At 43.5% G+C, this 139,508-nt stretch overlaps 1 protein-coding gene and 1 pseudogene across 1 annotated transcript; both read left to right on the top strand.

The window, feature by feature from the left end:
* The first annotated feature begins 62,045 nt into the window (after positions 1–62,045).
* On the top strand, positions 62,046–94,413 carry DCLK3 (doublecortin like kinase 3). Its single transcript, XM_038571341.1, is given in 5 exon segments — positions 62,046–63,563; positions 63,565–63,882; positions 88,579–88,711; positions 91,414–91,581; positions 93,808–94,413. Coding segments are annotated over 5 exon segments (1,911 nt in total). The 5' UTR covers positions 62,046–62,465; the 3' UTR covers positions 94,002–94,413.
* A 377-nt stretch (positions 94,414–94,790) lies between these two features.
* LOC100685633 lies at positions 94,791–136,393 on the top strand (annotated as a pseudogene).
* The last annotated feature ends 3,115 nt before the right edge of the window (positions 136,394–139,508 follow it).

Raw genomic sequence — 139,508 nt, 5'->3', positions numbered from 1 at the left:
AGACAAAGAGATCCTGGGGCCTCTGACACAAAGCTGGCAGAAGGTAAAAATTCTGACTATATCAGCCTCCTGAATCTCTGTCTGAAGGGGCTGATGGCACCAAAAATGCCAGAGTGCTTGCTTTTTCTTTTTTCTGAATTTAGATCAGCAGGAGAAAATATTTGTGCAACTAATTCCTTGGATATGGTGACTCTGCTAAAGTTTTGGTGTGAGTACTCTTGGTTTTTATTGATCCTTTTACTCCCAGAGATAGTTTCTGTTTTTCTTTATCTCTATCTGTTGTGTCATTTGTCATAAGGAAAAAAACCCTTAAAGGGTAGGGTATAGACATAGGACCTATCAGCCTTGCTGTTCAAACCAGTCTACCAGACTAGTGAGTTCACCATTCTCATCAGACGGACGTCTGTTTAGACAAACTTCCTGGGGGGGTCCCTCATGTAAAAACTGGTTGGGGTTTGTTCCTTTTGTCTTGTTCTGTGTCTTGAGAGCTCGGCTTTGTGACCACTGGGAATATTTTCCCTGGCCTCTGCCATTAGAAAGGCTCAACTATTGGTGTGCACTGGTAGCCTGTCACATAGATAGGGACTCAGAGACTCTCAGTTACAAGCAGCATTCTCTTTGTGTGGCTGTGCCAGCTTACAGAGGAGTTTGTCATAAGAGGTCTCAGCCCATAAGAGACCTTGTCATCTCAACCTTCGTGGTCTTGTTAGTGCTGGAAATTCACATTCCAGTAGCAACTGCCTGGTGTCACAGATTAGTGGTTCTGTGACTAAAGACGTCTTGAGCTCCCGTGAGAGGCTGGAGTCCGTTTTTCCTATACAGTTCTTCCCACCTGTGACAACAGAGGGTTTTGCTTTTCTAGGTTAACTCTGGGAGTAAACTTTCTGCATCTTGTAAGAGCTGTGTCTTTTGCACCCTCTCTTGGTTTACCTCTCATGTCCATAGTTCAGTCATAAAAAGGCCTGAGGCACTGTGGAAGTTTGCAAAACCCAGGAAACCCATCCTTTTATGGGATGGATTAAATAAGGTGTCAGTTGGGGTCGCTGAATTTGAGACACTTGTTGAGAATAATGAATATGGAAAAGTGGAGATCCAATAAGAAAAAGGCTGAGTGAAGAAGCTAGAAGCATTCATGGGGACCATCCCTCTGGAAAAGGCCAAAAACCCTTTCACAACGCCCTGGAAGCTTCAGGTGAAGTCTGAAACAAGAAGAGGGCAGGGGGTCAGAAGAAAGAGGCCAGCCACTCTAGGTTGGCAGGTGGCAGGTTAATAAGGAAGGGAATTTTATATACAAGGCTTGTCTTGGGTAGCTCAAGACAAATGTATCCCTGCACCTGCTGCCAGAATCTTTCTTAGAAGTTCATAAAGAGGCCCCCACTGGGCATAGTCATGTATACTGTGCAGGTGTTCTCAACACCACATCACTATCTCAAGGCTGTGTCCTTAGAGCAGCCTCTAGGAGCAGGAAAGGCAAATTGAACCCACATTCTAAGGATGAAGAGGGAGTAAGGAGTCTCTTTGAGACCTTGAGTTCAGCTCATGGGCCAACCTGTGGCTACATCTTTTCGATGACCTTTCCCAACACCCTGCTCTGTTTCTCCTTCAAGTTTCCACTACTTTGAGATTGTCCCAACCATTTAGCACAGAAACTTATATGTGTATGTTGTGATGCTGTGGTTTGGTTTGGGTAGGGGCTAGCAATTCAGGATGACTCAAGGATAGATGGATAGAATTCACCCTAATTATATTGTGGGGTTCTGGAAGAAATGGGACTGGAAGAACTAGACTACCCTGCTTCCTTCCCTATCCACATACAAACTAACACACAGCTGCGAGGATTTCAAGGGGAGTCACCAGTAACTATCAGGGACAGTGGGTGGAACCAGGAGTGGGTTGTGTTAGCAAGGCAGACACATATGAGTGAGAGACAGTAAGCCTGTACTTCTTGACTGCCTCCATAAAGGTGAGGGACACTGGTGGGGGTGCTCTGCCACTTTGAGTCATATGTACAATCAATAGCCTATCTATGGGAAACTGAGAATGGTATATTGTGCATGGAAATTGTCATTCTTAGGGTAAGGGGGCGGAGATACTGAAAATTGTTGGTTTATGTTATGTATCCAGTTTAGTAGGCTAAGAGGGATTGAAGTTTCTGGCTCTAAAACCCAGATGGACCAATAAGAGGGTAATATAGAGATTGGGGTGCGACTGCCAAAATAAGTATCAAAACTGGAAAAGAACTTTAGAGGCTCAGTCCTCCCACTGCTCTTCCTCACCCCTCATCTACATACATATACACACAGACACATACACAGAAACACACACATACACACACACACTTTATGGCAGAGGAAGTGAGGTCAGAAAAGGAAGAGCTGAGGCAGAACTAGAGAACTAAACACCAGTTGTGGTATATTTTATTATTCCCAATTGTTAGTTTCTGCTCTTCACTGGGTGAAACCTGAAACAAGCAGAGGGCAGGGGGATGAGGGAGGTTTATCATTTGGGTGATCAGGTTTATCATTTGGGTGCTCCTCCCTGGTGGATGCTCCTACACTGTGGATGGAGTACATTTCCACCAACGACATCGAAGTTGGCCATTTTGACTTGTTTTGGCCAACGTACTGTGCCATTTACCACATGTAATCATAAGCTTTAAAGGCATCAGAGTTCCATCATTGCCTTTTCTTCTTCCATGAGAGTGGTATGTCACAGGGAGGGGCTGCCCTTTCAGCCTGGATCCCAGAATGGAGGAGTTATGTGGAGCAGCTCTGTAGCTGACACAGTCCACAAGTAATATGAACAAATAATAACCCTTTGCTGCTGTAAACTATGGAAATCTTCAGGTGGTGTTGGAGTTTTCCATGGCTTTCCATGGCTAAGTTAACCAGAGTTGACTGGTACAGGCATGATATGTTGTATATTTAGGGGATGATCAGATCAAGAGGAATCACCTAGGAATCTGATGTAGAGACTATCCTCAATTAGCTTTTGCTGTATAACAAACTACCCCAAAATTTTATGGCTGAAAACAACAATCCTTTACTGATTGATTCATTGATTGATTCATTGATTTAAAGTAGGCTTCATTCCCAGCGTGGAGCCTAATGTGGGGCTTGAACTCATGACCCTGAGATCCAGACCTGAGCTGAGATCAAGAGTTGGTCACTTAACCAAGTGAGCCCCTGAGGCACCCCAACAATCCTTAATTTAATTCATGGTTGTTTGGCTCCACAGTTTGGGCTGTGCTCAGGAGAGTATCTGCATTCAGCTGGCAGGTTAATTGAGGGCTAAATGGTCAAGGATAGCCTCACTCACATGTCTGGTGTTTGGTTGGTTGCTAGCTAAGGCAGGGATACCTGAGTTATTTACCTCTCACCATCCAGTAGACAAGCACAGGCTCATTCACATGATGGTCTCAAGGTTCTAATTCAAGTGCAGTAACAGGTCAAACCCCAGTGGTCAAGTTCTCTTGAAGCCTTTGCCTGTGTCATGTTTGCTAATGTCCCATTGGCCAAAGCAAGTTCCATGGCCAAACCCAGATTCAATGGGTGAATAGATAAACTTCTCCTTTAATGGGAGCATCTGTGGATCTGCAATATCCCTTTGCAAGGCTGAACATGCAAGGAGGGGCAATTTTTACAATCTGCGAATGAGATCTGAGACTCTTATTTGTTTTGTTTTTGTTTTTTAGAGTATATCTCCATATATATATATATATATACATATATATATATATATATACACCCTTTATATATATAAATGCTCCCATGGCTTGACTATCAACACCTCACAGCACCCCATCACTCTAACAACAGCTCGGCTCTCAGGAATAAACACCTGCTGCCCACTGGACTCCCTATCTTGGTGGCTTATGGCCACTTCAGACTTAACACCTCCAAATTCAAGTGTAATTCCTGGCCCCAGGTGGCCTTCCCTCATCCTCCGACCCAGATTTGGTGGCTGGGATCACCATCTGCTAAGGCTGAAAGCTCAGCTCCTACTGTGCTGCTTCTTGTGAGAACCGAGATCACTTTCATCCATACAGCTTAGCAATCAGGGCAGAGAACTAGATCACTATCCACTCCAGAAAATTCTTGCCTGGGAATTCAGGCTTTGAACCAGTAAGTAGCTTCCTCATTTGCTTCAGGGAATTCCTATGACCCAACTTGTTCACTTTGCAAAGAGCTCCCTTCTCCTGACCATGTATACTTCACCCAGGCAAACATTCACTTGTCTAGCTACTATTTATTTATCAAGATTATTTGAAGACCTTCATCTTGCTGTGCTCACTGCAGGTAGCAGAATATGACACCCCAATTATGCCACATTGGGATAAGGACTATTTTGAGCCGGAGGCAACTGAGTAGAAGCAGATTTGAGAAAAACTCTTTGACTTCCTTCCATATGCCTAAATGCAGGACATAAGTTTGTGACTGTGTCTCCTCTCCCCTCTGGACCAGGAAGGACAGAAGTTAATCACTGGGGTCAACTCTAGATCCTTTACAGCCCAGAGAGGACACTGGAGTAACCTGCATAACAAACCTTGCTAACTAGCTCTAGTCTACCATTAGTTTCCCAATATATTCGCCTTCCCACAATTTGCTGCCTTTAGAATTCAAAATCTTTTTCCTGTCTTGCCACGTCTCTAAAAATGTATTATTCCTTTTTTAAGCCCAAGTTCTAACTGTTCCTTTGAGCTGCTCGTCACTGTGTATGCTCATCTGTATGAGAGATACATAGGTTAATAAACTTCTGTTTATTTTTCTCTGGTGGATTTGTCTTCTATGAGTCCACTTTATAGGGCCCCAGGGGAGAAGCCATGTCTGGTGGAAGAGAAGGATTTCCCCCCTCCTTTTTCCAACTCTAAACTGTAATGTGTTGGGAAAATAGATCAAAACCAACATCTTCTGGCCCAAAAATCCTCTCCACAAGGATAGTAGAGAAAGAAAACATTGTTATTCTTTAAGCAGAAGATGACGGAATAACCAGAATGTGATACACATAACAGGCAATTTGCCACGGGATTACAAAGGCAGAAAGAAATCACAACCCTTCTTAAAGCCACTTAGATGCAACCCATGACATACATGTTTTCAAGATAAATGCTAATTAGTCCTCTGGTCAGGAGACCTGACAGCATCTTGCGCTACACACAGTCATCCTAACTAGCATGGTCATTGTGGAGACTTCCAGGGTTGGCTTTATTAAAGGAGAAGCAAACTTCTTAAATCTTTATGACAGGAGATTGTTTTGCAAATTGGAGCAAGATGCCACAGAGCTTATGAACTTAGTCACCTCAGGAATTGGGAGGCAGAGGTTGCTTTCTCCCTTGATGTTTTTGCATTAAAAAAAAATGGCTCTCAGGCCTTTGAGGAAACACCCCTGTGCTGTGAGACTGGCAAGAGGCTTATTTAGCCATTATAATGTACACATTTGAAAAGGACAGAGAAAGAAATTCTGAAAGAAAAACAAGAAGAAGGAGAAGTCTCGTTATTTTCGAAAAGGAGAATTAAGCCTCTTTAAAAAAATTTGTATTTGCCTTTACAAAGTCACAAGCTTTGCTCAATTCTAATTAGCTCCTGGCCAGCCCTGTGGACCCCTCCTAAGCCATTGACCCCAGACCCAAACCCTCTAAATATCTGCCCCTGATCTCCTGCTGACACACTAGTAAGAATATGTTCAGGTGGCAGTCTCCCTTCCTGCAGTGCTGCAGTGGTTTTCTTGCTTATCAGGTTATCCTGAAGGGCTTTGTAGGATATTGGCATTGCATTCTATAGTCTGTCATTAAGTCCTTTTGAAGTCTACCTTCAAAGCGAGTCCAGTGTCTCCTCCTAATCCCAAGCACTTGGGTCTGTTTTTTTTTTTTTTCTTTTTAAGGTTTTTTTTTTTTAATTTATTTTTTATTGGTGTTCAATTTACTAACATACAGAATAACCCCCAGTGCCCGTCACCCATTCACTCCCACCCCCTGCCCTTCTCCCCTTCTACCACCCCTAGTTCGTTTCCCAGAGTTAGCAGTCTTTACGTTCTGTCTCCCTTTCTGATATTTCCCACACATTTCTTCTCCCTTCCCTTATATTCCCTTTCACTATTATTTATATTCCCCAAATGAATGAGAACATATAATGTTTGTCCTTCTCCGACTGACTTACTTCACTCAGCATAATACCCTCCAGTTCCATCCACGTTGAAGCAAATGGTGGGTATTTGTCATTTCTAATAGCTGAGTAATATTCCATTGTATACATAAACCACATCTTCTTTATCCATTCATCTTTCGTTGGACACCGAGGCTCCTTCCACAGTTTGGCTCTCGTGGACATTGCTGCTAGAAACATCGGGGTGCAGGTGTCCCGGCGTTTCACTGCATCTGTATCTTTGGGGTAAATCCCCAACAGTGCAATTGCTGGGTCGTAGGGCAGGTCTATTTTTAACTCTTTGAGGAACCTCCACACAGTTTTCCAGAGTGGCTGCACCAGGTCACATTCCCACCAACAGTGCAGGAGGGTTCCCTTTTCTCCGCATCCTCTCCAACATTTGTGGTTTCCTGCCTTGTTAATTTTCCCCATTCTCACTGGTGTGAGGTGGTATCTCATTGTGGTTTTGATTTGTATTTCCCTGATGGCAAGTGATGCAGAGCATTTTCTCATGTGCATGTTGGCCATGTCTATGTCTTCCTCTGTGAGATTTCTGTTCATGTCTTTTGCCCATTTCATGATTGGATTGTTTGTTTCTTTGCTGTTGAGTTTAATAAGTTCTTTATAGATCTTGGAAACTAGCCCTTTATCTGATATGTCATTTGCAAATATCTTCTCCCATTCTGTAGGTTGTCTTTTAGTTTTGTTGACTGTATCCTTTGCTGTGCAAAAGCTTCTTATCTTGATGAAGTCCCAATAGTTCATTTTTGCTTTTGTTTCTTTTGCCTTCGTGGATGTATCTTGCACGAAGTTACTATGGCCGAGTTCAAAAAGGGTGTTGCCTGTGTTCTTCTCTAGGATTTTGATGGAATCTTGTCTCACATTTAGATCTTTCATCCATTTTGAGTTTATCTTTGTGTATGGTGCAAGAGAGTGGTCTAGTTTCATTCTTCTGCATGTGGATGTCCAATTTTCCCAGCACCATTTATTGAAGAGACTGTCTTTCTTCCAATGGATAGTCTTTCCTCCTTTATCGAATATTAGTTGATCTTTTTAAGGTTTTATTTTTAAGCAATCTCTACACTCAGTGTGGAGCTCAAACTCACAACCCCAAGATCAAGAGTGGCATGCTCCCCTGACTGAGCTAGCCAGGTGCCCTGGTCTTTCCATCTTAAAGGCTTTCACCACTTGCACTTACTGAAAATTTACCCTAACTTTCTAAATTGACTTTGAAAGGATTCTTGTTAAGATCAGGATAGGCAGGCCAAAGACAGGATGAAGGTCAATGTTGAGGCCTAGTTAAAAAGAGGGCTCAGAGGAGCCTGACTAACGTTTGGTTAAGGGCAAATTCTTTATCATTTTATAATATAACAGTAAGAAAGACAGCACAGACACTATCATTGCAGACATTGCTAATCAATTATGGCACTTTTCCTCCAGAGTCTAGATATGATTTCAGGTCAGACTGCTTGAGTTCCGATTCAGACTTTACCACTAACTAGCTATGTGTGTTTAGGCAAGTTACTTAGCTTCTCTGTGTTTCTGATTTCACATTTATAAAATGAGGACAGTAGTAGTACCTACTTCCTAGTGTTGTTGTGAGAATTGAGTTACTATTGTCAGGGTGCAAGAATTTCTGTCCTCCTCAGGGTCCTTCTGGCTAGATTAAGAATCAAATTGCCATATGACAGATTAACAGGAGAAAATCAAGTTTTATAGTGTACATATGGGAAATCCACACAGACATGGAAATTCTGAAGACAGGCAAAATGAGGTATATATGACATTCTGAACTAAAGAGAATTGGGTATGGGTCTGGATCTTTAAAGGGAAGGAATGAAATCCTCAGTAAGAATGAAAAAGAATACATGTTTGGTAAACAAATGTTTGCTGGGCCATTCAGAAACACTGGGGCAAAGGCATTTTGATCAAACAGGCCTTTCTAGGCTCCTCCCTGTCTACCATACCTAGTTCATATCATAATGTAGTTATCTATGGTAATAGCTCTCTTCCTGGAGCAGGTCTTCTATCTAAATTCTTTTAGGCAGTCCTGGGGGTAAAGAGCTTTCCCCAAATCTGCTGGGTCTTGATTGCTTTTACCTCGAAATAATCTTTATGCCAAAGTGGCTCATCTTGGAGCAGCCTGTTGTTGGTCTCTACAAAATATAAGTTCTTAGAATAATGTCTGGTACAGATAAGGGCTCTGTGATGTGATGATAATGATGGTGGTATTGGTGATGATTATGGTGTTGATGGTGATGATGGTGATCATGATAGTGATGTTATGGTGATGATGATAAATCAGAGAAGAACTGAGACCAAGCCATTGGCAGAATCTGGCCTGGCTGAGTTGTGGCTCTCTCCTATCCTTCCTATTCATCTTGTTAGCAAGGGGTGCTGGGCAAGGCCAGGCAGTGAGGGAGAGGTGGTCCCCATACTACTGTGTCATAGCTAAGGACAGTTAATAAGGTCAGGGAATGATATGTAGGCCTAAATACAATGAATTAAAATCATTAAAACAAGTCAGGATGATACCTAGAATGGATCTTTAGTTTCCTCAGCCTCAATCTCTCCGCCTTCCCGGAGCCATCTTTTCAGGTTGAAGTCTCCTGATCCACTCTAGGATACAAGTGCATCCTCATTTCCTCATCTCCTGGTCCTCATCTCCAGGCTCTGTATTAGTCTCTTGACACCTGTTTTGCCTGCCCCTTTGCTGCTCAGGCTGAATCTGCTTATTAGTCTCCTACTGGTGGAGCCCAGCAAAAAGCACCCACAGCTTGAGGGAATGACTTGTGGACAGCAAGGCACTGCATTTTTCCCAAGGGAGAAGCAGAATCCCCTTGTGATCCAGGGGATAAAACAATGCAGGTGATGAAAGAACTGAGTCTGTAGGCATGCTCTTCTATAAACTTTACAGGCTTTGATTGGGAAACTATTGTCTGGGTCTGTGTGGGAGCCACCTCAGCCCCTGGGGAGAGGTGAGGTGGTGGCCTTTGCTCTTACTTTTCTTTCTTTAACTCTGCTCTTTTAGGAGTGGTAAATGTGGAAAGGCAAATATATGAGGGAAACTACTGGAAGATAAGGATTATTTATTAGTAAGATGTGTTATGCAGATTCAAGTCCTCACTTTTTCTACTGATAAGAGTTGGTGATTAAGAAATCTAAGGCTGGAGATGCCTGGGTGGCTCAGCAGTTGAGCTTCTGCCTTCGACCCCGGGCATGATCCTGGAGTCCCAAGATCGAGTCCCACATCAGGTTCCCTGCATGGAGCCTGCTTCTCTCTCTGCCTATGTCTCTGCCTCTCTCTTTCTGTGTCTCACAAAATAAATAGATAAATAAAATCTTTTTTTAAAAAAAGAATCTAAGGCTGTCCTTTTCTTCTTAGTAGGGGAGGAGACACCTGTACAGAGAGAGATTTTTGTTACCTTAACAAAGGGAAATTGATACCCTGCCTTTAGGCAGATAGAGGGAGGGTAGAGAGCTTCCTTTGTGTCTTTGGTCTCTCAAATGTTTTCAGCTCAAAATAATCCTTATGCCAAAGTAGCATATTTTAGGGTGGCATATTCTGATCCCCTTCTAATACTATTTTATTTCCTATAAGATTATCTAACTGTTTTTGCTTGTGTAAAGAAATGAGATTATATATTTTAAATATACCATACAGAGAAATGAACATATCATAAGAGGACAACTCAATGAATTTCTACTAACTGAGCACATCCATATAACCAGAGCCCAGATGGAGAATCTGAACATGACCAGCACCTGCCTGTGCCTTCTTGGAGTCACAACTCCCTCTGTGATAACACTATTGCCTTGACTCTTAACTTCCTATGTTAGTTTTGCCTATTTTTATACCTTGTACAAATGGAGTCAGACAATGTGTATCTGGCTTCTTTTTTTCAGTTTTGTGTTCATGAGATTCATATATATTGTAGCTTGTGGTTGTAAATCATTCATTTTCATTGATTGTAGGGTATTTCAGGATGTGACTAGGTCACCATCTATTTAGTCTATTCAATTATTGATGGGCATCTGGATAGTTTGTGGGCTATTGTGAATAACGTTGCTTATAGACAGTTCTGCGCATATCTTTTGGTAAACATATGTACATATTTTGTATACACCTAGTTGCTGAGGTGCTCCATCATAGGGTTTGCATATGTTCATTTTCAGCAGATACTCAACCAAAATGATTGGATTGCTATTGATTTTTTTCAATTTTAAAAAATATGGTAAAATACACATAGCATAAAATTGATCATCCTAACCATTTTAAGCGTACAGATCAGTGGTACTAAATATATTCATACTGTTCAACTATCACCACCCTCCATCTCCAGAAATCTTCATCTTGTAAAACTGAAACTCTATATCCATTAAATAATTTCTCCCTGTTCTGTCTCCCCCATTACTGATTTTTATGTATTAGCTGCTTCTGAAAGCGTGATGAGCTCTGTTACTTATTTTAATAGTTGTTTCTGTTATATTTTGTGCATGGAAACTTCCCCTTCATTGAAAAGTTTTTAGATTAGAGAGCAGGAACATTTTTGTGTTCCTATATGATTTGGTGTGTTTGTTGCATGATTTTTTTTAATGTGGATAATTTATTTTTATTGGCAAAAAGCAATGCAATAATAAACTCTCAATGTAAAATGTTCAAGCACATAGAAATACATAGAATCTCTTCCTTAGAGCAAACCATTGTTAAACAGGTGTATAATTAGCTTCTTACAACTACCATAACAAGTTATCACAAAATGAGTGGCTTAAAACAACAGGATTTTTTCTCTCTCACAGTTTAGGGGGCCAGAAGTTCAAAGTAAAGTATTGGCAAAGTTGGTTTCTTCTGGCACCTCTGAGGGATAATCTGTTCCATGCTTCTCTCCTAATTTCTGGTGGTTGCCAGTATGCCTTGTCATTCATTGACTAGTAGCTAATGTCATACATCTCCATCATCAAAGGCCATGGCCTTTTCCCTGTATGTCTTCATATGACCTTTGTGTATCAATCATTGGAATGAGGGCCCCCCTTAATCTACTGTGACCTCAATTTTACTTAGCTGATTATATCTGTGAAGACTGTTTCCATATAAATTCACATTTTAGAGTTCCAGAAAGACATGAATTTTTGTGGGACACTATTTAATACAGTAAAAGGTGTGTATGTCAACAGGCTGTTTTCTTTTTCTTTTTTTTTTTGTATATTTTTTTTATTGGAGTTCGATTTGCCAACATATAGAGGATAGAAAATGAGTGGGAAATATCAGACAGGGTGACGGAACATGAGAGACTCCTAACTCTGGGAAACGAACAAGGAGGGGAAGGGAGATGGGCGGGGGGATGGGGTGACTCCTTATATGATTTGGATGAGAATTACCTCACCTTTTAGAGTTGTCCATCAGTCTTTTAATGATCTCTAAATGAATTATACTTTAGATTTGTGAGAAAATAAACCATGCTAAAGATATCTTTGCCTTAACTGACTCAAATGTTGTATTTCCTTAAGGTTCTCTACAATTTTCCAATTTTCTTGTTTTGTTTTCTGATTTCCATAGCGCTGTTATTCACTATGTAGTTGATACAAGAGGCTCATGGCGGGTGGGGTGGGGGGGAACCTGGCATTTATTAAATGCCAACTAAATATGAGGCACTATACGAGGTATATGGCCAGTGTATCTGGTATGCTAAATCAGCATAGCTCATATTTTTTACTGCTAATGTAAAGTTATGCAGCAGAGCTTGTTTTTCCCTATATTGGTCCTTTGTAGGTCAAGGAAAATCTGAAGTTCAGTGTTACCAGTTTCATAATAATAAACGAAACTCTCCTTGCAAGAAAGCGGCTATTCAGTCCTTTTTAAATTATTTTTTTATTGGACTTCAATTTTCACATATAGCATATCACCCAGTGCTCACTCCATCAAGTGCCCCCCTCAGTACCTGTCACCCACTCACCCCAACCCCCGCCCACTTCCCTTTCTACCGTCCCTTGTTCGTTTCCCAGAGTTTGTTTCCCAGAATAGGAGTCTCTCATGTTCTGTCACCCTCACTGATATTTCCCACTCATTTCTCTTGTTTCCCCTTTATTCCCTTTCACTATTTTTTATATTCTCCAAATGAATGAGACCATATAATGTTTGTCCTTCTCCGATTGACTTACTTCACTCAGCATAATACCCTCCAGTTCCATCCACGTTGAAGCAATTGGTGGGTATTCGTCCTTTCTGATGCCTGAGTAATATTCCATTGTATACATAGACCACATCTTCTTTATCCATTCATCTTTCGATGGACACCGAGGCTCCTTCCACAGTTTGGCTATTGTGGACATTGCTGCTAGAAACATCGGGGTGCAGGTGTCCTGGCGTTTCACTGCCTCTGTATCTTTGGGGTAAATCCCTGGCAGTGCAGTTGTTTTCTGTCTTGTTAATTTTCCCCATTCGCACTGCTGTGAGGTGGTATCTCATTGTGGTTTTGATTTGTATTTCCCTGATGGCAAGTGATGCAGAGCATTTTCTCATGTGCATGTTGGCCATGTCTATGTCTTCCTCTGTGAGATTTCTGTTCATGTCTTTTGCTCATTTCATGATTAGATTGTTTGTTTCTTTGCTGTTGAGTTCAATAAGTTCTTTTTTTTTAATTTTTATTTATTTATGATAGTCTCACAGAGAGAGAGAGAGAGAGAGAGAGGCAGAGACACAGGCAGAGAGAGAGGCAGGCTCCATGCACCGGGAGCCCGACGTGGCATTCGATCCCGGGTCTCCAGGATCGCGCCCTGGGCTAAAGGCAGGCGCCAAACCCCTACGCCACCCAGGGATCCCGAGTTCAATAAGTTCTTTATAGATCTTGGATACTAGCCCTTTATCTGTTATGTTATGTGCAAATACCTTCTCCCATTCTGTAAGTTGTCTTTTAGTTTTGTTGACTGTTTCTTTTGCTGTGCAGAAGCTTTTTATCTTGATTAAGTCCCAATAGTTCATTTTTGCTTTTGTTCCCTTGCCTTCATAGATGTATCTTGCAAGAAGTTGCTGTGGCCAAGTTCAAAAATGGTGTTGCCTGTGTTCTCCTCTAGGATTTTGATGGATTCTTGTCTCACATTTAGTTCTTTCATCCATTTTGAGTTTATCTTTGTGTATGGTGTAAGAGAATGGTCTAGTTGAATTCTTCTGCACGTGGATGTCCAATTTTTCCAGCACCATTTACTGAAGAGACTGTCCTTTTCCCAGGGGATAGTCTTTCTGGCTTTGTCGGATATTAGTTGATCATAGAGTTGAGGGTCCATTTCTGGATTCTCTATTCTGTTCCATTGATATATGTCTCTGTTTTTGTGCCAGTACCACACAGCTTTGTAGTACAACCTGAAATCTGGCATCGTGATGCCCTTGGCTCTGGTTTTCTTTTTCAATATTCCCCTGGCTATTCGGGGTCTTTTCTGATTCCACACAAGTCTTAAGATGATTTGTTCCAACTCTCTGAGGAAAGTCCATGGTATTTTGATAGGGATTACATTAAATGTATAAATTGCCCTGGGTAGCATTTACATTTTCACAATATTAATTCTTCCAATCCATGAGCATGGAATATTTTTCCGTATCTTGTGTCCTCCTCAATTTCTTTCAGAAGTGTTCTGTAGTTTTTAGGGTATAGATGCTTTACCTCTTTGGATAGGTTTATTCCTAGGTACATAATGCTTCTTGGGCGTAATTGCAAATGGAATTGAGTCCTTAATTTCTCTTTCTTCAGTCTCATTGTTAGTGTATAGAAATGCCACTGATGTCTGGGCATTGATTTTATATCCTGCCACACTGCCGAATTGCTGTATGAGTTCTAGCAATCTGGAGTGGAGTCTTTTGGGTTTTCTATATACAGTATCATGTCATCTGCAAAGAGAGAGTTTGACTTCTTCTTTGCCAATTTGAATGCCTTTCATTTTTGTTGTTGTTGTTGTTGTTGTTGTCTGATTACTGAGGCTAGGACTTCCAGTACTATGTTGAATAGCAGTGGTGAGAGTGGACATCCCTGCCGTGTTCCTGATCTTAGGGGAAAGGCTCCCAGTGTTTCCACATTGAGAATGATATTTGCTGTGGGCTTTTCGTAGATGGCTTTTAAGATACTGAGGAATGTTCCCTCTATCGCTACACTCTGAAGAGTTTTGATCAGGAATGGGTGCTGTATTTTGTCAAATGCTTTCTCTGCATCTATTGAGAGGATCATATGGTTGTTTGTTTTTTTTTTCTCTTATTGATATGATCTATCACATTGATTGCTTTGTGAATGTTGAACCAGCCTTGCATCCTGGGGATAAATCCCACTTGGTCATGGTGAATAATCTTCTTGTTGTATCATTGGATCCTATTGGCTAGGATCTTGTTGAGAATTTTTGCATCTGTGTTCATTAGGGATATTGGTCTGTAATTCTCCTTTTGAGTGGAGTCTTTGTCTGGTTTTGGAATTAAGGTGATGCTGGCCTCATAGAACGAGTTTGGAAGTATTCCATCCCTTTCTATCTTTTGGAACAGCTTTAGTAGAATAGGTATTGTTTCTTCTTTAAACATTTGATAGAATTCCCCTGGGAAGCCATCTGGCCCTGGAGTTCTGTGTCTTGGGAGGTTTTTGATGACTGCTTCAATTTCCTCCCTGGTTATTGGCCTGTTCAGGTTTTCTATTTCTTCCTGTTCCAGTTTTGGTAATTTGTGGTTTTCCAGAAATGCATCTATTTCTTCTAGATTGCCTAATTTATTGGCATATATCTGCTCATAATATGTTTTCAAAATCATTTGTATTTCCTTGGTATTGGTGGTGATCTCTCCTTTTTTCATTCATGATTTTATTAATTTGAGTCTTTTCTCTTTGGTTTTTAATAAAGCTGGCTAATGGTTTATCTATCTTATTAATTCTTTCAAAGAACCAACTCCTGGTTTTGTTGATCCGTTCCACAGTTCTTCTGGTCTCTATTTCACTGGGTTCTGCTCGAATCTTTATTAACTCTCTTCTTCTGCTGGGTGTACGTTTTATTTGCTGTTCTTTCTTCAGTTCTTTTAGGTGCAAGGTTAGCTTGTGTATTTGAGTTTTTTCCAGTTTTTTGAGGGACGTTTGCATTGCCATGTATTTCCCTCTTAGGACTGCTTTTGCTGTATCCCAATGATTTTGAGCAGTTGTATCTTCATTTTCATTACTTTCCATGAATCTTTTTAATTTTTCTCTAATTTCCTGGTTGACCCTTTCATCTTTTAGCAGGATGCTCTTTAACCTCCACGTGTTTGAGTTTCATCCAAATTTCTTCTTGTGATTGAGTTCTAGTTTCAAAGCATTATGGTCTGAAAATATGCAGGGGACAATCCCAATTTTTGGGTATCAGTGGAGACCTGATTTGTGACCCGGTATGTGGTCTATTCTGGAGAAAGTTGCATGTGCACTTGAGAAGAATGTGTATTCAGTTGCGTTTGGATGTAAAGTTCTGTATATATCTGTGAAATCCATCTGGTCCATCTGGTCCAGTGTATCATTTAATGCTCTTGTTTCTTTGGAGATGTTGTGCTTAGAAGATCTGTCATTTACAGAAAGTGCCGTGTTGAAGTCTCCCAGTATTAGTGTATTATTATCTAAGTATGCCTTAACTTTGGTTATTAATTGATTGAGATACTTGGCAGCTCCCACATTAGGGGCATAAATATTCATGATTGTATGATTGTTAAGTCCTCTTGTTGGCTAGATCCTTTAAGTATGATATACTGTCCCTCTTCTTAGTACAGTCTTTGGGATAAACTTTAATTTATCTGATATGAGGATGGCTACCCCTGTTTTTTTTGAGGACCATTTGAATGGTAAATGGTTCTCCGACCTTTCATTTTCAGGCTGTAGGTGTTCTTAGGTCTAAATTGAGTCTCTTGTAGATAGCAAATAGATGGGTCTTGTATTTTCATCCAGTCTGAAACCCTGCATCTTTTGATGGGATCATTAAGCCCATTCATGTTCAGAGTTACTATTGAAAGGTATGAATTTAGTCTTATCATAATACCTATTCAGTCCCTGCTTTTGTGGATCATTTCTTTGGATTTCATCATTCTTTTACAGAGTCCCCCTTAATATTTCTTGCAGAGCTGGTTTGGTGGTCATATTTTCTTTCAGCTTCTGCCTATCTTGGAAGCTCTTTATCTCTTCTTCCATTCTGAATGAGAGCCTTGCTGGATAGAGTATTCTTGGCTGCATGTTCTTCTCATTAAGGACCTTGAATATATCCTGCCAGCCCTTTCTGGCCTGCCAGGTCTCTGTGGAGAGGTCTGCTGTTAATCTAATATTTCTCCCCATATAAGTTAGGGATCTCTTGTCTCTTGCTGCTTTAAGGATTTTCTTTTTATCTTTGGAATTTGCAAGTTTCACTATTATATGTCGAGGTGTTAAACGTTTTTTAAAAAAGATTTATTTATTTATTATTTATGATAGACAAACAGAGAGAGAGAGAGAGAGAGAGAGAGAGGTAGAGACACAGGAGGAGGGAGAAGCAGGCTCCATGCCGGGAGCCTGACGTGGGACTCGATCCTGCGACTCCAGAATCACTCCCTGGGCCAAAGGCAGGTGCCAAACCGCTGAGCCACCCAGGGATCCCCTGTTGAACAGTTTTTATTGATTTTAGACGGGGATCTCTCTATCTCCTGGATCTGAATGCCTGTTTCCCTCCCCAAGTTAGGGAAGTTCTCAGCTATGATTTGTCCAAATATGCTTTCTGGTCCTCTGTCCCTTTCGCTGTCCTCTGGAATCCCATAGATTTTTCCTTCTAAGGATGTCATTTATTTCCTTTAACCCTTCCTCATGGTCTTTTAATTGTTTTTCTCTTTTTTCCTCAGCTTCCTGCCTTGCCATCAACTTGTCTTCTATGTCACTCACTCTTTCTTCTACCTTGTTAACCTCGTCGTTCGGACCTCTAGTTTGGATTGCATCTCATTTAATTGATTTTTAATTTCAGCCTGATTAGATCTAAATTCTGCAGTCATGAAGTCTCTTGAATACTTTATGCATTTTTCCAGAGTCACCAGTAGCTTTATAATTGTGTTTCTGAATTGGCTTTCTGACATCAAATTGTAATCCAAATTCTATAACTCTGTGGGAGAGTGGACTGTTTCTGATTCTTTCTTTTGTAGTGAGTTCTTTCTAGTCATTTTGCTCAGTGCAGAGTGGCTAAAAACAAGTTGTACTGGAAAAAGGAAGAAAAAAAAAAGAAAAAAAGGGAAAAAAACAAAAAAACCCAAAACCAAAAAACAAAAACTAAAAAACACGGAGGGGAATCCTTTGGTTCTATATACTGTAAATCTCTCAATTTCCCCTGGAGATTTCCAACACTACTTGGTCAAGAACTTGCTCTTCCCCTGTCCTTCCAGCTGGTCTTCTGGGGGAGGGAGCTTCTTCACTGATTCTCATGTGTGTGCACCTGGGGGACCTGCCCTGCCCCCTCCCAGGTGCACGGTTCAGTGGGAGCTGTTTATCCTGTGAGGCCCTGTTCTTCTTTATTGTTCGCTCTGCCTGGAGCTCCCCCCCCCCCCCCCCCCCCCCGGTTTTCTACACACTGTTTCCATCACCTCCCTCTGGAGTTTGCTCAAATGTCATCCTCTCTGGGAGGCCTTCTCCAGACCACTGTTGGTTCCTTCTACCTTTCTAGATTTGCAGCTGGGTCTCTCTTGGACCTTGTCCCTCTTCTGATTCCAAGCCACAGGGTTTGAAACTGGAGAAATCATCAGTCATGCTGCCAACACACTGATCAGTAGCATCGCAGACCTTCCAGATCCTTCTACAACACGTAAAAATGACTTGATCCAAGCATTTGAGAAGCAGAGGTTACTTCCATCAGGTTATCCCCAACCAGCATTGTCCATGTACATTCTCTAGTAGCTCTCAGAAAACCCCCAGCAAGAATATGCTGCCATCCTTCCAACAGATGATTGATTTACTTTTAGGAGGGGGATCCAAAGTCACAGGACTCAGTCCTTTTTTAATACAGGTTTATTGAAATATCATTTAGGTGTGGTAAAATTTCTGTCTTCTAGGTATAGTTCTATGAGTTTTGACAAATGTTTTCAAATGTATAACCACCACCATCACCACCACCACTATTTGTGTCAGGATACAGAATGTTTCCATCAGCCTGAAAACCTCCCCTTTTGGAGCCAATCCTGCCCTCCATTTCCATCCTTTATATGATTTCTGTTCGTACAGTTTTGCCTTTTCCAGAATGTCATGGAAATGCAATCATACACTTGAAGGTTTTGTGTCTGACTTCTTTCATTTAGCAAATGAGTTTGAGAATCATCCATGTAGCACCACATATAGTAGTTCATTTTACTGCAGTAGCAGTCCATTAGATGGATGGACTGTAGTTAATTTCTCCATCCACTAGTTGATGGATTATGTGTTTCCAGGTTGGGGTGATGAAGAGTAAAAATGTAGTAAACATTCAAGTACTGGTCTTTGTAGTTTTTATTTCTCTTGGGTAAATACCTAAGAGTTGGAGAAGATGTGTATGTTTAACTTCATAAGAAATTGTAAAAAAATAAAATAAAATGAAAAAAAAAAGAAATTGTCAAACTCTTTTCCAAACCATTTTGCACTCACTAGCACAGTATGAAAGTTCTAGTTGTTCCCCATCCTTACCAGCATTTGATATTATCGAGTTTGTTTTTGATTTTTGTTTTGTTTTTTAAATTCATGCTCATATTTCTACTACTCTCCCTGCCTAGTAACATTGAGTTTCTGGTCCTTCCAGAGTATAATAGGGAAAGAAAAGACAGAGAGGACCATGGACCATCATAAGATGTCTTTGTAGCTCTGGATGTGGCAGGCATAAGACACTGATTCTTTTTCCTGCAGGGTACTTTCTGGATAAAGGCCCATTCGTAGGTGAACATAGAGCTGTTTCTAAACAGGTCAAGTGTTCTTCTTTAAAAAAAAATATGTTATTTGTTTATTTGAGAGAGATACAGAGAGTGTGAAAGGGGTTGGGGATAGAGATATAAGCAGAATACGCACTGAGTGTGGAGCCTAATTCCCTGACCCTGAGATAATGACCTGAACTGGAATCAAGGGTAGGACACTCAACCAACTGAGCACCCCAGGTCAAATCTTTATTGTAGCTGCTAGCTCTTGGTTTCTCAAGGTCAGCTAAGATAATGCAGGTCACATATTTAGACCCTTAGGCAGTATCCTCAGAGCTAATTTCCATTTTTCTTTTTGGTTTTCCTCCTAGACAATATCTAAGGCAACTCACAGACTGTTTTTTTCTTGTGTGTTCCTCAAATTCAGTCTGTGGGGAATACTCTCATGTTCTCTACCTAGACACATTTAAGGAGTACAGGATAATTCCATCACAGTGTAATCTCTCCTCTGTCCACTTCATCCAGCAAATTCCTTGCCCTCTTGATTTCCCTCATGGGAATCATGTAAGAAGCTATAACTCAATAACTGTAGGGCAGTCAGCTTTATGAACCCCTCTTTCCCATTTCAAAACAAAGTGAACAGTACCACTCACCTTTATCTGTAAAGATGAAGCATGAGTGTCGAAACTACTCTCTTTCAAGATGTACTCAGCAATCATATTTTTTATAAGCTGATGTGTGAGGGATTCTAAGGGTCCTGCAGTCCATTTTGGGATAGCTACTTTGAAAGTCCTGCCAGGTGCTCTGTCTTTCAATTCAATTTGATACCTGATATTTTAGCTTTGGGATCTCATTCCCAACTGCCATAGTAACATTGTGTCATATAATGTAATTTCTATTAATCCTAGAAGCAAACTTGCAATGAAGATATTATCAGTTCTGTTTGGTGAGGAGGCTAGAAATTTAAATTACTGTCCCAAGTCTACCTAGCCGGTGTGTACCAGTGGTAGGATTCAGGCCTAGGTTTGTCTGATTCCGCATTCTGCATTCACTCAGTAATATCACATAAATAAATGTTGTAGGCTGGGTTCTCTGGAAGGAGATCCTGAGATAGAGTACGGGGTTCAAAATGTTTATAGGAATCAAAATCTGGGAAGGAAAGGGGGTCCAACAAGATTGGGCAGAGAGAGAATGCTGGCCTTGCAAAGTGTTGGCCCTCCTGGCAGGGTATCCCAGAGTGAGTAACCTGAGGTGGCCTGAAATGTCTGGACCCCAAAGTCCTTAGCTCAGTCAGTCACCAATGTGGACTGTCTCAGGAAGGGACTGACCTCAGCTGAGGCAACTTTCTGCAGCTGATCCTGCAGGAAATGATGATATAGGCAACATGTCTTCTCCTGGTGGGTTCCCTGGGTGGTTCATCTGTACATCTGAAGCACAAAGAAGATCCAGGGCCCCTCCTTAAGCACAAAGAGACCCAGTCCTCTTCCTAGTGAGAGGCATAACTGGTTCTACGGTAGGACATCAGGCAAGATATCATGGGAGCTACTTCTGTGAAGGTCATCTGCTGGGAGAGGCATCTAGGAAAGGCCCATTCTGAGGAGCCCAGGAGGTGGGCTCTGTGTGAGGAACTGTGGTGTCTGAGGGGAGCCTCTGCTAAAAGGAGCCTCTGCTAAGGGGAAAATGAAAGTAAGACTCAAAGGTGAACGTGGGCTAGGTCAAGAAGAGGCTCAAAGTTGGAAGGTGGTGGGAGCTCAGGGACCCAGACTGGATGAGGTACTCCCAGCATTTTGTGGCACTAAACCCATTAAGCAGGCAGCCTCTCTTATAACTGATCTTAAGCTGACATGTGAGGAAGGAGCAAATATTGTCTGCATGAGAAGCTGGAAAAGAGCATTTGAGGTAGAGGGTACAGGATGGGCAAGGACCCTGAGGTACAGAAGGACTTGACTGAGTCTTGGAGTGAGACCAAAGTAAGATCAGATCAAAATGAGGAAATGTAAGGGAAAAAGCCAGAGAGATATATGTGGGCCAAATCATGTAGGTTTATAGGCTGTGAGGAACTTCATTCTGAAAGGTGATCAGGAATTAGACAGATGAAAGTAGAGCAGGCATGTGAGACTCTTTGGGGCCAGGGATTGCCAAGGTTTTCTATAAAGGTCCAGGTAATAAATATTTTCAACTTTGAGGGTCATACAATCTCTGTTGCTATTGTACTACCAAGCAACTATAGACGATATATCAACGAATGGGCATGGTTAGCTGCCTTCCAATAAAATTTTATTTGCAAAAACAAGTAGGACGCAGGATTTTCCATGGACCAGCCATAGTTTGTCAACCACACTATACTAGACCAAGAGAACAGTAGGTGCAAAGCCACTGAGGCTGAAAGAAATGACGTACAATCAAGGAACTGATTCCAGGGTAAGTGTGACTGGAGTTAGAATGCCAGCAGTGAGTGGTTCACAAGAAGGGTGAAGGTGTGGGCAGATACTAGCTGATTTATGGTCTTATAGGCCACGCTAAGGATTTGGAATTTCTTCTTAATGGGAAGTGATTGAGTAATCTAAAGAATTTTCATTTAGCCATAAATGAAATATCCATATATTCAGCACCCAGATCAGAAAATAGAATGTTGCCAGAAACCAAGAACTTCCTTTGCACCTGCCTCCAGTCTTCACCCCTCCTTCCAAGAGTAAACACTATCTGAACTTTCAACAGCATATACTGTATTTGTTTGCCTGTTTTTGTACATTATATAAATGGAATTACACAATATGTTCTCTGGTATCTGGCTTTCTTCACTCAAAATAATATCTATGAGATTCATCTGTTATTTTCATAGTTGTAGATTGGTCATTGTCATTGCATGAATATACCATACTTGTTTAATCTCTTCTAATGTGGATGAACATTTGGAAAGTTTCTAATTTTTGGCTGTTACAAATTGTGCTGTGTGGAATTTGTGTGAATAAATACATATTTGTGTTAGATACATATACATAATTGCAGGGTTATAGCATGGATATATGTTCAGCTTTAGTAAGTACCATAAAATTGTTTTCCAAAGTGGCATCATTTTACATTCTCATCAGCAAGTATGAGAGTTCCAGTCTCTCACTGTATTCTATATACTTCTATTTTGCATCTTTTTCATTTTAGCTCTTCTGGTTGTTTTGTAGTGGTATCTCACTGTGTTTTAATTTGCATTTTCCTAATGGGTAAGCAGGGGAACATCTTTTCAAATGTTTATTGGCCATTAGAGACTTCCATGCAGAAGCATGACCCAATCATATTTGCATTCTAAGAAATCCTCTCCAGCTCCTGGTGTGGAATAGCTGGATAAAGAACGAGAATCTAAGCAGGGATATGAATTAGGAGATCATGGCAGTAGTCAAGGCAGGTTGTGATGACAGCTTGGACAAGGGTGGTGGTAGTTGAGATGGAGATGGGTCATTTTAGAGCCATTTTGGAGGTAAGTTGACAGGACTTGTGATGCACTAGATGTAGGGGCTGAAAGAGAGGGAGGTATAAAAATTGTGGCTAGAAAATTTCTGGTGCACCCACCAGCCCTTCCTACTCTATATTTAGGTTGCTTTCATTACATATATTTTCTTTAAGACTTCTTTTTTGGTTACTTTCCAAAGACTGAAGAAGAAAGTTTTAATTAGAAAAAAGAAACAATACAGTAATTGAATATGACCTTTTTGTTATTCATTTTTTGTGTGATGTTTCTTTCCTATTCTCTAGGGTTTCTAAAATTTAAAGTTTCAGATGACTCAGAAATGAAACAATGCAAGGACCTGGATAAACATTATGTTGTTAGTGAGAGAATTCTCAGAAGCACAAAGACCTTTCAAAACTGTGGGTCTGGCTGGTGGGTGAAGTGTTTTGGGAGACTTTTTTTATGACCTGCTCTTTCTGTGGCTTCTCTTCATGTAGATTTTGGGAAGGATGCAAATCCTGTGGGAATCACTCAGGATCTTAAGTGTACCCATGTTGAGAAAGCCCTCCTCCAAAGCTGGCAGGGCTGAGAGGGCTTCCAAAAGCCTGAGACAGTAAGAGAAGTGTGGCAAATTAGGGAGGGGAGGGCAGTATCCTCATTTCTGGCAAAAGTGCAAGCAGGCTATTGTCGTGAGTGCCCATCACTTTCTTTCCTATTTTTTATTCTTTTAGAAAAGCCAAAAATTACTGTTTACTTCTAAGGTATAAAGCCTGATCTTAACCAGGACAACAAACCTTATCCCTGGCTTTCAACAAGGCAAATGTGCACCTAAGTGACCTTGGACTCCATCCCAAGACCAGAATGACAGACATCAAGCATTGCCCATGATGCTCTTGTCCACAAAGTCCATATTGGAATGAAGGTTGTGGCACAGGAGCTCCATCTATGAATTCTTTCCTTAAGTCTTTGGGGGAGCATCTTCTTCCCCTGACCTGACCACCCAGAGCACTCTAGCCTAATGGACCTCATCACTCACATAGGCTGAGTAGAAAGAAAGGGCTTTGGGAATCTTATTAGCTATTCCCTAGAATGTCTCTGAGTTACGTTGGATGTTCCACGATTTAGGTCTCAGGGGAGTTCTCGATGACTATTAACAGCAGCATTATTTTTAAGTCTCCAAAGGACATTTTTTCCATTAAGTGGATTTCTTGTGGGCAATTCCCATGACACAGTAACATCTTCTCTGTGTTGTTAAAGATAGACTTTTCATTGAGAATTAAGAATTTTGTGATGAGCTCCCACACTTGCACTCTTGGGTTTCTTCCAGAACTTCCTTTCAATACAGATGTTTTCCTCTAACGATTTCCCAAATGTGAAAAGAGCAAAATTTCATCTGACATTTATTTGGAATCTAATCATTATCCTCCAGCTGAGGGCTTCAGTTATGTCTCTTGAAACCTCAAATTCCCACTCAGCTTGTAACAGCCATTGTGACTCTAGGTAAGAAGGAAGGAAGATGAGATGGGATACCAAGAAGTATGAGGAATGATGGTTCTTCTGAGTACAAGTTGCTGATAAGACATTTCAAAGACAGAATTGTAGTCTTCAGAGTTAGATCAAGTTGGACTGGAATATCTGTGTGATGTTAGATAAGTTACTTAGATTTTGTATAAAATGGAATCAATTAGTATCTATTTACTATCTAACTCATGGTTTTCCAGGGTCAAAAACTCCTAGTAAAATGTCTAACAGAATATGCGTGGAGTGAATATTAGTTTCTTTGATCTTTCTGTATCTAAGATTATTTCTCCAGCACAGAGTCTTAGAAAGGAAATTTCTGAGGAAAAGAATGCAAGCATTTTTTAGAGTCTCAAAATAAAATCTTAAAAAAATACAACTCTCAATAATTGATGGATTAACCAGTAAAAAAAGTCACTAAAGATAATGTAAAATTTGAAAACACAGTTAATAAGTATTATATTTTTAAAAAAATATTTATTTATTTATTCATGAGAGACACAGAGAGAAAAAGGCAGAGACATAGGCAGAGGGAGAAACAGGCTCCCCACAAGGATCCCCGCAAGGATCCCAATATGTGACTCTGTCCCGGACCCCAGGATCATGCTCTGATCTGAAGGTAGATGTTCAATGGCTGAGCCACCAGGTATTCCAATAAGGATAATCTAGAAGACATGTATAGAGCACTGCATTCAGGAGTTGATGAATCCCCATTCTTTTTAAGGACATGTTGAATACATAAAAAGTTGAGCACATGTGAGGTCATAAATCCATCCTCAGCAATTTTTAAAAAATTGTATATTAATTTAATATACAATTAAGTTAGAAAATAATAATAAAGATATAACTAGAAAACTGATATGCTTGGAAATTAAAAATAAAGATCCCTCCCCCCTTTTTGGTAAATATTAAGTAGATTCCATCCCTAATATGGAACTCAAACTCATGATCCTGAAGTTACATGCTCTACCGAAAGAGCCAGCCAGGCACTCCAAAGACTCCCATTTTTATTTTTATTTTTATTTTTTATTTTTATTTTTTTAATTTTTATTTATTTATGATAGTCACAGAGAGAGAGAGAGAGGCAGAGACACAGGCAGAGGGAGAAGCAGGCTCCATGCACCGGGAGCCCGACGTGGGATTCGATCCCAGGTCTCCAGGATCGCGCCCTGAGCCAAAGGCAGGCGCTAAACCGCTGCACCACCCAGGGATCCCAAGACTCCCATTTTTAAAACAACTCCTAGGTTACAAAAGAAATCATAATGGAAATTAGAAAATACTTAGAATGGAACAAAACCTATAAGTAGAAGTACTTAGAAGAAAATGAGGAGCCTTCAAATGCTTATCTTAGAGAGGAAGAAAGCCTTCAAATCATATAACTCTAAAAGACAGGAAAAGAAAGACAGGATAAACCCATAAAGTAGAAGGGAGTGGAGAAAAAGGTAAGCTCAAGAATTAATGAAATGTGAAACAAGCATGTAATAGATGTTGATCAAGCTCAAAGTCATCTTTTTAATGAACAAAATATGCAGAAAGAGGGAAGTCTCAAATAAATAGTATTCAGAAGAATAACATAGTGACAGTACTGCAGAGATTACACAGAAATTGAGAGGGTGTGGGATGTCTGGGAGGCACAGTCAGTTGAGCACCCAACTCTTGGTTTTGGCTCAGGTTGCGAATCTCAGAGTTGTGGAATGGAGCCCTGTGTTGGGCTCCATGGTGAGTGTGGAGTCCACTTGAGATTCTCTCTCCCTCTCCTCTTGTCCCTTCCCCCCACTCGTGCTGTCTCTCTCTCTCTCTAAAATAAGTAAATAAATCTTAAAAAAAGAAATTGAAAGGTGTTATGAATCAATTTATATCAATAAATTTAAAAATTAGATTAATAAGTGAATTTTAGATACACACAAATTATGAAAATGAATTCCCAAAGCTGCAGGGAATCTCAAAGCCATATGATGAATTGAATCAAGCATTCAAAATCTTTCTACAAAGAAAATACTAGACTTGTCTGACTTTGCAGGCAAACTTTTATGCAACATAGAAATAATAGCTAGCTCTAATTTTATATTTACTGTTATAGACAATATAAGAAAATGGAATACTTTTGTTCATTTTAAAAGGCAATCTAGCACAACCTTGCTATCAAACTCTTACCAGGAAAGAATGAGGTAAAATAAATCATAGATTAATCTTATTCATAAATACCAATGAAAACATCCTAGAGAAAATATTATCAAACCAAATTCTGCAATGTATGAAAAAAATTAATTCATTATTATTTATTTGGGTTACTCTAAGAATACAAAATTGTCTTTAAAAAAGATTGCCTTAATTCTAGGAAATCATATAAATTAACATATGAAGGAATAAAAACCATATGATTGTTCTAGTAGACACAGAAAACAATTTACAAAAATTCAACATACTGAGGCACCAGGGTGGTTCAGTCAGTTGAGTAAGCATCTGCCTTCAGATCAGGTCATGATCCCAGGGTCTTGGGATTGAGCCCTGCATCAGGCTCCCCATGGAAGCCTGCTTCTCCCTCTCACTCTGCCTCCTCTTCACTCTGCTTGTGCTCACCCTCTCTCTCGCTTTCTCTGTGTCAAATAAATAAAAAAAATTTTTTAAAAATTCAACATTCAAAATAAAAATTATTTTTATTTTTAAAAATAAAAAAAATATTTTTAAAAATTCAAATTATGAAAAGCCCTTAGTAAACTAGGAGTAGACAGGAATTTCTTTAATCTAATAAATGCCATCAATTAAAACTATAGCAAATATCATACTTAATGATGTAATAGAGAAAGTTTTCCCTTTAAGGTTAGAAATGAGTGGGGCAACTGTATAACTTCTCATCCAAACAGTACACTTTACTTTTTAATAAAACCATAAGTTTATTTGGATTTCACCAATTTTTCCACCAATGTCCTTCTTCTGTTTCAGGATCCAACTCACAAACCTATGTCACTTTTAGTTGTCATGTCTCCTTGGTTTGCTCTGCCAATCTCTAATGGTTCCTCACTTTTTCCTTATCTTTCATGATCTAGAGATTTTTGAAGACCACCGGCCAATTATCTTAAAGAATATTCATCAATTTGGTTTTCTATGATGCTTTCTCATGGTTAGAGAAAGGTTATGGATTTCTGGGAACAAAATCACAGGGGTGGTGCACAACGCAGTTTTGTAGCTCCTCTCTTCAAGAAGTGAAGTCTATGTTTCCTCTCAGGAATCTGAGCTGGTGTTGTGACTTGCTGTGGACAATAGAATGTGATGGAAATGATGTGATGTCTAGGTCTCAAAAAGTCTCACGCACTTCCGCATGTTTCTTGAGACACTGAGCAGCTACTATATGTACAGACCTGAGCTAACCTGTTGTGTGACTAGAGACCACATGGAGCAGAGATAAGTAAGCACCGCCAGCCAAGGCCACCCTGGGCCAGATGGCCTTCAGCCAATGTATCAGCTGACTGTAGGTGTATCAGTGAGCCTAAAAAAGATAAGAGGAACTGCCCTTCTGAACCCAGCATAAACCATTAAGTCACAAAATCATGGGTTGAATAAGTGATTGTAATTTTAAGTCACTAAGTTTTGGGGTTATTTGTTACACAACAAAACTAACTAATACACTCATTTCCTAGCCTATAACAGTGTGGTATAGTAAGCAAACATAGACTTTGGTGTCAGACAGACCTTGGTTCAAATCCTGTTTTTGTTGCTTATTAGCTGTGTGGTCTTGGAGAGTCACTTCATCTGATTCATTTTGGAAGTGGGAAGAACAATTTCCACAAATAGGTTGTTGGGAGGAGTAAATAGGACAATTCATACAAAGCTAGCAACACAAAACTGAATACATAATAAATGCTCTATAACTAAGGTTCTGTCTAAGAATCAAGGTGATATCTTCTTAAAGTTCAAGGTGTAGGAGGTGCCACCTTTCTGGGAACTGAGTCTTCTGTCACTGATGTGTGTCATTTGCTTTCGTTTTTCAAAGAAAACATCCTTTAAACCATACCTTGACTGTTTTCATTACCATTTATTTCCATTTGCACTTTTCAACTTCTGTTTTCCTAAAGATATTTCCTTGGTGATAACCTTGTTCTGCACCAGAGATCTCTGGAGATCTGAGGCACAGAGTTCTGTAGACACGAAGGAACAAAATCCCACCCATTCCTTTAAATGAAAGTTATCATGCTGCCAAGTGCTGTGAAATTATATAATTATCAGTTTTGCTTTGTTAGATAATTGTCCTTTTTAAATGCTTTCCAGAAAATAGCTTGAAAAAAAATCTACATTATTCTACCTTCTCTGAAACTTAGGGATAATGTGAGGGGGTTTTGTCCAATTTTCTTGGTGCTAAATGCCGCAAGAAATGATGTTAATAAAAGTGAACCAGAACAAAGTTAGGACATTTTTCCCCCCAACCTTAATTTTTTTTCAGTGACACAGAAAAGGCTGTTTCATTTCTCTGGGTCTCATGTTCTCCACCCACTCTCACTGCAAGTGGGATGGTCTAAAGATTCATGGAAGACTTGCAGCATTCTTGAAATTTCAAACCAGGAAGATTCTATGCAGCTGATAAACTCAAGGACTGCATACAAAAGACAATAGATATCCAGACCCAGCCATGACTGCCTGGCTTTCATATTGCAAATATTTGCTGCAGCATGTATTTTTAACATGCTTATTGGGAATTTATTCTGCTTTTTACTTTAGACCACTCATGGGGATTTGGATCATACCACTCACTTACCAACTTTAGGTTAAAAAAAATCATCACAATTTTCAAATATGACAAAGCATGACATTAAAAAGTGAAGATGAACAGCAATAGTTTCAGATCACCTAGAAGAAGAGAGTTGTTGTTTTTCTCACAAGGCTATCTCTATCTGTCAGCATAAACAAAAGGTCAGGCTCCTGCTCTTTCTAGCTGTTTTCTTACCTAACTCCTTATCTCTACTAAATCACATTGTAGGCACTTGGGATACCGGTGGGTATTTGATAGCTCTGTTAGTTTATTTGGATATTGAAATTGGACTATCATGCAGAAATTGCATGGTGAAGACTAAACCTCAAAGTCTGTTTGGTTGATGGTGGTATTGCACTCGGAGCCCCAGAGGGTGGATGTTTGAACTTGGAAGAGATTCCTTCCTGAGTTCCAGTTCTGCTCTTGCTTGACTTGGCCCAGGAAAGATTTTTTTCTTCATGATCTGGTGCAGTGTTTGAATGTGGCCTTTAAACCTGCTCAATAATATGATTATGACTTTGCCCTGATGAGTAAAGAAAGAAGAAAGTGTTGAATAAAAATCCTACTCAGTGATGGATTCATTTGTACCACAGATGAACCTCCCTCTGGAATTATGCTATGTCATCTTTGATATTTCCAATTGTGATATAATTATTAGTTTTGAGGTGAGACGTTCAGCCTCTCTAAGATTCTATGTATGTCACTGACACCACTTGGAATCATAGAAGAGATGTTTTTTATGTGATCAATGACATAAAGAAACTACTTTTATAATCTCATCTTTATCTCTGTAATTCTCTGTAACACTTCTTGAGTGGTCATCTTTGCGAGTGGGAAAAGTAGAATTGTTCTTAGTGCTCACTGCTTCTCACAGCATGCTGAGAGAGCAGACCCTGAGTTGCTGTACTTTGATCATGTTCATGATTTTAGCTGTCTCCTTCAATGTGATACCAGGGCCAACAGGCATGCTGTTGACCACTGACTCTCCTCTTTGTGTGGATTGGCTCTGAATGTTCCTTTTTTGTTTCCCATGTGGTTGAAGCCCCATCAGTCCTGATCCCAACACTTGTTTTCCAGTCTATAGCACAGCTGCCAAAATAATCTCTTCTCCCGGAGCGTGAGAGTCTTTGAGAATTTTTCCCTCATGTTTGTGTCAAGAGCTGGATTACATTTTGCAGTGTTTTTGTCCAAATCTAGGCTGAAGTAACTTCTATCACACACACACACATAATGCATATGGCCCTTTCGCCTTGTATCCCATTCATTCTATGTGACCCCCTGTCTCGTCGTTCGATAAGAGACTTTTGCCAATAGCCCTTTAGGCATAATTCTGTCTTCCTTGTTGTGGCTGGTTTTACAAGATATTCACTCTTGTTTTTGCTGTGAGGAGTACAGCATGGGGTGACACACCTTGCTCTTTTTTTTCAGCAATTAATTAACAATTTGTCAGTTTCACAGTGGGGCACAGAACATTCTGGTGAGAGCCGGGAGAAACTGGCTAACCTATAACTATGGCTCTGTCGCTGTGTTTAGTTTGAAAATGATGAAAAGGGTAGATGACTTCCTGCTATTTTTTTCAATGGGGGTTCAAGACAGACTGCTTTTGAGCATTGGGGTTCAGTAGATTGATGACCTGGTGATGTTCAGATTTCACATCTTCATGGTTGAGCCTCCTACTTGCTTTTAAAAATAAATAGCAAAAAACCCCACCTGTGTGTGTGGAACTGCAAGCCAGGCCCTAGAATCATTCACTTGTCACAGTACAGCCATCACATTTGATGCTTCTACTGGAGTCTTCACTACTTACATTGAAAGCATTATTAAAAAAAAAACATTGTTTAGATTGGTGATGTTTAAAATACTTTTTTCTTTACCACACTTTTAGGCTTCTATGAAAGGCTTCATACAACTATGAAGAGTCAGTGGAAAGAAATAGAAATAATTATCTTAAGAACCCAGAGCTGCCACTAGAAATTTAAGATGCTCTGTCAAGATTATAAAATAAACTTCCAATATTTTAAGCTCTAGACAAGAGACATTGCCTATGACCATACTGAAAGAATAATAACACCCAAGTTAGAGAGCACAGTGTAGTGAATGTGTCTGACTTACCACAGTCTGATAGATTCCATGTCGATAGGACAATAGAATTATGTCTGCTGTAGTAGTGAATAGAGATTCAAAGATAATCTAGATAAAAGAAAAACTGTATCATCTTGAGAAATTGCATCAGATTTTGTGAGCCACTTCTCTGACATCATGCCAATAGTCTATACCCAATGGATACCCAAAGGTACGACCTAATTACTCAACACCACATCTTTTAGAAAAACAAAATCGTGGAACTATCATAAGGATATACTTACTCTTATTATAATTATTTTTTGGTTAGATTGTGGATTGAGGGGGATTCTGAGGTGGGAGGTCACAGCAATCTTATTTGAAATGTATCTTATTGTGGCATCAGTCACTTTTCATTGTTTTTGACGATCTCTGTGTCCTCATTGCCTGGCATGGTGACATGATGATTGAACATATTGCCTCATAATTATTTACTGGATGAATAAGTAGATAAGTTCATCAGGCAGCAAGACATGGTGGAAGGAACATGGGCATTGGAGTCAGACAGACCTGGATTCCGATTTGACCTCTGCAACTGACAAGGTTGCTGTGTGACTTTGGGTGAGTTTCTTAAGCTTTCCAATTCTCAGCTTTGCTAAGTGTTTAAAAATAGGGGACAGGCTCAGAAAAATGGTAAGATGACCCATCTCACAGAGTTATGAGGTTTACAAGTGGCATCCCTCTGTGGAAGCTCCTGATAGTTCAGAAATGTTTGTTTCTCCTCTTGCGTTGGACTTATCTCCTTGGTAGGGATTTTTTTAAAAGATTTTATTCATTTATTCATGAGAGACACAGAGGGAGAAGCAGGGGAACCCGATGTGGGACTCGATCCCAGGACCCTGGGATCAGGACCTGAGCCAAAGGCAGATAGATGCTCAACCACTGAGCCACCCAGAGGCCTCTCCTTGGTAGGGATTTTGAGAATGTTTAGAGAGGGGGTAAATCTACTGAGTGGTTAGACACTGAGAGGGTTAGATTAAACCAGAATGACTCACTTGAACCTGAGAATGAGGAGCTTTAGTTTTTTTCTAGAAGTTTTCATCATTATTAAACATACAACAAATAGGTACACTTAGTGGTTTGCTTTTCTCTGTTTCATCCAAGGACAGACCACAGAAATGTTTTGACAATACAGCAGGGGTCTGCAAACTTTTTCTGTAAAGAACGAGGTAACAAATATTTTTGGTTTTGTGGAATACACAGTCTTTGTCACAACTATGTAAAAGCTGCATAGGCAATATGTAAAGGAACAGATGTGACTGTATTCTGATAAAACTTTACTCACACACACACTGGCAAGGGGCCAGATTTGGCAGTGAGTTCCATACAGTATATGCAGATCTCTGCCCTAGAGCAGCAACCTTTCAGATAAATATAAGAACCTGGAAAGGTCTGTCCACTTTCTGTTTATCTTTGAGGATAGCACCCATATCCCAGGTAATCTATCCTTTATATTTGACATCTAGATGAACAGGAAAAATTCATCTAAGGCCATCCTAGTCATTGATACATTTATTTTAAAATTTTATATAAGAGGATCTTAGTTCCTGATTTAGGAATTCCTTTACAGCTTTCTCAGTTTCAGTATATCCCATACATAGGCATGAATCATATATATATGTGTGTGTATGTGTGTGTGTGTGTGTGTGTGTGTGTGTGTGTACATTTTGCAAATGTGCACGGACCTATGTACGTTTTTAACTTGTGTGCCTACATGTCTTATTCTGGAAACTTAGGACCGGATATCATTTACTATTTCTTCTTTTTTTAAGGGCAAGTGTGGTAATTCAGTAGATTACACATATTTTTGTACTATGGTCTAGCTCTCTCAGACTTTTCTCAGTTCAGTTTTCTAGCTATTGTATCCAGTTATAGGCATAGTGTTTTGAGAAATGCTGTTTGCTTCAAAAGTAACCCTGTATCCTATGATCCTTGAAATCTTGTCCTGAGTCTACTGCTCTACCATAAGGACTTGAGAATGTTTTCAACTTTCCATTTATTACTATTCTACATTTGAAAATTGATTAGTAGTTTTGCAAATGGGTTTATTGTGAGAGTACAGAAACAATGATCTGCGTCTTACATTTATAGCACTGAGTGCCATATTCTTGGGCATCAGGAGGGCCCAAATGGCAATTTTAGCAGGTGTTTGCATCCAAAAAAAGTGGTAACATTTTAGATATATTCCTTCAATCATGTCTACACATAGCTGACACAAAGTTATCTGAGCTAGCATGAGAAGAGAGATTACATGCATGAAGGATATCCACAGGAAACCCTGTAATTTATCTTAGGCAGTAGTTTTGACTTCTTCACTTTTGGCACCTTTCATTAGTGTTGACTCAAGCCAAACCTGATGAGTCTTTCAAGCCAGACTGAGGCATTTGGGCTGACTTTAAGTAGATAAGAATCACAGGCTGGATGGAATGTGCCAGTGACTGGGTCAGTTGTCAGCACTGGGGAGAGATCAGATTGGCCATGCTGCAGTCACTTCAAATACCCTACTTTCTTTTCTTTCTGCTGTTAGTGAGTATGAATGAGTTAGGGCTTGAATCATGGCTTGGCAATTTATTTACTGTGGGGAGGTGATGCTGGAAGGGCTGTTCGGGGGCAGATGGAGCAGTGTATGGAAAAACATGGCAGCCAAGACAAAGCAAGGAATGTGTGTGAGCTGGAGCCCAGAGTGTCCAGGAGGGAATGGCAGGAGATAAGGGATGACAGGTAGATAGGATGAGAGGTTGAAGAGCCTTGAAAATCATTCTAAGGGGTTTAGAATTTAACTCTCAGGATACATGGAGTCATTGGGGGGTTTTTAGTGGAGAAATTATATAACATAGAGAAATGTTGAGAAAGAGTTCCTTGAGTCCAGTAAGGCTGATGATCCGGGAATAAGTATGGAAAGGATATAGCAGCGCAAGGGAGGACTTGTGGTGGTCTGGATGGGCTGTAATCAGAGTGTGAACAAGGCAATGGCAGGTTGACAGGGAGGAGGAGTGGGGGAGAGGAGAGGGTTGGGTGACTGGATGTGGAGTTGACATTCATTCCTGGGTTTATGGCGTGGGCAACTGAATTAAATGAGACCACAAATCCAGTAGGAGGAACAGATCGGGGGGGATGGATGATGAGTTTTGTTTTGGATATACTATGAGAGGTGCCTAAGAGAGGCCTCACAGGAGCTGTGTAATAGGCCACTGAGCTGATCTTGGGAGAGGTGAGATGAAATTGGTCTGAAATTAGAACTAAGGCATTGGAGGATGAGATGAGCCAGAATGAGTCTACCAAAGTCAGAAGCAAAGCCCTAAGATGTAGCAATTTAAGGCCTGAATGGAGGAAGAGAGATGCACAAAGGAGTAAAAATGAGAAGGTGGGGTAGAATGAAAAGCAACTGGTACCACAGAAGCCAGGAGAGGAGAGAATTTCAAGACTGGTCACATGCCATGGTGTGATGAAATAAAACAAGGACTGTATCATGCTCACTGAGTCTGGCAGATAAGGTTGTTAGCAGCGCAATTAAAGCAGTGATGGCGAAAGATAGGAAACAAGTGCCATCACAGCAGGTCTGAGAAGCTGGGAAGAAGGGAGGGACTGGAGATGGGGAATTCACGGTAATCTGTCAAAAGGCTGACTTAGGGAGGGATGGAGAGACATGGGTGGGGAGGCACCTAGAAATGTCCTATCCATATAGTAGGGAGAAATGTAAAGCATCACTGGAGAAAGTACATTGCAGATTTGTTAGAATAGTGGTAGGTGTTAAGATTCTGAATTTTTCTTCTTTTCCTAGATCTCAATCTGGAGTCATCCTGGGCAATGCTGGGAAGTAGAGCAATTTCTCTTAAAAGCTTCGTGATACCTTTATGTAGGTCTTTCCAGAAAGCTTCTCTGGCAGTGGTATTCCACCTGGGCTTGACCTTCTGGAAATTTTCTAGCTGTTACCTCAACAAAGCCTACCCGGTGTCCTGGATACGACAGTCATTTTCCCTGCAATTATCAGTTTCTCCTCTAGGCTTAGAATATCCTAGGCACAGCCTCTGAGAGGCCCTCATCCCACCCATCAGGCCTCTACTTCCATTCTACTTCCTCTACCTGCTTTCCCATGGAGCCATGGCTATTTGGACCAGGGTTGGACACCTACCCCAAAGCAGCTGATCCAGTGATTGGCCAATGATGAAAGTGGCCTGGCTAGAATAAATTAGTCGGGCTGAGTATATTCTTTACTGGAGAAATCAGAGTCTCAGATGCATCAAATGCATGGAACATTTAAGAGTCATGTCATGAAGTAGTAGCCAATCTGCTTTTGGATGTTTGTGAGATTTCTTCAGATATCCTTCAACTATCCTGCGCTCCCCTGAGCTACTTGAGTGGATTTTGTTCACTCTCATCAGATTAGCTCTGATGCCTTGACTTGTGATCAATACTTCTATTAATATGAAAATAAAGTGATTTCCTTTTTGAGTGAATTGATACAAATAATCACTTAGCAGCTAATAATAGCAAACTCCTGACTATGGTGACTTAGGCATGCAAGGATTACTCCCTTTAAAGGAAAGTCCAAAGTTGATAGTCAAGGGGTGGTATGGTAACTCTATGATGTTGTAAGAGACTCAGGCTTCTATTTTTTGAGCTCTGCAATTTTTAGGGCTTGGCTTCCATCTTCAAGGTGACGGACCACAAGACCCAAGATGGCTGCTGAAGCTCCAGCCCTCATCAACCATCATGTTAGCTAGCTTTTGCCATAATACTGAGAAACAAACCAGCCCCAAACTCAGTAGCTTACAACAATGGGCAGGTCTTTGTCTCACTCCTAGTTCTGCAAGTCTGGTAGAGTAGCTCTGCTTTAGTCTGCAAGTTGGCTGAACTCAGCAGTAGGTCCACGTTTAGGTATGCTGCATGTTGTTTGACATTTTGCTTGGACCAGTAGCTACCCAGAGTGTTGGCAGGAGCATACAAGCGTTAAAGCAAATCACAGGAGTTCATTCCAAGCCTCTATTCACATTATGTCTGGTAACATCTCATGGGCCAAAGTCAGGAAAATGGTCAAGTCTAAAATCAAGGCTTGGGAAGTACAGTCCATGTACCATAAAGGATGAATTGTCTAATTTTATTAAGGGATAAGGTGAAAAGTTGAAAATAGTAATCCAATCAACCATAGACATTATGTGTAAAATCCTGGACAAAAGGAGGAGAAGGACAAAGGAGTGTACCTATTAACCACGTCAGAGTCTGTAAAGAGCTTATTAGAAACTCCCACACAATACATCCTCTTCTATTTCATTGGCCAGAAACTTTCCATATGACCATTCCTAATTGCAAGGGAGCCCAGGAAATGTTTTCTTTATTCCAGGCTGCAGGGTGCTCAGCTAAACACTGGGGTCTGTTTCTAGGTCAGAAAAAGGGAAGACATATTTAGGCAACTAGTAACGTCAACAAGATGCATCATATTTTCCCCCTCACTGTTGCAAGGTCATCTGATAACTTCAGTTAAGATATTCATTACACTAGTTTAACGTGTATCTAATTAACATATAAATGATTGTCTAAGCAGTAATTTTCTTAAAGATTTTATTTATTTATTCATGAGAGATACACAGGGAGAGGCAGAGACACAGGCAGAGAGAAAAGCAGGCTCCCCACAGGGAGCCCAATGTGGGACTTGATCCCAGGACCCAGGGATCATGACCTGAGCCAAAGACAGATGCACACCCACTGAGCCACTCAGGCGTCCCACTCTAGGCAGTAATTAAACACTGCTGGATTGTAGCTTTTGGAAGAAGGAAAATACAAGTCATCAGCATTCTCTTCCACAAGTGAAATGTTTTTCTCAAACTCAATTTCAGTTTTATTTACTCCTAGAATATAAGTGATAGGGTCAGGAAGAGTGGCTGTTGAAGGCTTCTAAAAAGAAAATATTTAAGTAGCCGAAGGGCACTTAAGATAAATTTCCAAATAGGCTCTTCCTGATTCAGGCTTTTGTTTTGAAAGTCACCTGGTCAGTTTCCTGACTACCCAGCTTGAAGATAACCACTTTCTTCTTTCTTTACTTCCTTCTTCTCCATATCATTTGTAACCATACTTGATTATTTCATTATCTGCCTCCCTGCCACTAGAAGGTGAGTGACTTGGAGGCAGGTCATTTGTCATCTTGGTCACTGTTGGTGAATGGGATTGCTGACTATAGTCCTCCAAGATCGCTTTGGGTTGTCTGATCATCATACCAGCTAGAAGCAGAAGGTGCTTTTTCACGCAATGGCTTAAGAGGCTGAGTCTGAGGAGGAAAAGGCAGCCTGTTGAAGGTGGGCATTTAGAAGCCTGGAGAGATACCTGGTCCTAAGCTCATCCACGAGAGGTGGAAACAGCTTCTTCTAGACTTGCTCTGTGTGAGAAAGAAAGACAGCTGCTGCCATGTGGGTCCCGGCCTGGTGCTCTTAGCTGAGCCCCAGTGTTCTGTTGAACCTGAACAACTTCACAGAACACCCACATTGGACAAGACGGCTCGGTGATCTGATGGATCAGGGCAAAATCAAGAGCACTTCTGTAATTTTGTCAGTGGCCACTTGGAGAGGTGTGTGTATGGGTGGTCCCCTGCCTTCACCATCTCTCCCAGAAGAGGCCTGGGAACAGGTGCTTGAGGATGTGGGTCCCCTGGGCCTGGTTCCCTGACGGCAGGCCCGGGATGTCTGCACGTACGAGGACTGAGCGGGGGTACTCGTGAGGAGTGTAACAATACGGGGCATCGGGGCATCGGGGCATCGAGCAGCCCTTGGATGAAGCCTGAAGACCGGGGTGGAGCTGAGGGCTGTTGCGCAGCCTGTGCCTTACAAGCCGCGGCTGTGGTCAGAGCGGGAGCAGGTCTCTGACTCCGGGGGTCCCGGGATCCGGGATGTAGGTGGCTGCAGGACCGGGGTCAGCGCGCCAGGGCGGCGGGAATGCTGGGACGGAGGGAATGGTGCGGCGTGCGGACGCGGACGCGGGCCGAGGCTGCCTGGGGTTGGCCACCTACAGAGAGCGTGGGCGAGGCGCACGTTCCAGGCCGGACCCCGCCGGGCTCCAGGGCGCGCAGGGCGGGGAACGAGCGCGCGGAGGCTGGGCGCGGGGGCCGCCCGGGGACCCCAACGGGGCGGGCGCCGGGAGCAGGGTGGGGGCGCCGGTTCCCCGCCTCCAGGGCCCAGCGCGGCGCGCACGGGGCGGGCGCGGAGAGCGAGGCTGCGGCGCCGCGCGGTTGCTAAGCCCGGCGCCCCCGGAGACGTTGCCGGTGGCTGTCGCCGGGCGCGGCGCGGGGCGGGAGGCGGGAGTGAGAGGAGAGGGGGCGGGCGCGGGCGCGGGCGCGGGCGCGGGCGGGTGGATGCTCGGCCGGCCCCGCCTCCCCGCGCCAGCCCGGCCGTCGAGCCACCGCCGCGCCCCGGGCTCCGGAGCCCGCCGCCCAGCCATGCCCGCCGCCGCGCCCACCCCGCGCCCGCCGCCGCCCCCCGCCCGGCCCGCGCCGCCCGCCCCGGGTAAGTGCCGCGCGCCGGGCCCCCGCGGGCCGGGGACGCCGAGACCCTGCTCCGTGCGGGTGGCGCCGCCGAGCCAGCCCCGCGGGGGTGCCCGAGCTCTGGGTGTGTGTGTGTGTGTGTGTGTGTGTGTGTGTGCGCGCGCGCGTCTAGACCCGCTGGAACTCGCTTGCTTGGGGACCCGGGATCACGCTGTCCGCAGCTGCTTCCTCGCCCTTGCCAGCCAGGGGGACCTTGCTGGGGAACGCGTGGGCGGTCTTCGAGGTGGAGGTGCGGGGGGCTGCGGAAGCGTGCAGGCCACCGGCAGGCAGCTGACGCGTACTGAGCATCTCAGGGTGCCAGGTGCTTTGCCTGGAGTTGGCCACCTTCCGTCCTTTTCATAACCTGGAAGGAAGGTAGCATTATCCCCATTTCTCAGATTAGCAACAGCCATGCCCGCAACTCTTGACTTGCCCCAGGTCAAATGGCTTGGTAGCGGTAGAGCTGGGATTTGAACCCAAGTCTCCGGAGCTCTCCCACCGAGCAGAAAGAAAGGAAACTCCTTAGAACTAGATAAAGAAACACACGGGAGAACTAAAGACCGGCAGGATAAAGGCTACAGGCGGGGCATTTGGGAATTAACAGGAAAAAAAATGAGTTCTGTGAAATCTCCCATCACTTAATTTCAAATCTAGGACCACATTTACACTGCCTTCCACATCTGGCTCTGGGGCCAAGTGTTGGGAGGTGGAGAGAAGACAGTACCAGGGCTGGGCAGAGGAGACTGGGGGCACCTTCTCAGAGGATCTGCCTGCTGGGAGCGGGGGTGGGGGGGGGGTGGGGGGGTGGGGGGGGTGAGAGAAGTTGTGGAGGGAACTCACTTGTTATTCATCCCCAACATTAGTCATCTCTCCACCTCACCCCTCCCCGCTGATTCTGTTCCCTTCCTTTACTCTGTGCATTGTCCAGGATGACAGTGATCAAAATAAGCTGGCTCTATTGCCATCGCTGTATTTCACGAAGCATCTTGGCATACGGTGGTCCTGTGCTTCGGTGACTGTGTTAGGAGCTATGAGGTCAGTCTGGGTGACTGCTAGGAGGGGTGGTCTGGTGGGCTGGTGTTGAGCTGACAACCACCATCACAACCAGTAAGGCATGTGGAGCTGTAGCCAACCACTGTGCTTTCCTTAAGGGGCAAAGTAGTAAGAAACCAGGGCCTTGAGAAGTCAGAAAGGGAAGACATGTTCAGTTTGCCCGGCAGCCCAACTTTGGAAAAGCACTTCATTTAAAAAAAAAAAAAAAAAATATATATATATATATATATATATATATATATATATATATTATTCATGAGAGACACACACACACAGAGAGGCAGAGACACAGCCAGAGGGAGAAGCAGGCTCCCTGCAAGCAGCCCGATGTGGGACTCGATCCTGGATCTCAGGATCACGCCCTGAGCCAAAGGCAGATACTCAACTGCTGAGCCACCCAGATGTCCCTGGAAAAGCATTTCAACTTAATATTCAGATTGCTTTGGGCGGTGCCATAAAATGCTCCACTGGAGAAGGAACAGAGAGGCAGAAAATAATTGCTGAAAGATGCTCTGTAACTCACTTCATTTGGCTTGAAAAGATCTTTCTGAGCCATATTCTTTGATGGTGAGCTAAAAAAGTGTGAGAAGGGAGAGTCTCAGCATGAGAACCCCATGAAGCCCTCAGAATAACTGAGGTGAAGTCTTAGTTTATTGTGGCCAGGCTGTGGGCAAAGCTTGGAGAGAGCGATGCTGGACTGTTGAGCTTCAGTGCTAGGCTCATTGTATGTGGGACACACAGTTTCCCCACCTTTTCCTTTGGTGGCCTCCTGTTAAATGTCTAAATTTGGGCCTTCGGGTGGTGTAGCAGAGCCCCTTTTGAAGATGCATATGTGGAGGTGTTCTTTGGAAAGGATGTTTTGTTAACTGCCTACTAATATAGGTCAGGAGAGGGAAACGCAGGGGAAGAGGAATGGTGCGGAAGAAGACATTCGTACTGGGAGTCAGGGAGTGGAGTTCTATCCGCAAGTCTGCGGCTTCCTGGTGACCTGGGGACAAGTCACTGAACTTCCCTGGGAATGTCAGCATCTTCAACTTTCTCTCTTTAAGAGTAATTGTCAAGCTGATCTCAGAGGGTTGATGATCAAAGGGGAAATATTTTCTTTGACTCATCAATTATTGATTGAGCAAGTCCATAAAATCCCAACCCAGGGAGAAGGGGCAGTCTCTCGGGGACAGTGGTGTATGTGGAGGCTTCATGGTATAGGCAGTTAGTGATGGGATAGAGAGAAGCACAGTTCAGTGGCTTATGAGGAGACAGGGGGGTGTCTGGGGGGGCTTGGGCTGGTCTGGAAAGCTGACTTTTACAGAACTTTGCAAATGGCAGGGTGCCTTATTGTGTGTAGTTATGGGGGGTGGGTAGAGCTCTTGACTCCATCAGAACTGCCTCCAAATACTTCCAACCTGTGTGATCCTCAGCAGAGTACCCACTACTCTGAGCCTCAGCTTCATCATTGGGAAAATGGGCATGATCAGATTATTCTGGGGATTTAGTGATGTAAGGCACTCAGCAGATATGATTACAAATGGAAAGTATTATTATTAAAGTTACCTTTTAGGCTGAAGAGATTCTATTTGGGTGCCTTGAGCCAGTGCTTCTTAGATATTCTCAGGCACATGACTCATCTGGGGATCTTGCTAATGTGCAGATTCTGATCCAGGAGGTCTGGGGTGGGTCTGAGATTCTGCTTTTCTCACTAGCTTCTAAGTTCTGTAAGTGTTGCTTGTTTGGAGACCACACTTGAGAGTACTAGGACCTAGGCCCCTCTTAGGGCTAAGGAGCACTGTGCTTGGGGAGATGCTGGGGAGGGTTGGGGCCTTCTGGGCAGATCTGGTCTGGTTCTGGGGCAGAGACAGCTGGGACTTATTCCTTGCAGGAGTAATGGATATAACTTCCTTCAAGTGCCTTAGGCCAGCCCCCTGGAGGAAGATCTTCCTGGTCAAACAACCAAATGGTGCCTACACCACCTGCATGCTGGTCTTGAAGGTGTAGAGATGAGTAAGCCACTGACCCTGTCACAATGTGGTTGTGGGTAGGATGGGGACAGACATGTAAATGTATGATTTTTACATGGTTAAGACAGGCATTCTGTACAGTTCATGGGTAATGGTGATGGGGGTCAAAGGGAAGGAAGAGGGAGGAAGGCTTCTTGCTGGTACTGATATCTGATCTGAGTTTGGAAGGATGAATCATGGTGGTGGGGTGAGGGAGGAGAGCAGAAGAGTAAGAACACTGGCATTCTAGGATTAAGGAACAGCGTGTGCAAAGGTAGGGTGTCATGAAACAGCTTGGTGCATTCAGGTCATTGAACTAAGAGTTGTCTGGAGCAGGAGTATGATGAGAAGGGCTTGGGCAGGGAAGCTGAGCTCTGTTTCCAAAGATGTATTTGTCAGGAGGAGCTAAGCTCTGTTGCAGTAACAAATTAACTGCACCGGCCTCATAGCTTAACCCAACCAAGTTTATGTGTCACTCACACTCTGTGTCCCTCACAGTTCAGCAGAGGGCCATGCTGGCAGGCATGCGGGCAGTCCCATCCTGTAGACACACCACTGGGAAAATGTGGCCTATGTAGTCACCAGTGCAGGAGGAGATCATGGGAGAGCTGCTCTCTGGCTCCTCTGTGCTGGCTTCACTCTGGAACTGATGCATTGCTGCTCATGCCCGCAGTCCATTGGTCAGAACTCACTGTGAGGGGGCTGGGGAAGGAGCCAGGGGTGGCGTGTGTGGATGGAAAGTTCGGAGAACATCCCTGTCTCTCCTACATATGCCTTGGTATGGACCTTAAGCCTCAGTCTGAAGGCCAGAGTTTTTCAAATGGGAGTAATATGTGAATTCCTTTAAAGGAAACAAAATGTTGTAGATTCCTAGTGGTGGCTTACATTATTTTTATTATAATGCAGTTCAAACACGGAGTAGCGTGAAATAGGTTTATACTTTATGCTCAGAGCTTTCATCTGACTATAAAACCCAAACAGATATATACATAAAATAGCAACACAGCTACAAATCGGGAAATTCAGATTAACTTGATGAATTTTTGTGTGATGGATGAAGTTATTTTAGCTACCATGAAATCACTGTTTCTGATTCTAAAAACAACTGTTCAGGTCTTGCCAATTTGGTATGCTATGTGCTGTGCCACATGGGTTGTGTGATGGCTCAGTTCTCATTAGTGCTCTCTGTGGTAAGTCTGATTCGTTATTTTCTTATTAGCTGTGACAGTTAAAATATTTCTTGTTGCCAACTGTATCATAAATGTAGGAATACACGTGGTGAAATGATGTGGCAGCAATTGGTCATAGCATGATCCAGAATATGTTTCTGTTGATTTTCTGTGGATAATCTTTTAAAAAAACTTATCATGGAAATGCAAGCACCAAGTTAAACAAACATAATTTGAGAGAACATGCAAATCCCCTGGAATGTGTCTGAGGATCCTCCAGAATTTAAGAAGCAGGTCGGGGGACGCCTGGATGGCTCAGTTGTTGAGTATCTGCCTTTGGCTCAGGGAGTGATCTTAGAGTCCCAGGATCGAGTCCCACGTTAGGCTCCCTGCATGGAGCCTGCTTTTCCCTCCACCCGTGTCTCTGCCTCTCTTTCTCTGTGTCCCTCATGAATAAATAAATAATTTTTTTTTTTTAAAGAAGCAGGTGGAAAAACCGCTGGAGTGTTTAATGAAGGAGGCAAATGACCAGCTTCATGTCTCAGAGACATCGCTTGCCCAGGTGTGGGTAGGTGGGTGGTAGGGAGGAAGGCCTGAGACAGGTGGTTCAGGTCCCATGTGCCAAGGAAGTAAGTAGTGAAGGGAATGGAGAGGAGGTGTCTGATTTGAGAGCTATTTGGGAGGGGGAATCCACGAGACTTGGAGGTGGACTGGCTGTGTGGGAGGTGAAAATAGGGAAGAAGAGTCAGAGATGGCTCCTCGCCATGGGGTCAGGGTGGCTGGCCACTGACCTGGGTGAGGACCACATGTGTCCAGGAGGAGCACAGAAGAGCTCCAGGCCAGAGCTGTGCCGCCCGTATTCATCATCCCATCTTTCTTGACTCACTTGAGCTTTCCTGAACCGATTTCTGAGGAACTGCAGCCTCTTGTGGGGTCTCTTTTTCCTCTCCAGGACTTTTAATTAGTGCTCATTTGGATGATGTGATTGGCGTTGTTAGCCTTTCTGTTGTGCCTCCTGCTTCTGACCCACTGGAGTAGGTTCTGTGTGGCCTAATTAGGTACATACTTTTTGTCTTCTACGTGTTTCAAGAGAGTGAAAAATATTTGAGAAAATCGTGGATGGTTCTGAGACAGAAGCTGTCATACCATATAAGGTGAGATTAGTTATCTGCCTTCAGTTTTTAAGAGCACCAACTCTGTTTTTGGACGGAGATACTCAAAATTCTCTGAGGAGAGAACAGGCGTGGTGCAGGTTAAATGATCCCAAGGTAGTTACATAACAAGGAAAATGGAAACTCTGCACTTGGGGGAAGCCGAGGGCACCCAAACAGACACACAAAAATGTCACAAACTGAGGGCAAATTTCTGTGGTGGCCAGAGTGAGATCTTATATTAATTCAAGTTACTGGCATGAAATAATTTAAAACATAACTTGATGTTTTCTTTTTGTATGAATTATTAACCTAACATTCCCTGCTGGAAGCCCCAGGAGCAAACTGCTGGAAGTGGCTTCCATTCTGTTTGTTCTCATTCATGACAAACTGCTACTTGTCTCTTGGCCTCGGCACAGCCATTACCTTCATGGCAGAGTTTCTGAGGTCCTCCAGGGGACTCGCACCCCACTGCATCTCTCTGGAATCTGTGATAAATGGTCTGGAAGCAAGTGCTGACCTGTCATCCCCTAGAGACCACATGCTCCCGGTGGACAGGCGCTGTATCTTTTCATCTTGGAATCCCCCCAGACTAATAGAGCATTTTTCCTAAGAGTTGTCCACATACCCAAGAGCTAGTCCAGGGTACCTTTAAGAACTATTGTTAGGCCTCGGGGCTGGTTGGAGGAGCAGATGTCCCAGCAACAACGGCCTGGTTTTTGGAACGTCTCTTCTAGGAATGAATTGGGTGAAGCTGGTTGTTCAATCTAGTTCAGATGCTGTGTTGATTTTAGATTGGTTATAGCCAGAATCCTTGGGTCTCTACATCTGTGGCAGACAATTTGTGCTCCCCAGATACCCATGTGCTCCCCTCCTTTAGCAGATGCGATCAGACCTGTCCTTAGTTCTTGTTCTTATGGTTCCCCTGCAATCCACTGCAACCCTGTGTGAGGGCTTTCTCTGACTGTAGGGGAATGGTCTACCCATTCGTGGAGAATTCAGAAGTTCTAGGGAGTTAATGCCCCTGGGAGCCACCCTCACCCCCTAATGGAGTGCAACAGGTGGATAAATATCACAGTTACCTTGCCCCTGCGAGACAGCCATAGGGCATATTCTGTTCATTTCCCCAGAGGTTCCTCTCTGAGCAGAGCCCATAGCAGCAACCAGCTCTTCGCTTATGCTGCTTTACTGCCTCATTTCTTCACCCTCCTCCAGCACTTCCCAGGATCACCTCCTAACTCAACTCAAATCCTTACCCCAGGCTCTCTCTTGGGAGAGTCCAACCCAAGACCTTTTTGGGTTTACTGGGGCCACTGGACTATGGTTGGAAGTGCTGTGTGTCCCTTCTCTTACAGAACAGGTAAGAGCCAGAGCACTGCTCTTGTGTCCATCCCACTTGGAGTCTCTGAGATGGAGGAGGGCTGCTTAATCCACATGGAATTCATATGGGCAAGAACTCTTCTTGTGGTAGCTGCCAAGCTTGACATGTATCGGTTGAGGCCCCTACCTACGGCCATGTGGCACCAGCACTGTCCCTTGGGGGTGCCAACACTGAAGTCAATCTACCCTCCATTTCCCCATCCTGAACTGATGCGTGAGACCTCGGGATCTTAATACTTGTGACCTCCTTTAATGCTTCCAATGTCCAAACTCATTCTTGCTCCGGTGGTTTGATTAATATTCAAGTACAGTTTATTTATGTGTTTCTGTAGCTTTTGAATAATCTGGAATCTAGGTTCATTTTCCTTCCAATTTATTAACCAATTGTTTCAATATTGAATAAAAATGATTCTTATCTTGCTGATTCGTTTGTAATGATTTTGTATCACACATTAAATTCTCATGCGAAGTGGTATCTCTTTTGAGGCTACTATTTTCTCTTTTCCTAAAATCCAGCTATTCTTGTTTAAGTACCAAGATCTTAAAATTGTAGCTCCATAATATATTTTACTATCTTCATTACTCATTCTTGTCTCCTGTCCTCCTTCAAAAATTGCATTGGTACTTAAATGGCATCAGACCTACAAATTATAATTGGGAAGAATGGATTTTTTTTTTTTTATTGAGAAAGAGTATGTGCAACTGGGGTGGGGAGGGTAGTGAGAGGGAGAATCCCAAGCAGACTTGATGCCCAGCATGGAGCCCGATGTGGAGCTCGATCTTGTGACCCTCAGATCATGACCTGAGCTGAAATCAAGAGTCAGACCCTTAACCAGCTGAGTCACTCAGGCATCCTGGAAGAACTGATATGTTTAATTGACTAATACTTTACATTCTGGAATGGAAAGTCATTTAAATTTGCTTGTCAGTGTCTCTAACTGGCACTAGACATCACTAGCCCCAACATCATAGTCTTCCCTTAGATAATTGACACTTGTTAGGAATAGCATGCTTATATTGTGAATCTGGATAAAAAGATAATGTCAGAGGGCACCAGCTCTTCAGTGATGCTAAAGATAGGCCTAGTATGTCAGTCATTAATGTAGAACAAAATAAAAGGGCACAACAGTCCTGGTCAGGGTTTCACCTTGTGTTTGAGTTAAGAAAACCAAATCATTGGACATACTCATTTGAATAGGACAAAGAGACAGAAAGCAATTAAGTGCATTCTATTGAAGCTCCTTTTTCTTTTTGGAACTTGGAGTGAACCTGTGCGCAAGGGTTTGCAGACTTCCCCAGTAATGTAATTTTGAGGAAGCTCCTGAGTTAAGGTTTTAAGTCTGCAGTGCGCTGGCTATTTGAACTTTGGAGTGCTTTCTCCTTAATGCCATTAGTATCAATTTGGAATTCAAAGGACTTGATCATTTTCTAGAAGAATGGCACAGCTGAAGATGTCTTACTGGTTTTGAAGATGGTATTTTCCAGGGATGTCCCATCGTGTGAAAGGGAAATGGGTCCACAGTCATATTAAAAGAGAAATAAAGAGTAAATGAAAAAAAATCTGAGAACCAGTTGAGAGAACCCCGTGGTTCCCATGTTCCCAGGAACATTTGTTAGTTATCTGCTCCCAACCCCCCACCCCAGTTGCTTTGTCTACATTACAAAGCGAAGACAGCAGAGGCTGCCTGGTTCTCTTTTTTAGCTTGCTTTCTTCATCCGGAGTACGAAGTAGGTGTCTTTGTTAAGCTGTTTTCTTAGGAAAGTGGAGTGTTGGTGGAGAGGGGATGGGTAGGGAGACAGACTGATATTTATCTTTATCTTACCCCGCTCCTTCCCCATCCCCCCTGCCCCAAATATTTGCATGACCATAAACACCGTGTGGTATGTGGGCTTTTAAGTAGTCTTAAGTGAGGATGTTAACAAAGGAAAAACATACGTGATGGGTTTTTATTCTATTGAGAGGAAAAAGTGGAGTTTTAAATACCTGCCCATCCTAGGAGGAAAAAAAGGAAAGTTTTATATTCTCCATTCTGCCTTGAATAACTGTCAAAAATTCTCAGCAGTTCCTGGCTAGCCGGCTGCCTCCATCTGGAGGCTGGCATTGTGTTTTCTTAACCTACAATTAACTACCATCCGCTCAAAATTCAACCAGTAACACTCATATCCTTACGTGGCTTTTTAAGGAACTTTTTCTAGAAGGTTCTTACAGTTCTTTTAATACCCTTGAAAGTATCAGGTTTTTTTTTTTAATTTATTTACGCATGAGAGGCACAAGCAGAGGGAGAAGCAGGCTCCCTGTGGGGAGCCCGACGTAGGACTGGATCCCGGGACTCCAGGATCACACCCTGAGCTGAACTCGGATGCTCAACCACTGAGCCACCCAGGCGTCCCGGAAAGTATCAATTTTTAGTGTAAAGGTTACAAAATTCGAGACTGGGAAATCACTGATGATCACTATAAATTACTCTTTCATTCTTTCATTTATTTAGTGAGGGTCTCCTATGCCACTTGTCTGAGGCAGGGTAATCTTAGTTAATTTTTTTTTAAATTTATTTATGATAGTCACACACAGAGAGAGAGAGAGAGAGGCAGAGACATAGGCAGAGGGAGAAGCAGGCTCCATGCACCGGGAGCCCGACGTGGGACTCGATCCGGGGTCTCCAGGATCGCGCCCTGGGCCAAAGGCAGGCGCCAAACCGCTGCGCCACCCAGGGATCCCTCTTAGTTAGTTTAAATTGAAATTGCAAATAGCCCCTGGTGGCTACTGTATTAGCTAGTACAGAGCTGGTGGGCTGGATGACGGTGGTTAGAGCATCGGGTAAATATTGTAACACCAGTAATGGTAAACTAGGAGGGAAACAGCTACAGGGTTGGTGAGTGAGGGAGATGGAGTGGTTGAGGGCCTTCATGGAAAGCTGCTTGGAGAAATGATTATCAGGTGATCAATTGCAGACTAGACCAAAAGTAGGAAGGATGGTGTGTATGTGAGAGAAATAGTTTGAAGGCACTCTAGGCATTTCTGGGTAATTAATTACGTTTTGTTTTTAATGAAACATGAAGGATGGGATGTCTTCTATGAAAGACTTTGAAAAAAACGTGCCACCAAATGCTCAGTGCTCATTCTTATTTTGAGATTTAAAGGCCTTTCATCCTTTTAGGCAATGATGTGGGTCCATGTTCCCTAGAAATAGCACCTGAGCAGGGGATTCTTGTGTATGTGATTTTGAGGGGAGAGCTGTCGGGAGCAGGGGACACAGCTAAGCAAGGATGTGGTCTCCGCTGGAGATGACCTCAGCCTGAGCCCACAGGTTTGGAGCATTTACTGCACGCAGAGGTGGGCCCCCCTAAGCGAGGGACTGACTGGTCCTTGGTACCCTTCCCTTTCCCTATCAGTTACTGATTGTGGGCTGTGCTTGCGAAGGTGGAGGTGGGTATGTAAGCTCCTGGGTGGGGGACTCCAGTCAACAGAGGGTAATTCTGGAGACTAGAGTAGCGGTGGCCCTTTCACAGCCAACATTTATGAAAGCTGGGGGCCATTGCCTGGTAAGGGGTTGAGTTGGACACCGGCATCCATGACTGTTCTGGCCCTATGGGATATGGATGGCTGAGTAGCTTTAAATGGACTTGGGGGCAGAAACATGGAAAGTGCAGGATTGCTTTAGTCATCCTGGAACTTCCTGATGTTTGTGGACTCAAGCGATAGGTTGCTTTCATTAACATTATTATGGATCTGTTGGATTCTTTCACACAATACCTGTTTATTGCCAACCTGCCGCCTGCCTGGCATTAGGTCTGTATGCTTGGAGTCTTGCCAAACAAGGTCTATTTATTTATTTATTTTTATTGAGATTTTATTTATTTATTAATGAGAGACACACAGAGAGAGGCAGAAGGAGGGAGAAGCAGGCTCCATGCAAGGTCCCTTTATTTAGTAGATGCCATCCCTGCCAATGATATATTTTTGGCAAATGCCAGGAGAGCGCATTGCAAGGGTTCCCAAAGAGGCTTAACCATAGAAACTGCAAGGTTTACTCCTATCAAGGCTCTGAAGGCACCGAGCTTTGCTAAAACATTTATAAATGATGCTCTCAAAAGACCTACACGCAGCAGTTGGGCTCTTTGAGGGAACTGTATACATTTCTGCCCACTGAGGCTGGCTTCTTCTTTTTAAAAAAGAGTTCTTTATTTTATTGACAGAGAGTGAAGGTGTTTGCATGCTCACGTGAGTGGGAGGGCAGCAGAGGAAGAGAATCTCAAGCTGACCCACCTGCTGAGCATAGAGCCCAGTGGAGGCTCTATCCCATGACCCCAAGAGTGAGATGCCCAACCGGCTGAAGCCATCCAGCTTCTTAGTATCCACCAAAGCAGAGTTGCTTTGGTGCTACTGTTGTAAGTGTGATTTAATGATGATGTACCAAGTACTTACATATGCAGGTGACCTTATGCCTGTCATCTTGTTGCAGCCTTCACAGCCATCCTGTGAGGCCAGGCTGGTGGTGGCCATGCAGGCTCCCATGGCAGCGAGGACCACTGGTACTCTGCCAGCAGAGGTGAAGGCAAGGTCCCTCTTGACTCTGGCACTCAGGGTGGTACTGGGGCCACTGCCAGAGCTTTATGGTGCCTGTTGCAGCCAGGGTCTTGGCCTGGTGACTTCCCTACTTTTCGATTAGAGGAAAACCAAACTCAGTTTGAGCAGTTTGAATTCCCTACAGGAAGAAAAGTTTATTTCTTAATCTGCTTTATACTAACATCACTCTTTGTTTGGAATCTTAATACACTTTGGGGAGTTGTGTTTTTAGATCATCCTGTCTACGGGGATATCAGGGAAAAGCTCACTTGTTTATTGCCAGCTGCAGGAACACTGTGTGACTTCATTTTGCCCAGTTGGGATGCTGGCTGCCTTAACAATTAGGGCAGAGCTAAACTGAGGCTGTTTTGCTTAGGTCCTGTTGAGTTGGCGTCCTGCTCTGTTTCCTCTCGTTGATCCCATGAGCTTTGCTTTATTCCATGGTTACAAATGACACCCCTAAATTTGTCTAAAGCCACTGATTGTATTAGTTCTTACTAATTGGCTGTGTGGCATTGGGCCCCTTTGCCTACCCTCTCTTGTCTACGTTTGTATCTGAAAACAGGGTGTTGGGCTACTGGCCTATCAGCTCTAACATACAAAGAGTTTCACCCACACAATCTCTGCTCTCACAGCCTCCTTAGGATTCCCTTTGCCTCCTTCTTAGAATGGATCCAAGGCATTACTTTTGTTTACAAAGGATGCATATTTCCACGTAAGCAATTTCTGAGAATTTTTTACTAGTAAACCTAATCAATCAAGTAATGATTATGTCTTCCATATTTATGGAAAGTTATTCCTCCATCTGATGCACCCAAACCTCAGGTAAAGAGCACAGTGGAGCCACTCAGGCTATTTATTTCTTCCAGAGAGATCTTTGGTAATATGCATCTTTCATGGAATCCATCCATTTTATTAAGTTGTCTTAGTCATTGGCATAAAATAATTCATAGTATTCCCTTATCATTATTTTATGTAAAAGGCCCCTATATTTTTCAAATATGTCATCACTCCTGAATATGAGGGAAAACTGTGTATTTTGGGGGAAACATTTCCTCTTAAGTCGCCTTACCTGTTTGCTATTTAATTGTATGTTGTACAAGAGGTCAAAATGATTTAAATAGTGCTTTTTAAGGAATCTGCAGGGTCTGTGCCTCCTTTGTCCTGTACGATACTGCTTAGTGGAGGTGTTCACCAGCCTCACAGATGAGCAGCTGACAAACGAGGCATCAGAGTCCACAGGGATTTGCACTTTCAGATGGTTCAGATATTTTCAGTGTCTCCCATCAATCGGAGATCCATCCAAACCAAAGCATGAAGATGTAGAAATGGGACAGATGTGCTTAGTCTCTTTAGGAAAAAGAACATGGAGTTTGCCCTTAGAATTATTTATGCAGGGATGCCTGGGTGGCTCAATAGTTGAGTATCTATCTGCCTTTGGCTCAGATCACGATCCTGGGATCCTGGGATTAAGTCCCCCATCAGGCTCCCGGTGGGGAGCCTGCTTCTCCCTCTGCCTCTCTCTCTGTCTTTCATGAATAAATAAATAAAATATATAAAAAAAGAATTATTTCTGCAGCCTCACCTATAGAAATGGACTGTGGTGTAGCTCTACCTAGCCCAGTGTGTTTAAATGTTGTTAGGACACAGGCCAGTGGGGACTGGTGGTCTGAAGAAGGCCCCTGGGTGCCATAACCAGCCAGAGAAAGGAGATATGAGGTCTTGGAGGTATTAAGTCAGCTAGAGACTATACTTTCCCCTTCCAAACGAAAATACCCAGAGAGCCTCCCTGAACAGCACCGAGAAAAGCAAAATTCAGCCCAAATCAAGTTTCTTGAGCTGCAACAGACAATTGGGATTAAAAATCCAGGTCATAGACAACAACAGTCTGGGAGCCATGCTCCATTGGAATTTTACTGAGTGAGAGGTGACACCCCAGGGATGAGATCGTGGGTGAGTTGGAGCATGTTGGGAGGAAACATTAAACCCAAGGGTGAGACGGGAAGATAAGCTGTCCCCAGGGGAAGCTTTGGATGTTGCAAAGAAGGACAACAGGAGTGACAGGGTGGCATCTGATGAGGTTCAGCAAACATGGAGTCAAAGGGGAAAAGAGGAGCATAAAAGCTTCCTGTGATGAAATAATTTGAAAGCAGGAAAAGGGTTCATCTAGAGGATGAAGCTGTTGGGAGAAATGGTTATTCTTGTGGTCCCTGGAATGTCTGAGGCCTCACCAGCCATGGGAGCAAATGAGACCACGTTAATATTAATGCTTAGTGTGGAGTTCCAGTGGCCCCACCTGCTTACACAGGACCTCAGTGTCCTCTGAGTCCCCAGGACAGGATGTCACCTGTGCTTGGGTACACTGTGGCTCTTTTTCTTTCTCTAGTGGTTAAGTCACTCCTCACTCCCCCACCCCTGCTGTCTGTGCATCCCCAAGGCTGCACTTTGCCCTCTTCTGCTGTGTTGCATAAGGCAGGGCTGCTGCCTTTGCTTCCTCTAGGGCCTCATCACCTGGATCCTAGAGCCTTACACAGGCTTTTGAAACACAGCTTCTTTAGTGTCCCTCATTGACCCTGTGCTCTGAGGATCAGGAGGACGGGTGCAGATGTCATTCCACTCACTGCCTCTTTTGTCACTATCTCTTATCCTCTTACCTCCTCCCAGGAGTCTGATGCCTGTGCATGAAACACCTCCTTCTTTCCCCTTTTCTCACTCCGTTTCATGCTCATTTGGCAGCTGGCGCATGTAGACTCCAGAGAAATAAACCCACCCCTGGGCCAGAGCTGCTCCTGGATCCCACTTTGGATCTGGTTGGGTCATGCTGCCATACTTTCAGGGTTAATCAAATGGATATACACTAGTCCAAGGACTTTGTAATCTCTCCCATCGTGGTCTGCATATTTTGGTCCTGCTAGCCATTTTGATGATGCAAGAGGTAGTCTGTAGCAGTGATTCTTCTTCTTTTTTTTTGGTTAAGATTTTATTTATTTATTTGACAGAGAGAGAGAGAGAGAGAGAGAGAGAGAGAGAGAGAGAACAAGCAGGGGGAGCGGCAGGCAGAAGGAGAGGGAGAAGCATGCTCCCCAGTGAGGAAGGAACCCCATGTGGGGCTCAATCTCAGGACCGTGGGGTCATGACCTGAGCTGAAGGCACCTGCTTAACTGACTGAGCCACCCAGGCACCCCTGTAGCCGTGCTTCTTAAACTTGATATGCATCAGACCACCTTAGGATTTTGTTAAAATGCAGAATCTGATCCTGGAGATCTGGGGTGGGGCCTGAAATTCTGCATTTCCACGAAGCTCCCAGGTGAGTCCAGTGCTGCTGACCCACTTTGAGTGGTCAAAGTGGTCACTCCTCCCTTCATTTCTGTGTGCTGTACTTATTTTTTTTAATTAATTAATTTTTTAAATTTATGATAGTCACACACACACAGAGAGAGAGGCAGAGACATAGGCAGAGGGAGAAGCAGGCTCCATGCACCGGGAGCCTGACGTGGGACTCGATCCCGGGTCTCCAGGATCACACCCTGGGCCAAAGGCAGGCGCTAAACCGCTGCGCCACCCAGGGATCCCCATGTGTACTGTACTTAAATGAAAACTCTGGCAAGGAAATCCTGACTGGACTTTGCTTCACTGTACTGGTGACGTCATGTCTTAATTACATACCATACGTTCATTACTCACATTATGAAAATAAAGGTTCTGTTGGTTATGTACTACTTTAAAGAATTGGTTTATGGGCCGCTTTGAATTTGCTCATAGGTGACCAGCATTCCCGGAAGGATACTCTGGAGCTTGTCTCTGTATCTGTATGTCACAAGGTGTGGTCCATGAGCCATCAACATAGGTGCCACTTGGAACCTTGTCAGAGATGCAGAATCTTAGGACCTACCCTAGACCTTGACTGGCTGAATTAGTTCTTGCACATGAACACAGTCCCCAGATGGTGTGTGTATGTATGCTAACATGTGAGAAATCCTGCCCTGTGGGACACAGTACATCAGGGATGGGAGCTGCTGGCTTAGCCAGTTTAATTGGACACCAAAGGAGGCACATTAGCGACAGTGGGGAAAAGTTCATCCCTTGGTCACTGGTCCTCTTTGTTATCCCTTGGTCACTGGTCCTCTTTGTTGTGGGGTGTCTTGGGATGTTTGGGGAGAGAGGAAAGTGCTTTCTGCTTGCATGGACCATGAAGGTTCTTCAGACAAAATAAAACCAGCAGAAGAGGAAGTGAGAAGTGTGATATGGTGATGAGGTGGGTATCGTGTGCAGGATGGGATCGGAGTGCAGGGAAACGCAAGGGCAAAGGGAGGAGCATTACCAAAGGGGTTGGGGTGAGCTTTGAAATTGAGGAGATATGTAAGCTTGTTCACTTAAAAACCCTCCTGGGGCACCTGGGTGGCTCAGTGGTTGAGTCTCTGCCTTTGGCCCAGGTCGTGATCTTGGGGTCCTGGGACTGAGTTCCACATTGGGCTCCCTGCAGGGAGCCTGCTTCTCCCTCTGCCTATGTCTCTACCTCTCTCTCTGTGTCTCTTATGAATAAATAAATAAAATCTTAAAAAAAAAATCATTAACTAATCACAATTCCAAAGTAGCTAGGACAATAAAGTTCTTTTTGTTGTTGTTTTGTTTAAACAACAGAAATACATTGTCTCATGGTTACAGAGGCTAGAGGTCTGAAATCTGAAACTGGCAATGTTGGTTCCTTCTGATGGCATGAGAAAAGGACCTGCTGTAGGCCTCTCTTCCTGGCTTGTAGATGACCGTCTTCATGTTCACACAGCATTCTCCCTGTACAATTGTCTGTGTCTAAACTTAACCTCCTTATAAGGATACCAGTCATGTTGGAGTATAGCCTATTCCATGGACCTCATTTGTTTTTTGTTTTTTGTTGGTTTTTCTTTTTTTTTTAATTTTTATTTATTTATGATAGTTATCACAGAGAGAGAGAGAGAGAGAGGCAGAGACACAGGCAGAGGGAGAAGCAGGCTCCATGCCCTGGGAGCCCGATGTGGGATTCGATCCCGGGTCTCCAGGATCACACCCTGGGCCAAAGGCAGGCGCCAAACCGCTGCGCCACCCAGGGATCCCCATGGACCTCATTTGAACTTGACTTTCTCTGTGAAAACCCTGTCAAAATCCTATCACATTCTGAGAGACTGGGGATTAGGACTTCAGGTTAATTTAAGGGTCGGGGAACACAATTCCACCCATAACAAGGTTGTATAGGCAACTGTTAGTTTTGCCTGGTCAGTATCCATTGAGCTTTCTTCTTTTTCTTCATTGATTTTTTTGTTTGTTTGTTTGTTAACTAAATACAGTTGACACACAATGTTACATTAGTTTTGGGTATACAACATAATGATTCAAGTAATCTATATGTTTTGCTGTGCTCACTACAAGTGTAGCTCCCATCTGTCACTATATATCACTATGACAATATCATTGACTATATTCCCTGTGCTGTGCCTTTCATATCTATGACTTATTCATTCCACAACGGGAAGCATGTACCTCCCCCTCACACTGCCCCATTTTGCCCATCACCCTTAACCCCTCCCTTCTGGCAACTACCTGTTATCTGAATTAATGGGTCTGATTCTGCTTTGTGTTTACTTGGCAAATTCCATCTTTAAATCAGTGAGTAGCTTAGGCAGAAAGTATCAGGCATCTGTTAGGAGGGCTATAACAAGGACTGGCAAATATCCTTCACTCAGAGATCATACAAGGTTCTTGTGCCAATACGCTGGGAGGTATATAGGAAAATTGGCATGAGTAGGTTAGCAGATTAAAAGACAACCCTGACCAGGGGCACCTTTGAGATGAGAGCTGGAATTACTCTGTTAATTACTCTGTTTCTGATGTCTCAGTTGATGTGCTGTTGGTAATAAAGATTAAGTAGTGACAGCATTAATTAGAGACTGAAGTGTCATCAGCAATGATGGCCAATAAATAGCAGGACAGGTTCATCTTATTACCTTACCTTTATTAAGTTCTCTAGCTTTGATCAATACGTACGTTGACCAGGCTTGCAAGTTACAAAACAGTAGCATTTTTGAGGCTTAGTGACTAGAGGCTGCATTCCAATTTTTTATTCATTTAGAAAACCCTCCTTGGGATGTTTGCATAATCAAATGTAAGTTCACAAATGTTTCTCCTGCCTCATCATCTGCATATGAACAAAATGAGTTTGTTCCCAAACAGCCCCTGGAAAAAGCCCAGGACAAACGATTACTCAGTGAAAGGGAAAATGATTCCAGCCTGTCCTTCTCCATCTTCTACAAAAGAATGGAAGTGAACAGTCTTTCAGCACTGTGTCCTGGGGCTGCACGTGATCAGTCTGGTGAAACCACTCAGAAATATGAGGTTGATAAAAGGGAAAATATTTTAGGAGGAGTGTCCCTGCCAGGAGGGGGTTATAGGAATTTTTTTGTTGTTGTATTGCATATTACCAGATGTTTTGAAATGCCAATTTTTAAAAAGATTTTATTTATTTATTTATTCATGAGAGAGAAAGAGAGAGAAAGAGAGGCACAGAGACATAGGTAGAGGGAGAAGCAGGCTCCATGCAGGGAGCCCGATGTGGGACTCAATCCTGGGACTCCAGGATCATGACCCGGGCGAAGGCAGGCTGGAATCACCTGAGCCACCCAGGTGTCCCTGAAATACCAATTTCTGTGTCTTTTAGTACTCATAATTTGGAAATGCTTAACAAGTGATTATGTATTACTTATGCATGACGTATTACTTAATCACACCTGTGAAATCCCATTTCTTTTTCTCATGTGTCCTTATAGCTCTCTAGGAACCAAGGTGAGAATTCCAAAGTGCTGACCTCAGACATAGTTTTTCTTTTCTTTTTCTTTTTTTAGGATTTATTTATTCATGAGGGGGGCGGGCAGAGACACAAACAGAGGGAGAAGCAGACTCCCTGAAAGGATCTGGATGTGGGACTCAATTCGGGACCCAGGGATCACGCCCGGAGCCAAAGGCAGACGCTCAACTGCTGAGCCACCCAGGCGTCTCAGACATAGTTTTTCTTTGTTAGACATATGGGTTAGGATTTAAAAATGACTAGGAAGAGGTATACTCTTTTTGTTCTGATTTAAAAAGGCAAGTAGAAGATTAATTTTAGCAGGGTACTTTCTGTTTTTCAATTCTTGATCCTACACTCCATGATTAGCAGCCTAAACAAAGTATTCTTAAATGATCACACAGGAAACTGGATGGATGTGACTTCCCAGCATTGTGGTAGGTAGCCTGGTCAGCATGATAAGGTGTAGATCTGACCCTTGTAGAATCAGGTTATGTTAGCTCATCTGAATCATGGCAGCAGATATGAGACAGGATTGCCAGGGGCCAGAGCCGTTAGAGGCAATCAGAGCAAAACGCCTGTGTAGTTCCTGCCTGTCCTGGCTCGCACCAGTTAGAGAATCCTAGGATTGGTGAGCAGGAAGTTCATTTATCCTTCCAGAATTGCTGTATGCTTCGATTTGCTGGAGTGTTCCTCTTATGATCCTGTCCTTACAGGTTTTCTATTTCAATCACTGCATGGATGACAAATTCACCTGCTGAGTCACATTTAGCATAGTTTCCTCTTTGCTCTCGAGATGTACAATGGATTTGGGGGAAATACAAGGTTACAAGACCTGTTTTCTTTCGGAGAGGGAAGAAAACAAACACATGCCAGCCACCTTCAGCACAAGTGAGGTATCGTGGGTAGCAGGTGTGGAGACTGAGAGATTCTATAATTCTCCTAGGATCACATGGCTAGAACCAGGGCTTAACTGAGGTCTCTGACCTTGTGTTTGGTGTTCTTTGCACGCCTCTAAAATGATGCTATCACAAACTCTGAAAAAATGTACTGCTCTCCCCTACTTGCATCAGCCCCTCTTTATAAACGCTGCTTTGGCAGATTTCCTTGTAGTAAATGGGTATCTGTGATGATGCTTTCTTCCACCTCTCTTATTTAATCTCCTTGGGAGGTCTGGGGTGTGATGTTTACCAAAGTTGAGAGGAGTAACACTCAGTTGTCTACAAGGAGAGCTGGCAGACCGAGACTTGGTACTTGTGTTGGATGTTAGGGTTGGAGTCTGGTTCCCCAAGTCTGCAGTGCCTGCTATTGTTATTAGGGTGCAATAGGGGGGATTTACACAATCCATGATGTCTGTCTTAGGGGGAGCTTATGTACAGTTGAGAGGGAGAATATTTACACCTGTGAAGATGAATTAACAATGAACTGAGATGTACCAAAGGGGAGACCAGAGGTCCAAGTGCCAGTATTGGGTCTCAAGCATTCATGTGAAGTGTTGGTTTAAGGAACAGAGCTTCAGAAGAAGAGCTGACTGTGAAAATGATGTCAGGGAAGGTTTGGCAGTGGATGTGGGTCCCAGGTCTTACAAGATGGTGAGGCTTGGGTGGGTGTAAGGAGTGAGGGGTATGTGGGTTGGGTTGGGTGGGGGCTACTGGATTATGGAGGTTCTTACATATTGAGCTGAGGAGTTTCGGTTTGGCTCCCCAGGAAGATAATAAGGAGCCACGGTAGGTTCTTGAGCAGAGGAGTGGCTCAACGAAAGCAGTGTTTATTCTGCTGTGTGTGTGTATGTTAGGGGGTTAGATTTGCTCTGGGGTGAAGCCCTATAAACTTTTGTATTTAGGGTGCATGAGGCAAAAGCAGCGGTATTGCCAAGTTAAGGCCAATTTATATGTTGCTGTAGGAACTTAAAAAACCTAAGTGCTACAAGAGCATCTTTTTCTGTGTCACTTTCTGGGAAAATGCAGACTTGGTGACTGAGGACTGGGAAGTAGTGTATTTACTTTTCACTATCTTGGCACCTGGGTGGCTCAGCTGGTTAAGCATCTGCCTTCGGCTCAGGTCATGATCCCTGGGTCCTGGGATTGAATCCTGCATCAAGTTCCCTGCTGGGCAGGGAGCCTGCTTCTCCCTCTTCCTCTGCCTGCTGCTCTACCTACTTCTGTGTGCTCTCTCATTCTCTCTCTCTCTTCCCCCTCCCTCCGTCAAATAAATAAATAAAATCTTAATTTTTTCCCCCACTATCTGTACCTTCTTTAACTATTTGTGGTTGATGTAGGGACAGAGTGGGGATTATTATCCTATATCATTTTAGGTTGAGCCACGTGAAATTTCCATTTATTTTTGCAGGTCAAAATGGACATACCAACAATTTCACATGATTCCATTTAATCAATTTTGTAAATTGTTGGAGATAAGTAGACACAGGCTGGTCTTTGGCTTTCTGGTTGGCTTGATGGGGGTAGGCACCAGGACACTGCTGCTTAGAGTTAGCCTAAATGCACACTGTGCTGTTGCCCTCAGGAGGTGAGGACTCTTGCTGGAGACTGAGACCCAAAGGTTGTGCTGTATTCTTCCTCTCCCTAGTGATTGCTCTCTCTGCTTAAAGACCAGGCTTTCAGAGTCTCCTGATTTTATTCTCTCACTTTTAAAGATGAAAACTTTCCTCTGGACTAAGGATTTTTAAGGTGGGGAGGAGGAGGGCTTGCACCTTGCAGTTGTATTTTCCTAGTACTCCCCAGTAGTCTGAGGCAGATATTTGAATGAGTTTGTGATTGTCTGTGCAGTGGACTGAGCGTGCCTGATGGTGGTGGAACAGAGTTACTCTGTCTTCACATCCTTTGTGCCTGTGCCCTGGAATAGGGGCCACTCTGGTGGAGTCTCTCGTGGGTTTAGGGGTAGGGTGTTCCCAGTTTACTCTCCTAACCACCAGGAATCAGGGCTGGATCTGCGGTCAGGTCTGCTGAATCTGGCTGGGCACTGTAATCCCCAGAGAGTGTGACCCTCCCGCACCTAACTCTGGGTACCACAAGGCCAAGTCCTCGATCATCATACCCAAATCCATAGTTTCACTGTGACCTTGAGGCCACAGGTCCCATCACAACTCACCTCACTCATCCTTGGTCACCATTCAATGTGTGAGCACTACTAGCGTCTGTCCTGTTTTATGAGTACGCTTATACGGTTCTTGGCATCCCATGTTGGACCCCTCTCTGGGACTGTCCTGAACCCCCTTCCATGCTAAATTCTTCCTGCAGCCCTAGTGTATTCATCAAATCCTCTCTGGTCCTTCTCATTTTCCCCTGAAAAATTCCTCTCCTTTCCCTTCCCTGGAACAGCGAATTCTTTTCCATTGACTTAGCTTGACCAGTATAGCAGGTCCTACTCTGTGAGAAGTGCCACAAGGGAAACAAATGACAATACCAGTCCCCTTGTACACACACATTGGTAGGTCATCCTCCTTGTTATCCTTCCTTAACTATCCCTGTGAGAAAACACACCAGTATTACTGCTGTAGATCTTTCTTTCTTTCAACTCTCTCAGACAAAAATGGAGGCAGATTAGAGATTATGAGAAGGGAAGGAATAACAGATGTCTGTAAATAGTTGAACTGTAAATGAGAGTGCTAAGCTCATAAATTTATGGCATGTGAGATCAGTAGCAGCCACTACTTGTCATCTAATCTGACACCTGTCTCTAGATGGAAATCATCTCAGAACAGATTGCACGTTATAATTAAAAAACAAAAAACATTCTGTGTAAATATGTTGGGCCAAATTGCGCATCCTGGCACAACTGGGGCTCTTGCTACGATTCAAATGCACATAAAAATAATTATCTTTAACCTCTTTTTAAAGGAAGCCTAAATGCAGATTCCTACAGGGAGGGTAGGACAGATGGATCCTGTGGGGGTTGCGGGGGTAACGTAAGTAATCTGCAGGCGACCCTCATGGTTTAACTTAGTGACACATTCTGTCATTTCCTGTTTCTTGACCTGGGCCGAAATGGAAATTGAACCACTTTTGCCTGAACTGCTTTATTCTGGCTGGGCACAGTTGATCAGGAAATACATCTTGTTTTATTCATTTATGCAGTTTATTAGGAAATACATTGAGAATGAGTGAATTTTCATTATAAAAGCTCTGAACATTAATATGACCTTGGTTTCTTTCTTCCCTTTTTTTTAAATATTGGGAAGACAAACCATTTGGAGAAGAAAGTTTCTGTACCAACAGTTAAAACTTCATTCAACTTCCTTTTGTTTTCTTTTTTTTTAAATTTTATTTATTTATGATAGTCACAGAGAGAGAGAGAGAGAGAGAGAGAGGCAGAGACACAGGCAGAGGGAGAAGCAGGCTCCATGCACTGGGAGCCCGATGTGGGATTCGATCCCGGGTCTCCAGGATTGCGCCCTGGGCCAAAGGCAGGCGCTAAACCGCTGCACCACCCAGGGATCCCTTCCTTTTGTTTTCTTTCTTTCTTTTCTTTTCTTTCTTTCTTTTTTTTTTTTTTTTGCAACCCACTCAGAAATACCTGCCATGTTATGCTGGTCCATGAGTTCTTCTGACCCCAAATGAATTTTGCCTTACCAATATATTGCTACCAAAATGATAATTATCATACAAAAGAGATATTGAGACTGTAAGGACAGTGTTGATAACTGCAATTACTGTGCCCTTACTGGATCCCATACATTCCTTGAAGTGAACTGTAATTATTTTCCCATTTGCTCTTCACAAAAGCCCTGGAAGGAAGGTGTTTTCATTCCTACTTCCTAAATGAAAAAACAGAAACATGAGTAATTTGCCCACATTCACGCAAGTAGTCAGTGACCACGTCAGGATTCAAATCCAGATCTGTCTCAGAGTCTGTGGTCTTCACCTTTTCACATCATCACCTCACCTTGAATTGAAAGTCAAGCTTAGAAAACTCTTGGCAAAGAGGTGGGTGAGATTTGGGTTTTTAAAAAATTCCAGAATGTTCTGACCTCCTGTTGGTATTTCCTGAGCGGTAAAGCTTGGAACTTTTTTTTTTTTTTAAAGATTTTATTTATTTATTCATGAGAGATACAGAGAGAGGCAGAGACAAAGGCAGAGGGAGAAGCAGGCTCCTTGCAGGGAGCCCAATGCAGGACTCGATCCCAGAACCCCAGGATCACACCCTGAGCCAAAGGCAGATGCTCAACCACTGAGCCACTGAGGTGCCCCAAGCTTGGACCTTTTATCTCAGTTGTGTGTCCTTGAAAGATAGCTCACTTTGGGGTAGCAGAAGCTGCATTCCCATGACTAGGCCTCACCTAGTGAGGACTCCCAAGCTCCCAAGGTGTAGCCCATACTGGGGGCTCCTGCAAGGCATGGGGGAGCCACTCAGGCACAATGCTGACTCAGTCCTGCATTCCCGATCTCTTATAGGGGAGACTGAGGATTAGACCCATGGTGCACAGGCTCCATGGTTTCAGGCAGATCCTCAAACATCACACTTACAAACCACAATAGAATCAGTGACCTTTAGTAAAGTTTTGGTGAAGACTCTTTGAACCCATGACAACTGACACCATGTTGTCATTTTCTTCTTGCAGGACATCGAGGCCTATGTGACCATCCTCTAAAATCTTTAAGCTCGAGAATCACCGAGCGGAAGCTGCAGGGCACGTGGCTGCCTGCTGGCCGAGGGAATCTGGAGAAACCTCTCCTGGGGCCACGTGGCTCTGTTGTGCCTGTGTTCAGCCCCCAGAATGGCCTGCACTCGGTCCATGTTGAGAGTAGCACGCTGAAGCCCAGGGTGGTGACCGTGGTGAAGCTGGGTGGGCACCCGCTCCGGAAGATCACCCTGCTCCTCAACAGACGGTCCGTGCAGAACTTTGAGCAGCTCTTGGCGGACATCTCCGAATCCTTGGGCTTTCCCAGATGGAAGAACGATCGCGTGAGAAAACTCTTTAACCTCAAGGGCAGGGAGATCAGGAGTGTCTCTGACTTCTTCAGGGAAGGGGATGCCTTCATAGCCATGGGCAAAGAACCGCTGACCCTGAAGAACATTCAGGTAGCTATAGAAGAACTGTACCCCAGCAAAGCCCGGGCCCTGACACTGACCCAGCACAGCCGAGCCCCTTCCCCAAGGCTGAGAAGCAGGCTTTATAGCAAGGCTCTGAGAGGGGGTCACCCCTGCGGGGAGACCGAGGCTGCCAAGAGTTGCGGTGAGGCTGCCCGGTCCAAGGCTGCCATGGGACATCAGGGAAAGGCCCCGGTGGAGCCAGCTCTGGAGGACAGGGCGAGGCCCCAGAAGAAGTGGGGTGGGGGCAAGTGGGAGTCTGAGCTGGGTGGCAGGCCGCCCAGGGAAGCCACCCTGGAGAGACCTGCCAGTGGAGAGAAACACCTGGGCGTGGAGATTGAAAGGACGTCGGGCGAAATCATCCGATGTGAGAAGTGCAAGAGAGAAAGGGAGCTTCAGCAGGGCCCGCAGAGGGAGCGGCTGTCCCTGGGGACCAGCGAGCTGGACCTGGGGAGGTGCCACAGGTACGACGCAGCAGCGGCAGCAGCCGCCCCCGCCGCCGCCGGCGAGAAGCTGGGGAGGACCCGGAGCTGCAGGCGGTCCCCCGAGGCCAACCCTGCCGCCGGGGAGGGGGGGTGGCAGGGCGAGGGCCCCAGGAGCAGCCCCAGGAACCGCACTCAGGAGCTGCGGAGGCCCGCGAGAAACCCGGACCAGGAGGAGCAGGAGGAGCAGGAGGAGCAGGAGGAGCAGGAGGAGCAGGAGGAGCAGGAGGAGCAGGACAGAGACCCCCGGGGTCAGGAGGGTCGCGTTCCCGCGGCGGCCCCGGCCGAGAGGGAGCAGGGGGAAGCCCAGCCGCTCCGGGAGGAGGGGCTGCGAGGCGCCGGGAGGGAGGCCCCGAGCTCCTGCCGGAGCCGGCGGGGGGCGTGGCGGCCCCGGGAGCAGCCCCGCGGGGGCGAGCAGGGCGGGCGGGACGCGGAGCCGGGGCCTCGCGGCGCTCGGAGGCGGCGGCCCGCGGGCCTGGTGGCGGCAGACGTGCACCGGCACTACGAGGCGGGCCGCGTGCTGGGCGACGGCAACTTCGCGGTGGTCAAGGAGTGCCGGCACCGCCAGACGCAGGCAGGCCTACGCCATGAAGATCATCGACAAGGCCAGGCTCCGGGGCAAGGAGGACATGGTGCACAGCGAGATCCTGATCATCCAGAGCCTGTCCCACCCCAACATCGTCCAGCTGCACGAGGTGTACGAGACCGAGGGCGAGGTCTACCTGATCATGGAGTACGTGCAGGGCGGGGACCTCTTCGACGCCATCACCGAGAGCGTGAGGTTCGCCGAGCGCGACGCGGCGCTGCTGCTCCTGGACCTGTGCCGCGCGCTCGTGCACCTGCACGACAAGAGCATCGTCCACCGGGACCTCAAGCCCGAGAACCTGCTGGTAAGCCCCGCCCTCCCCGCCCTCCCCGCCCTCCCCGCCCTCCCCGCCCTCCCCGACCCGGCCTTCGCGCCGCTCCGACCTGCCCTGCCGGCACCGGCGTCCCAAGCCGGGGGTACAGGGCCTGAGTTCCTGAGATAGGCTGCGGTCGAGCCAGGCATTGAAAAGGAGACCTTCCAGTGTCAGCGAAACAGAAGGTGCTGCTTGGTTCCTGGGAGAAGCATATGTCGGCCCGGACGGTGACCAGTGGACGTAACCCCTTGTGCATTGGCCCATCCTCTGGCCTAGGTGCCAGGCAGCCTCCCCTGTGGGCTCGATCTCACCCTCCCCCGGAACCCCCCTTCTCCCCCCACGGCCTTTTGAAGAGACCCTCTTGTCAAGGGTATTCAAAAGGCTCAGCCTTGCGGGGGCCCCTGTGTGAGGTGTGTAGGAGGCTGGCTCTGGAGTCAGATAACCTGGCCTTCTTAGTTGCTTGCCCTAGGATAAGTGTGTCACCTCTCTGGGCCTTTGTTTCCTCATCTACAAAAGAGAAATAGCAATAGTACTTGTCCAGGCAGCGTTGAAGGAGGATGTCTGGGAGCTGGCCTGGCATTCACAGCTCAGCTGTGGCCTTTTCCTGGTAGACATAAACAGTCTCACAGAACACCAACATCAGATAAGGACACTCTGTGACCATGACGGATCAAGACAAAAGCTAGACCCCTTTATAATCATGTCCAAATGCAGATAAAACCAAGATTGTTCAGGGCACTTGGGTGGCTCAGTGGTTCAGCGTCTGCCTTTGGCTTGGGTCGTGATCCCAAGGTTCTGGGATAGAGTCCCACATCAGGCTCCCTGGCGGGGGAGCCTGCTTCTCCCTCTGCCTCTCTCTGTCTCTCTCATGAATAAATACATAAAAATATAAAACAAAAACAAAAACAAAGATTGTCCAAACCACAAATATGGGCACACATCCCCTTTTGGCTACTATGAGTGACTGCCTCACTTCATTCCTCTTGCCTTCTTGGTAAGAATTACTAAGACGCCTACTCTTAGAGTTACCCTCACTTTCTGACAGTATTCGGAGCAAAACCCTGTTTTCTTGAACCCTCCCCCCAAATCACCTGACAACCCAAATCTTAAATTTTTTAAAAGATTTTTTTATTTATTCACGAGAAAGCAAGTGAATGAGAGCACAAGCAGGGGGGACAGTCAGAGGGAGAGGGAGAAGCAGACTCTCCACTGAGCAGGGAAGCCAGATACTGGGGCTCAATCCCAGGACTCCAGGATCATGACCTGAGCCGAAGGAAGCTGCTTAACCGACTGAGCCACCACCCCAGTGCCCCTCAAATCCTACAGTCCTTTGAACACTTCTTATTTGGATGCCCTGATCCCAGGGGTGTGCATTCTCTCATGTTGCAGTGAGTCAGTAAACCCAGTGTTTCTGAACTGCAGGTGTGTTCCTGGTGGTCTGTGTGAGGACCGCATGCTTCACACGGTCACCCTCTGGCACCTTTATCCCACTTTCTTCATAGCCCTGATCACCACCAGATTCATTCTCCATTTATTCTTCTGTTTTATTTGTCCTCTTACTGGAAAGACAGTTCTGCAATAGCAGGCACTTTGTTTTATTCAGACTTTACCCTGAAACCTAGAACAATTCTGTCGTATGGTGGGTCTTCTTTAAATAGTAGTTGGATGAATGAATGAATTCAGATCATAGCAGGCTGCCTGCGGGACGGCAAACACTGCATCAGCGGTGGCCACCATCATTATTTGCACTTTAGAAAAGATTCTGATGTTAAGGTGGATATCACGAGCAGGAATCCAAAGCCAGATTTCTGCAGCTAGAGCAACAGTGAATGGGGAAGATGATCTCCAGGAGCCACATTTTCTTTTTCTTTTTGGCAGGGCTTTAGCTTGTTTTCTTAAATTTCATGCCTATAGACGCAGGTGGGGAATATTCATCTGTCTGTAAGCTGCTCCCACAAGCAAACAGAAATACCGAGTACATCAAAATTAATCTGGTGAAATGAGGTCTATGTTGACCACTATGTCGAGCAACCTTGTTTTTGCCCAAATTTGTAGAACTGAAGAAGCCATTTGCCTCGGTTCCTGAGAGGTCTGAATTATCATAAGACGTCTCCCTTTGAAAAAATTTCCTTTCTGCATTAGCTGAGTGTCCTCATCCTTTCTTCACCTGCTTTTTTTATTGTTTCTGGTTTTTGGGTCCGAGCCCACGTGTTCTCCATGTGTGATGCACTGTGCACTGTTTGTTATGGACACATTGGAATGAACCTCTGATATTTCAGTGAATTATCTAACCGGAAGAGGTTCTGATTAGAGGCCTGGGTGGGTTCTCCTGAACTGAACATTTTGGGCATGTGCCTAAATAAAGCATTATAATGGTTATACAAGTTCTTAAATATGTGGAATGAGATCATGTATCCCCTAGGATTGTTTTCTTTGGGGGACAGTCATCTAAGTTTGCATTTTCTCAACAAGGTCCCAGAATCAGTAGGTTGAGCCTGTGTATCTCGGGCCATAGAGGCTCTCACTTGTGTTAAGGGACTTGTCAGCAGTTTTTAAAATGGAGAAAGCACCGGTTTAGATTTCATAGAGAAGTTTACTTGAAGAATTAGGAAAACTGCAAGGAATATGTTTAGTATGGACAAGCTGACTCCCTTTGAGTGGGCATTTGACAACTCTGCATGGATTTGAATGTCAGTACACGTTTTTAGTGCCCTTAAGGGCACTAAAGTGTGTGTGCGTGTCTGCGCGTGTGTTCTGAGAGAGAGAGAGAGTCACAACTGCAGAGGAGCTATAATTTTTCACCCTACATATATGAGTTATATATTGGTGTCGATTATAACTTATGTTTAGATCCTTTTCTCTTTTCTGATTTCAAAGAAAGCCTACTTTTTTTTTTTTTTAAATAAAACCTTTTTTTTTTTTTGTGGTGGTGGTAATGGCTCCTTTCAGAAGCTACAAAATGCGACATATTTGAGCCATCTTTTGTGAAATAGGTTAATATCTTTTTTGTCCCATGAATAGTTTGTCAGCTTGCATTTATCAAAAGGAACATTTATAAGCCACATTCGTCAGGAGTTCTGGGTAAGTAAAGTTCAACCTGTTATGTCAAAAGTCTAACTGCTCTTTAAGGTCAGTGTTTTTTGGCTTTTCAGACAGAGCTCTGGATAGTATTCGGTTTGGCAGTGGGCTCCATTGTCTGTGCTTAGAAGATTGGCGTCTTTCAACTTGCTGGTCTGACAAACACCTCACGAATTTGCTTGGTCTTCTAAGACTTACTTTTCCTAAATGTCACCTTGGTGACCACTGTCCCTCAATTAATGTTCTTCTACGTCCTTCAGCAGATGGCCACTGTCTGTATTAAGACCTGACTTTGCTAAGCTTAAGAAAGTGATTTCCCGTTAGAACTAATTTCTGGCTACATGAGTGATTATAACTGTTGCTTCTTTTAGAGACTTTCTGAATGTGCTGAGAGCTCTTTATGAACATGGCAAGTTTATCATGTTATTTTAATCAACAGAATTATTCCTGTCTAATAATTGGGCCCCGGGGCACAATTTCAGGCCTATGTTACTGAGTTTATCTGTTTCTACTGATCACATTTCCTGATAAGATGCCAGCGCTCTTCTTCCCTTTGGGTTATTTCGACTCCTGAGATCTCGCAAAAGAAGTTTTAATTATGAGAATTTCCAGCTTGCAGAAATGTTAATTGCTTCTTCTGCCAGTATGTGCTCCCTTGGTGGAGCTGGAATGTGCTGTGCGGTAATGCCTGGGCCCTGGGAGGAGAGGAGGGGACAGACAGGAGCCAGAGAGGTGAGGATGATGAGAGCAGCAGCCCGCACAGGGTGGGAAGTGGACATCACCAGGCTACGTATGAGCAACAGCTTTACCTATAGCAAAGAAGGCTGAGCGAGTGGGTGGGGGAAAACACTGAAGAGAAGTCAGACAGGAGCAAGGTCATTTGAGACCATCTGTCCCAGAAGAAGGGGAAGAGAAGAGGCAGGTTCCTGCTCTGGAAACATGCTGCTAGGAGGAGGATAGGCAGCAGTGAAGTGCTTGGAAAAGAGACTGTCGGAATCCAGGGGAAGTGGTGATGGGGAGCTGTGGAGACAGGTCACAGCTCATCAAGAATAAAGGTTGTACTCTTTCTGGCCTCTCACAGGTTCTGGGAAGGGACAGACTTTTCTAGGTTTTTAACTGCTGAATGCAGCTAGGACAGGGCAGAGACCAGCTTCCCCAAGGGTGGTGAGGAAAAGCTGGAAGGCAAAAAAATGGCCAGGCACACTCCTTGCCCATTCTTCCTTGAAAAGAAACCTATCCAATAATTTTGTTCATTTTAATTCTCTAAATTATTTTCTTCACTTCTACTTGGATGTATAGGAAGGACTTAATGGGGTTCCCTGGGTGGCGCAGCGGTTTAGCGCCTGCCTTTGGCCCAGGGCGTGATCCTGGAGACCCGGGATCGAATCCCACATCGGGCTCCCAGTGCATGGAGCCTGCTTCTCCCTCTGCCTGTGTCTCTGCCTCTCTCTCTCTCTCTCTCTCTCTCTCTGTGACTATCATAAATTAAAAAAAAAAAAAAAAAAAAAGGAAGGACTTAATGATTCATGCTGTGAGCGGTTCTGCGGTGCACTCTTCTCCCTGACCAGCATGACTTCTCTTTTTCCAGCTCCAGTTTCAATTTTCTTTCCCCTTAGCATCTAAGGCAGAGGTGTTCAGGTCCTCTCCTTGACGGTCCAAGTATTCACGAATGTATTTAATACCAATTGCATTTGGTATATATTTAATTGCAATTACATTCTTAATTGCAATTAAAAAGTTCATGACTATGAAGCATATCTTGTTGAGGTATGCTTAATAAAATCAAGAAATGGAGATTTCAGCAATAACACTAAAGAAAAAGTGCATTGATAAAGCCTTTAGGTCATTGGTCAATATTGATCAAGTTTGTGAGAAGATAAGTTCATAAGGGATCATCTCAAGAACCCCAGGGTGAATTCTAGCAGGAGACATCAGAGTTACGGTTTCAGGTTTATGTCAGTGAGAGTGGCTGTTGGTCTCCATTTCAACACTTTCCAGGAAAATAGAAAGCATCCATATAGTCCGTGAACCCATATATTGTTTAAGGCTTGACCACATAGCCAGAAGTTTCAGTGAATTTCGTAAAGTTTTCAAAAATTCTGGATACTGGGTCATTTTGATAACTGAGGTTTTCTTCTGTTTATTCCTTTTGAAAGAGACACCTACAAGGGTGGATGTCTGATAATTTACTGTAGACAGTCTGCAGTAAATTATCAGCAACAGAGACAACGTTAAAGCATGATTCAGAAGGTTGTTGAATGTTGTTCAGTCTCTTCTAAAATTGTGACTTCATTCCCCCAAAGAGTCCTGAAGCTCAGGTCCTTTATAAAGGTAAATAACTGCGATCTGCCTTTGTCCTCTTAATACTTGTGTTCATGTGCATTGCTGCTGCTCTAAGAGAATTATTTCTAGTGAGGCATTTGAGGATATAAGATTGTCTTAAAAATCTGTGTTTTCAAAATGCCCTTAATCTGAGGAAGCAAATTGGTAGATTCCTTCAACAACTGTCCAGGGTCGAAGATCTAGTTGTCTCATTGCATTAATATGAAGCCTCTCCCTCTGTTTCAGCTTCTTCCAGATGTCCTACATGTTAAGGTTTATGTGAGGATATGGAGAAGAAGGATAGAAGGAAGAAAGGAAAGATGGAAAGAAGGAAGAAAGATAGGTAGAAGGGGGAACACTCAGCCGTGGGTCTCATTTCTCCCACTCTCTCATGTATTCAACTTTGCCAACATGACTGTCCTGTTTTGATGGGCCTTCTGCCTAAGGACAGGAGAACTGGGCATTCTCTATGGATGCGGATACATTGTTGATCCCTCCCCAACCTTTAGTTTCTAACTAGCATTTTGGGAAAGGAGACTTCATTGTTCTGCATTGAAACAAAACTCTTAAAATCCCTTTCAGTTAGAATATATGGAATTGGGTTAAAGGGTTATTTGTTTAAGAATCTCTTGTGGGCAGCACACCCAGGCATTTGATCCCAGGTGCCTTTCCAAGATGGTAAATTTCCCCTATAGGAACTGTCTCTGATGTTTTGACCTCGTCAGATAGATCGCAGGGCACCACTGGAGGCCCATGAATAAGTAATGGTGACCATAACAATAATAATTCTGTTGGTAATAACTTTGGCTTTCCTGGGTAGGACCTTGACCTTGGGAATTTTGATAAATTACGTGCATGGCCATATTGTGGTGGGCTTGGTGTTTTATGTCAGCTCATTGTCTTTCTGGGAAGGAGTTGGAAACAGAAATATAAAAATGTGTGCCTTTGGAGATGCTGCCTGTATGTTTGCATCTAGGGGAGTGGGATGTATTGTAAGGGGTGAGGAGAGGATTAGGAGAGGGAGAGGACACCCTAACTGGGAGGGGACCCCCTTAAGGACCCTTGTTATAGCTGAGCTACCTTCCAGCTGCTGTGGGACGAGGTGACTAACAGTGGGGTAAATCAGCACTTCTCAAACCACCATATGCGCAGGAGTCACGGGATCTTAGAAGATGCAGATGCTGATTTAGTGGGTGTGGGAGGGGCCTGAGAGGCTGCATTTGTAATAAGCTCCCAGGTGGTGCTGATGATCTGCAGAGTACACCTGGAGCAAGTGCTCAAACAATCCAGACATCCAGTTGTGTCACCTGACAGGAAGCCTGGAGCATCTAGTTGTGTCACGTGACAAGAAGCCTGGAGACCGGTGGTCACAGGGATGGTTAATGGAGCAGGTCAAAGATCTCAAGGCAGTGTTTGCCAATTCCCAGTTTTGCCAGGGCCCCCAAATATTTACCACTCTCTAAGGATTACATCAATGGCAGGAAAAAGAGGAGGTTGACTCTTCCTAGTGTTCTCCATTTTCCAAATGTAGGAAAATCTGGCTCAGGAGCTCCTCAGCACACCTCCTGTTCTCTCTCATTGGCCAGGATGGGTCAGGCGGCCTCCCTTGGGAAAGGGGACTGAATGGTCACAGGGATTGACTTTGCCCAGACTTGACTGGCATCTCAGCTGGGCCTGCCTTTCGTGATGCAAGTTGCCCTGTGGCCGGATGGTGTCTGGGTTCTGCTGGCAAGCAGGGAACTCATGGGAAGGTATGGGCAGTGGCTGCCATACAACTCAAAGTGGGTCTGAGAACCTGCTGTGCTGGATGGTGCACCCACGCTGTGCTTCTCTGCCTCTGGCTCTACAGACTTATGTGTCTTATAGGGCCGGCAGGACAGGTAGGGAGGTGATGCCCGAGCCATGTGCGGGCCTGATGGTTGGGCCCTGCAGGCCTGTTTATTTTCATGTGCCAGCCCATCAGGAAAGGTGCTTTATGTGTTTATGTGCCAGATGGCCTTGTGGTTAGTAAGGTTTTTGGCCAGTATACTTTTCCACTCTGTTGCTTCTACTTTGGCCTGTATGTTGGCCTCACCGTGGCCTCTTAACCAGGCACAGTGGATGGGGCATGGGTAGCTTTCAAAATACACAATTTCCTAGCATAGGACACTTTTACGATGTTCACTTGTGCTTTCTCTTGGGGACTTGGCCTGGTTATCAGGCCTTTTGGTACCCTTCCTTGTAAGGAAGTTTTGGGTGAGGAAATAGAAGCTGCTAGCTGTTTCTTGAGGTCACTGAAGACTGTATTCCTGGAGAGGGTGTTCAGAGGGGCCCACCCCTCAGCATAGGGCCTGGTCAGGGCCATTTCTGGGGTGGCCCTTGCCACGTCCTCATTCTTCTCCCCATCTCCATTGTGGGGTCACAGGGATACTTCTGAATCCTCTTGCAGGGAATCTGGGGGACTGCTTGATGTAGGGCAAATCTGGGAGACTACAGCTTTCAGGAAGCCGTAGATAACAAGTGCCCGCCAGGTGTCTGTAATTTTTCTGGATCTCTTGGGGGCCCCCAGATTCATAGAAAAAGTTGGACCTCCTTATCCTATGGGACAAAACATCTCTCAAATGCTTTCTCTTCCTCTTGGCCTGCTTTTGTTTACCCTGCCCTGGTGGGGAGATAGCAGCCCCGTTATTCTGCACACAGACCCCCAGTCCTCTTGCTCTGATGCCTGCTGTCTCCTTGTCCAGCTGTGGCTGCCTCTGGGATAGCCAAGCCCTCCGAGCTTGGCTTCCATGTGCGTGGGGCTGGAGTCTCTGATAGGGAAAGAGAAGGGTCCCCTCCCTGTACCTTGCTGTAGGGAGGCTTATTCTAGGGCTGGGCTGAGAATGACCTTCTGGTTTCAGACACCCTCTTCCCCTGGTTTATCTGTTTTCAAATTTATTTTTTTTATTTTTATTTTTTTATTTTTTTGTTTTCAAATTTAGACTTTATGTGTCTGTTTGTCTGTTACCTGTGGATCAATCCTCACTCACATTCACTGGCCTGGGGGGTGGGGAGCGAGTGAAAGCTGTTTAGCTTTAGGTACTTAGGTGTGGCTGCAAAATGGTAATGCTTCTTGTAGAATTTGACGTCAAAGTTTGGTTTTCAGAAATGTCAAGAACTCAAGGTGGTGAAGAATAGAATGGGGGAGACTGAAAGAATCTTCACTTCCCTTTACTTAAGTAATTAAAAGGGACCGGATTATAACCTTGCTAGGGAACACGGTGCTCACCATAGACACAGCGCTGCTCTAGACCCTTTACTCCTGCTGCCTGCTGTATATACCTGCTGCAGTAAGTGCGCTCACCTCCCTTTACGGGGGAGGAAACTAAGGCCCAGAGAGGTTGAGTAACTTGCTCAGAGTCACACAGCAAACGAGGAGAAGTGGGATTTGAATCCAGGCCCATCCAAGCTCCTGGGCACTCTACTAGACGGCTGCCTGGTTGATCTTAACTTTTTTTTCTGTCCCTAACTGCTAAAGCTGAGATGAAAGAGATCCTTTATCGCTGCATGGTTTCAAATCCTGGTAGGTTGTAGCATAACAGAAAGTTAGGTCTGCGTGGGAAGTCTAGAGACCTCTCCCATATTGAGGGTGATAAAGTATTCTCAGAAAAAGTCAAGATGGAGGTCATCTGGCTCTTCTAGTATAAGCAGAGCTAGAACAAAGGTCCAAGTAATTTCAGTCTGACTTCTGAGCTCTTTTGCAAGATACATGTTGACAGTTCAGTTGCTTGATTTTGGATTAAATGATTTCCTCAGAAGGTCTGATGCGGAATGTGGACTCTGGTCCTTTGGGAGTGGGGGAACTGGATGAGTTCCAGTATCAGGGAGACTGAGAAGCTGGTGAGGAGGAGCACACTCTTTGGGTTTCTACACAGAGAGATAGGAAAGTATGGAAACCACACATTAGTCCAAGCGTTGGCTTGGAAGCATTCTGCTAGTTACCTCAATTGTCTCTTTTACCAGGGGGTAATCACTTTAGTCTGGACCTCATGATTGTGGCTCTATTTCTATTGTTCTATAGCAGGATTCTCAACTGTGGCACTATTGGCATTTGGGCAGGATGACTCTGCTGTGGGGCCTGTCCTGAACATCTACCCACGAGATGCCACTAGTACCCGAGTTGTGATAACCAAAAATGTCTCCGGATACTGTCCGGTATCTCTGGGGTGGTGGTAGACTGTCCCTGCTGGAGAATCACTACCTATGTTTGTTGCACTGCCACAGTGACGATTTGCTCTGTGCTCTCCCCTGATTAGAGCCCACCACCCATTAGAGCACACACAAACTTCGTCACGTAACTTTAGCACTTAGCACATAGAATAGTTGGTCACACCTCAAACTCAGGATGTCAAAGCTGAGTTTCACACGGAACCTGTGCCTCTCCCAGACTTCTCCAACCCAGCTCACTGCTCCATCATCACCTACACTGATGTGCTATCGCCCAACTAAGAAAACAAACCTCGTTTTCTCCACGCCCCCCTTCAGCTAGTACCCCACATTTATGAACTACACATATATGCACACTCTGAAAGAGGTATCTGTATGCATTGTTTGCAGTTTCCCAACTTCCATCCCATCTCGAACTTCAGCAGGGCTCTCATCCCCATACTGTGCTGTCACAAAGATGGGGCTGCCACTGGTCCAGCTCCTCATGGCAGGGGCCTGAGTCACCCTGGAGCCCCTGTCCTCACCCATTCGAGACTTCCCTTTGCCCTTAGGATGACTTCTCTCCACTTCCACTCCACTACCCAAGACCAAGCCACCATCATCTCCTGCTCGGACTGCGGCAGTGGCCTCCTCACTGGTCCTCCCTCCTCCTCTAAATGCCATCTTCCTCACAGGAGCCTGAGTGATCCTCCAAATGTAAATGGGACCTCAGAGCAATCACTGGCTTTCTGTCATACTGAGAATAAAAGCCAAATTCATTTCCCTGGCCTCCAAGGTGCTGCATGATGTGGCCTCTGGCCTCTTCTCAGAGCTCCACTCCAACCACTTACCACCTCATTCACTCCACTCCTGCATCTACTTGCTGTTCCTACATCGGACCAAGCATGCCCCTGGACCTTGGCACTTGCTATTTCCTCCACCTGAAAAGCTTTCTCCTCAGATTTGAATATGGGTCACCCTTGACTTTTTTCAAATATTACTTTCTCAGTGAATCCTGCCTTAACTACCCCATTTAAAATAGCAACTCCTGCCACTGTCATTTCTAGCACTGTCCAGTAGAACTTTCTGTGATGATGGAAATGTCCTATCCCTGAACTGCCCAGTACAATAGCCACTACAAGATCAACACTTAAAATATACCTTGGGTGTCTGAGGAACTGAATTTTAAATTTTATTTAAAATAAATAGCCGCATGTGGTTATTGTAAACTATACCAGACAACACAGCCTTTATTTCACTTTTTCTTTTCACACACTTATCACTGCGGGACATTACATATTCATTTGAATATTATTTATTAATAGAAAGAAGGCTTTATAAGAGCAAGGACTTTATCTGTTCCATTCACTGTTCCTAGTACCAAGAACAATACCTGGCACATGGTAGGCATCTAAATATTTGTTGGATGAATATCAGATATTAATTAAGTAGAATAGTATTGGGAAGAAGGCCTGTCATAGGTCCCAAGGGAAGACTTTGTTTCCAACGATGTTTTCAAACATTTTGTGTTATGGTATCTTTTGCTATTAAAATATAAATTGATTTGGGGCATTGGTATTGTAGTGTGAGCTGGTTTCTAAGGTCATAAAGTCCTCATAGCTGGTTGGAAGGAAAAGGCCAGAAGGACCGTGAAGTAAGGAATAAGTAGAAAAAAAGAAGAAAAGTGGGCCTAATCACGTCTGAATTTTCCTTACCTTAGCTGCTTGCTGTTTGGTCTATACTCTGCTGCCATCTGCTGCTCAGAGGTGAACATTGCAAGATCATGTTTATTTTTATTAAATATTTTATTTATTTATTTATTCATGAGAGCCTCAGAGAGAGAGGCAGAGACATAGGCAGAGGGAGAAGCAGGCTCCATGCTGGGAACCCAACGTGGACTCCATCCTAGGTCTCCATGACCACGTCCTGGGCTGAAGGTGGCGCTAAACCACCGAGCCACCCAGGCTGCCCCGCAAGATCATGTTTAAATTGAGGTACCGTTGAGGGAGAGGAGTTTAATTGTTCAGAAAAATAGATTCCTTTTGAAGCTTCGAGACCCTTTGGGTGCTTATGTAAATAATATAGACAACCTGGATTCAAATCAGGGAACTTTGGTGTGACTGGGAAAGGGGGTGTTGGATGCAGATGGATCAGCAGTCCTAACAGTGCCGTGGGAATCCATCTCTAACACCCTTGCAGTTGGGGGGCAGCTGAAAACAGAGCCCCAGAAGGAAGATGACCTGGAACAGTGAGTTTCGATGGACCAGAAGATAGAGAAATGGAAATGTGGGTGAAGCAAATTCAGATGTGTACATTGGGGCTGCGGGTGTGCCCTCAGCCAAACCTGGCCCACGAAGGTGTAGGGGAGGACAAAAACCCTTTTGTCTCCATCGCCTTGGGTTCTTTGGTAGGCCCTGGAAAGTAAATCTACAAAAGACAGACCAACAAGAGAAAGTGCAGTGGGCAGCACACACACATGGGAGGAACTCTATGATGAGTGACCCAAACGGGTAGTTAGAATTTGGGGCTTATAGAGCATCTTGAAGAACAATACATTTTTAGAGAAGAGACAAGATAAAGGAAAAGTGTCTTTAGGCTTTTAGGGGCAGCAAATTGTGGAAAGTAAAGTCATGGGAGAATGAGTGGAAGATAAGAGTTGTTGAATAAGTTTTGCTATGCAGATTCTTCTCTCAGTGCCTCTCTGCCTGGCCAGTGTCTGGTGATTTCCAGTGGTCTGTGCTCCCTGGTACGGGGAGGGCACTTTCCTCACTAGAAACGTTATGTCCTGCTTTTAAGTAGAAAGAAGGGCAGATAGTACTTCCTGCATCTGCTATTCCTCAAGTGTCAGCTTAAAAGACTCAATATGTCAAAGTGGCATAATTTGGGGTGGCATGTTCTGATCCCCTACGAGGCTTTCTGAGGAAGGGGCATCACAGTGGGACTCTGAATGGAGTCTTTGGCTCTCTTTATGGCAACCCAGTGCCCCGTCCGCTGAGAGACCTAAGGTCCACTGTCCTGATTGAATCACACGTGGCGTATAGCGTTCATTTCTGAGCATTCTTTGTTCAAAGAGGCATCGATGAAATGGGGATCACCCAGAACTTGATCGTGCACGCAAAGCACCCAGGGGTCTTGTCGACATGTAGGTTTTGGTTCAGTGGATCTGAGCAGTCTAGATCTCTAACCAGCTCACAAGGGATGACAATGCTGTTGGTTCAGACAGTGAACTTAGTGTAGGAAGGATCGAGAAAGGGCTGATGATCAGGAGAGTAGGTCTTATAAAGATGAGTTGGAGGATCCTCAGATGTGAAGTTAGGGAAACTGGAGGTGACATGGGGATCATGATACTTGTTTCCCTTTGGAACGCGTGTGTCTTTCTTCACTACCATCCCAGAGGGCAGACTTAGACAACAGGGCAGGGTAGGAGGTAGAATTTGGATTCAACATAGTGGTGAACCTCCTCCCAAGTGAAACTGGCCATAAATGGGATGAACCGCCAGATAAAGTTGTGGAATCTCTTCCATGTTGAGAATTCGATCAGGGGTAAACAGTCCTTGTGGGAGGATGTTTTACACAAGTTCCTGTCTGGGTGGAAGAGCCGATGGTTCTGGAAGTCCCACAGATGCTAGGGGAAGAGTTATCCCGGGAGGATGTCACTCACTTATTGCAAGATTAAGATAGGAATTGCTCGGAAGCAGAGAATAGGAAGTGCCTGTTGATACAAAACAAAACAATGAAACTCACACAGGTGGGGCAGGACCTTAAATGTAATTAAGCTGCTCACGTGGGTGAAATAGATGAGAGGCCTCAAGTCACCCCGACAGCTCTGAAGGTTGGGACATCCCTACTGAGAGCAAAAGCTGGAGAAGGAGAAATAAAAAACACCAGTGGTCTCGAGCCCCTTTCTGGAAGGGACAAATGACTCCCAGATCTTAACCACCCCTGGGGCTCCGTGTCTGCTCTGTGCTGTGAGGATGATCCCGAGACACAAGGGGTGTCCGTGGGGATGCTGCGGAGGATGCTGAGGGATGCTGTGGGGATGGGGCGCTGTGAGGGTGCTGTGGGGATGCTGTGGGGGATGCTCTGATGGGGATGATGGGGATGCTGAGAGGATGGGGGTGCTGAGGGATGCTGTGAGGATGCTGCGGGGGTGCTGTGGGGGATGCCGAGGGGATGGAGGTGCTGTGGGGGATGCTGAGGGGATGGGATGCTGTGGGGTGCTGTGGGGATGCTGAGGGGATGGGGTGCTGTGGGGGTGCTGTGGGGTGCTATGGGGATGCTGTGGGGGTGTTGTGGGGGATGCTGAGGGATGCTGTGGGGGATGCTGAGGGGATGGGGATGATGTGGGGGTGCTGTGGGGTGCTGTGGGGAATGCTGAGGGGATGTGGTACTGTGGGGTGCTGTGGGAATGCTGTGGGTGATGCTGAGGGGATGCTGTGGGGGTGCTGAGGGGATGGGGTGCTGTGGGGGTGATGTGGGGTGCTGTGGGGATGCTGTGGGGGTGTTGTGGGGGCTGCTGAGGGGTGCTGTGGGGGTTGCTGAGGGATGCTGTGGGGGATGCTGAGGGAGTGGGGATGATGTGGAGGTGCTGTGGGGATGCTGTGGGGGTGCTGAGGGGATGGGGTGCTGTGAGGGTGCTGTGGGGATGGGGGTGTTGTGGGGCTGCTGTGGGGGATGCTGAGGGGATGGGGTGCTGGGGGTGGGGGTGCTGTGCGGATGCTGTGGAGGTGCTGTGGAGATGCTGTGGGGATGATTCCAAAACACAAGGAGCAAACATGAAACCGTGAAGAGACAAGGAGCAGTGCAGGATGTCACAGAAAGGCCACAGAACGATGTAAAACACGGATTTGGTATTTGAAAATGTGTGCATCAGCATCTGGACATTTAACCTAATAATTGTGCAAAACAAATGACTGAGTTTCCACCGTGTTGAATATGCTGGTTCTTCGGCGGAGCCGGGCTTTGGAGCTGGGGGGTTTCTCTGAGGAAAGGAGTAGTTTGTTCTCATGGGGGTACATATTTTATTTTGGTGCATCAAAGCAGTCAGATGCTTTGATTGCTGATCACTTGGTTGGGAATATTTACCAGTATTTGCGGGGGGCATATTTTTTCAACAATTACCCAGCAAATGTGATTAATGTAGACGATCCAGCCGTAAACTGTGGGCACCACACTATTTTTTGCCCTTCCCTTCCAAACTTGATTTTCTAGTCTGAGTTATTCTAATCTTACCTCCCTGTCTCCTTCTGGGCTGTATCTGTCTCGCTCTGCAGACCAAAGCTGAACTGCACTTTCGTTTGCCTCAGTGACTCTCCCTTCAGTTAGGTTAATTAGGGAGGCATCCATGAGGTTGCCCTGCGGTAAGACACAGTCTGCTTCCTGAGATGTTAAGCTCACTGGTAAGATGCAAAGCAAGTTCAGAGAACTTACTTTTGTCTGGGGAAACCGGGTAGTTGGCTGCCTGTCCCGTATTTTTGGGTGTTGCTGTGCCCATGGCTCTGTTGGGGCACAGGGAGAGCCAGTCTTTCTGTTGCCTCCCCCCCGCCCCCCCCGCCCCGGCATGGTGGAGGCATTGGGAACCTTTGTCCCCATTCCAGTAGAGATGTGAGAGCATGTGCCTGCAGAAAGCTGATCATTTCTCCCATCGCTCTGGTGGGCCCGAGGAGCCTCTCCCCTGGGATGATCTCCGCCAGGCTTGTCTCTGTTTCGCCATAGCTCAGGAATTGACTGCTCAGCTCACCTTGGCCCTGAGCATCCAGCTTCTCTGATGAGGTGTAGGGCAGGTCAGAGTTGTGAGGCGGTGGAGTTGGACAGCAGAGGATGGACCAGGGCCCCGTCTGGCTAGAGGGCCTTTGGTCTGGACGAGGAAGGTAGCAAGGACAACTTCCCATACTCCTCATTTTGCCTGAAGTCAGTCCTGCTCTTCAGAGGTTACAGAGGCTAAAACACTTAGGGTTTACTTAACAAACACGTCGTGCTTCTTAGGTGCCAGGTACTGTTTATCACACCTTACAAATGTTAGTTCATTAAGTTCTCATCACGCATATCGTTCACATCTCCCTTTACAGGTGAGGAAGTGGAGGCAGAAGTGAGCTGGAGTCTGCACCTGGCAGTTGGGCTTTAGAGTCTGTGCATGTAACTGAGGATGAGGCTGAATCTTCCTGCAAAGGGTTATTTCAGTGCAGGACGTGAGGAAGCCGCCCAGAGGCCCCCACCAATCCCCCTTCCTGGCAGAACCAGAGGCAGGGGGACCTGAGGCAGACCTCTGCCAGGAGGAGGCAGAGCCAGTCATCTTGACCTTGATTTCACCAATTTGTTACAAACAGGCCATTTGCCATGAATTCCTCAGGTGGTGCTGGGTCCAGGAAGAATCTCTCCGGGGGTGGGGTGGTGGTGGTGGTGGGGGTGGTGGTGGTGGTGGTGGTGGCTGTGTTCCTGAGGGCACTTCTGCTGTGTGGCCAGGATTCCCAGAGCACTAGCTGGCTGGCTGGATTTCAAGATAGCAATAGGGGCTGTAATTTTTTTTAAGTGAAAAAAAAAAAAAAGTTTTGTTGAGAACTTGCCTTGGAAAAACTCCCATGTATAAATTTACTTAGTCTTATATATAACAAAATTTATGTTTTAATTCAAACTCTGCATTAATTTCTTCCTCCCAGTTTTATTGAGGTATAATTGACAAAATTGTAATATATTTAAAGTGTACACCATGATGCTCCAATACATGTATACATTATGGAAGGATTTCCACAATCAAGTTAATTTCCACATCCATCAACTCATAGAGTTGCCTTGTATTTTGTGGCTTCTTTTTCCTTTCTATTCCTTTCCTTTCCTTTCCTTTCCTTTCCTTTCCTTTCCTTTCCTTTCCTTTCCTTTCCTTTCCTTTCCTTTCCTTTCCTTTCCTTTCCCTTTCCCTTTCCCTTTCCCTTTCCCTTTCCCTTTCCCTTTTTCTTTCTTTCTTTCTTTCTTTCTTTCTTTCTTTCTTTCTTTCTTTCTTTCTTTCTTTCTTTCTTTCGATGTTTAAGATCTACTCTCTTAGCAAATTTCAAGTATACAATGAAGAATCATTAACTACAATCACCATGCTGTACGTTGGATTCCCAGAACATATTTGTCTTACAACTGAATGTTGGTGCCCTTAGACCACACCACCAGCTTTCCCAGGGCCCCTTCCTCTGATCCCTGGCAACCACCATTCTACTCTTTGTTTCTGGGAGTTGGACTTTTTCTGTTTGTTTTTTAAGATTCTACTATTTTCTCTACCCTCTGTGGATAAATTCCCCTCTGGCCTGAGACCTTGACAGTCCCCAGGCAGGATGTGCTGTGCTTCACTTCCTGCCTCCTGGAAACGAGGGACTGTGCAAATCCTTTGACTTGTGCCTTTATTTCTTGACGGTCAAGGTGAGACTGTTTTGGGGAAGGCAGCTGTTCTGAGTCTTAACACTCTCTGACGTTTGGAGGCTGGACCTCTCATGGGCCACCCTTCTACCTTACTTGAAGACCATAGGAGTTTTGATGTGCCCAATTATTTAGCCTTTCCCCAGAGAAAACCAATTCACCTTTCACTTACTGCAAAAAATGCTAGATTTTCCCCCTCACTGTTTGTTTTTATGTGAAATATATCTTTACTTTTATCATATCTTGGTCTAAATTCCTGCTTGGCTCACTTCTTGAGATTCATTTCTTTTAGGTGAAGACCCACCTCTTCGTAACACATCATCTATCATGCAGATAACTTGAGGGTGAAGGAGGACAGGACACATTAACCAGGCAGTGGGAATTAGCTAACCAGTGATCAGAAAGCCAGTCGCTAGGATTTATTTGAAAGAATGATAATCAGGTGGGATCTATTTTGATGAGGACAAAGGAGAACAGTGCTTCTCTGTATTCATTTCAGAGGGAGGGTAGCTGTCTTTTCTGTGCTCTAAAAATGACTGATTTTTCCCCTTTTCTAAAACTTGGTGGAAGTGAGGTCTAAAGAATCAGAGCTAACTTCTTTCACCTTCATGCAAAAGTATTAATAGAACCCAATCTGTCAGTTCTCATATATAGGAATAAATCCCAGTTAAGTAGCATTAATTCTGTATTATGTGCAAACAAGGACAACCACCTCATCCTGGTTTGCTTAAGACTGTCCTAGTTTTTTATTTTTATTTTTTAAGATTTATTTATTTATTTGAGAGAGGGGGAGGCACAGAGGGAAACAGAGTGAGAGAGAGAATAGCAAGCAGACTTCCTGATGAACACAGATCCTGATATAGGGCTCGATCTCATGACCCTTCAGTCGTGACCTGAGCTGAAGTCAAGAGTTGCATGCTTGCCTGATTGAGCCGCCCAGGTGTCCCAGAGATTGTCCTAGTTTTATTTTTTTTAACTTAAATTCAGTTAGCCAACATGTAGTACATCATTAGTTTCAGAGGTAGAGTTTAATAATTCATCAGTTGTGTATAACACCTAGTGCTCGCCATCATGTACCCTCCTCAATGCCCATCACCCTGTTACCCCATCCCCCCCACCTCCCCTCCAGCAACCCTCAGTTTGTTTCCTGTAATTAAGAGTCTTATGGTTTTTATCCCTCTCTGATGATATCCCATTCAGTTTTCCCTTCCTTCCCCTATGATCCTCTGGGACTATATGATAATTGCCTTTCTGTGATTGACTTATTTTGCTCAGCATAATACTCTCCGGGTTTATCCATGTCAATGTAAATGGTAAGTATTCATCCTTTCTGAAGCAATACTTCATTGATATGTATACCACACCTTCTTTATCCATTCATCTGTTGATGGACATCTGGGCTCTTTCCACAGTTTGGCTGTTGTGGACATTGCTGCTATGAACATTGGAGTGCCCCTTTGGATCAATACATTTATATCATTGGGGTAAATACTTAGTAGTGCAATTGCTGGGTTGTAGGGTAGCTCTATTTTTAACTTCTTGAGGAACCTCCACACTGTTTTCCAGAATGGCTGTACCAGTTTGCATTCCCACCAACAGTGCAAGAGGGTTCCCCTTTCTCTGCATTCTTGCCAACATTTGTTGTTTTCTGTCTTGTTACTTTTAGCCATTCTCACTGGTGTGCGGTGGTATCTCATGGTTTTGATTTGTATTTCCCTGATACCAAGTGATGTGGAGCATTTTTTCATGTGTTTGTAGGCCATTTGTATGTCTTCTTTGGAGAAGTGTCTGTTCATGGCTTCTTCCCATTTCTTTTTATTATTATTATTTTTTTATTTTTATTTTTTGCTTCTTCCCATTTCTTAACTGGATTATTTTTTTTTGTGTGTGTGTGTGTGTGTGTGTGTGTTGAGTTTGATAAGTTCTTTATAGATCTTAGATACTAGCCCTTTATCTGATATATCATTTGTTAAATATCTTCTCTCATCCTATAGGCTGCCTTTTGGCTTTGTTGACTATTTCCTTTGCTGTGCAGATTTTATTTGCTTTTGTTTCCCTTGCCTTTGGAGATGTGTCTAGCAAGAAGTTGCTGCAGCTGAGGTTGAAGAGGTTGCTGCCCATGTTCTCCTCTAGGATTTTGATGGATTCTTGTCTCACATTTAGGTCTTTCATCCATTTTGAGTTTATTTCTGTTTGTATGGTGTAAGAAAGTGGTCTAGTTCATTTTTTCTGCATGTGACTGTCCAATTTTCCCAGCACCACTTATTGAAGAGACTGTCCTTTTTCCATTGGATATTCTTTCCTGCTTTGCCCATAGAGTTGAGGATCCACTTTTGGGTTCTCTATTCTGTTCCATTGATTTATGTGTCTGTTTTTGTGCCACTACCATACTGTCTTGATGATCTCAGTTTTGTAATATAGCTTGAATTCCAGCATTGTGATACCACCAGCTTTGGTTTTCTTTTTCAACATTCCTTTGGCTATCCAGGGTCTTTTCTGGTTTCATACACATTTTGGGATTATTTATTCCAGCTCTGTGAATAATATTAATGGTATTTTGATAGGGATTACATTGAATGTATAAATTGCTCTGGGTAGCATAGACATTTTCACGATATTTATTCTTCCAATCCATGAGCATTGATGTTTTTCCATTTCTTTGTGTCTTCCTCAATTTCTTTCATAAGTGTTCTGTAGTTTTTATAGTACAGATCCCTTACCTCTTTGGTTAGGCTTATTCCTAGGTATCTTATAGTTTTTGGTGAAATTGTAAATGAGATTAATTCCTTGATTTCTCTTTCTTTTGTCTCATTGTTAGTGCATAGAATTGCACCTACAATTTTGGGATTTTATATCCCACCAGATTACTGAATTCCTATATGAATTTTAGCAATTTTGGGGTGGAGTCTTTGGGTTTTCCACATAGAATATCATGTCATCTTTGAAGAGTGAGAGTTTGACTTCTTTGCCAATTTGAATGCCTTTTATTTCTTTTTATTGTCTGATTGCTGGGGCTCGGACTTCTGTGCTGTTGAACAACAGTGGTGATGGTTGTTCACTGTCCCTGTCATGTTCCTGACAGGGGAAAAGCTCTCAGTTTTTCCCCACTGAAGATGATATTTGCTGTGGGCTTTTCATAGATGGCTCTTATGATATTGAAGTATGTTCCCTCTATCCCTACACTGTGGAGAGTTTTAATCAAGAAAGGATGATGTATTTTGTCAAAGGCTTTTTCTGTATCAATTGAAAGGATCATATAGTTCTTTTCCTTTATTTTATTAATGTAATGTATCACATTGATTGATTTACAAATGTTGAACAATACTTGCATCCCAGGGGTAAATCCCACTTGGTAATGGTGAATAATCCTTTTAATTACTGTTGGATCCTATTGGCTAGTATCTTGGTGAGAATTTTGGCATCCATGTTCATCAGGGATATTGGTCTGTAATTCTCCTTTTTGGTGGGGTCTTTGTCTGGTTTTGGGATCAAGGTAATGCTGGCCTAGTAGAAAGAGTTTGGAAGTTTTCCTTCCATTTCTATTTTTGAAACTGCTTCAGAAGAATAGGTATCAATTCTTCTTTAAATATTTGGTTGAATTCCCTTGTAAGCAATCCAGGTCTGGATTCTTGTTTATTAGAAGATTTTTGATGACTGCTTCAATTCCCTTACTGGTTATGGGTCTGTTCAGATTTTCTGTTTCTTTCTGTTTCAGTTTTGGTAGTCTATAAGTTTCCAGGAATGCATCCATTTCTTCCAGGTTACCTAATTTGTTGGCCTATAGTTGCTCATAATATGCTCTTAAAATTGGTTGTATTTCCTTGGTGTTGGTCATGATCTCTCTTCTTTCATTCATAATTTTATTAATTTGTGTTCTTTCTCTTTTCTTTTTATAAGTCTGGCTAGGGGTTTATTGAACTTATTAATTCTTTCAAAGAACCAGCTTCTAGTTTCATTAATCTTTTCTACTGGTCTTTTGGTTTCTATTTCATTGATTTCTGCTCTAATCTTTATTATTTCTGTTCTCCTCCTGGGTTTAGGCTTTATTTTCTGTCTTTCTCCAGCTCCTTTAGGTGTAAGGTTAGCTTGTGTATTTGAGACTTTTCTAATTATTTGAGAAAGGCTTGTATTGCTATGTATTTCCCTCTTAGGACCACCTTTGCTGCATCCCAAAGGCTTTTGAACAGCTGTGTGTTTTCATTTTCATTCATTTCTATGAATTTTTACAAATTCTTCTTTAATTTCTTAGTTGACCCATTCATTCTTCATAGGATCCTCTTTAACCTCCAAGTGTTTGCAATCCTTTCAAATTTCCTCTTGTGATTAGTTCAAGTTTCAAAGCATCATGATCTGAAAATATGCAGGGCATAATCCCAATCTTTTGGGATTGAGATTTACTGATTGAGACCTTATTTGTGACCCAGTATGTGATATATTCTGGAGAATGTTCCATGTGCACTTTAGAAGAATGTGTATTTTTTTGCTTTAGGTTGGAATGCTCTGTATATATCTGTGAAGTTCATCTGATCTATTGTATCTTTCAAAGACCTTGTTTCCTTATTGATCTTCTGCTTAGATGATCTGTCCATTGCTGTGAATGGGATGTTAAAGCCCTCTACTATTATTGTATTATTATCAATGTGTTTCTTTAATTTTGTTATTAATTGGTTTATATAATTGGCTGCTCCCAAGTTAGGAGCTTAACTATTTATAATTGTTAGATCTTCTTGTTGGATAGATCCTTTAAGTATGACATAGTGTCCTTCTTCATCTCTTATTGAAGTCTTTGGTTTAAAATCTAATTTGTCTGATATGAGGATTGCTACTCCAGCTTTCTTTTGTTGTCCATTAGTATAATGAATGGTTCTCCATCCTCTCACTTTCAATCTGGAGGTGTCTTTGGGTCTAAAATGAGTCTCTTATAGACAGCATAACAGTGGGTCTTGCTTTTTTAGCCAAGCTGATACCCTGTGTCTTTTGATTGGGCATTTAGCCTGTTTACATCAGAATAACTATTGAAAGATAGGAATTTGGTACCATTGTATTACCTGTAAAATCAATGTTTCTGTATATTATCTCTGTTTCTTTCCGGTCTATGTTACTTTTGGGCTCCCTCTTTGTTTACAGGATCCCCTTTAATATTTCTTGTAGGGTGGTTCAGTGATCACAAATTCTTTTAGTTTCTCTTTGTCCTGGGAACTCTTTATCTAACCTTCCATTCTGAATGAAAGTCTTGCTGGATAAAGTATTCTTGGCTACATGTTTTTCTAATTTAGTACCTTGAATATATCATGCAGCCCTTTCTGGCTTGCCAGGTCTCTGTGGATAGGTGTGCTGCCAGTCTAATATTCCAGTAAGGATCTCTTGTCTTGGGCTGCTTTTAGGACTTTCTCTTTATCTCTGAAATTTGCAAGCTTCACTATTATATGTCAGGGTGTTGATCTATTTTTATTGATTTTGAGGGGGGTTTTCTGTGCCTCCGGGACTTGAATGCCTGTTTCCTTCCCCAGATTAGGGAAGTTCTTAGCTATGATCTGCTCAAATATACCTTCTGTCTGTTTATCTGTCTGTCTCCCTTTCTTCCTACTTCCTCTGGGACCCCAATACTTCTAATACTGTTTCACTTTATGGTGTCACTATTTTTTCGAAGTGTTCCCTCATGGTCCATTAGTTGTTTTTCTCTCTTTTCATCAGCTTCCTTTCTTTCTATCATTTTGTCTTCTATGTTACTGACTCTTCTGCTTCATTTACCCTAGCTGTTAGAGTATCCATTTAGACTACATCTCAGTTAAAGCATTTTTAACTTAAGCCTGATTAGATTTTATGTCTGCACTAAGAGATTCTCTAGTGTCTTTTGTCCTTTTTTCAAGCCCAGCTAGTAATTTTATAGTTGCTACTCTGAATTCAATTTCTGACATTTTACTTGTATCTTTATCAATTAGATCTATGGTGGAGAGTATTACTTCTGGTTCTTTCTTTTGTTTTGAATTTCTCCTTCTAGTCATTTTGTCTGGAGAAGAATAGATGAATGAGAATAAAATAAAAAATATCAACCACAACCCAAGTGAAATATACACCAGACAAATCCAAAGAAGTCAGAAACCAAAAAAGAAAAGATAAAAAAAGGAAAAAAGAGAGAATGTAATCTCACAGGTGGACAGAACAGGGTGATCCACTTAGTCCTGGGTATATTTTGGTCTGTTTGTTAGAAGACACTAAATCCCAAAGTTGTAAAGAAAAAACTTATATACAAAAAAAAAAATAAAATTGAATACTGTGAAAGGAAGCCACTGTGAAAATATATCTCTAAAATTTAAGGGTAAAACTGAAAATTAAAAAAAGACTTAAAAACAGAATTGATAAAATAAGAAACTAGATGAAAAGGAAAAAAGAAGAAAGAAAAAGAAAATTTTAAACTGAAAGGCTATAAAGACTTATAAAGAAACCCCTTGAGTTCTATATACTATTTTCCCCTAGCTCTGGAGATTTGCAGTCCTGTGTGCTCCATAAACTTGGTAATCACCTGATGTTCCTGCTGGTCTTCTTGGGGAGGGCCCTGCTGCACTGATTCTCAGGTCTCTTTGCCCTGGTGATGTAGCACCACCCCTTGCCAGGGGGCCGGGCTCAGTGGAAGCTGCTTCAGAATGCTCTCTGTGGCTTTTCTTTCCTCAAGGCTTTTCCTGTTGCTTTAGAGGATGAAAGAAAAGTAAAAATGTCCAAATCTCCAGCCCTGGAGCTGAATGATCACTGCCCCTACTCTTCAGTAAACCCTCAGGGAAAAGCAGTCTACAAACTCCTGCAGTGCACACCTGTACCGATCCTCCCAGGGGAGGGAGGGGGGTCACACCGTGGCCTGCCGCTTGCTGAGCCCCTGCTAGGAGACTGGTGGCCCTATCATGCTGTGGTTCCTGGTTTATGGCACTGCCAGCTGAGAGCCCACTCCTGGGCTCACTGATTGCAGCCAGCTTCCCTGCTCTGATGTTTGGGAGCTCTGCTGACTCAGGTACCCCTGGTCTTTGTGTGACCCCAAGAATCCTGAGACCACACTGTCCCACCTAGGATTCCGCCTCCACTTTGCAACCTGAGCACCTTTCAGGCAAGGAAGTCCCACACCAGAGGCAAGTCTTGGATTTGGAATTAAACACTTCTGGTCTGTGGGGTATTGATGCCTACCCCCTGCCTTCAAAGTTAGTATTTCTCCACTACTTGTTTACTTTCTCCTTTTAATTCCTAGTTCTTTCCCTTTTTTTCTTCTGCCCAGATTTCACATTACTCAGAGGCATTTTCTAGTCCTTGCTAATGCTAGTCAGTGCTCAAAATATCATTGATCCTTGTTCTCAGTGGTGCCCAATAGAAGTTTCTATGATGATGGAAATGTTCTGTATTTGCACTATTCAATATGGTAGCCATTTTTTATCAATGGCTCTTGAGCACTTGAAATGTCACTAGTGCATCTGAGAAGCTAAATTTTAATTTGATTTAAATTTTGATAGCCATCTGTGGCAATAAGGTGCTACCACAGTAAATAACACAGTAAATCTAGCTCATTGGTTTTTTTACTTGAAAATGTGAGTACCCATCACTGAAATCAAGTTGGGTTTATCAGCTATAAGCTTGAGTAGGTTTATCATTTGTTTATCCACCTTACATGTTTATTGTCTCATTAATTTTTCTTCTTTGTTCTCAGCACAATTTGGGTGACTTGGAGATTTTGTTTTCTTCCAGGTTCAGCGAAATGAGGACAAATCTACCACCTTGAAACTGGCTGATTTTGGCCTTGCAAAGCATGTGGTGAGACCTATATTTACTGTGTGTGGGACTCCAACTTATGTAGCTCCTGAAATTCTTTCTGAGAAAGGTACGTATTATACATTGCTCCATGGGACTCTGGCTCATTTACTAACAAATATCTTATTTTTAATATTTAATGTTTTGTATTTTTCAATGTGGAGCAATAAAAAGTCTCAGATTTGGCACTAGGCTTGCAGTTGGATTTTAATGGAAATATTTGAAGCAGATCTTGACCAAAGCATGTGGACTTTTTCCTCATCTGGGCTGCTTATAGAGGAAGGATGGGAGTGTGTGTGTGTGTGTGTGTGTGTGTGTGTGTGTGTGTGCAGGACAGTGAGATAAAAGATGATGGAGAATTAGCCGGGGAACTCAAACAAGCAAGGCCATTTGTGCCACTGAGCCAAGGCTACCTCTAATGGGAGAAATTTGAAGCAGTTCTTATGGTAATTTACTTAAAAATACCTCCACCAACTTTGCATTTTGAGGAAGAAGGTGTCTCATTTAAACCCCATGAGTAATATTTATTACCAGTTTGCATATTGTATAAGGATCCAGTGGATTGTTTTTGTTTATTTTTAAAACGATTTTATTTATTTATTTATTCATAAAAAGACACACAGAGAGAGGCAGAGACACAGGCAGAGGGAGAAGCAGACTTCCTATACGGAGCCTGATATGGGACTCGATCCCAGGACCCCAGGATCATGACCTGAGCCAAAGGCAGATGCTCAATGACTGAGCCACCCAGGTGCCCCCCTAATGGACTGTTTTAGTGATACATTTTGTAAAGTACATAAAACGGAAACTATTATTATTATTACATAGCTCCAAATATATGAATGATTGCTTAGTCACAGTGCCACTTTGGGAGAAATCAGTTTAGGCACCATATGTAAAATGGGATAGTTCTGGATGGGTTGTGGGGTTGGTGGGGAGAAGGGAAAGAGTTTCCCAGCAGTAGGAGCATCAGGGAAGGTAAGATGGGGAGATGGGAATTTGCATGGAGGTTGGGGGTGGAGCCATTGAGAAGACTGGTCTCAGTGTTGCAGAGGGAAAGTTAGTTGGCTGACTCGGTTGAGTCTGGATTCCCCACAACTGAGGAGGCTGAGCAGAGGAATTTGGATTCAGTGTGGACTGGGTAAGGGAAGAAGGAAAGCAAATAGTCCATCTGAATGCTGAGGGAAACCACAGCACTGGTGCTAATACCAATTATGCTAAGGTGTCAGAAAGCTCTTTTGGTAGATGGGGTGAGTGGCTTAAAATTTTAAGCACCCTGATTTGGTAGAGATATGAGGATGGACCCACAGAGTTGTCCAGATGGCAGGGAGGTGAAGCCCTGTGCTGAGCATGTGCTTGTGAGATGCCTCGACTCAGAAATGGCAGCCCAGGTGGGTGAGATAATGAGCTCCTAGTGATGCAGCAGGGCAGCCAGGGACAGACTCTGGAGGGAGGTCCACAGTTGGGGGATGAGAGAAGGAAGGATGGGTTAGCAGGGGACAAGTCAGCAGGGGCAGAAAGAAGACGAGGAAAATACGGTGTCATAAAAGTCAAGGGGCAAATATCAAGATGGAAAGCCCAGCTAAGCCAGACCCTCTCGAGCGTGAAAGGTGGTATAACACTGGAAAGAGGTCAGCAATGATTTGTTTGTAATATTTTTCTGCTAATTTGCCTTGACAGCATTGCTCTGGGGCTTAATGATGAATATCTAACTTCCATATTGCAGCTGCTGAGTGGTTTCCTTTTCCGAAGGTAAAAAGTTACAATGTGTTTGAAGATGTCTATACTGCTGCTGTAGGGTTTTGTGAGGATGACTGGGCAGTATGTATCAAAAGCCTTTACTGCATTTAATTTCTGAAAAATCGTTTCAAGAATATAGTCAGAGACATCACAAATATTTAACAGATAAGGATGTTCATCATAGAATTACAGTATGAAGAGTTAGGAAACACATTATAACACAGAGGATTCATCTATAAAGGGAATACTGACAGCTATTAGAAATCATATTTTTTAAAGAATTTTTATACTCTTTATAGGAATAGGAAATGGTATACTATATTAAGTGAGTAAAATGTCCAATGTGATCCTAATTTTGTTACAGGAAGTATAAAAGTGTGTGTGTGTGTGTGTGTGTGTGTTTATGTGCTCATGGGGGATATAGCTAGTAATGTCAGTCTTTTTATAATCATAGGAGAGAGCCAGTAAAAATATTTTTTAAATGTGAGAAGACAATGAATGAATAGGATGGAGAGGCTGCTGATGTAGATCAGGGTTGCTTGAACTCTCTCTGGTGAAGTTTTTAAAATTTCTAATATAGTGCAGACACACACAAAGCTCTATCACACATGACTGGGTCACTCACCGTTCATGCCACGTGTGACTTACCATATATGTTCGACGACCCTGAACTCTGATGTATTCTGTGTTCAGCGAGATGTGTCCTTGATCATGCAGCTGGAGGTCATGGCCATGCCAAATTGCTATGAATTTCCAAATATTTACTTTCAGATTCTATGCTCATTTTATCCCAGACCAGTGATAAAGGATTACAAACTGGCAGTTGTCGGAGGACCAGACTTCAAGTAACACTGCTGTGGGCCCCATGTTTGTAGGTGTTGGGAGCAAAGCCCACCCATGTGTTTGGAAGTGGCTCATGCTTACTGAAAACTGTGGTCCTCTGTGACCTAGAACTACAACCCCCTACATTTGTCTCCTTCCATCTGATCCAGCCTGGTCTCAGTTTCATTTGTGTCTCTGCATGTCATACAGGTTACGGGCTGGAAGTGGATATGTGGGCTGCAGGCGTGATCCTGTATATCCTACTGTGTGGCTTCCCCCCCTTCCGCAGCCCAGAGAGGGACCAGGATGAGCTCTTTAACATCATCCAGCTGGGCCACTTCGAATTCCTGGCCCCTTACTGGGACAATATTTCTGACGGTGAGATGGGCTTCCCCACGCTGGAGACGAGGGGATGATAGAGCTGGAGCCCATCCTGGGTTCTGATGGCAAAGTGGGTTTTAGGTCAGCTGTGTGATAAGACGTGCAGGGGGCCCACCTCAGAACTGGGCATGGAGGTGGGCTGTCCACTTGGGCTTCATCCTTTGTTAACTGTGAGCCTCATGTAGGTTTATTTGCATAGCACACTGGGAAACATGACTTGCTTTAGATTCAACGAAAAAGTCTGACCACTGGTTGCAGTCATTAGATACTTTTCCTTAAGGCAATTAAGGGAGTTCAGACCTGAAGAATATCAGAAATATAAACCTTCATTTGGAAAGATCACAGTCATCACGTATATAGAAGTACTGTGAATTGAAAAGACGGGGAATGCATACCTTACTCATGAACAGCCAGGGGTTGTGTAGAGGTATATTTGGAGCCCAGAGGCTCTGGAAGGTAGGGGGTGAAGATATTAGTTATTTTCAGTGGAGCAGAGGTATGTGGGTCTTCCTCCTTTTTGTACCTTTCAAATGCAATCTTTCCTCCCTTTGCTACTGATTTGTTGCTACCACCCACTGCCCTTGTAAAATTGGGAACTAGATATTCTGGGGTTTTGAGACTTTGAGTCTTCAGCTTGAAAAGTAGAGTAGGAGTGATAACTTTATTTTCTTCCATTTTCCCCTAACCATATCATCTAAGATTAGTTGTCAAACTACCTTCATCCCCAGCCTCAGTCTCCTTACTTGGGGTTGGGGGGTGAGGGAAGGAGAGAGAAAGCTTCATTTTTCCCCCCTTAAATAAGGTAGAGAGAGGAGTGGTATGATACAGATAGAGTGAGAATCTTGAGCTGATCAAGCCAATGGTGACTTGGGAATTGAAAGTTTGAAAATCATTTTAGAAAGCTCTGTGCAGCATTGTCCTTAGATTTGGGTATGGTGGCCCCTGCCCTGAGCCCCATGCATTACAGGGCCCTGTTTGGTCACACCTACCCCACAGAGTGAGGAGACTCTAGGGCCAAGGAGAGGTGCCCTCCAGAACCCAGCTCCCCACTTCTAGATCACTTCAGCAAAACCCCAAAGGTGCAGGCCCATTTCTAAGACTGGGGAGACCTCCTTTCCTAGACACTTCCTGTTGGGCCCTAAGGTAGCCAAGGAGCCTCTCTTCAGAGGGGTAGAGAGAGCTTGGACATGTTTGTGGGGTGTCCAGTTGTCCACACATGTACATGTGAGTCTGAAAATTCCCAGTGTAAACCTGACATGCTCCCCACTGAGTCTTTTGAGGATCTTGATGGAGTGAGGCTGGTCAGGGTGGGCGCCAGCACCTTTTGTGGGCAGAACTCACCCAACTTGAAGTGGGCAGGGGTAGGAGAAATCCTGTGGCTTCCATGCTCAAGAGGTGGCTGGGCAGTGGTGTAGAGGTGGGGCTGATTGGTGGGTGAGCAGCTGATCTTGAGCAAGAGTCATCCCCCAATCAAGGTGGAGAAAAGTGAGTGCTTTTGTTCTCACGTGATTGAAAAGGAGGCTCAGGGAGCTGGCCAGGGAGAGCCAGCAAGCCCCAGAGAAATCTTTTCTCTTCCTCGCCTGCCACCTGGCCCACCAGTTGCCACCCTATCTCTCTAGAATCACTCACGATCTTGGGCAGGAAATGAAATTCATTTTGAATTTGTGCTATTTTTTACTTAGGTTTCTTTCACATGTTTCTCAATTTTGTCAGTGTGAAGGCATATTTACCAACTTAGGGAGGGGATTGAACAGATTTTATTTAACAGCCTGATGATCGATTTCAAAATTTAAGATCTGTAGGCAGACGGCATGTGGCCTCCATTTGTTCTCCTGCATGAGGCTGTGGGTGTCAGGGGCGGGCCTGGGCCTGTGACTCTAGAAATGAACGGACATCCTCTAGACCTGAGCTGTCCCAATGCAGTAACCCATGGCCGCTCCTGGGTCTTGCAATTTAAACGTAAACTAGTTGAAAGTAAATGCAATACAAATCCCGTTCCTCAGTCTCAGTGGCCGTATTTCAGAGGCTCAATGGGCAGTACAGATACAGATGTGGAGGGTCCCCAGCATCGCAGATAGGTCTGTGGGACAGCGTGGCTCCGGTGTAGCACGTGGTGCTCACACAGAGGTTTGTGTTGTCATTTCATGCATGGGGATTGGGGCGGGGCAAACTCAGAGCCACCTGCATCCATTTCGTTTCCTCTTCTTTCTTGCACTCTAACAGCTGCCAAAGATCTGGTGAGCCGGTTGCTGGTGGTGGACCCCAAGAAGCGCTACACCGCTCACCAGGTCCTCCAGCACCCCTGGATTGAAACTGCAGGAAAGACAAGCATGGTGAACCTACAAAAGGAGGTGCCCTCCAGCAATGAGGGCCACGTCCGGAGCCAGCACAAGCGGCCTGCAGAGCAAGCCTTGTAGCCACCACCTCGGGTACCTATGCAGCCCCCTTCTTCCCCGCAGATGGTGAACAAGACAGAAATCCAGGAGACAGACAATGAGGAGGGCTTCGGCACATAATTGGAGAATCGGGAAGGCGAGAGATGCTTAGGATATTTTAAAGCATATTTTAAAAAATAAACTTGAGTCTTAATGTTAAATGTTGTAACATATTTTTAGATTTGTATATTTGAAGACTTTAATACCTTTTTTGGGGGGCAGGGCAGTCAGTGAGGACTTTTTGGTAATAATGCTGGGTTTTGCTTCCTTCTCATAATCAAGTTCGTGGTGTACTACACGAGTGGTGCTTACCAGGATCTAAACTCCCCCTGTGAGATTAACAAAGTGAATTGTGGTCTTTCTGTACTAATAAAACATGCTCTGATGAACAGAAGTGGGCTGTATTCTGATGACTTCTTAATGCTGGTGTTGGGAGCCAGGGAGGTATAGTTTAGACACGCTTCTTCCTAGAACGAATATGACTACGTATAAGTGTCATGCTGAACACTTGATGAACTGGCAGGACCCGTTTATTTGGGATGTGCTGGTCTTGCTGTCCAGCATTTACTGAAAATCCATCTGGTGCAGTTGGGAAAATGGAAAGAAGAAGTTAGTGATGTATTCTTGCCCCTACAGTACCCCTCTCTACTGTTTATCAGCCGATTATCTCTGAGCCAGAGTCATCTCCACATGAAGTTAGGCACTCAGGCTGTGGCTGTGTTCACATTTTCAGATTTCCAGGGAGCCATTTAGTGCATTGATATGTCAGCAATGCGGTAAGTGGATTACACTCAGGCTCTAAGTTGCTTAGAGAATTCAGGCACGTTCCTACCTGCAGGGCAGACACACAGAGGGCTCAGGATGCATGTTCTCTGATTCATTCCAGATTTCTGTATGGAAATGTTGGTCTTTTCAGATATTCGGGGGTATGCATGAGCTGAAAGCAAAACAGAATCCTGATATTTCCCAAAGTGACCTTTCTGGGCATATATATGCAATCCAGCCAGTGGGACACAGCCAGTCCTCAAGTGTGGGCTTCTCACCCTGCCTCCTCCTCCCTAATGCTGTTCGAGTCATCTGGGTGGAGGAGCACATCAGGACACTGGGAACAGTGAGAATGTTTAGGGTAGGGAATCCCTTAAATGGGTGTTGGAATGTGCAAAAGTGCACCGGAGTTTCTGAAGTAATCTAGCAACAGTAACTGCAGGAAATGGCTTCCAATCCTAGGTGGGGAGCCAAAGGAAGAGGCTGGAAATTTGGAGGAGAAACCCTTTGTAGTGGATGCTGAAGGTACTACCCTGATTCCCCTTGAAGACTAAAGGAATAGGTTGCAGGGCTGGCAGCTCTCAGCAGTAACTATCTATGGGCATCACTGTCGGCTGAAAGAGTTGCCTCACCCAGGATCACACCTCCCTCCTGGGGCAAGCTGCGCTCAGTGACTGGTCCACACAGGGAAGGAAAGCTTAGCGTCCTTACCCTCAATGGGGCTAACGCTGAAGGGCCATCCCAGCCTTAGTTAGCATCGCAGCATCTGCCTTGCCTGGTCTTGCTTCTTTCTGTTCTCAGAGGTGACCAGCTTGAGACCACTCCCTAATAAAACTTCTGCATGCTAATCTCCATGTCACCGTGGGCCTCGCAAGGAGACAGAGCCTGTGACACCACCCCCCCCCTCGCCTCGGAAACTTGGGACTGCTGCAAAGTGGTGCCAGCTGATGCTTTCACCTCAGGGGCTCTGAGGAGGGTGCTGGGGGTACAAATACCTGAGGAGAGGGTGCCACCCAGCAGGCAGTACCATGGACTCTTGTCCCGCAAACATGGAAAGAGGCTGGAAGCTAGGACCAGTTGCTACTGGAACGTCACCAAAGGCACTAAATCCAAATGAGAGTTTTCAGTCCACATTAGCATCATTTGATTCTCTTGACCACTCTCTCTGAGCCATTTCCCCTGGTGACCTCTGGAATGCCATGTTTTTCTGCTCTTCTTCCTGCATCTCTGTCTTCTCCTTTGAGTCTCCCATTATAGATAGTTGATAAACTATCTTTCAGTTGCTAAAGGTTGTTTCATCATTAGTCGCTAGGGAAATGCAAGTTAAAACCTCAAGGAAGTAATACTATACACCTACTAGAATGGCTACAAGGAAAAGACTGACCATATCAAGTGTTGGTGAGGAGTTGGAGGAACTGGAATCTTGTGTATTGCAGCTGAGGATGTTCAGTGGTCCTCTCCCCCTGGAGAGCAATTTGGCAGTTCCTTTAAAAGCGAACCACATGCCAACTGTATGATCCAGCCATTCCACCCCTAGATAGTTATGAGAGAGATCACAGTATATGTCCATACAAAGACTTTTACACAGATATTCATGGGTGCTATGCTTGTAGTAGCTCAGAAGTGGAAGCAGTCTGAAAGTCCACACATTGGTGATGTATAAACAAATTGTGGTGCACCCGTACATTGAATACAATTCAGCAATAATAAGGAATGAACTCTTGATACAAGTGGCAACCTGGACAAAATGAAAAAAATTAAAAGTAATTAGAGTGAAGGAAAGAAGCCAGACGAAAGCAGATTACATTCTGTGTGATCCCATTTATATACAATTCTAGAAGATGAGAACTAATCCTAGCTACAGAGCAGATCAGGGGTTGCCTGAGGATGGGAGGGAGGAGCTACAAAGGAACACCAGGCAACTTTGGAGGTGAGGGATATGCTCATTCTCTTGAATGTAATAATGGATCTGTGGGTATATACATGTCCACACTTATCAAACTGTACACTTTCAATATGTGCTGTTTATTGTGTGTCACTTACACATCAATAAAGCTGTCAAAAAATATAGTTGCAGTTCCTTCAAGACTAATCCCAGGCCCCCTTCCTCCCCCACCCCCCATACTCTCCCTTGGCAGTTTTACCTGCACCTGCCATCAATTTGCAGATGATCCTCTACCTCCCTGCTCCCAGTATATTTGCAACCCAGGCCTTTCCTCTTGGCTCAGAATGTCTGTCCAACTAGCCATGTGGGCATAAATTCCTCCAGACCAGAATGTGTAATCATCACCCCACACCTGGTTCTCCTCCACTGCTCCCTATTGCATGGAACAGGTCTATGGAGCAAGTTCAAAACACAGGCATCATCCTTGATACCTCTGTCTCCCACCTCAAATCCAGACCAACTCCATTAGATTTATTTCCTTAGTTTCCCGCCTGATGGACACTAAGGTTGTTTCTTGCTAATTCTGTATTGTTACAAACATGCTGTGTTCACCATTATAAATACATCTCCCATCTCCTTGTGCGCATATGGAAGAGTTTCTTTTAGACTAGAAGAACTTCACTTATAGGGCATTGCCAACTTGATTTTGAATTAATCTACCTTCTCACAAAAAGCCATGAAAGTTTCCTCTTTCCTTTTCTCTCAGGGATTCCCTCATGATTTTGTTTTTTATTGCTAAAATGTTACCATATGGATATACCTGAGAAGTAGCAACATAGAAGCTGCTTTCTACTCTGGCACTCTTGTAGCACTTTATAGCTTTCAAAGGGAATTCCTGCAAGTACCTCATTTCCACCTTAAAACAATGGCATCCAGAGGTGTATTTCTCAGCCCCACTTAAATAGATGGGGAGACCGAGGCTCAGAGAAGTGATCTTACTTGCTCATTGTCACTTGGTTTACCAAAAATGCTATCTCCCAGATAGGAACCCTAGAGCAAAGTGGTACCATTGCTTTTGTTCCCAACCTCTGCTCTTCTCTGATCCTGCAAGACTGAGTCCTCAGTGCCTATGGATGAGTGATTCAGGCAGACTCCTTTCTGCAACATAGGTACTCATTCAGAGGCTTCATTAACCCCTCCCATTCCTGCTTTGTGAGCCAGAAAGGCTGTGTTTGAAATTTCTGCCCATGCCTGCCAGACCTGGGCATCTCACGCAACCCGCCCACCTGCGGTCTAGGGGTGGCCTAGGGGAGGCACTTCCAGTGCAGAAGCCCAGTGATGGCTGTCGAGTGATCTGTATTCTTTTCTTAGGGCTTCACTCCACCTCCTTTCACGTTATCGTGGGATCGTCACTCTATAGTGCTCATCTGTTCCAGGTGGCAGAGCAGTTTCTGAGCATGCCTCCCTCTGAATGTTAGAACACTACTGTGATGTTAGAACACTCCTGGACTGAAGCACTTGCTCTTCCGAACTTGCTCTCAGATGAACTGAGTGTCCTGACTCACATTCATGGGCCTCTCCAGGGCAGCTCACATCCAACGACTGGTCATTGTGGATTACAAAGGTCCAACCCCTTGCTTCAACCCCGGAGCTCTGCAGGGCCATCCCGGAGCTCCTTGTGGGGCCAGACAATACCTTTGCTTCAACTGTGTCACACTCCTTTTACCCAGTCCTGTGTGATTGACACCCCCTTCCCCAGCAGGTGCTGATACCGAGGACAGTCCTCAGTAAACTCCACTCCCCACATCTCCCTCTGAGTCTGCTTTCTTGGGAAATAGCCTGTGAGTCTCTTGTATCTAGTTAGTGAGCAGGAGGCAGCTGCTTCCAGGGACCTTCCTCAGGCCTTCCAGAGGAGGTACTTCCAGTCCTTGTGGACTGGGCCCCTCCATGTCTGGAATGGACCCCCTACCCTCATGCTTGGCTGCCCAGATTGAGGCTAATCCTGTGGAACCACAGCACAGAATGGCTCTGGGTCCAGGGCTCCCTGAATGGGTAGACCCTGGTGACTTTGGTGAGAGGATAAAATCCGGGGACCAGCAAGCTCAGAGAGGGGTTACAGACTCACCTGTGGCTTCCTTTCTTCCAAGAGGGAGATTAGAAGGAGTTCCAGTGTGTCAGCAAGACTTTCAGGGCCTGTGGGAGTCACCGGGCTCCAGCCCTTGTAGCTGGGCTGGGCAGAGGAGAGAAGCTCCAGCAGGTGGTGCTGGAGGTCTCTGGTCAGGAGATGAGGAAGCTAAACCTGCTGGGACCTGGGAATGTTCTAGGGACATGGGGTTCTTCAAAGCAGAGGCTGAGACAGTGACCTGGACAGTTTAGGGGAGACAATCTCAAGAAATGTGGAGAGAGTAAGGAAGGGAGTCTGGAAAGGGAAGAAAGCCGAGAAAGCATGGGTTCATGCCTGAGGACTGTGGTGGGCAATTGAGGCTTGCTCCCACTGTGTATGTGTGTGGGGGGAACGCCTCCGAGACACGTGTAGAATACACATCAGAATCCTCCCACTGCTGGGCAAGAGAGCTGGGGTTTTAACCACCACCTCTGTCCTTCGTTGGTGGAGTGATTTTCCTGATGGGTTAACTCCCTGCCACTTCTGGCCTATTTTGGGATAAAGCTTCCCCATCTGGGGGATGTCTTCATGCAGAGAGTCACAGGAAGCTGGGGGTACCTATAACAGGTAACCTCTGGGGAGCTGATGGGATAGTGGGGGTGCTGCTACACATGGGAAGCTAAGAGGCAGGAGCTCCAGGATTTGGGGAAGGTATGTGCAGTGTTGGTGTGAGGTTGGGGAATGTGAGCTGCTACACTGACACACTTGCTGTGGTGCTGCCATTGCCCTTCAGTATCCCAGAGCCATGGGGGCAGGGGAGGCAGGGACGTTGTAAGGATGACAAAGATGACAAATGGAATCAAAGTGATTCTGGAGAGGTTTTCAGGCCCTTGTGAATCCATGGCATGACAGTCCCCTGGCATTTGGGCCTTGCTCTTGGGTGCTTGTTGCATTATCCTCTGGCTAGGGTTGTCACTCACTGAGGTTGACAGCGTATTTTCCCAGATTTGGGGAGTCAGAGGCACAAGGGATCCCTGGAGGTGGGGCATTTGCGTGACAGTTTTTAAATGGCCCAGAGATGGGATGCCTGGGTGGCTCAGTGATTGAGCGCTTGCCTTTGGCTCAGGACATGATCCCAGAGTCTTGGGATCGAGTCCCACATCAGGCTCCCCACATGGAGCCTGCTTCTCCCTCTGCCTATGTCTCTGCTTCTCTCTTTCCCTCTCTGTGTCTTTCATGAATAAATAAAATTAAAAAAAAAATGGCCCAGAGAGCCTGGGCCCTTAGGCTTCTGCCTACATACTTTCCAGAGGCTGATTTGGAGACTTGGGGAAACAGATGGCTTCCATACCTTCCCACCTAGTGAGGCAAGGAGCTCCCATTATTGGGATGGGCAATAAAAGTGCCACCAGCAGCATCTGTGCCACCAGCAGCATCTGGTGCCACCAGCAGCATCTCACAATGGATAAACCTCAGGCTTTTAGAGAAGGGCAGCCTTTTTATTTTTTAATTATTTAAAATTTTTAAATTTTTTGCATTTTTTTATTGGAGTTCGATTTGCCAACATATAGCATAACACCCAGTGCTCGTGCCGTCAAGTGCCCTCCTCAGAGGACAGGCTTTTAGATAGGAGGGGCTGGCAGGGCACTTTCCCATAGAGAGACAGGTTCTTGGCAGACTGAACCAGTCAGTGGCGCTGACAGAGGATTCAGCAATGTCAGCAAGGCCACAGGGTATGAGGACCTTTTTCGTGCTAAAATGGTGCAGGTTAATGTGCCATCTGCATTTAGGAGTAAAAGAGGAGTCTTGCTTTTGGTTCATGCTTTGCAGTTCACTGCCTGTTGTATATTCTCCTCTTTTTAAACTGGTCTTTCTTCCCCTGCTGACTTGCATTGGCTGCATTGGATTTCTACTCTAGGTCTAGAGAATTTCCATCTCTACACTCACAGTGGAAGAATAAAAACTATTTGGGTTCCTTCCATCAGGAAAAAAAAAATCATTCGTGCGTTCAGCTCTTTAGTCAGCAAATATGATAGGACGTTTGTCATGAGTCAGGCTCTGTACTAGGCCCCAAGGATACACTGATGGGTATAGCATGGTATCTGCTGTCAAGAAGCTCTGTCTTGTTGGGGGAGATAGGCCCCCGTGATAGAGGCTTTAGCATCCTACCCCACACCTCTTGCAGGAATGATCATAGCCAGAGTGGAATTTTTAAAACAGAAATAAAATCATGTCACTGCCACTTAAAATGACTTCCTGTTACATTGGGAAGGCAACCCAACTCCTCACTGTGGCCTCGAGAAGCTGAAAAGATCCCTCCCTCACTGATTGCATCCCCCCCCCCCCCCCCCATTCCTAGTGAGGCTGTCCTCACACTGCGGTGCCTTCTGGAGCCCAGCCAGCGCCCTCTGGGGCCTTTGTACTGGCTCTTTCCTTTCTCTGGAATGATTTTCCTGCAGCCCTGTGAGGTCTCAGCTCAAGGGTGATCTCTCAAGAAGCTGCCTCCTTGAGATGCTATCCCAACTCCCTGTTTAATTACCTCCAGTGGACAGTGGACGCAGTGTGTGAAATGCTCACTTATTGCCTGATGTCTGTCCCTCCCCACCCTCTACACCGCTGGAACCTACACTTCAGGAGGGCAAGGACCTTTACTGTTTTGTTCCCTTTGATATCATCAGTGTCTAGAACAGTGCCTGGAAAATTTTAGGCTCATCATAAATATTTGTTGCATGAATGAAGAAATCCCTGATTTACTGATGAGAAAACTGAGGACCATGTGACACAGGTGGTAGGTGGCAGAGCTGGGATCCTAACTCATGATTGTGGTAGGCCATGGTCCTTCCCTCCACTCCATCTTGCCTAGAGAATGCAGAAAAGCATACCTCTCCCCTTTTTCTGGGTCTCAAGCCCACGTTTTATGACCTTGCCTTTGGTGTCAGTGTGGGGTCACCGTGGCCATCCCTCTAAGGGCAAATACTAACAGCTGAGTTGCTGTGAGATCGAATCCCCGTAGCTGTTTTCTTTCATTCTGAGACGGACACTTTTCCATATCACAGCATCTCTTCAATTGGAGTGCATTTCCCAATTGATGCATACTTAATATAGTTTCCTTTTCCCCTTGAAAGCGCTTCTGAAACCTAGCGATGGCGTCCTAGAATCTGGAAACGAATAGCTGTGAAAACTCTGTAATTGTTTTTAAGAAAGCAGTGGTATTGGAATAAATAGTGGAGATTTCTCTCTTTCCCATGGGTTGCAGCTTTTCTGTTTTACACAGATACCAGACAGAATAGCATCAGATATTTCTTTTGTTGTTAATGGTATATATATTTTTTTCGTCCTTGTCTATCTCCCTGATAGGATCTGGGAAGTGAATAATACAAGAACATAAAGATATATCTAGATTTGTTCTGACAAGTTTCATATCACCGAATAGACTTGGAGAAGAATATTTGACCTTAAGAAAAATTACATTGAGAAATCCAGCTGCTATTATAAAAACCGTGCAGCCCAGAGAAAATGATGCTTCATCTATTGTGGTACTTGTGTAACTTATGTCAACAGAAAGCCAATAGCTTCATCATGATCTGAAAGTATATTTCACCTGGGCCCTCCCCTGATCTGATAGAAGGAAGCATGTGCATAAATTCTCAGGCTCCAACTTTCCCAAAGAACTGCAGAGGGAGAGAGTGGGGGCGGGGCAAGACAGGTGCTTCTTAGACTGTCTCGTCAGCCTTCACAGGGCTCCCAGACCTTTGACAGAGAGATTTATGCAGGAGTGTCATGAAGGTAACTCTGGAAACAGGAAATATTTTAATAAGCGTTCTTTCTAAAACTAAGGATGTCATTTTAAATTGATATGTTGACATTGATATGTTTCTCCATCAGATGTAGATTCATACAGTCTTTTTTTTTTTTAATCCAAGTTTAATGCAAGTTGCTTAATTAACCTTTTGGCTTCGGTTTTCCTGTCTGGATATGGCAGGTATTAATATTAGTCTCAAACAATGGGTGTACAACAATTACTACATAATTTATTTTCTCTCAGTTGAATGATGTTTTGACTGTGCCCCCGTTCTGCTGGATGCTGGGCAATGACTTCAGCCATTCGTTCCGCATGTGATCACATTTCCGGGGTCTTGTGAAGTGTCACATCGAGGGTGGCCGTCTTCAGTGATCAGTCCTCACAGGTTCCTGCTGTCACATCCTCTGTCCCAGCCCATGTCTCCACAGCTCCCTTGCCCCTCTAGAGCTTGGGCATCCTTTGTACGATAGTCCATGATCTGGTCCCACTGATTATTCTTCTTTGGGATTTCCACTTGGATCCCTGGGGCTTCTGGAGCCTGTACGATTCTATTTGCTCAAGCCAGGAAGGATCAGTTTATATGGTTTGGGTGGGTGGTGTTGGGGCTTTCTCCTTTTCTCTCTGTAAGCTCCTTTCTCCTTCCTTACACCTTCTGTAGGTCTTCCAGATTCTCCCCTGGGCAGGCCTGGGATTAAGGTGAGGCGAATGAGGATACTTTTCAGTCGCTCAATTTCAGGGTACATCTTAAAAATTGTGGATTTTTTGGTATTAATTTTTATTTTTAAAATTATTGCATTAAAATATTTATCCTTATTTCTGAGTTTTCTGCTGGCTCTTTAAACCTTGCAGCTGATGACAGTGCCTCCTCTGCCTCACCTTAATGCTGGCCATGGGTTTTGAAAACAAAATCAGAAGATCCTGTGGTTTCCTGTCCTGTCTTGCCATGCCTTGAGAACCAGCTTGAATTGAAGGAAAGAGGGAGGGAAATGCAGGGAGGACAAACCATCAATTAAGGTCTCAAGACACCTTGAGCCTCACAGAGGTGGAGGGAGGGGTTCTATCTCAAAAATATTCCAGCTCTCCTGTCTGAGCTTCACATCACACGGAGAGGCTTTTGGACAGATGTGCACAGAGGAAGACACCTGCTCTCTCACGTACCTCAGGCATCGGTCGCAATTCAAATTGTTTTCAGCTCAGATTCTTGGCCATGGAGATGTGGCCAGGCCATTTGACAAAGCCTGCCTGGCTAGAAAAAATCACAACAGGAACAACCCCTCACCTGCTGGCAGTTCTCTCATTTCTTTGAGGCTCAACTGCTTTCTTTCTGGCTGTGGCTGCTCTGCACCTTTGCACTCATTAAAAAACAAAACAAAACACTTTTTCAAGAACAGTCTCCAGTCTCCAAAATGGAATCAGCAAAGTTTGATTCTATTTTTATAAAAGGCCCAACTTGGACCTGAAGGCACCCACACAGCACTTGGATTGAGGAGGGAAACTGAGCCTTCCAACCAGATGGTAATTCCTTTTATTGCACTTCTTTCTTTCTTTCAACTTGCCCTCCAGGGTGGAAACCAGGTTGAGAATGGAAGATTGTGAAAAGTCAGCGGGGCTGTTCACCTGCGTGGAATCAGAGAGCCCAGCCTTTGTAACCGGAAGGTGGCTGCTTTCAAGCTGCCTGGTGCGGCTTTTCAGCCCTCCTAGAAATCATTCAAAAGCTGAACATTGCAGTTTTTTTTTCTGCTTTGCCTACTCCCTTGAAAATAGCAGAAGCACCATGGGACGTTTTGTCCCACATTTGCAGCTTCTGAGTATTTTCTGTTGCCAAGCTTTGGGATGCAGGCCACCTTCGGAGAGCTGAGTGTACGCAGTTTCCACTCCTCTGCCTGGCTTTCTTAGGTTTGCCTTCATTGTTCCTTCTGATGGCGCTTAAACAGGACAGAGCAAGCTGTGACCTCGTCTCCCCCCACTTCCCTTAGCTCTGATTTGTTCCTTCCTTCTCAAGGTTCTTGTCTTAGCGTGTGCATCCAGGTAAGCTGCATCTTCTTCAGGAATCATGGTGTTGCAAGGGCAAGGAGCAGCCCAAGTGACTCGGTAGAGAGGGGGCTTACTGCAAGGTCATGGGGGACTCCACTGCAAAGGTTTCACGAGAACCAGAGGTCACCTGCACTGACTGGGTGGGCAGCCTTGCTACTTCTCTGTGGCCCAAGGGCTTTCAGCTCAGCCTTGGCCTGGGTGTTCTCTCCTTCTCCCCTGCACACCAGCCTGCTTCACACCAGCTTCTGTTCTTGCTCACTCACAGTTATAGGTGTCCTGTGCCTATTCTGGCTCTGGAGTCTCTGTGACCTTATAGGGTCTCTTCTTGGAGTTAACTGGCTCACCAGTTTCTAAATTCCTGGGAAAGGAATTTCAGTTGGTTGGCTTGGGATCCCATGTCCACCCCTAGTCCTGTCAGCTGTGTGTGATGGTGGTGGCAGGTGACATGGGACATGGGCTGCCCCTCAGGGAGGAGCATGGATTGAGAGTAGTTTTTCTAAGATGTGGACAGTGCGGAATGGGCAGGAGAGAATCTCAGCATTTCTAGTGCCTAAGGGTCATTTCCTGTTTGGTCCAGTGCTCTGGGGCACACCCCTGGTAAGCTTCCCTTTCAAGGAAACATGATGCTCTTCTGGTGGCCTGACTCCTGGTCTTTTCTGTTTTGAGTTCTGTTGTTGATATATTGCCTAGAGAGCAGCGCCCAGACCCCCAACACCAAGATTAAATATTAAAACTGTGTGTATTTTTATTAAACAGCTAAACTCTAAATCCATCCAGAATTTATTTTGGATGCAAGGGGTTAGGTAGGGAGTTCAGTTTTATTTCCTCTCCCTAGTGGCTAGCCAGTTATCCTGACACAATTTTTTGATTATCCATTTAAAAAAATTGAATGAACATCTTATTTATCATATATTACATTTTCTTATGCATTCAATCAATCAATATTTACATCAATATATCTAGGCTGTATTCAGTTTCATTAACTTGTTAAACCATGTGTCAGAAGCACCATATTTTATTTTTTTTTAAGATTTTATTTATTTATTCATGAGAGACACACAGTGAGAGAGAGAGAGGGAGAGAGAGGCAGAGACACAGGCAGAGGGAGCCTAACGTGGGACTCGATCCCAGGACTCCATGATCACACCCTAGGCTGCAGATGGCTCTAAACCACTGCGCCACCAGGGCTGCCCTGAAGCACCATATTTTAATTAATGTGGGCTGCTGCTTCTAAACTGTGGAGTCATTTTGTACAGCTGGTGATTCTTCTTCTTTTATTTTTTATTTTTATTTTTTTTAAATTTTTATTATTCATGATAGTCACACACACAGAGAGAGAGAGGCAGAGACATAGGCAGAGGGAGAAGCAGGCTCCATGCACCGGGAGCCCGACGTGGGATTCAATCCCGGGTCTCGAGGATCGAGCCCTGGGCCAGAGGCAGGCGCTAAACCGCTGCGCCATCCAGGGATCCCCTTCTTCTTTTAAATTAAAGTACAGTTGACACACATGTTACATTAGTTTCAGGTGTATAGCTTAGTGATTTGACAAGTCTATACATTATGCTGTGCTTGCCACAAGTGTAGCTCCCATCTGTCACTGCGATTACAGTATCATTGACTATATTCCCTATTTTGTGCCGTTCATCCCCGTGACTTACTTATTCCATAACTGGAAACCTGTATCTTCCCTTCTCCTTCCTTCACCCTTTAGCCCCTCCCCACCCTTTCCCCTTCGGTCATTCTTCTGACTACTCATCCTCATATATAGACTGGTCTGGTTTGTATGACATTGGATGCTGAGGAAGAGCCAGAGCAGCTCTTCCTCTCCATGAAGGGAGCCATCTCACCACGGGGGGGCCTTTTCTGTGGGGGCACTTCCTCTTCATGTCCAGGTCAGCAGATGGAAGCTGCCAGGATCGAGGTGCACTCATTAGCCTGCCCAGTGCCATGGCAAGAGGTATTCCCAGCAGGAACCATGTACCCGGCAGCTCACTACCCACACTCTTAGCGTACTGGTGAGCTCTGAGGAGAAGTGAGGTCGCCCTGTGGCCCCATTCCCTCATGACTTGGCAGCAGGCTGATGGCCGCCCTGTTGGATTTTGCTTTGGCGGACTGTGACACCACTCACTCCCATTTCCAGCCACTTGGGTTTATTTATTTATTTTAAATTATTATTATTATTTTAAAGACTATTTATTAATAAGAGACACACAGAGAGGCAGAGACAGAAGCAGAGGGAGAAGCAGAGCTGGATGTGGGACTCGACCCTGAGACCCCAGGATCACGCCCTGAGCCGAAGGCAGACGCTCAACCACTGAGCCACCCAGGCATCCCCAGCCACTTGGGTTTGGGTTTAGAGCTGGGGTGAGAAGTTAGGATTCTGGAATCTGTCTCTCACTTTTCAGGTGGGCCCTTACTGGAAGTCTATGCAGCAGGCTGTGAGGAGGCCAGAGCTCCTCCTAGGGCCTTTCAGCTTTTAAGTGTTAGGTCTGGCCTCTTGTTGTGATTTAGTCCTATGTTTATTTAGTTATTCTGATGGAGATTTCAGAAATGAGAAAAGAGAATAAAATGCAGAGACTTAATTGCCACTTGGAGCTTCTACACATTTTTAAGGGAGTAACAGGAGTGGAAGTGATCCCTTAAAGGCAGTATTTCTAAAATGTGGGTCTGTAATAGATTGTATGGTCTGTCCACAACTCTACCTTCCCTCCTCCCCCTTGTCCTGGCTTCTTTCCTCCTCCATGGAAGGAATATACTTCCTTACCCTGTTGTTTTGGCCAAAAGAATGGGAGATGTGATGGGCACAGAGGCTTTAGATGTGTTTGCCTGTTGATGCGGCCTCTTGTGCCCCTGCCATCTGCCACAAAAAGAGCATGCCCTGGTTCAAAAATGAGAGACACGTGGAGCAGACCTGAGCTTGGCCTTCAGACCCAGAGAGACTGTAACTGACCTGCCACACATGGAGGTGAGAAAGACAGACAGTTGTCATTGTAAGTCATTGAGATTGGGGTTGTTTGTTATGTAGCATGCCACCATTGCAGCCCAAGCCTGACTAATACTGGGTCATATATGTGCCCCTCTCAGAGGAAGAAAATTCTAGCGAACCCTCTGTGTTGGCATAATTTATCCACTCATGCAACAAATTGCGCTGAACATGTGTGTGTGTGTGTGTGTGTGTGTGTGTGTGTGTGTGTGTTGGAGGGGAAGGGATAGAAATAACGAAAGCAGTTAGAAAGAGTGAGGAGTAAATCATTTTACATAATTTAACAAATATTTCAAACAATACTAGGTATACGTTTCTTATCCTTATAATTCATACTCCATCAGACAAGCAAGACAAAATGACAAATTAACTTCAAAGAAAGCTACATCATAATCTACATCAATTTGATGGGATGGATGATGTTTTGTTTCTATTAAATTACCTTTTGCACTGCAAATATGGTCCTTATTGTTCTGTCTACATTCTTTCGAGTTAGGTGTGCTCTTACCGTGATGACTCAGTTTTTACCCTATTTTTCTGCAATCAGTATAGAACTTGAATCTGGGTCCTTTGGCTTTTACTTTGTGTAACTAGGTCCTCAAGGAGTCCGTCTGCCCCTGTTCTGTACCACAAACACACCCAGTGAGAATGGGGAAAATTAACAAGGCAGGAAACCACAAATGTTGGAGAGGATGCGGAGAAAAGGGAACCCTCTTACACTGTTGGTGGGAATGTGAACTGGTGCAGCCACTCTGGAAAACTGTGTGGAGGCTCCTCAAAGAGTTAAAAATAGACCTGCCCTACGACCCAGCAATTGCACTGTTGGGGATTTACCCCAAAGATTCAGATGCAGTGAAATGGCAGGACACCTGCACCCCGATGTTTCTAGCAGCAATGTCCACAATAGCCAAACTGTGGAAGGAGCCTCGGTGTCCATCGAAAGATGAATGGATAAAGAAGATGTGGTCTATGTATACACTGGAATATTCCTCAGCCATTAGAAATGACAAATACCCACCATTTGCTTCAACGTGGATGGAGCTGGAGGGTATTATGCTGAGTGAAGTAAGTCAATTGGAGAAGGACAAACAGTGTATGTTCTCATTCATTTGGGGAATATAAATAATAGTGAAAGGGAATATAAGGGAAGGGAGAAGAAATGTGTGGGAAATATCAGAAAGGGAGACAGAACATAAAGACTCCTAACTCTGGGAAACGAACTAGGGGTGGTGGAAGGGGAGGTGGGTGGGGGGTGGGGGTGGGGTGGGGTGGGGTGGGGTGGCGGTGACTGGGTGAAGGGCACTGAGGGGGACACTTGACGGGATGAGCACTGGGTGTTATTCTGTATGTTGGGAAATTGAACACCAATAAAAAATAAATCTATTATTAAAAAAAAAAAAGTACGTAAAGGACAATAGGACATCGTCTCCTCCCCAGTGATAGGGGACTGCCCCGGGGCCTCTCTTCCTTCGAAAGCCTCAAGGCTATGGTACCTTAATGGTCTCATGAATGGGAGAATAGGGGAGTGGGCTTCCAGAAGAAACCATGAAGCTTTATCAGCCTCAGTAGGTTGGGAGTCTACAGAGAGCATTAAAAAGACTCACGGTGTAAAACAAGAAAATTTTCCTACTATAAGTGAAGCACCGGTTTACAAAGGCTGCTCTTCCTCTAGCTCTGTTATTCTCCATGTTGCTTTAAGATCTGCTTCTTGTGGGGAGGTCCGGGGGGCGCAGCGGTTGGGCCTCTGCTTGGCTCAGGGCGTGATCCTGGAGCCCCGGGATCGAGTCCCACGTCGGGCTCCCAGCGTGGAGCCTGCTCCTCCCTCTGCCTGTGTCTCTGCCTCTCTGCGTGTGTGTGTCTCATGAATAAATAAAATATTAAAAACAAAAAAACCCCCCGCACCACAGTAAAAAATAGTAACTCCACTTTCTTTCCGCCCCTGGACGCCCGAGCAAGCATCGGTAGAGTCTCCCCTCCCCCCGCCCGCACGTCTAAGTCAGAGTCTCCCAAAGAGCCGAGCAGCTGCGGAAGCTCTTCATCGGAGGTTTGAGCTTGGAAACGACCGATGAGAGTCTGAGGAGCCATTCTGAGCAATGGGGGAGGCTTGCGGACTGTGTGGCCGTGAGAGACCCCAAGGCCAAGCGCTCCAGAGGCTTTGGGGTCGGCCCGGGCCCCCTGGAGGAGGCGGCCGCGCAGGAACCTGGGCCGCCCGAGGTGGCGGGAGAGCCTGGAACCAGAGGGCTGTCTCCCCAGGAGATTCTCGAAGACCCGGTGCCCACTGACCTGTGAACTAGATTTTTGTCGGTGGCATTAAAGGAGACCCTGAAGAACATCATCCAAGAGATTGTTGGGAACAGTATGGGAACGTGGAGGTGATGGAGACCGTGACCGACCGAGGCCGTGGCGAAGAGAGAGGCTTTGCCTTTGTGACCTTTGACGACCACGACTCTGTAGACAAGATTGTCATTCAGAAATGCCATCCTGGGAAGGGCCACAGCTGTGAAGTAAGGAAAGCCCTATGGAAGCAAGAGATGGCTAGAGCTCCGTCCAGCCAAAGAGGCCGAAGCGGTTCTGGAAACTTTGGGGGTGGTCGTGGAGCTGGTGTTGGTGGGAATGACAGCTTTGGTCGTGGAGGGAACCTCAGTGGTCGAGGTGGCTTCGGTGGCAGTCGAGGTGGTGGTGGATACGGTGGCAGTGGGGATGGCCGTCACGGATTTGGTAATGACGGAAGCCACTTCGGAGGTGGCAGAAGCTATGACGATTTTGGCAATTACAACAATCAATCCTCAAATTTTGGACCCATGAAAGGAGGAAATTTTGGAGGCAGAAGCTCTGGCCCCTATGGTGGTGGAGGCCAATACTTTGCCAAGCCATGAAACCAAGGTGGCTGTGGCGGTTCCAGCAGCAGCAGCAGCTATGGCGGTGGCAGAAGGTTTTAATTACTGCCAGGAAACAGAGCTTGGCAGGAGAGGAGAGCCAGAGGAGTGACAGGGAAGCTACAGGCTACAACAGATTTGTGACCTCAGCCAAGCACAGTGGTGGCAGGGCCTAGCTGCTACAAAGAAGACCTGTTTTAGACAATACTCATGTGTATGGGCAAAAAACTCGAGGACTGTATTTGTGACTAATTGTATGACAGGTTATTTTAGTTTCTGTTCTGTGGAAAGTGTAAAGCATTCCAACAAAGGGTTTTAATGTAGATTTTTTTTTTTGCACCCATGCTGTTGATTGCTAAATGTAATAGTCTGATCATGACGCTGAATAAATGTGTCTTTTTTTTTTTAAATAGGAACTCCAGAAACAACTTCCTAATCCTAACAAATGCAAAATAGAAGCCTGGAATGTCTTGATGACTTTCCTTTCCTTTATCAGCCTGGAGTTTGTGTGACAGCGTTTAGACCATCATAAACACAAAAACATACACACAGCTCACAGATCTTGGAGAGAACTTCAGGATCCTGAGCAGGCTCCTCCAGCTGGAGATGAAAGCACGTTCCATTTGATGTTTCCAGTCTGGGCAGTAGGTGGCGCTCTTGACATTTGGAATCACACGGGGGTGGGCCGTGCTGGGTTCTCGGGTCAGCCTTGGATAGAATTTGCTGGTGATGCATTGCAGTAGGTTTGCTGTTTATTCATCTTTTAAAAACATTCTCGCTGCAATGATCTTATCTGGGCCAAGTTTAGCCCTAATGCAGCACAGGCTGGCGACCGACCGGGCTGTGGTTTGGTCCTTGGGATACATTCTATATTTTTTCTAGGCCGTGAAAGCAGCCCTGGCCGCAGGCTAGCAGCTGACGGTTTGCTGGGACTTTCAGACCCTCTCTAGGCAGGCAGTTAGCTTCTGGGCCCTGGTCTACTTTAGAGCCCCACACCTGTAAGCTGGCAGGTTGATTCTAGTGCTAAGGAAAGGGGGTGGGTCTGCTCTAGTCCTTGACCAGTCTAAGGAGTCTGTAAAAATGCAGTTGTGGTGATTTTATCCTTAGCAACATGGAAATCTAGCATGCATGGTCTTCAGTGTGGAGGTCAGAAGGCACTTCATTTTCAAGTTGCTGTGTGGCCTTGGTTTTCCCTTCAGAAACTTGGAATAGCAGCTTAGCCTTAAGGGATTGTCATTGATACCAAGCCTCACTTACATGATTTATAATGCAAGTCACCTGAGTGCTTCAAGATAGATAAAATACAGGGTTGATCATAAAATTTAAGATGTAGAGATCACCTTACCCATCACACTCCTTACAGTTGAATATCTAATGCCCAGGGAGGAGAAATATACTTGCTCATGGGAGCACAATGGGTGCTATATAATGAGCTTAGATCTCTCCTCTCCCAATCCAGTTTAAAAAACAAAACAAAACAACATAATATTTTCCTCCACCATAGCCCTAACTCTCTGCATACCACCATGCCTGTACAGTGTCATGGGCTGCTCACCTGCTCTGTGCTACCCAAGTAATTCCTAGTGTTGCGAAGGACTGAACCCACACCCTACAATGAGAATATTATATTTATTCATTTTCATTAACCTAATTCAAATCTCGAGTATCCTAAAGTGTAAAAGTATCACCTTTTTGTATATTTTTTATCGAAGGTGTCTTTGATGACATATATATTTGTCTGTTTCCAGATTTTAGGGATGCGCAGAGCAAGTGTGTGTGTGTGTGTGTGTGTGTGTGTGCAAGCGTGCGTGTGTTTTAAGGTGAGGGCTATTTTACAGTAAAATGTACCAATGTTAAGTATTCAGCTTGATGGGTTTTGACAACCATGTAATTGCTTTTTGAGGACAAAGCTGACTATAGATCTAAGTCTTAAGGAGGATGGAGTAACACAATTTGTATCCAAGGGAAGGCAAATAGTTTTCTCAAGGCTTTGTCTGGAGAGGGAGGAAGCCTGACATCTCTATGACCCTGTCCATTGTTCTGAGTTTCTTAAGAGGGGCGGCCCCTGGGTGTGCCGCGCCCAGAAATCCACCGCGCTTGCTTCCTACAGCTTGTGGGCGAGGATGCTCAGGCCAGCGTTACTGAGGTCTCAGAAGCTGCGGGGGCCACACAAAATGCTATTCCTGCCAACCACACAGGCTCTCATTTGTGCTTCCTCACTAACAATCTGGAAGTCACCCTCACCAACGTGGTGAGACACGAGGCTTGTGTAGGGCCCTGTGTGTGGCTCTGGGCTTCAAGTGCTTGGATTTTAATTCCATACTGCTGTGTTTTTAAAGCTTCAGTCTCCGTTTCATGTTTCTCCTGGGTCTCTGTGATTCTAGTGGCCGGTCCCGCAGAGTCTATTCCTGACAATACGGTTGAAGTGGTGTGAATCTGAGTCTTTAACTAGGGCATGCAAGGAGGATCACCTCTCTTACATCCTAATCTGAGCCCCATTCTGCTAGGTTGAGTGGAAATTTCACCTCAGGTATTACTGTGGGCATCTCTCTATCCTGGGGGTTGTGCCAGGGTCCTGGGGTTACTTATAGGGATAAAGCTAAAGGGGGGCTTCTCCAGTCATGAGTCATGGGTCTGCACTGATTAATGCTGAGACACACTCATTGTCCCAGCCTGTTGGGTCTGTTCAAGTTCAGCTTGGAATACCAGAGTCTTCAGTGAGGCTTTCTGGTTGGGTCCTTGTCTCTAGCCTCCCCTTGAGGTCTAGTGACCCCTTCACCCCCACCCTGCCTCAGAGTGCTGTCCCCATGGCTCAGACATTTCCGCCATCATAGATGTGGGACTCATGGGTATTCCCAGCCCCATCCGGCACAGGCTTCTCTCTCTCCACTCCACATCTGGGACACCTAGTGTTTATCAGGGAGCCATTACAGAGGACAGGAGAAGGACAAGCTGCTGACTTCAAGTCCTATCTGTATCCTGCTTGGTAAAAAATACCCTGAGAGGAAGAATTACAAAGGCTACTTGCATGAAACCCAAGGAGATAAAAACAGCCCAAGAAAAACAGATTAATAGCTCAAAAAAAGTATTCTGCCAATGTTTACATTTTCCTGATGGCCTGTTTTGCTTATGATACTCTATGATTTTCTCTCTTCCTCACTGTCCAGAATGTTCTGTACTCCTTTCTTTGTGTGACTTCACTGGTGTGATCAGGATTATCATGGCAGGGGCTTAGTGATTATTTTTACCTGGAAATAGTCACTTCCTGTGCCCAGTTCAGCTGAAAGAACACAACCTCATGGCACTATAATCCCAACGGCGGCTTCTGTCCTCAGTGGCATTACTGCTCAGTGACTCCACTCGTCTTCCCGTGTTTGCAGTAAGATTTTTGAGGAGAGCTGGGTATTGTCTCCTGATGGCGTTTTAACACTGGGATGGGTGTTAATCATAAGGAGAGGTTTGCTCTGATGTATTTGAAAGCAGACTGGAAAAGGTAAAAAGCGCCACTGGCCACTGAATAATTTGGCAGCTTTAGATTTTCATTCTAGGTTGAGCATAGCCCTTGGAGATCATATTCGAAGAGTAAGAGGACACTGCAGCCTGAGGGGGCAGGCGGGGAAAGGCCCTCCCTGTCGTCACCTCCTGCCTTTGCAGTCATTGGAGGGGAGGACGAGTGGGAAAACGCTGCACATAGCACTGCACTCCATATGGGCTGGCACATTCCAGTACTGGTCTGGCTGATTGGATGTCTAAAAGCAAAGAAAATGGGTAAATTGCTTATTTCAAATGGAACTGAGGTTTGGTGGAGTTTTTTCTCATCATGTTCCTTACGAGGACCAGGAAAATCTTGACAATTAAACAAGAGTGAGCAGGTGGGAGGAAGAACTAAAAGTGGAGTGAAGTTTTGACTTTTCTGAACCCTTCAGGTTGAGATTTTGCTGTGGGCTTTGGGCTTTGCAGGCTGGCACATCATCAAGGAGCCACCAGATGGCATGTGAGCAGTATCACCTATGGCCACTCCCAGGTGAGGCAGGTGCTCCTGGAACCTGTCCTTGTCGCCAGGGCACTGTGTTGGTTGGTCCTGAGGAGCCAGCTTGGCTCTAATCAGGGAATGACCTCAGTGTAACAAAGCACAACCATGCATAGGTCTGATCCCTGCTTCCTGACCCTGTACCTGAGGGATCTGTGTTGAATTGGCTTCTGAAAAATGCTTTCCTTGACAATCTGGGTTTGGTATCTTTCTCATTTTCTGCCCTGCGAGGTTTAGTCTCTCAAAATAGGATATTTCTGTCAGACAAGATAAGGATTGTGTTACTGTAACAAGATGTTCTTGCTCCTGGCAATGAAAAGCTTCATGGATAAGCTCTGAGGTGTGTAGTCCTGCCCCAATCCTTAACTAGACTCTGACGGTCAAGGTGAGGGGATGTGGATGGATAGACCCAGATATGGGCTGGAGCTTGGGCAAGGGGCCAGGGAAGGATGAGCTGAGCCTGTGGGGGGTCAGAGGACAGGGCAGTTAAATGGGAAAAGGTTCAGATTCCAGTAACCAAAGGCTGGGGTGCAGCTGTGGGAGGGGCTCATGCACATACTCTGCAAACATGTGAAAGAACACTTTTATACTTTGACAGGGCCCATATTTTATATTTTTATATTTTATATATACTTTGACAGGGCCCATATTTTATATTTTTATATTTTATATATACTTTGACAGGGTCCATATTTTTATATATTTTTATATATGCCTTAAAAGACTAAATAAAAACATCATAAATGTTAGAAGAACCTTGTCAAATTGCTACTTTGAAACGTCCTGATTCATTCTATGGGAGGCTCAGGGAAATCTCTTTCTAGATTAACCAGGACACCTGCTGAGTGGCATCTGCTGGGATGTCCTGATGCTGGTGGGCTAGGCACATGGAGCCAGCTGGGGGCTGTGGCCACACTTGAAGGACAAAGCAATCTGGGTTCATTTCTGCCCAAATCTCCATTGGTGAGAAAGAAAAAGTTTGTTAGGGTTTGAATGTCTGTTCTGGAGATAACTACCTCTTTCTCTCTCTCAACAGCTAACAGCCCCGATTCCTGGCTTAGGGAAGCAATATATGCTTATGGCTACTTTGTCCAAACTTGCCTGGAACTAACTGTCATGAAAAGGAGATAAGATCTCAGGCTGAAATGTTCAAATTGTACAATTTTTTTTCCCTAATAACAGAGTTGTTGACAGTTATGAGGTTTATACTATTTTAACCTCCTAAAATAGCTAAGGGTCAGCCAACATTTTAAAATCATAGTGTTAAATGTGCCCAAGACACACTACTGGTTATGGGTTCAGAAATATGAGTTTTTATACATTGAAGAATATAGATTTGTTATAAAAGGAATTCTGTTTATATGATGATAATGTGTTTTTATCCCTGCATACTACAAAACCTTAGAAACATTTAGATTTGAAAGGTGTTGCTGGGGTACACATGTCTGTGTGTGTGTCTAAAGGAGTCTAAAGTTTTGGGTCTTAGAATGTTTACTTTTCTAGAGCAGTTTTTGTTTGGGGGGGCCAGCTCCCAGGATTGGTTGAAAGTTTCTCAGAATCTTCTAGAATGCTTCTAATCTATAGGAAAAGGCATAGCTTCTTCTAGGTTAGGGAGAGTTAGGCCAGGTCAAATTCATAGGAGGAATGTGTGCATATTATCCTACCTAGAGCCATGCCTTTTTTACAGCTGTTGCCAGCACCATCCTGCCTTCCCTTTCACAAGAAGAAGAGAAACATGATCCTTAACTTTAGCTTCATGGGTGCCCATGGTTGTCTATGAATTGACTAGTCTTGACAACATTGACTGAATTTTGGGGGGAGAGAAGCATGGTGAGTGCATCAGTCAGCTATCACGTGTAACAAGCAACCACAAACAAATCTCAGTGGCATAGAAAAAAAAAAGCATTTATTAGGCTCATGCATCTGTGGGTCAGTTATATGCCTTTGTTGATCTCAGGCTGACTTGTTTATGCATCACGAGTTGGCTGGAGGTTGTCTGATCAAAGTGGGGCATGGCTGAGCCATTTGGCTTTGCCTGTGAGGACTGGGGAAGCTCCAGTTCTCACTCAAGTTTGTGGGTCTCAGGCAGTGTGTCTCATCCTCTCTAGACCAACAGCCCACCCATGTCTTTGTCATGCAAAGGCAGAAGTTCCAGAGGGAGGCCCCCCCCCCCAAAAAAAAGCTAGCTTTGTGTCTCATCTCCTAAGATCCCATTGGTGAAAGCAAGTTTTATAGCTCATCTCAAAGTTAAGGGATGGAGAAATGCACTCACTCACGCATACATGGGAAAACTGGGAAAGGGTGTGGATATAGCAAGGTGTAAAAAATTGGCCCCCAAAATGTAATCTACTATATTGTGTATGAGGCGCTTCTCAGTATTGCATAGAAAGCATCACTGGTCCCGCGTCACCCTAAGCATAGCCTCAATTTTAAAGGGATTCTTTTCTTTACCTTCCTCTGTAACTTTTTACAGCCCTCCTCTGCTCAGTCCTCAATTACATCTTAAATGTGTCCACATTTGCCTAGGTAGCCAGTCTCTCATGTTTGTTTCCCCAAGCTCTACCCTTGTTTTGTGTGGAATGCAGGTTCTGCTTCCTCTAAGCAGCTCCCCCCAAAGACAGACCTCCCCTTCAGAACTTATATTATCACCGCCCTTTGTGGCTGCTGCTCTGGGCTTGTAGCCCCTGGAGGGATGCACAGATCTACTGCACCTCTAAATTCCCAACATCCCACCTGCACGCTGCCCAGCATGCAGCAGGTATGTTCAGTAAGTTTTCTTTTTGACTAGGAGCTGGGAGTGGAAAAGGAAGGAGAAAGAAAAGCTGGGAGGAGCCAGAGCTTCTGCCTCATTCAGCTGTCAGGGCTCTCTCTACTCCTTCACTCTCAGGCTGGAGTTAGAATACAGCTGAGACAGAGTAAATAACTGGATCAGTCCCAGAACACCCTCAGATCGCTCAGGCTTCGTCTTCAACACCTGATTCTCATTGATTTTCCTCTATTCGTTCACTCAGGATTGATTAGGCGATAGCACAATCTGCTCGTATCAGCTGGGTAATAAAATAAGCGCTTATGAGTTGTGAAACCATCTTCTCATAGCCTGGATCCCACCCTCTAGGTCTTATCTGAGGAGGACTGTTCTTGTGACTCCCTCTCCAGGGATGCCTTTATATGTTAAATCAAGGTCCAATTCCAATTCACCCTCTTCATGAACCCTAAATTCTAGTTGGAGAGCTCAAGTAAAATCCTGGCTCCAGCACTCCAAGGAAATCACTTCATTGCTTTGACTCTTAGATTCTTCATCTGTAAAGCGAAACAAATGTTTAGAGGCTTAAGTGAGATGATGTGCAAAGTGTTTAAGACAGGCATCAAACACACTGTACTTGGAAAAAAAAAACCCACACCACATCCTTTTATTATGAAGATTTTAGATATGGAACATTTCACAGAAAGAAACACACTTACATATACCCAGGACATAGCCTTAACAATTAGTAGCTTTTGCCAACCTTGTTTCATCTGTCCTCCCATTTTTTTTTATTATAGTGTAGAATTTTAAGGCAAATTCCAAAGTCATATCATTTTACCCCTAAATACATGTAGCAGCCTTTTGATAAGCATTCCCATATCCTTTATATTTTCCATCCTCCATGGATCTTTGGGTTCCTAAAGCCCTCTGATTTCTACTCAGTATATTTCATAGCCAACCACCTGACTTTGCCATGCTTTTCCATTTGTTTCCCAAGGGAAATTGCAAACAAGAGATGAAGGATTTTGTTTTGCTTTGCCTCTGTGTTCAGCTACATATCTATTGTAACAATAATCATGGAGCACAAGACACTGTATTTAAACACAAAATAAACGAGAGTGGGCACCACAGCAGGTGTCGCTGACGCATGGTGAGGATCAAATGGTTGAATCTGCACTTGGAGAATGAACAAGATTAGCTGTGAATTATGTCAGCAGGGTTGGGCTGTTTAATCAGCTCGCTTAGCCCTCAATTGTTGGTTGCTAGCTGAGATAGCGCTACAATGTAATATAAGAGAGGAACTGGAATCCTAGGGCGTATGAATTCTGTCTCAGAGGTAAAATAATATAATTCATTCAGGGTAATAAGCTGATAGAGGTCAGGCTGGTGTAGGCACTTGAATCTTTTGCTTTGGATTTACTTCTGTGCTCTTTGGAGTTTGGGCATTCTCAGAGGAGTCTTACAAGCTAACTGAGGTCATGATGTAGGGGAAGCTCTGGGCTTCATCTCTGCTATATGTTCCCCATAATATTTCCTCTGAAGAGAAAAAGGGTTTCATGTCGAGCAGGAGTTTCCAAATCACTGCTCCACAGGGTCTTGCACATTTCTTAAGATGGTCAGTAGTAGCAGATAATCTCCAAAACCCATTCTGCAATTTGATAAAGTGAGAAGTGGGGCTTAACACATTCCCTGTTGTTTACAGTATCATAGAAACACATCTAGGAGAGGTAAGCAGAAATGTGTCCCTGGCAGAAAAATTTAGCAGTGTTGTTTTTTTAACATTGAGAGAAATACCATATGACCCCAGTTCAACATTTCTAACCTCTCTGAGTCTCAGTTTCTGCATCTGTAAAATGTGGATTATCACTAGCAGGGTAGGACACTGCACAACATCCTCTTGGACCTCCTGGTATCAGCACACCTCTGGTGGACAGTTCCACAGACTTGGTCAAGAGTCCCCAGGAACGCATTAGAGAGCATAACTCAAGATGCCTCTCCGTTTTGCTGTCCCTGGGATTCCTCTGAAGCTGTGGGAGGCTGCCCAACTTTATGAAGACATCATCCAAAAAATCTGAGGAGTTAATGTCCTTGGGATGACTCTCAAGTAAAGGAGAATGGGAACCAGCTATTAATTCCTTGGTCCCTTCCATCTTCTGGCACAATTAATTTTGAGATGTGCTCTATGCAGTTCTGTAGTGTCCACAGTGAGATTGCATCCCAGCTGCCCACAATGGTAATTAATTCAGTAACTCATCTTTTATTGATGTCACTGTCCATCAGCCAAAGACCACAGGATCCCATCCAAAGTTGATTAGTTTGCTGTAACAGAGAGAATACATACCATGGGCAACTGTGAGAGAGTTAAGGAGGTTTTAGTGTATAAGGGTGTGGACTTGTGTTGGATGATTTTGAAAAGGATTTTAAGAAGTGAGTTGTTGCCCACCCCTTCCCGAATTGAGTGCTAAGTTGGGATCTCAGGGCAATTTGATGACTGGGTATTTTAATAATTTTAATCTAAGAGGCAGGACTAACAAATCAGAGCTTCGATTGTTGTTCACAAAGAAGGAAGACTCGCTTACGCCAGAAAAAGGGGATATTTGATTATTTTTGTGGTCACACAGTGTCCTTATCTTTGTGTTCAGTCATAATTATGGAGTGGTCTTGCTTTTATCTTGACCTACCATGAGTGGCCTTATCTGATTCTTTTTGAGAGTCTATGGAAGTTTTTTTTTTTGCTATCAGCAACCAGTTGCCAGCATTCAGTCCTGTTATCCTGCCTGTATTGGTTTTACTTCCTTTCCTGTTTCTCCTCACCCCTCACTGTGCTTCCTGGGATCACTCCTCTAATAAACTGGCTGCAGCCCCATCTCAGCTTTGCCCTCCTGGGGACCCAAAGCAACACAAGACTCTTTAAAGTAACTGGACTTGGGTTCCTGGAATATCTTTAAAAATCAAGAGGCCTGGCTTCTAGAATCTTAAGGCTTTAAAAAAAAATACTACAGTAACTGTTACATTATGGGAATCTAGACACAGTTATTTCCTCCTTACCTCAGAAATATTCATTTACTAATGAAGGGCATATAAATTAAAAAAAAGTGAAACATAACCACAGGAATATTTCGCAGTCCTTCCCAATTTCTGTCACCTGCTATCATTGTTATCAGGAAGGAGTCCTCCTGTCATTATGACCTTCAGCCTTAATTCACAGACATTTGACCAGGAGGTTCCCTCCCACTTTTCCCCACTGAATTCTTAACATTCTGTGATATTCATTTGCAGCTGTAGATGTTGATGTTGGACCATCCCCCATGTCCTGCATGTACACATGAGCCACTAATCCCAGTCACAACACAGCCTATTCCTCCACTGGGAGGAAGGCCAGATGCACGCAAAGCAATAGAAAGGGCAGCTATTCAGTGTGTGAGATTATTATTATACATTTTTATAATGAATAGACTTACTTTTTAGTATAGCTCTAGATTTACAGAATAATTAAGCAAGTAGTATACAGAGTTCCATATACTCATTGTTCAACCCTTTTCCCCACCCTTATCTGGAACACACAGTTCTTGTGTTAGTGTAGCCCATTTGTTACAATCAATGAGCCAATATTGATACATTACTATTAACTATATATATATACTATTAACTATAATCAATAGTTACATTAAGGTTCACTCTTTGTGTCCTATTGTCCTATGGGCTTTGACAAATACATAAAGACATATACCCACCATTACAGTTTCATACAGAATGGTTTCACCATCCTAAATATTGCCTGTGCTTCATCTATTCACACCTACCCTCCCTTCTCCCCTTTCTAAAACCCCTTTGCTCTGTTGTGATGAATGGATTATGAAAGGCAGGACACTAATCTATGACCCTGGAATATTTAACTAGAGTGACTTTGCTTCTTGACCTCTGTTTTGTCAGGAAGGCCAGGCAGGCTCTCTCTATCTATGGCCATCCTGCAGGGCTGTTCAGAGAGTCATCCTGAAGGAAACAATGTGCGCAAAGTGCCCCACACATGGTAAGAGGCTTGGTACAGGTTATCTCTCGCTCCTTCCTCCTTTGTGGCTTAGCTGAGGCTTGACAGTTGGAGAGAAGGGTGAGGCAGCTGTAGACCACCAGGTAATTGCATATTCTTATGATAACTCTTTTCTCTGCCTACATCCCAAGGGGATGAATAACTGGCTTCTCTGGCCCCAGGCAAGAGAGAGATCTGGTGGGAAATTTAATTTTCTTTGTGAGTTTAAAAGAGTCAGAGACCAGGACTTTCATTAATCACCACGAGAACCTTCTGCTGCCCTATTGTTTATGAGCGTCACTTGCTCTGAATTGTCTTCTTGGGGCCAGCCATTCAGAACAGCCTGAATTAACCCCTCAAGATTGGTTCTGACCCACTCTGACACCACCTGCTGAAGGCTGGTTCCCTCCAGCAAGCCCTCACCCACCCCCTGTCACCTTCAGTCTTCCCTGACATTGGAATACTTCTTCCCTGATGCAGAGTCAGTCTTTTGTGACAGGATTTCACAATACAGACGTTTCTCTCTAGCACAAACTTTCATAATGCAGATTGGAAATTATATGATAGATTACTGAGAAAGCTTGGTTTGCAATGTGGAGAGAGATAGTGGTTCTAACATGGTACTTGCTCCATGAATATAGGAAAAAGTTGTTGCCCACAACTCTGTACTTTGTTATGGTGGCTCTGTACTTGGTTTATCCTAGCAGTGATGTATTGGTCAGGGTCCCGCAGAAAACAGATGACACATACAAATATAATTTAGGACTGCTTAATGAGAAGGTGCATGTTTGCAAAAGTGTAGATCAGGTGAAAAGCACCAGGAAGGGATGGTGAGGCACTGAAGAACTCAAATCAGTGGGAAGCCATGATGGGCAAGGGGTGGGAGTGGTAATGGGAATGTGGCAAGCAAGACCTGTAGCTGTCAGAGAGAGGCTGTTTGAAAGGAGCTTGGGTAGAAAAATGCAGACATTTGTTAAAGTGTTGTCTAGCTGGAAGAGAGCAGGAATAAACATTGTAACTTCTCTCCCCTGCCCTTAAGTTACTTGGTGGCATCTCCATTTTCCAACAGAAGCTAGAGGGAAAAAAAGCCTGGGTGATGCTTTCCACCAAGGTCAGCCATCTGGGGTCAGGGGCAGGGCAGGAAAATGTGGACAAGAGCTGGGGTGCAGCAAGTGGAGAGTATCCAGCATAAATGGATTATAAGCAGGATAAAAGTGATAAGAATGTGTTAGGAGACCAGGGCTACTAAATGAACTAGTGGTGAAAAGAAAACATGGGCAATAATGTTGCCCAACAGCCATGTGAAATAAATATCTACTAAATGAGCTCAATGGTGTTTGATTTTGCAACTATAACTACAAAGAAAAACTGTTATTTAAAATATCTACAGGAAAAAAAACCTCATGAATTGAAAATTCTCTTAGCCCAAAATTCTCATAGCCCATGGTGTATGATCCTTTTCACCACCTCCACCGGTACAGTCACAAAGGTAAGGAGTATATTTTTATCATAGTAAAAAACAAATAACATACATTTACTCTCTTAACAATTTTTATGTGTGCAGTACAGTATAGTTAACTATATGCATATTGTTGTACACCAAATCTGTAGAAATTTTCCATCTAGCATGACTGAATCTTTATACTATTAAGCAACAACTCCCCATTTCTCTCTCTGTAGCCTCTAACAACCACTATTCTGCTCTCTCAGAATTTGACTATTCTAGATACTTCATATAAGTGGAATCATATCATATTTGTCTTTTTGTGATTAGCTTATTTCACTTAGCCTAATGACCTCAAGGCTCATATCTGTGTTATAGTGTATACAATCTAGGAAAGAGATAATTTTACTTGATTTCTTTCCAATATGGATAGATGTTATTTCTTTTTCTTACCTAGCTGATATATCTAGGATTTCTAGTATTATGTTGAATGAAAGTGGCAAGGGTCAGCACCCTTACTTTGTTCCTGATCTTAGAGGAAAATTTTTTAGTTTTTCAACATTGCATGTAGTGTTAGCTGTGGGATTTTCATATGTAGCATTTATTATGTTGGGGTAATTTTCTTCTTTTCCTAGGTTGTTGGGTGTTTTTATCATAAAAAAGTGTTGAATTTTGTCAAATGCTTTTTCTGCATAATTGTGATGATCTTGTGATTTTTGCCCTTCATTTATTAATGTGGTGTATTACACTCATTGTTTTGTATATGTTGAACCGTACCTGAATCCCAGAGATAAATTCCAGTTGGTCATGGTGTGTGATCCTTTAAAGTGCTGTTAATTTTAGTTTGCTAGGATTTTGTTGAGGACTTATGCACCAATATTCATCAGGGATATGGGTAGTAGTATATTTCCCCCCCTGTATCTTTGTTTGGCTTTGGTTATCAGGGTAATGCTGGCCTCATAAAATGAGTTTAGAAGTATGCCATCTTCAATTTTTAAAAAGAGTCTGAGAAAAATTTTAATATAGGCATTTACTGCTATACATTTCTCTCTTAGAACTGCTTTTGTTGTATTCTATTAGTGTTGGTATGTTGTGCTTTTTTTTTTTTTTGTCTTGGATATTTTCCAATTTCCTTTGTGATTTCTTCCTTAACCCATTTGTTTTTCAAGAATGTGTTGTTTAACCTCCATGTATTTGTGAAATTTCCAGTTTTCCTACTGCTATTCATTTCTTGTTTCATTCCATTGTGGTTGGAAAGATACTTGGTACGATTTCAATCCTACATTTGTTAAGACTTGTTTTTTGGCCCAACATGTGATCTCTCTGGAGACTATTCCATGTGCACTTGAGAGGAATGTGGTGCTGCTGGTGCATATTGTGTTCTCTTTATACCTGTAGATCCAATTAGTATTGTTCAAGTCATTTATTTCCTTACCGATCTTCTCTAATGGTTGTTCTATCCATTATTGAAGGTGGGATGCTAAAATTTCCTACTGAAGAAAATACTGGTTTCCTTCATGTATTTGTGACCTATGATTTATGTGCATTCATATTTATAATTGCTGTTTTCCTAGTCCCTTGATCCTTTTATCACTGTATAATGTCCTTTGTCTCTTGTGACTTTTTTGACTTAAAGTCTATTTAGTCTGATGTAAGTATGGCCTCTGCTCTCTTCTGGTTCCATTTGCACAAGAAACCTTTTTCCATCTTTTCATTTCAGCCTGTGTGTCTTTACATCTAATGTGAGTCTCTTGAAGATGGCATATAGTTTTATCTTATTTGTTTGTTTACTTCTATTTCTTTTGATTGGGTACTTTAATCCATTCACATTTAAAAAAAAAGATTTTATTTATTTATTCATGAGAGACACAGAGAGAGGCGGAGACATAGAGGGAGAAGCAGGGTCCCCACGGGGAGCCTGATGGGTGTGATTCAATCCCAAGGCTCCACCATCAAGACCTGAACCAAAGCAGATGCTCAACACTGAGACACCGAGGCTCCCCAATCCATTTACATTTAAAGTAATTACTGTTAAGGCAGGACTTATTACTGTCATTTGGTTAATTGATTTCTGTCTTTCTTGTAGTTATTTTTTTCCTTTTTTTTTTCCTCTGCTGCCTTTTTTTACGTCTCACTATTTTTTTTTTTTTGACATTGATATGCTTTGATTTCTTTCTCATTTCCTTTTCTGTATTTTCTTTAAGTATTTTCTTTGTGATTACCATGGAGCTTATGTAAAACATCTTATAACAATCAATTTTAAGCTAATAACAATTTAACTCCAATTGTATACAATAATTTTTCTTTTCTTTTTTTCTTTTTTCTTTTTTCGATTTGTCTTTTACATCTCCTTAACCCACCTTATGTTATTGATGTCACAAATTAGATCTTTATATATTGTACATCCATTACATAGTTTTCGATTTATAGTTTTGAATATTTTTGTCTTTTAGACTCTATACCAGAATTGAAAGTACTTTATGGACCACCATTTCAGTGTTACAGTCTTTTTTATTTAGCTGTATATTTCTCTTTACCTGTGAGCTTCACTTTTCATATGTTTTTGTTTTGGTATTTACTATTTTTTTCATTTCAATTTGTAGGATTCCTTTTACCATTAAAGGTAAGTCTGGTGGTGATGAACTTCTTCAGCTTTTATTTATCTGGGAAAGTATTCTCCTATGTTTTCAAAGGATAATAAAATCATTTTTTTCAAAGGACAGCTATTTCATACTTTGGGTTATAATCTAATACAACTTAATTTTGTTTCTCAAATTGTTCCTGCTTGAGCTATTAAGAGCTCTTTCAGTTGGCTCTTGTGTCCTTTTCACACATTCCCATCATTGTGAGTTTGTTTAAGTGTTGTCTCACTTCCTGACACTACAAGATACTCCAGGCTCATCTTGTATATTTCCTACCCCAGTCCTTGAATCAGCCCCTTCTCCAAGGAGCCCTGGTTTGTTTTATGGGAGAATGATAGTAGAGACCAAGATCTGGGTGCTGGGTGTGCTAGTTGCTATTGGGATGTCATTGCTATGTCTTCTAAGCTGACAGAGCAAGAAGATGTATGTGTATATATTAACCCATCTATATACATACCCATACATATTTCTGTATGTAACAATCCGTATATATATTAGGCTAAAATAACTTTATACTGATGTCTTCAACTGTACTCTATAACTACATGGATCATTCCAGCCTCCTTTGTAATCTTATCTGTAACTTCCCACTCCAACAGTGAGAAAACTAACTTCCACCATCTGCCATCCATTTACTTAATTGTTCAATTCCAGTATATATGTATGCAGTATCAGAATTGTTAACTCATTATTCTCGTGGGAAACTATTAACCAGAGTACAGTGCTGAAGTACAATTTTTTTTTTTTTGCCTTTAGTTTTACATACTCTACTCATTTCCAAAGACACTTAGATCAACGTCCTCCCTTGCCCTCCCAAATCCCTTTAGTGAAGTTATTTCTTAAATTTGTAAATACAGTTAGGTTACTTTTACTACATTCTGCTTTCCATTATAGGATTCTCTTGACCTCCCAAATAATTTTTAAAATTTACATACATTAAACTTCACTCTGTGTTGTAAAGTTCAGTGGATTTTCGATGAATACAGAGTCATGTGTCCACCATTACAGTGTCATACAGAATAGTTCCACTGCCCTAAAAATTCCCTGTGCTTCACTTATTCATTCCTCCTCACAGTATGATGAGGATGATGATGTAGATCTATTTCTATACTTTTTATTCTTTCCCTAAGATCTATAGCTACATATATATATATTTTTTTTTCTTTTCTTTTCCAATACCAATAACATGAGTGGAATCTTCCAAAGTGTGAATATGAATCTCTCTCCATTTATTTAGATCTTTCATTTCTTTGGTTAGAGTTTCATAACTTTTCTGCATAGGTAATACATATTTTGTTAGATTTATACCTACATATTTCATTTTGTTGGGTGTAATGTGATAGTATTATGTATTCAATTTGAAATTCGAATTTTCATTGCTGTATGCGACATGGGTTTTTTTTTTTTAAATTTATTTTTTATTGGTGTTCAATTTACTAACATACAGACTAACACCCAGTGCCCGTCACCCATTCACTCCCACCCCCCGCCCTCCTCCCCTTCTACCACCCCTAGTTCGTTTCCCAGAGTTAGCAGTCTTTACGTTCTGTCTCCCTTTCTGATATTTCCCACACATTTCTTCTCCCTTCCCTTATATTCCCTTTCACTATTATTTATATTCCCCAAATGAATGAGAACATATAATGTTTGTCCTTCTCCGATTGACTTACTTCACTCAGCATAATACCCTCCAGTTCCATCCACGTTGAAGCAAATGGTGGGTATTTGTCATTTCTAATAGCTGAGTAATATTCCATTGTATACATAAACCACATCTTCTTTATCCATTCATCTTTCGTTGGACACGGAGGCTCCTTCCACAGTTTGGCTATCGTGGCCATTGCTGCTATAAACATCGGGGTGCAGGTGTCCCGGCATTTCATTGCATCTGTATCTTTGGGGTAAATCCCCAACAGTGCAATTGCTGGGTCGCAGGGCAGGTATATTTTTAACTGTTTGAGGAACCTCCACACAGTTTTCCAGAGTGGCTGCACCAGTTCACATTCCCACCAACAGTGTAAGAGGGTTCCCTTTTCTCCGCATCCTCTCCAACATTTGTTGTTTCCTGCCTTGTTAATTTTCCCCATTCTCACTGGTGTGAGGTGGTATCTCATTGTAGTTTTGATTTGTATTTCCCTGATGGCAAGTGATGCAGAGCATTTTCTCATATGCATGTTGGCCATGTCTATGTCTTCCTCTGTGAGATTTCTGTTCATGTCTTTTGCCCATTTCATGATTGGATTGTTTGTTTCTTTGGTGTTGAGTTTAATAAGTTCTTTATAGATCTTGGAAACTAGCCCTTTATCTGATATGTCATTTGCAAATATCTTCTCCCATTCTGTAGGTTGTCTTTGAGTTTTGTTGACTGTATCCTTTGCTGTGCAGAAGCTTCTTATCTTGATGAAGTCCCAATAGTTCATTTTTGCTTTTGTTTCTTTTGCCTTCGTGGATGTATCTTGCAGGAAGTTACTGTGGCCGAGTACAAAAAGGGTGTTGCCTGTGTTCTTCTCTAGGATTTTGATGGAATCTTGTCTCACATTTAGATCTTTCATCCATTTTGAGTTTATCTTTGTGTATGGTGAAAGAGAGTGGTCTAGTTTCATTCTTCTGCATGTGGATGTCCAATTTTCCCAGCACCATTTATTGAAGAGACTGTCTTTCTTCCAACTGGATAGTCTTTCCTCCTTTATCGAATATTAGTTGCGCGACATGGGTTTTGATTCCAGCCCAACCCATGCTTTTCCCATTGAATCTTGCCATCTTTGGACAGGACCAGGGGGTAAAAGAGGATAGTGACATTTGATGTTTTCAATGTTATTGAAGAAAGAGAAAGCCTAGTACCTTCCTTCTCTGAACTTTTGGAAGGCAGCCTAACTTTGGACCTTATGTTCCCCTTTGTAGAGAATTGGTTCTTTTGTCACTTTCTGATCTGGATTGGTAGAGATTTTTCCCCTTAATAGTTATGAATGATACAGAACCTTAACTCTACATGGAGTAGAGTAGCAGGCTCATTGGCTATATCTGGATTCTCTTCTCAGGCCCCAAATTTTGCACTCAAAATTCACTCAGCTTGTCTTTCCGTTGGAAATGCCACTGAGGCTTACGTAGGCTTATAACATTTAATTTTAGATTCCTTTCTACAAAAAGAAACATTGGAATGGGGTCTTGGGTCTCCAGAAACAGACCTCAAGATAAGGATTCACAAACAGATGATTTATGAAGGAACTTCTCTGGGCAGAAGGAGGAGAGAGTATGGGAAGCCAAGCAAAAGTGTGATTTCAGAGGATATCCTGCCTTAGCTTAATTCTGAGGAGGGTTCTGAGATATAAACGACACAACAGAATGTGTTTATTCTCAAAAAAGGAGCTAGACTTTTTATACCCATCTACCTGTTGGTCATTGGACATGGGCCTTATAGGGAGGATATAAACTCCTGGGAACTTCTGGATTTCTTTACTTATATTGTGGCAATGCAGCTCTGGTAGCTCAAGGGAAGTTCTGTGGAGAGAGACCCCAAGATGTACTGTTAAGAGTGAGGGATGCAGACGTTTTGGAGGGGAATGCCTAACCAGTGGGAATATCCAGGGGTTCTGGGTGGAGCATGCCAGGAAAAGTCCCCTTAGTCTTATGTGCCAAGAGTGCATGGTGGTTAGGGGCAGTTTTAGCAAGATTTTACACTGTGGCAGTCCTTCCCATTTTTATTTCTTTCTCCTGATCTGAGGTGCCCACAGTCCCTTTCCTTCCTAATACTTAATATAGAAAAGACACTTTTACAATGCTTTTGCATTTTCCTCTGGAGAGAGACCATCAGTCCGCTGCATCCTTTATTTACAAGGTCATGGAGCTTCCTGTTTCACTTCTCACTGTGTCAGAGCCCAACATTGTAGCAAATAAGCATACTCTTTGTTTCAAAAAATATATATATTTACTGGAAATATGCACAAAATACATTATAAATGTATTTTTACTGGAAGGTAGTTATTTAGTTTTTTTGATGCAGTTTGATATCATTTTACTTTTAATTATCATGTCTTTCAGGAGACTGGGAGAGAAAGTAATATTCAAATGGGCCTAAACTTCAAATGAGGTTAATAATGAGCTCCTTCTTATTATATCTTGACCTTTCTATATCGTATTTGCATTAATGTGACTCATTTAAATGGGACACATTTCCCTTAAAATAGTCATAATTTGCAGTGATACCATTGGTAAGTTTATTAGTGATTTTGATGATGAGAAGAAAACATCATTGGCCAATTCTAGAAGCTAAAGTTAGTAGCTGTAGGCAGTGGACATGTGACTCCTCTTTTGTCTGGGGTGAGGGTAAAGATGAGGCAAGACCTTTATCCATTCTTCCTTTCTTCCATTCCTTCTTCCATTCCCTTCTTCCATCTGCTCTTCCTTCCTACATGTAGACAGGACATTGACAGAAGTTATGGGCTCACCCTTTCATCCCACACTCTCCTCCAGCCCAATGTAGTTCATGTCAGTAATTCATTTTTGGCAACTGCCTTTGTACTATTTCAGCTTGCTTGTCCCCACCATTCTGGATGTTTCAGGTGTCTTGCAGCAGCTAAAACAAACACAAATTAACATGTGTGTATGTTATCCCGGCACAATTAATGAAAAGAATGATTGTTATCTTAAGGACTTGTCAGGACAATATAGGTCAGCTTAAGACTCTTTTTGTTTTCTTTTAAGAAATCAGACCTTATGCCAAAACTCTGCCAATAAGCACTTCTCAAAAGGCAGTTTAAATGAGTATCCATTGAGGAATAATAGGCTTTTACATTCCCTTGAAGCTAAGGTTAGTAATGCCACATTATTAAAATCTGTGTTAAATAGGTACCTAATCTAATTAAATTTTTCTGTCTTACATTTCCTACTATTCTTACTCATAATGCGTAGTTGCAAGCTGATATACACAGGAACAGGGTTCATGCAGGATTGAGGGGTTTCATGAGATATGGAAATTCAGTGCTAAAACCAGGAAATTCTCAGGCAAGCCAGGACTAAATGGTCAAGTTGGATCACACAACACATTGATGTGCATGCAAACTGTATACCAACCCTAACATACAGGCTTCTGAGTTCATCCTGACTCTATTGCTGTGGACTATTGGTGATTCCATTCTTTTTTTTTTTTAAAGATTGAATTTATCTTTTTCATGAGAGACAAAGAGAGGCAGAGACATAGGCAGAGGGAGAAGCAGGCTCCTCGCAGGGAGCCCGATGTGGGATTTGATCCCTGGACTGGGATCATCCCCTGAGCTGAAGGCTTATGTCTGCTGAACTGCTGAGTCACCCAAGCGCCCTGGTGACTCCATTCTTCCCCTACTTCTGTGTGTTCGGTCTACTGTCAAACCTTTTTATGAGAAGGTTCCAGATTTACTCACATCATATTCAAATGTGGAAAGATGGTTCTAGCAGAAGAGGTTAAGATCTATGAAGATTGGAGTGAAGGTTTTGGAGTATTCTTCAGTCTCACTGATAAATTTCCTCTTCCCCTGCCTCTTAGGTAGGCACAACTAGGGTAGCCTGCCTTGTGAGTCAGCAACCTCCCTATTGTTAGGATGTTTTAGGATCAGGGGAGCTACAGGGCTCCTTTTTTTTGCCCTACTACTGTGAAAGTACTTTGACCTTAGCAGTGTATTTGTTATCATTAATATAGAATCTTCATTTCTCATTATCTGTAAGCTGGTAATGGATGAGTGGTTTTAAATTCTTTTCTGATGGAATGAAAGTATAAAGTTTCACATTTCCTAGAGAATAATTTCACAAAGCCATTCCTGTAAGAGGCACGTTTTTACAGTTAGTTGAATTTACTATCCCAGTAAAGACAGTTAAAAATATTTTTCAGGAGATATTCACCCTTCTACCTGTTACTACCTAGCTGCTAAAACTATAGATTTACATCTGGCATCTTTTGTTCCCCTGGTTTTTACATGTTTAGCTTTCTCTTTTGATAATAGCACCTTTAAAGAAAATGGTATATGGATTTTGGATATAAAAATGAGAACTGTGATTACTCCTAGTAATCTCTATGTTTCAAATGCAAACAGGAGATACGGAAAAAATCTGTTCTTTTGTCTTCTTTGGCTCTAGAGACATTTGCTATTCCTTTTAAGAGCTTTTTTCTCTTCCCTCAAAAGTTCAATATTTGTAACTGCAAAAATCAGAAAGGGTGATTATTAACTACTATTTGAATTGAATTACCAGGAGAAACTAAGTTTCTTGAATTTTTTTTTCCTTGATCTTATTCTCTTTGTGTGAATATACTTATTTTAAATTCAAGACTGGGGCCTTGGTTGTCTGTTTGCATAACAAATTGACACACACCTAGAAGGTTAAAGGCAATACCTACTTATCGGCTCACAGGTCTGTAGGTCAGAAGTCTAGTAAGTCAAGGTTGGATTCTCTCCTTGGAGACTCAGAGGTACATTCTTACCTGGAAGCTCTCAGGAAAGAATCAGTCTCCAAGTTTTATTTAAGCCATTGGTAGAATCCAGTTCTTTGTGTTTATAGGACTGAGATCTTGTTTTCTTGCTGGCTATTGGCTGGAGCTCATTCTCAGCAACTAGAGGTTTCTTATAGGTTCTTTTCACATAGTCTTGTTCATCTTCAAGCCAACAGTGGCATGTTGAATCCTCCAGATGTTTGAATCACTGACTTCTTCTGCCATCAGCCAGAGAAAACTCTCTGCTTTTAAAGAACTCATGTAATTAAGAGATGCCCATCTGGACCATGTCCCTTTCTTAAAGATAACTGTGCCATATAACATAACCTGATCATGCGAGCAATTTCTCATCATATCCACAGGTTCTACATACTCACAAAAGGCAGAACTTATATCAGAGCAAATGTCACTTCAGAGTCATCTTAGAATTCTACCAAACAAGATTGGTGATAATGATTAATGATAATGTGGTGATCAGTTTCTTTGTGTATTGAATAGATGATCTCTTGAATCTTGAATATTATGTTCAGCTATGCAAAGTATGATAATAAGAATAAAAATGTTTAATTCTTATATAATAGAAAATCCACAGCATGATTATATTCCTTCCATAGAAAAAAGTGAGAAAGAAAGGGAAGATGCAAGGAAAAAAATTGCTGAAGGAATTGTCAGAAAGAAAACCACAGACCTGAGATGGAGTCACTTATGCTAGGCCATGTCCCCAAACCAGGGCCCCTAATACCTAGCCTGAGTGCAGTTTCAACCTCTCCCAGAAATGTAGTCTTAATGAGTCAGTCAGGAATTTTCTGATTAACACTAGTGAGGTAATCTGTCACATGGGCTGTCTATCCTCCAAAGGAAGGTGACATAATCTGTATGATATGACCCTCTGCCCTCATCCCTAATGGGAGGTGACCTTGACTGGAACAATCCTTTCTTTTCTTTTTCTAATAACTCTAGCCCCACCTTCCTTCCTATAAAAACCTTACACTTGTGCAGCTCCTTGGAGCATCTCTCTACTTGCCAGATGAGATGCTGTCCAGTTTATGAATTGTCTAATAAAGTCAATTAGATCTTCAAATTTCTCAGTTGAATTTTTGTTCTTTAATAGAGTAATAGACTTCAAATGATGTAATTCTCCATATTATGCAAAATGATGCATGCCTACTCTGTAGTCTTTGTTCTTATCTCTTTGAGCTGAGAGACAGTGACTTGAATTCTAATCTCTGCACTCACTTCCTAACTATAGGACTCTGGAAAGTCTCCAAGCTTCATTTGGTTCATGAAGATAATCACAGTGCACTTTCCTAAAGACAAACAACCCTGAGGGCCTGTCTGACTCTAAGATTCAGGAAGTTGGTTATGGATGAGACGTGAAGGATTCCCCATTGTGCAGAGTGGAAGTTGCATATTTTAGGATATTTAACAGGTACATATTTGCTTCTTTCAGCTTCTTACCTCATCCCCAAATCTGACTGGCCCTGTCCAGTCATTGCATTACCAATGACTGGCCCTCTTGTTGGGCCTCAGGTAGTTCCCATGGATGGTGGGCCACTCTCCCACTTTCCTTCTAGAAAAGTGAAAACTTCAAATCTCATTGGGATTTTTCTTCTTTTTTGAAATCACATTTATCTTGTAGGCGGAATCTAAACCCAAATCTATTTACAAAGCTATGAATATCTGATGGGCAGGACAGCAAGTTCAGTAGAGGAAGAAAACCTTTCTTAAGCGCCCATCAGTGACATACAAAGCAACCTGGAATGGAGAGTGGGAAAAGAGGTGGGCTTCAGCTTTCCCTCCTTTCATCCACTTTTAACTAGCTTACTCACAGCCTCCAGGGAGCCTATCTCCTCAAATGTTGCACTCTTTCCACAATCTTTTTAGTCTGCAGAGTTTGAACCCTCTGCTGTCTCATCCTCCTCACCAGCTGTGGATCATTCCCTTCCCTTCCCTTCCCTTCCCTTCCCTTCCCTTCCCTTCCTTCCAGATAGAACTCTTGAAGCCAAGGATCCATGAAAATAGGGGAAAGGATGAAAGACAGTCATTTTCTGGTAAAATAGTCAGAGTTTTACACTGCCAATCAAGGGTTAGAGAAATTTCTCTATACCACTTTTTTTTTTTAATAGAGCCACAGTTTCTTTACTTAGTGTGATTTGAGTTGTACTCTTCTGTTTATATAGATTGGTTTACACCCAGTCCTGTAACTGAGTTGGTTTGGGTTTCTGTTGGGAAGAGTGTGTACATTTCTTTGTTCAATGGCTGTTTCATTGCCTGGGCAAACATCAGCTTTATTCTTCATATCTGTGGTTTAAGTCCTCCTTGCACTTGGAAATGCAATTTTCCTCACATATAAGATTTCATTTCTAAAAAGTTAAGTCCCAATTTGCATGTACCATTGGATGATGCCATTAAATTAGTCAATATTAATAAATCTGGGATGTTCAACTTAAAGCTTTTAAAATTGATCATTGAAGAAAATAGGATCAAAATACTCTGGACTTTTGTTGCTTTCCAAATTGAGATGAGAGTCATAGGGTTCTATATTAATATGTCTATTTGAATTGAAAAATGAAATTAGATTATCTTGATAGAAAGAAACTCTGATTTGATGATTGGTTTGATGTTAGGAGTGGCGTTATTATCAGGTTATGTGGAAATAGTTTACTTGCTGCTACACACTTAGTTATAAAGTAAAAGAATCTCCTCACAAAATATTGCCTTAACACAGTTTAGTTAAAATTAGATATATTGTATTTCCCCAATCCTTTTTGAGTATACTATGTTAAACAAGGTGACTATAAATGAGAGTATCAGGAGTAACAAGATATCATTAACAGTTACTTGACAGGTCCTGATAAAATCCTTTACGTATACATCCTAGAAACTGAAAAAGTGAATAACAGAATGACTGTGTAATAAAATGTTTTACAAAAAAAAATAGTTTCCTATTCTTTGCTTTCAGCAAAATTGAAGGAATGCTAAAATTGTCAGCATATAGATCATTAAAATTAGTTTTAATGGTGGATCACCATGTGATTTTTGGTATAACAAAGATTCAAAGAATTAAATACATTGCTATGAGAATCTCTATAGATATAGCTACGTAAACAAAGTTTCTCAATGCTCTTACCTATAAAAAATGAAAATTAGTTAATAAATTAACGCTGTATCTTGCTGTTTTCATGTTTATAATATTTATGTACAAATATAGGACATATTTTAAAAAATTTCTTCATTAAGAGATGTGTTTTTCATGAAAATTTTATTTATGTTTAACAACTATTTTTCAGTATTGTAATAATATATTTCTGTTTTGATATCAGTTTGCAATAATTATAATGGTAATTCAATCAGAAGAAAGTTTTTAAATCTTAAGTGATCAGTTGAATTTAGACCAAGAGCAGAGCACTTTACTCCTCCCTCAGAATGGAAGCAGCCCAGAAATTGGACCCTCATGCTCAAGAGAAGCAGGATTTCATCCAGCTCTTCTAGATTGTCAAGGTGCTGACCAAGGATGGCCTTGGCTGCCTGAAGACAGGAAATGGAATTGCCTGACTTAAGGAGGTCTTGGAGTACAATATATTGGAGGCAAGTAGCTGTGGGGTTTGACAGTGCTGATAGCTTTTCAGGAGCTGGTGAAGCCAGGGAAGCAGGATTGCTGACAGTCTCCAGCAGGCCCTGACTGTGTGCTGGTGGAACTGCTCTAAGCGTTCTTCCTTGTGTCACATGACATGGATTCATCCCTCACCCGTTGGGGACAGATTTGCTGGTATCAGAACCCAGGCATAGGTTTGGATGCTATCAATAATGTTTTGCTTCTGGAAGCATTTATCTATGCCTGCTGAGTCTCTACTGCTGGGAGCAGGCCTATTACCTGAACTTGATTGAGTTTTGCCTACAGAGATCCTTTTCTTTTTTTTTTTTTTTTTTAATTTATTTATTCATGAGAGACACAGAGACAGAGAGAGGCAGAGACACAGGCAGAGGGAAAAGCAGGCTCCGTGCAAGGTGCCCAACATGGGACTCCATCCTGGGTCTCCAGGATCACAGCCTGGGCTGAAGGCGGTGCTAAACCCCTGAGCCACCCAGGCTGCCTGCCTACAGAGTTCCTATCAGATTGAGATCGAACAGATCCTGGGCCTCATCACAGGCCCCCAGGGCAATGTGAATCTTGGCAGATTCACTGAAAAGAGGTACAAATCTATTGTCAAGTATAAGATAACTTTCTATTCGTTCTATCTTCCTGTGGCTGCTGCCATGTATATGGCAAGCATAGGCAGGAAGAAAAGCATGCCAATGCCAAGAAGATCCTGCTGGAGATGGGGAAGTTCTCTCAGATCAAGATGATTACCTTGATCTCTTTAGGGACCCTAGTGTGACAGGCAAGATTGACAGAGGCATCCAGGACAACAAATGCAGCTGGCTGGGGGTTCAGTATCTGCAGTGGACCTCTCTAGAACAGCACAAGATCCTTCAGGAAATTTATGGACAAAAGGAGGCTGAGAAGGTGGCCCTGAATTAGGAGCTGACCCTGCCAGCTGTGTTCATGCAGTATGAGGAAGACAAGTTTGGAGTTTGAAGCACTACCATAGATTTATATGACTGGAGGATATACTGCAGATCCTTTGGCACAAAGACCTTTAAAGACCCTAAATTCCCAAGTCCAAGCATTGTTCTACACCTGAAGGTGCATGTGATCTGCTTTCTGGGCTTGCTTCATGATGTCCCACCAAACCTAGAGTTTCATTGCTAAAAAATAGATGAATATAAAACTCCAGTTATGTAGATCTTTACCCCATGATCTACTAACAGTAATACAAAGGCAACATTTGAAAATGAAATCTGGAAAGAGTATAGAGGAATGTCTTAATTTACCTATGAAAGAAAACGTTTAGAATTTTGTAACTGCAAACTATGTCCATTCTTAGAAATTTCTCCATTTTGGATATTAAATGAAACTAGTCCATTTAGAACTGAAGCTCTGAAGGTAGGGTTTGTGATCCCTGGGGCTCTTGTGTGAGCAAAGACCACAGTCTACTCCATGTCCATGATAAACATGTTTCCACTTTCTGGAATAGTTCACTTACATACTAAATTAAGTTTGGACATTTTGTGGAGTAGGATACAAGGTGTATAATAAAATTTAAAAGATATCACACAAGAATTCTAGGAAATTTTGAAATTATGGTAGGTTCTAGCTGCCCTATCTCCAGGATTCATGGGTTAACAGATTTTCTACTACTAAGGAGTCTTTTTTTTTTTTTTTTTTTTTGCTACTAAGGATTCTTCAGTGAAACAATGGAGAAACCTACTTTAAAGGCTTCACCTGTTTAAACTGGTCCTTGTTGCCTTGGGGAAAGGAAGGATCACAGACATCACTAGTGCCTATATTCCATGTTGCACAGATGCATCCCTTGTCATCTGGTCATGCCGCTGTCCTTTTTCCTGAGGCCATTCTACATATGGTATTTAAAAGGAGTTTGTAGAAGTTCTGGAGGGTTTTCTTCTTGGCTGACATTCAAAGGGGAACTTTTTTTGCTTGGATTACAAGGAGGTCGATATCTCATTAACAGTGATGACAGATTGTAGAGGCTGTAAGCCTCATACCAAATGTGAAACAACCAATATGTTTATGAAATCATTTAATCCATAATCACAGCATATAATGAAAGGTGCTGGTGCCTTGGCATTGGCATTTACAAGGCCGACACCATGATATGTTTCTGTGAAGTACAGGTTCAGCGAACTGTGTAATTTATGAGTCATGAGAAAAAAGGATCCATCTGGGCAGTTCTTGAAGCTTGTTGAGGCAAGGTGATGTCTTTAATCAACCTGAGTACAAAAATCACACTATTGAGCTATTTTGCTGTTCTGTGTAAGGCCATGTTCCTTTGGTCCTTACTATTTTCTGAGGGATTTGGGAAGCAGAGGGGGTAACATTCTTTTCAATTTTGCTGCAAAGATGCTATGGGTGTGGTGCAATTATTTTCTTTTGCAATTCAGAGCAACGGAGCTATGACTTGGAGGTCACTACTTGTATGGACCTTGAAAAATTACTAGGGTTACCTTTCATCAGGTGGATTGAGAGCCATAATTTGGCCCTAAACTAGCCTGCAGACAGCATCTGTGAGATTTCTAGGGACTCTGGGCTTTCTCATCATTTTCTGTGGTGGAATGCAACCCTTCTCTGAACTCTGGCCACACTGATCTCTATTTCAATGGGTCATTACTGTGCTCACAGCTTTTTTTTCTTTATGACCACCTTAGAAAGGCCCCATGAGTCAGCATCTACAATTGCATATCTGTGTTGTGTTTGGGACCGCAGGTCAAATTTAATATAAATTCAGCAAATGCATGCCTATCATGATGTTGGTATATTTATCTGGGTGATGATAATAATATTAATTTTTATGGTGGTCATAAGAATAATGGTCAGCAAATGTGAAGCACCAACACACTGGGTGCTCAATTAATTCCAGTTTGAGTTCCTTCCCCACACCAGTATACATATTCAATAGGTACTCCCAGCTGGGGTGTAGCAACATGCTCTCTCAGTTTTTATGGGTTTCGGTGATGCTCAGAGCCAGTGAAATTAAAAGTGTGAGCTTGTAGGATGAGTATCAAAAGAACTAGACAAGTATTGGTTGCATATCATTGTCGCCCAGGTTACATACACATTTTCTCTTGCGATTCCATATTCTTTAAAACCCACAATTTGAGGAAGAAAGGTATAATTTAATCTGTTAAATTTCAGTTACTCTTATGGCCCTCAAGTGCATTGCTCTCTGCAGTAGCATTTTATCTATATCATTTTTCTGGATTTTTGTATTAGAGCTAGATATGGTATAAAGCAATAAAGGTACTTTCTGTAGTAGCCAAAATTCATGGTGGTAGTGGCTTGGTAATGAAATCCAGTTCTAGGTTTCCCTACATTTGTCTCCTCTCTACTTTTGTTTCTCATTATATTTGGGATGTTTGAGTGATTTGGGCTGTGGTCAGACGTGGCAGGGGACCTGAAGATCACACCTTACAAACAGTCCAACCTCGGTAGTCACAGGTATACCTCTTTCTGGCATAAGAGAATGTTTCACACTCACCATCTTGTCCTAGGGTTTATAAAAATAGAAATATAGAAATATTAGGTCAATTTCTACTTTTTAGAAAGAGCCACCACCTCTGTTATCATTAGAGCAATAACTAATGGGGCAGACACAGATATGATGATAAGAATATTCATTGCAGCTGTGTTTATTGGAGCACAAAAAAGAAAAATTGTAATTATTCATAATTATTATTGAGATATAAATTTCTGTGTAACCCTCACAAAAAATAATTCCATTGCAAAAGTCAGTCCAAAAGAAAACACTCTCAAGCCACTTCAGCCTTGCAACTCTCCTGAAACATAGCATCTTCATGCTAAGTCTTCAAGAAGATGGTCAGTGGCAGGGCTGGAGAGGAAAGGGCTCATACCTATAGAATGCAAAATTTATTTCTTTTTTTTTAAAATAAATTTATTTTTTATTGGTGTTCAATTTACCAACATACAGAATAACACCCAGTGCTCAAACCGTCAAGTGCCCCCCTCAGTGCCCGTCACCAGTCACCCCCACCCCCCAGCCCTCCTTCCCTTCCACCACCCCTAGTTCGTTTCCCAGAGTTAGGAGTCTTTCATGTTCTGTCTCCCTTTCTGATAT

This window comes from Canis lupus, chromosome 23 (assembly GCF_011100685.1).
Source record: "Canis lupus familiaris isolate Mischka breed German Shepherd chromosome 23, alternate assembly UU_Cfam_GSD_1.0, whole genome shotgun sequence".
Taxonomy (NCBI): Eukaryota; Metazoa; Chordata; class Mammalia; order Carnivora; family Canidae; genus Canis; species Canis lupus.
Note: the sequence above shows the minus strand (reverse complement) of the source record. Positions and strands in the feature narration are given on the sequence as shown.